Source organism: Pomacea canaliculata, linkage group LG7, assembly GCF_003073045.1.
Source record: "Pomacea canaliculata isolate SZHN2017 linkage group LG7, ASM307304v1, whole genome shotgun sequence".
NCBI classification, from domain to species: domain Eukaryota; kingdom Metazoa; phylum Mollusca; class Gastropoda; order Architaenioglossa; family Ampullariidae; genus Pomacea; species Pomacea canaliculata.
In genome coordinates this window covers 30017125-30161303 of record NC_037596.1, presented here as the reverse complement: position 1 = coordinate 30161303, position 144179 = coordinate 30017125, and the positions used below count along the sequence as shown (strand labels likewise).

The following is a 144179-nucleotide window of genomic DNA, read 5'->3' as shown; positions in this document are numbered from 1 at the left end:
CCTAATAACATCCAGAAATCGCAGGGTTAAAACAACAAAGGATACAGGTACACAGAATGATTGGACAAATGGAAGATGGAAGAAGTCTTCTGACAGGACATGCCTGACATAATGAAGGATTTAGCCACTTTCAGAAGTGTTTGCCTGTTATACAGGATCTGAAGATCCCTAAAAGCTGTGTGATTTGAACTCATTACCTGAATATTTGGTGAATGTTATGTTTTCGCTGTTTTTCGACCTTCACTTTCACACAGCGCACACTCTTCTACGAGTTTTTATATGACAGGCTTTAAAACGGAATAAATATCTCTTGTCAATGGGTCAGTATTATAAAGTACATCTGGTTACTATATTTAAATGTTTTCCTCTAATTTAACTACATTTATGCATTATGTGATGACAATTAGGTATCATATGTTCCTACTTTAAACAAATTCCAATTTAAGTATGTCTTTACATTCTTACAATAAACATCCATTGCCAGTGTGTCACTGGTCACAATTTGCATTCTCGGAGGCTGTCCATAGCTGGCCATACACCTCACTCTGCCTCCATTGTGTGATCTGGTCAGGTTGTCAAAGATGAGGTATTCACCAGAAGGACGGCCACCTGCAGTCTCTGGCCAAGAGAAGTTCAGATGTGACAGACCTCGCTGTGAGGAGACACATTTCAGTGTAACTTTGGTTCCCTCCATCAGTGGGTAGGCAGGGCTGGTAGAGCTTGTCTCCACAACGATGAACAGAGAGGAGCTTACTGAAATAAACGACACACAGCGCAGAGTGCTGTGATACCTGTGGGGTATTTTCTTTTATTTTTCATTTCACCAAAGACTTACTTTTCTCATTAAAAATTACATAACAGTACTTATTCATTATGCATAAAAATACTTAGAGACATCTATTATTGTCTCCTTTGGCTATGACACTACGATACTCATACAAGCCATATTTATCAACATAAAATAAACGAGAATCAAAACGGAAACGATCCTGAAAAAGGATAGCAACATCCTTTCTCTCTACTATTTTTCTCTTTTTTTGCATTGTTTGTATTTTTTACTCAACATAATTAACAGGAAATCTAATTATAATAAATTTACAATCACTGCAGATTACTCCAAGCTCAGGTGAAGAGCAGGTATCACTGAAACCAGTAAATGTCTGGATACAGTCCAGTATGTTGGACTCCATGCCCCTGCACACAATACCAGCGACAAGGAATCGTCCTGTCCTCGGTCCAAAGGATGATGACTCCACAGCAGTTGCTGCTTTTCTGAATATAACAGATATAGCGAAGGCCAGTAACGCTGGATTAATAATTTCATGTGCAGGACACTTTTTTCAACTATTCAAAGCTTACTTTTTTCGGTGTCATTAATCTGATGACAGGCAGCTAGAATGAGTTATAAGACCTCACAAACAAGCTTGACACTAGCTTGGGTGCACAGAGAGTGAAAGTCAGCACGGAGAATAGTATAGACATTGTGAACATCAAACATGGCTACAGGAAGTGTAGACCTTCAAGTATCTTGGTGATATTTTCTCGAAGGCCGCGAACTGTGCAGAAAAGTTTTGTCTTTTGATCTCAACGGTATAAGTGGTAAAACTAAGTAGAGTATAGGACAGTAGTCACATATTTTGTGTCTCGTATTTCACACTGTACTCGTCGTGAAAGCTGCATGGATGTGAAAAAGGAATTTTGCTAACCAGGATGGTAGACGATTCCAAATAGTAAAGAAGATTGTCTCCAGACCTCTTACAAGAAACACAAAACAAACGAGTTCATACTTAACGCAGGCAGTTTTCTAGGGGGTTCCTAGAAACCTTTGGTCGCCAGGGTCAAAGAAAATAACTAGCTTAGATTGACCGTGTTGCTGAATATACCTTAGCGAAGGCAGTCTTCTCGGAGAATAACAAAGGTGGACGACACCAAGGCAACCAAGAAAATACCTCTGGACAATGTAAAGGAGTGGACGAGTGGGCCAGTGAGAGACCATCTAACGGATGAACAAGATAATCGCGGATAAAGGAGATGATGATGATGATGATGATGATGATGATGATGAGGAGGAGGAGGAGGAGGAGGAGGAGGAATCGAAGGAGATGGAGGAGAAATGATAGGAATATTCAATAGTACACTGATTATTTTTCATTTTTGTTTTTTTTTACCTTGTTTATTCTCCCTTTATTTTTATCACTTTCTGTAACCACACTGTTTTCATTACACTTTTATTTTTACACGTTAATCATAACACACACACACACACACACACAACACACACACACACACACACACACACACACACACACACACACACACACACAGTTTCATTACTAAATCGTTCGATCATTTACTCACTGACAGAAATTTAACTTACGAGGGATAATTCATCTGCCTGCACAGGACCTTTGCAAGGCTGCTGCTCAAACCACTAACACAAGGAGCGGTCCATTCAGCCCCAAATAACATTTCAACACGACCCATATCCCATCTTGTGCGCCGAGTACCCGCTAGACGAAGTTGATTAGATACTGTTGAAATAAATTTAAAAGCTTTATTATAACCAGGTGTCATCTGCAGGCCTGTTTTCTAGTACTTGCTAAAAGTACAATAAACCTGGCTTGAAGATAATGAGCTTACGTGTTTTTGCATGATTATGAGAAAAATCTTTATCTTTCAATTCAACATTATTTAGACCATCCATTCTGTAAAAGTGAAACTTTATGTGAGGCGGACTTAAAGAGCTCAGGTTATGTATTCCTCTGTGGTCAAGCAAAATCTTATTCATGATATCAAACTCTAATTGCGCTATTTTAAATCAATAGTTAACCCTTTATTTTTGTACTTACTAAAAGCTTGGTTAGCCTGACTTGCAAATCACACGTTTATGTATTTACCTAATTCTGTTAAAATTTGTATCATTTAATTCTACATCATTTGTGTCACCCTTGATGCAAAGCAACACAGTCTCTTAACTTTGGAAGTGACAAAGCATAAAGCATGGGTGTTGTTAGAATAGTGAGTTAAATAGTGTGTCAGATAGACTAATAGAAATCAAATTATGTGTTCTTCAATGACCAAATAAAATCTTATTTACGATTGGAAACGCGAATATAGCAATGCTTTTTCTTAATAATCTGTTAATCCTTTATTGTTGTATTTTACTTAATTTGCTTTCACAACGACACTAACCACCGTAGTGTGTAGTAGTCTACAAAACTGTCTTGCTAAAAAATGTGCGTAGCATGCATTAATAAAACAAAAACAGTTCTTACAAACATTGCAGACGACACCAACATCTTCTGAGTGCCCACAGTTGTGAGAATAGTACCCACTGTGGCCACACTGTGCCAGACTGGTTTCTGTACCCCTACACGCCAGGTCGTCGAGTGAAATGTTTCCTGAACCTGCTCCAAATACCGGAGATTGCACAGCTAATACTTCGGGACTGAAAACAAAATGTTGCACGTGAGATTTATCACACATGTGGAGAATATTAAGCACACATACAAACTGGACAAAATATTAAATAAAACTAAACAGTAGACAACGAAGGTTACGAATGATGAGTAAAGACTCGTTTCTATAGCGTAAATTTTAAGTTAAAAGGCTTTTATGAAGCAGTGACAATGGTGTTTTCCTAAATCAAACCCCAATAAAACAGTTTAACACAAAAGAATCAAACAAAAGTAAGTTATATGTCAAGATCGTTGTTCAAATGTTCTGGGGTTTGCTAACTTAGGTTGTCTCAGAGAGAGAGAGAGAGAGAAAACAAGACAATCGTTTACAAATTATCTAGAAAACACAAAAAATGTGATTGAAATAATGCAAATACATTAAAACAATAAATTACAAACCTGTAAAATCCCAGCATCCTACAGGCCACCCGAGCGTCGTTTTCATCAAATCCATCGTCACACACTGTACCCCATTGCCCGTTGTACAACACCTCCAGGCGTCCTGCCGTCGATGTCCCGTTAGCCAAACGCGCCGTCAACTGACCCCCTGATCATTTTAAAAAAGTCGAGCTTTAACTCTTTGAATTAAGTACTACTTCTTGTATATGTATATACTTGGAAACTCCATACACTCTTCTATTTGCAGATACTCCCAGTCTCAAATTTGTTTTACTAGTTTATAAACTGTACTAGCATCATTAACCCTTACTGTGTACAAAAGTGATTGGCTTGGGGTAGGACCGTTAACATATTTATGATAGATTAAAACGATTTCCTTGTCCATTTAGTGAGATTTTGTTGATATTTTTGTTTTGAAAAACTGGCTCTTCAGATGTAGGGCGTGTGCGCGTACGTGCGTGTGTCTAGGAGCGTTCATGTATGTCAAATATGTGTGCGTGCGTGTATATTTCTGTTGCGTACGCACGTGTGTGTGTTTGTGTGTGCTCGCTTGCGGAAACAGCGAGTTCACACTAAGCTCTTGATACTAATCTCGTCACTTCCGGTTTTAGTTCTCGTTTTAATATTTGGACGCTAGGCTGTGTCGAAGTCGTGCGAAATATACTTCTCAAAACAATAGAAAGTGTTGAGTGGTATAGACACATACAGGACGAGAAGTGGTTGACTACAACTGTACAAATTTTCACTTCCAGCAAAACACTTCCTGCAACATTGTCCTTTAAGTGCGATTTTATACACATCGAACATTTACAACGCCAACGCTCATCTGTCTTGGTTTGTGAGTTTGTATGTATTTATGCATATGTATTTTTGTGTGTATCTACTTATTCATGTCTGATTAAGTGTTTATTTATTGTACATGTCCTTCCTGCATCAATATGCATCCATCTAGAAGCACAGGGAACAACAGTAACAATAAGACGGCACGTGTGCTAGCATTTTATGCACCTTATTTAGCATATGAAACTTAGTTAACATTATTTTTCAGCAGAATCTCATTTCTTATAATGACTTTGACAAACTATTATCGCAAGGATATTCCCATTGTGTAGACCTTCCTTTCATATTTTCGGTTGAAAAAAAGTACATCTATAAACATTTTACATGATTTAAATTACTCAGTAGTGTCATTTTAGTATTATATCCTCTTTTTCTGCTCTCTTCTTAGAGTCAAAGGTCATGACTATGTTAAAGTATAGTGGAGATAATACTAACTATTGCTAAGGTTTAGTGTCTTGTTTATTCATATGGCCGATATTCCAAAGAAAGTATTTCATTCCTAAGAAAGAAAGAAAAAATATAAAGAAGAACAATATCTACGAACACGATATGCTGAGTGTCTAATAATAATGATGATTAGATGGCACCAAATATCTCCTTAGACCGCTTTACATATATCATTCGTAGACTAAACTTTTAACCCATACTGGCATTTAACCGACACGCTCACTTCTACAAAATACACTCACATACACAAAGTAACTAAAGTACAGACAAGTTATACACACTCAGGGTCAGGACAGGGTCACAGTGAAGTGAACATGTTCTAAGAGGTGGTTAAGCCAAGTAAGTCAAAGTGAAAAGTTTGTAGGCCAAAGGTTCACGACTAGGAGCGGGGAAGAGAATGTATAACAGGTGAAATGGGTTTACACCTAGACAGTTTGCAGATGATTCTAGAAGCATTATTCTGGATCTTTTGAAATTTGTCAGGAAGATACTTGAGAAATTCAGCTTAAAGGGACTTATTGCATCCTTGATAGCACAAAATCACAGATTAGAGTTTTAGCTGCATCAGTGTCACGTGAGATAGTGACCAATGGTACTGATCCTTCGAAGTTCAAGCTAATCAATGTCTCTGACATGAACAATATGTTGATATAAAGCTAATCACTAATGACACCAATACTGATATTAATTTAAACACACACACACTAAAAGGAACACCATGGAGAAGCATTTTTAACTTACCCGACGGTGGAATCATTACAAAACATATGAGACAATATGCGATGAGCCTGTACATGATGACATCTGACAAATATTCCCTGCTTAGCGGAAGACAGCAGGACGTGGATTGTTCACTCGAGCTCATGGGTGCTGAGAGAGAAACCCGGCAAGGACTTCGAATGGTCCAATCAGAAGCAACTGTTTCCAAGTACACTCACAGCTGTAATGTGTGTAGAGTGTTTCAAATGAAATTGGGCGTTTTCATATCCGATAACTCTATATGTCTGGCTGTCTTGCTATCTTCCCATGTCCATGTTAATTTGGTTTTTTTTTTTTACGTATGTGTGTTTGCAAGTATTTATGTGTATTTATGAACACATTGCTACCAGTCCATGTGCAGTAAATGTATGAGTTTCTATGGCAGCATAACAATTTATATTAAATGAATCATTATAATGATGTAAAGCTTGTTGGACAAGCAAGGAAGGTCTATTACAGGACAGACACGTACGCTTATCCTTGGCTGCTGGCATCATGTATGGGCAATTTTAGAGAATTCTTTAATGATGTGAGACGAGATCATTCTGGAAGTGAGTGGTCTACTATCAGCTTGGGATGAAGGTGTAACGTTCTTTGACTATGTAACATTGAGGAGTGTTTAAGTGTTACTTGCAGGGGGTTCGTGGACATATATATTCTTGATCACGCCCGCTCGACACTACTTTCCTTCTAAAAAATGTGATGACCAGCGATTAACACAATTAAAACAGAATTGTAAAAAACTAAAGGCGGGTGATGATGATAATAAATGTTCTACGGCAGTGTCCAGGCTGTGAAGGACTGGACTCTTCTGGGATCTTTCTGGCGACGATCTGAACCACCAGGTTGGTGTAGCACGTGACATTTATCTTAATACTAATGAGCAGTGGTGTTGAAACTTGAGTGTCAAAAGTCAAACCGATGTGTCTGTGGCCAGAAATGCTGAGTAACACGTCTTCAAGATAGTTCTTGGGATGACTGAAGTGATAACTGAGCTAATAATTGCTGTGCCAGTATTTGAACAAGTCCTTGTCACATCGCCGAGCAGACGATTACATACTACATACTAAGCAGACAGCTGATCCGATGGTGTTGGATCTGGTAAACGATAGCGGATTGTTAAAGATGATTATAGATCGCTAAGAAGATCGCTGAATAAACCTCTGGAGAGACAGCTGGATAAATCGGTGGATGCTTAGCTGTATTGTTAACTTGATGATTAGCTAGATGACTACACCTCCGCAGCTTCATTTGCAGGGTAAGGAATGGAGAGTAACACGAACAGTGACTCCCCACATGTTCCTCTCCCTTAGGAATACCTTTATATAGAATATTACCGTTTATTACAGTTATTGAACGTTAACGGCTAGAGTCAGTGCTCATACTTGCTGGCTAAACAATACTCACCCCTACTCACACATCCGCACACACACACACACTTTGTCTCATGGTTAATACCGCTAGCGTGTACGCCTGTGTGCTTTCAACCCTCCTCTCTTAATGTCGGTGTTTCCTGTATATATTGTACATATTGTTGCATCCATGCCGACCGACTACACTGACTGTATTATCCAAGTCGTGTTTATTATTTTGTGTAAAGCATTGCAGCCTTTTCAACACACGCAGTGTGTATGTGTGTTGTGACCTAATTATAAATTAGTAGAGACAATTGCCAATTTCTATAATTGGAAAGATGCACAGAAGAATTTCAATGACTTGTGAATTACTTCTCCAGCCTTTTCCATTCCCTCAACAATCAACATAAAGTATGTCTTCTGACAGTGACACTATAAATCGTAAGATTGACCTAGATTTGTTACACTAGAAGGAGAAGTAAGAACTGCAATTCAGTAATGATAAATTTCGTCCCTTTTTCTGAGTAAACACAGGTTACTTACTTTCAATAACTTAACCCTTGGAAGGAAATAAATTAACATTCTAAATGGAAGATTGTGTGCAGAAAGAAGAGTTACTGGTTCTCTGTCGGATCGACTTAACTTGCAGAGTTGCTGTTATTGTCAAGACTTGGATTATTACGAGAAAAACGCATTTCTTTATGTATGGATGTAGCTACGAATTGCCAAGTAAATCACTGACGTGTCGTATACGTTTAACCCACTTTCTTTGAAATATAATTTAGCTATCTATGAATATTTAATGCTGCTTTTTTTCTTGTTAATTGATAACGAAAACAAACCAGTACGAAGCATAACGATTAAGAAAGTAAATCTTTGTATTTTTTCTATTGTACAATATATTCATACTTTTTTTAAAAGTGTAGCAAGTGCAGTGTTCTGAAGAATATTATTTGTTTATTAATAACTTTTTTTGAAGGTATTAAATTCGTCGACATTGTTGTAGTCGTGATCCGAGTCGTCTTCTTCCTGAGCAAGCTGGGCAGTGTTGACATACAGATCATCTGTAATAAGGACAAAGAATAATGTCAGAACTTATCTACAACAGAGTAGCATGAACAGAGTAATGAAACCTCTATTACTACAAGTAAAGATAACATCAATATTAACCAAGTGCATAAATAACACTTTATAGCAATAGCAGCTAAAAATACCAATATATTACAGATCGGTATAAACATACTTCTGTTTCTATGGATTTCAGGAATTATTATTGTATATATATATATGGAAGTCTTCAGAGACTGAATATTCTGTCTACTCGTCTTTTATTCTGTTAATTTTGTCTACTTCCCTGTCATGATGTCTTCTGTTTGAGGCATGCTCATTACATCACTTCTACATGTCTCTAGATGATAATCATTTGTTACGCCTCTAAATTGTATGTCCTCCAGAGAAACTTCTCTTTCCAGATCCTGCCTTGTATCTGCTTCTCCATGTCTGGTCAGACACTTCTTACCTTGAATCAGAAAAGAATACTTCGATTAGAACGCATCGTCACCCTTGGTGTCAAACTTGTATTCATTTCTTTGAATGTAGTAGCAGCGATAAATTGAACCTGAATTGCAGATCGTAAACCTTCTGTCAGTGAAATGTCATTTCTTTCATACAAAGCTGGTTATTCTTTTTTTTTTCATCTCGCATGGTTTTATGACACATGTAGCCAAAACGATGCTCTATCATATAGCATCCATAATTAAGCCTTCAAAAGGTTTTTGACAAATTAGAATTATTTAAAAATTAAAATTCATACAATAAGTTAACACCATGCCTCTGCAATGCTTGGCTATGAAGACTGTCAGAATAATGGCCACAACAAGTATAGAATGCTTACCAAGGCTGCACCAAGGATGTTGACGCCCGAGTCCTCTAACAAACAAACGAACATGAAAATAAATGTTTGTCTTTATCTTTAGTTGAAATTTCGATACAAGTAGTACGTATAAGTTCTGAAGGTAATTTTTCGATATAATTTTTAACATTATTTCTTCCCCTGATCGTAACTTCTGCTAAATAAAAAATTAATAATACCATCACTGATTTAGAAGCAATCAAGCTAACAGTCATCAACAGTCATCAACAGCCATCTACAAAATGTTTTATTTGTTAAGCTTACCATGTTGTCGGACTAGAAGTATAAGAGGCAGCTCCCCAAGCTCATTGCTGAAAATTATAGAACCCTTCGTCAGTGTTTGTCATGTTGATGGTCGTGATGTTGCAGATGACTGAGGCGGGAAGAGAGCTATTCGCCTCACACGCGACATAAAAGTTATTCCACACTGGTGTCCCTTCGGTGCTGTTGTCATTGTACTGCCTGTCGGTGTTGGGTATGCTGTCAGTTGAACACTGAAAAGGCCTTCGTTTACGGCAATATCAAGAAGTGGAGATTGTTCTTCGGTGCCGCTTCTCCTAGGAGAACCTATACAAGGACGATAATTAAAAATAATCTTCAGTGTAAACAACAAAACAAAGTATAAGCCTTCTCACCCACCTCGCACACTTTATACTCTTATAACTCGAGTACAATCGAATGAGATATTTAACAACAATTTAAGCTTTAAATCTGAGATATTATAAAAGAAATAATTTCAATATACACGTCTTACAGGAAGACATTTTTTTGGTATTCTCCATTGAGCAGCTTGGTGTTTACAATCATATCCAAGTAACTTATAAAGTTCGCTGTATTAATGTATTACAATCTTTTTGTTTAAGAACGGGCATACTATACACACATGATCTGTATTACCAGAACAATAATATGCTCTACATTAAAATTCATCCATAATAGTGACGTAATAGCGCCATAAAAGAACTGTTTTTGACAATTTATTCGATACATATCTTCATACAGTAGGTAGCTCGTGCTTGCAGAAGTACTTACATATAACATAAGACCTGAATCTCTGAATATGCTGTCCTACCACGTTAATTAAATCTGCAGCATATCTAACAACCTCTATCATAAATAATAAAGAATTTTTGTAAACAAAGCCATAACTACGCGTGGGAATAAAAGATCAAAGCAAGAAAAAACCATCTGACCACTTACATATGACATGCAGGTTACACAGATACTTGACAGTTGACATCGTTATGAAAGTTTGGAAAGATGTTGCTGGTGTTCACTTCTCACTGAAAACATCTTTTACGTGCCGTTCGCCCAATCTAAGTGTCGCTTATTTGGTGTGTTCTAACAATAAGCAATCATCTGTAGCCTTGTAAACTATAGATACAACAAACTGATATTATAAACATTACAACTTTACTTACCACAGCTCTCTCTTAATAAAGTGAAACTCAGCCTTCGATGCAAAACGGGCAAATACGGCGGTAAGGCTCGAAATGTAGTCAAAGAGGACGGTTGTTTGTATGACATTTCTAGAGGATTGACAATGTGTGTGTGTGATAATACCTTTAACGATAAGTGTAATTTGAGAAAATGCCCTCAGTGGTAGACGTGCATCCTCATCATCTGTCTCAGTGACCACGGTACAGGTGTAAATATCGTTGTGTGTCGTCTGCTGTGCTGCTATGATGTGTAGCTCCCCAGTTGTGCTCCTCACTTTCCCTGACCACGTGATGGAAGCAGGAGGCGGGTTGCTGTCAGCGTCACACACAAACGTCACATTGTGACCCTTGATGACCTCAGAGTAGATGGACAGTGGCTGACCCTGATTGTCACTCCGTGTTATCCTGATAACCGGGCGATCTGTAAACAAGCCAATAGCACTTGATTTGTCACAAATATCATCTATATAGTAACACAGGTGTCTTAGTCTTGATTTATTTTAATTTACTAACATCTCCCTTTAGCCAACAGCAATAATCTCTGACACTTTCACGGAAATACATCCGCGCGCACGCACAGACACACACACACACACTCACGGTAACGTGTTTTAACTTCAGTCAGATGTTAGCGGATCTGAAACTTGAAAGTCAGTTTCTTAGGAAGACTGCATGCTGTTGATGACTATGTGGCCTTATTCACAACATTCATTGCCGGTGGATCGCAATACTCACAGTAAACCTGTAATTGCAGTGTGTCACTGGAGACAACTTCACCATCACTGTACATCGCCTCACACCTCACTCGCCTTCCATTATGTCCCCTGGTCACTCTAGTGATGATCAGGCTACTGCCATCAGGGAACCCGCCTGCATTTTCTGGCCACGTGTACTTTATTACATCAGACCGCTCATCGCTCGCACACTTTAAAGTAGCTTTTGTTTCCTCCATTAACGGATATCTGCTACCAATTGTATGGATGTTGACAGGAGCTGTTAAAAAGGTAATTGTTATCGACATTCAAATATTTTTTTAAATGTTAATGTAATACTTATTTTCAATTAAAATATTAAAATCACTACTGGCTTAACACATTATATGCTTAAAAATTTATACCCATTGAAATATAACAAACACATCAATGCATGCCATCGTGTATGCATTAAGTCTAGTCACTGTTTACATTCTAGTCAATAAGTTGCATATTAGTTAGTCACTGTTTTAAAATTTCATCTTTTGTTCATTTTCAAGCGTATATTACAAATTTCAAGTTTATTTTTATGCTGCAATAACCGAATTAATGTTTGCAAGTGACGGCTGGTTTATTTTAATCTGCAGGAGTATTTGTATCATTTAGCAAGCATTAAAAATTAAGTCTAGTACTGCATCTGTCAGTTATTACTGGATGCAAAGATGTCAAGGTGTTTTTTTTAATTATCCTTGTCATAATCCCACAGTTGTTTGAGACATAATTTTGAAAGTTTTTCCAGAAATCTTGGACATATTTACATTTCAAAAAAATATGTTGAATGTTTTCTTTTTAACATCTACAATAGTCACAGACAGCATCCTTCTCTAGTCCCATGTTAAATGAAGTTATTTTTGTCCCCAGTATTCTATGCAGGACTCTGGTTTGAAGTAATTTAAATCTAATACCTTTAACATTAAATTACTTTTCTGAAGATAATATGCCAATCAACATTTCTATTTAGTCTTTTATCCCACTTTGGACAGCAGTTAGGTACATGTTTATGACTTACAATTTTATCAAACTACAGTCTTGCATCTTTCTGTATAGACTGAATTACACTAAGACTTTTATTTGTTTAATAGGTAAGCGACGGTGGTTCACTAATATTTTCTCTGCTTGAATATATGTATATATTTATGGCATCTATGCAACCATTCAAAGAAACAAAATAACTGTTTACATCATATATCCTTTTAACATCTTGACCTGATAGGAAGTTTCCTCTTTCATCTAGTAAGTGTTTAATTAAATAAATCCCTTTGTCTACCCTAGCTTCTATACAAAAAGGGCTTATTCCAAATCTTAATTTTTTGTTACAAAATATAGGCTCTGATATAATCTCTTCAAGATTTTTACACACAACACTTTCTCCAAATATCTCGTACGCGTTAAGAAAATCTGTCCAGAAACTATTTTCATTTACAGAAGAGCCAACTGCTAAGCCAAGTTTGTTTAGGTAAATTAACATTTTATGTAAGGACATAAAGATATTTTTCCAACTATGATTGGGTTCCTTTATTTTCCTCAACCATGACAGTTTTAAGGCATTGATATAACTTTTATCAGCTATGCCAATCCCCCCATTATACACTTTTTATATTTTTTTTGGTTAATATTATCATTTTTTCCTTCCCTCACACACGAATATATATTTCTCAATGTTGTTAGCAATATGATCTGGAGGGCTTTGCAGCAGTAGCCGCAAATGTATTAACTTTGACAAGATTAACGACTTGAGTATTGCTACATTTCCTAATGCAGCTGTCTTTTTAGCCAAATCTCGAGTGTTCTAATTGCGGGTAGCTTACAGTCATAATTTAACTTTATACATGCTTTAGATTATTAGTAAACTAAATACCAACAATTAAAAAAATTTTCTGGGTTCCATTGCATCTGTAAGTGGGGTAAGTACTTAGTTGATGAATTTCCTTTTCTTTCCAGCCATATTGCACTTGATTTTTCAGTCTTCAGAAGTAAACCATATATTGTTTTCACATAATTTGAATGTATTCATTGATTCTTCAAAGAAATAGTAGTTGTTTATGTAAGTTATGTAAGTAAATCTATGTCTTTGAACCTTAAATTCCTGTGTGAGCGTGTAAGTGCCAACGAGTGCTAGTGTGTCGTACGTATGTCTTCGTTGTGTGAACGTGTACCACTAGCGCGAGTGAGGTTTGTACTCTCCATGTAGTCGTGACACAGCAGCAGAGAGAGAGAGAACACACGTGAATGCCCGGCGGAGTTGATGTGCCGATTGAAAAGACACTTTAGTCAGAGAGAAGGTAAAGCATGGTCTTTTGTGGACTCCAAGGTTGGCTGAGTTCGGGTGCGTGGTGGATAGCAGAAAAATTACACAAATTGAGGTAAAGGATTAGACGAAGCACCCGACTAACGAAAGCTAGAATTTTTAGTGGAAAATTCTCCTTGGGAACTTCCGTCCTCTCCCCTGGAACAACAAAGAGGAACGACTGATTCGGCGCTAAGCTAAGGTAGAGGGTGTTAGCGAGGGTCAGTCAGTCCGGCTACAATATATCAGCCTAACATTATCCCCTAGGTATCTCCCGAGGACAAAACCAGATTGGTCTTTGTGAATTAGAGATGAGAAAACTTTTTTTCATTTTATTTGCAATGCATGCTGAGCCAATCTTTAATACCACATTTAGTAAAGTAATTGGTCTCCAGCTTTTAATTTGATCTGCAGGTTTATCTAATTTGGTAATATATTTCAATACACCTTTTTGTGTAGAGGATAATTCACCTTTAATAAAACCTTAATTAAGAGATTTAACAATGAAATGACCAAGTTGTTTCCAAAAGACCTTAAAAAATTCCACTGTAAATCCATCACTCCTTAGGCTTTTACCATTACATTCAACTACATTTCTCTGAAAGAAGTAGCCAGCTACCTTTTGTCGTACTTTATTTTTACAAGATATTCTTAATAAAACCGCAGGTACATTATGATTGCTTTTTTCATTTCACTAAAGCCAATTTGTCTTTGCAGAAAGTCGTAGCAAACATCCCTTTATCCTACTGCTTCGTACAAAATGTTCTACCAAAAAAAGATATGTTGTGTGCACATATAATACATACAAATTGTAAAGATATAAATTTTGCACTTAAAAAAGAAAAAGTCCTTACAGTTGCTGCAAATGATGTAATCCCGGCATTTTCTGTTATGAGACACCCTATGATGACACTCAGAAATGCTTGTCTCATTCCCAAGGCAAGATAAGGAATGTGTCACTTTTGTTAGGGTCCCATTGATTCCAAAGGAACTCCCCACAGGTGTTTCTCTGTACATCGCAGCATGCCTAAACATTGCGAAATTTCCTTTTTTTAAAAAAAAGAGGTCAGCATTATAATTATTTTTTTTATTAAATGTTAAAGGTAGCACTGAAGGATACATAGATCATGAAATACTACAGAAGAGAACAAACTGCTTCTAGATGTTAAAATTTTTTATTAGTAATACGGCAAGATTAATGGATGGATGGACTGACGGGTAAGCATTTAAAGACATGGGCTTAACTCTGTGTGTGTGTGTGTGTGAAATATTTACTTTCAAAATAAGCATAAAATGGTTAGCAGAGTAGATGATGTTTCATTTCTGTATCTTTGATAGAGTCAGAATTCGTCTTCCTTACACAGACTCGGGAGAAGAAAAACTCACGATGGTAAGCCGAACTGTTTGCAGATGACTTTGGCAGTGCTGCTATACTCCACGCACACTGTTCCCCAGCTGCCGCCTCCCATGTCCATCTGTACCTGACCTCTGTTAGGTCCAAGGTTGTCAATATTTCTCAAACGCATTCGTGTATGTTCTGTAACAACCGTTTTAACCAATTCTTTAGATATTTATTTAAATCTCGTGAAAGTAGATGACAGTTATTACTTTCTTTAAAACGAATAGGTTAACATTAAGGTAACAAAACAGTAGTAGCAGGTCTGTAAAACAGTTTAAAACAGTAAAACAGCTTAATTTACTAAAGAAATGCTCGGCATAAAAATTTTTAGTACAGGTTTGAACGTCAGGTTTTTTGCTCTGTAACTGAAGTTCGAAAACATAAAGTAGAAAATAAAGTATTTTAAAACACAAATATCCAATGATCTCAATAAATGAAGAGACATTGAGACATGCAACTGGTCGATCATATTTGAGATAAGTGTTACTTTTAAGTGTGGTGGTAACATTGCCTTTCTACAGACAAAAGACATTTATATCAATTAAAAAAAACTATCTACACAGTCGATATATATATTACAAGAAATGGTCACATTATTTCTTGCATCAATCCTAAACTAACTCTTAAAATTTTATTTGCTGTGAAGATAAATCTCTACATTTCTAAAAATTCTTGCAAACTTGATACTGTATATCTTTTCAAAAGAAAGCCAAGTTACCTTTCTAGGATTCTTCCTTACAAAATAGTAAGTGCGTCAAGTTTATTATCCAAATGTCCTTTTTTCCCTCCTTTTGAATGTGATACAAACAAGAGAGAAGAGACAGCAGGTTCTTACGTGTGTTGCAGATGATAGCAGTGACAGAGCGACACGAGATTTCCGTAAACTCTTCATGACTACACTCATCTAAGCTGGACTCATCGCCTGCACACTTCACGTTGTAAACGAAGACATCTGTTGATACTGCTCTGTTCCTGTATTCTGACACCGTCAGAGCTTGCGACCTGTTTAACAGTCAGTATGTTTGTGTGTTCGTTTGTTTACCTATCCAATGAACCCAGTTAAAAAAGTCATTTCAATATATATACACACACAAAATGAACACTTTCAAAAACAAAGTTCTCATACAAACAAGCGCATTGCCTCTATTATCTACCCTTTAATGAAGGCTGAGACAGTCAATATATTTTTGAATAAGTCCACAAGAGAAATTTACTCATTTAACTTTTTTCATTGCTCTAAAACACTACTTGTTTTTAAGATCACTTAATTTTTTCTTTTCTCTTCTAAATGACACAGTCCGACACAGACACATGCACACATATATACACACACGCGTGATCCTGCAAGAAGCTTTGTGTTGTTATGAAAAACTTCATCTTGAATCAACACGCAGTTAGAAGGCTTTAATAAAACGAAAAGCAAATGGCCACTAAAGACCAACTTTACAAGATTGTTATGTATTATTTCCACATGTGCAATATGGTATACAAAACAAATACAATTACGGTAGAGGTAAACGCAAGACCATGAAACATAACACACGTGTTGAATCCCAACATCCTGCAGAACACCTGTGCCAGTTCTTTTTCATATCTACTGGAACAGACCAAGCCCCATCTTTCGTGGTACGATATTTCAAGGAGACCATTCCACAAGGTTCCATTCACAAGCCGGACCTGCAGCTGTGCATCTGATCAATTATAAAAGTTCAATAAGAAGCGACCTACAGCAAATCTTACTATCTACAGACTTATAAATCCCTACCATCCTGTTCTTCTGTTGATTTATATCAGACACGATTGTCAATTTTATGAAAACTTAAAGGAATTAATAGTAGAAATTCTGCAATAACGCGTAGCATCTTAACCAAGATAGATCACACACTCTGCGCAGACTAGTTATGATAAATAAAAGATAACAGCCAGTGGACAGTGAGGTATGTACAGACACCGAACAACAAAAAGTTGAGGTACAAAAGTAGAAGGTAAAGCAAAGGATAAAGGTATGAAGGGATGTATGTACTATAAACAGCGTCAGATGGAGTAGTTACATGTCGGTTAGCATGACAGTATTGCCAGGGAGTTAATAATAGTAATTCAGGGATAGTACTTAGTGAACTCCATGGTTTCAGTGAACGTTTGAATGTAGCCTTAGAGTCCGAGTGACGAATGCGATGTGAGAGTTCCACTGCTCAGCAGCACAGAGGGAGGACGTCCCTTGTCCGATGTAACTGTCTTCGTGGGAGGGAGGACAGAATGCAGGATTATGATATGGAGCGAAGGCTTCGGGGAGGGATACGGACAGATAAGATTTCAGTAAAGTAGGGGGAGGAGCTTCAAAGACTCCATACCATTAAGTTGAGAGCAGGCAGTCTATTTTATCTTTAACTAGCAGCCAACGAAGAGAGTGAAGAAGTGGTTTGACATGTTCACATTTGTGAGTCCGGAGAACGAGACGATCAGCTGAGTTTATTTTCTGAAGCTTCTCAATGAGGTACTGTGGACAGCCAACATGAAGCGTGTTGCAGTAGTCTAATTTAGACAGAACGAATTAGCAGATGAGAATTTGTCTGGTTGAGATGGACAGAGTAAAAGCGAATGGAGCTGATCTTCAGGAGTTAATAGTACGCAGAACGACAGATGTGAGAGACATGTTCATCAACAGACATGTCAGAAGACATAATGTAACCTAAATTACGTGTTGAAGTAACAAAAGGAACATCGGCATCGTCTACACGAACGGAGACAGGCAGGGGAGGGTAAGCTTTGGCTCTCGTCTTTTAAAAAAATGAAAGCTTTTGGGGGGGCTTTTTGTTCGTCATTTATTTTTAACTTGTTGCAGGTCATCTATTGTCTAATCTCAGAAATACAGTCTTGGATGCTCTGGATAGCAGTGTGTCTCTGAGTAGGAGAACAGCTAGCATACAGCTGAGTGTCATCAGTAAAAGATTTTTCAGATACAAAGTGAGATTGAATCAGAATAGTGGTTTTATGCACATGATACAGAGGATGGGACTAGAACAAAATCTTGGGGGACTCCTGAGCATATATAGACGTAGACGTGGTTAGCAAGATAGACATGTCTATTTCATGAAGATGGCGCAGAGTATCAATGTCTAAGACAGTTCACACAAAAAGGAAGCTGTTTTATTGCTCATTATTATTTTCTCTATATTAAGTAGTAACTAGAAACATAAGTTATAAAGAGTCCTTCAAAAGACACGTTCCCGACACATGCGATATGAAGAAAAAAATGCTCTGAATAAATACAAGTTGCAACACACATTACAATGATATGTCTGCTGACACACGGACTCAAGTTTCAATTTCGATACACGGTAAAAACCGGAAAGAAGAAGGAAACGAAAAGATTGCAAATAAAGTTTTTTGTTTCGTATTATTATCCTCTTTCTTCTGGTTTTATCTTTGTAAGCTATTCTAGGTAGTTTATGATTACGCTGTCGCATGAAGAAAGCGAGCCTTCCATTAAAACGCGATGGCAAACACAAGACGTTACATCGCCAAAATAGTTCCTCCAATATCTCCTTCCCATTTGGTTCTTAGTGCAGTTACAATATATTTAGTATGCATCAAGCCTGAATATAGGGATAACTTGTTCTTACGCGAGCTGCAGATGATACCAATGTCCTTAGAACGACCGCAGTCTTGCTTGTAAAAGCCTGTGTGGTTACATTGCTCCAAACTGGTCTCCTCCCCTGTACACATCAGGTTGTCAAAGACGATGCGAGCCAAGTCTAACTTGTACCATGGGAACCTTCCAGCAAAAGCTAAAGGCCTATTGAGCAGTCAACATGTTTGTGTGTTCATAGAAAAAGTAGTGTAACATCTGTTAACCAATCCGTCGTACAAATGCGAAGTAAGGATATTTAAAAATCAACATAAGATTCATGGAAAAAGACAAAGAGTTTAATTAAGCAGAGACAAAAACTGCACTCGATATCAGAACCATACACAAGCACACACAAAATTCCTCTCTAACACACACACACACATCTATCTTTAAGGATAAACAAGCACACGAGCATTCAGGCGCTATAGTATCGTTTCTTTTGGCATTCCTAAAATTTTCACGCTGAACTTATCTGACAAACCGTGGATAGAATTAAATAAAGCCAATCTAGTCAAAGAACTTTGTAACTATGCTAAACATATAATTATAATTACACTGTACATAAAGGCAAAGCTACTGAAAGTTACACACGTGTCGAAGCCAAGCATCCTGCAGGCCACGATGGCCTCTTCTTTCCCAAAACCATCTCCGCAGACTATGCTCCATGTCCCATTGTACAATATTTCCAGTCTCCCACTCCTCGGTGAACTTCCTTCCACTAGACGTGCTTGCAGCTTAGCATCTGTAATGAATTATTCAAACTTAACTTGTAACAGACTACAATAAATTTCTTTACCTCTGTATCAAAATATTCTTGTTTTTCGTTTAATTCAAGTAAGAGAAACAACGAGTGAACATTTTAATAACGATGAGAGATGATTATTAGTGAAAAGCAAGGCTCTTTAGAAATAAATTAATATACGTTTTTACAGTTTATTGGAGAAGCTTGTCAAAAGCATTTAAGAATAATTAACCAGGGCACCTGTATAAAAAAGAGTATATCACAAAGAAAAAATAACAGCAAGCTACCGCACACCTTCTGCAATCTTGCAAGGTCTGTTTTGGGAGATATATAGCTTCAAGTATTACAAAATCCTCAATTTTCCGGTTTTAGAGTAACGCATTTAAAACAGCTGCAATTTCCAAGCTTCTGGACATAGTGGATTCAAATTTAAAACGCTGTTGGAAAACACATGTATCTGTTAATCATTTTTAGTTTATGTTAATCCCTTATAGCTCAGATCCCAGATTGGTAAATACAAATCTTTAAAGTGCATACTTAGTTTGCAATTTTGATAATTTTGGTGAAGGTGATGCTGCTCTCATCATCGACATACAAGTTTCCCTTGTCACAATGTTACTTTTGATATGATATGACAGACGAGTTGCTAAATATAAAGTACAAATTACTTCCATTTTCCCACCCCGATGTCCTGCTATGATGTTAACAGTAACTGACATGACTTCTTCCTTAATGTCTTGAATTACGCAACGTGGGATAAGTTTTTCTATTTTTCATAATTGATTCTATGAACCAGTCAAATAGTATTCTCTTACTGTACACAAAGACAACAAATCCATTAAAATACTTGCCTGTGTCTTGCCCAATCACTGATATTATAAGAATAGATATCAAATAATTGATGAATACTCCAGCCATCATGATGTGTGTCTCTGGGCTAACAGAGGGCCTTGCTGGTAGACTTTTATCTTAAATAGAAACTGCAACATAACCACTTCAAGTAAGACAATGAAAAAAAGTAAAAGCATCTCTTTTGTGGGGTATCTTCCAGCTTTTGACTGGTTGATAGAAAGATAACGAGTGTGCATGAGGGAAGGATAAAGCTTTTCGGGACTGGAACATTTTGTTTGGGTTATCTGAAGAGTAACTGCGAAGTATGGCACGTTTTCTTCTTTAAAGTGTGTACTTCATTGTACGTTTATTGACATGACGAAGAGCTAGGGTAGGTGGAGCTAAATTTAGTTTTTCTTCATGTTGGGTGACAGTACACACTAGTATTTGAATGCGTTCTCGGAAAAAATGGTGTCCTGTACAAATATCTTGGCATAATATCCCACTTCCAAAACATTTAGAGAGAGAGAGAGAAATAAAAATTCTGGTTAAGTTAGTACAACAGATTCGTTAGTGCAACATAATTAAACCACAGTTATAATCAAGTCCCGTCACACACTAACACCAGGTTTTCTCATTCAAATACTTAACCCGGGAACTTGTAGAAGTACGAGGTTTTACTTGTACTCACTGATCGAAAATGATACAGAACGGTGTTTTGATGTCATTGGACGGGACTCTACATCCTCATTAATTAAACAATAATCACAAGACAACTCACCGCCGATTAAGGTGAAGATGCTAGCTTGAAATCACAAAGGCGCAGAATCTAGTGTCATTCAATGTAAAGACCACAATAAAATCTTAAAGACACCCAAACACACTGATGATGATCAGAGGTTTCCCTTTCTCATATATCCGTCAAATTTAAAGTAGACAGACTAGAGTCTACAGTTGTAGATGTCTGATACCTTTGTGTCACTTTGTACTGAACTCCTCTTAAAGGTTAATAAAAGGAAAAGCCGAAGAGGACACGCGCACCGCCCTCACACAATACGACTGTGGTACAGGACGATGTCAACCTGCTTTGCTCTCCTTAGTAAGTTGGAAAACACATGTCATGCGCACATGAAACCATCAGTCACAATTCTCCTGAACGTGTGTTGACAAGTTCAAAAGCTCGTTAATCTAATTTACAAATTCTTCCTCTTCATGTACTGACTATCGGTGTTTAATACAATACAGACAATGGTAGTCCCGGGACTTCCCGTGTTAAAGACCTCATTTATTTCACAGACAGCTCTGTCTGAGGATATTGCCCCGCCTCTCATTTGATGTCATACTTTCCTCAACCCTCCACTAGATGTCCCCTAGTTGGGTCAACTGAGGAAAGTAGGTTGTGTCCCACTTTGGTCAAACCGGCTGGTCTAAGGGTCTTTGTGTTTAAATGCAGTTCCTCTTACCGCAGGGCAAGGTACTGACATCTAACAATAATTAGTGGATGATAACAAACTGTTTCCATTTTTTAAGATAAACCTCTATGTTTCTCTTATTGTCACTGCTACTTTTTCGTAGCCAGAGATGTAACACAACAGTCATCGCAAAAGAACTTTATAATGTGTTATCGTGATACCTACGGTTTAAATGGCGTGTCGTGTAGCGATAAATCAGGAATGACCGGTTAACCCCTCTGATCTGTTTGACAAACTTTTCACTCAGGGTCGAGTGGGACTACCTTGCGACCTTCTTTCTACTCTCTACCCTCATCCCCTAACTTGAGTACTAGCTTTGTGTTTATGATTTCAGTTTCGATGTGATTACAGTCGTATTTCTGGTGATACTGTGACGGGCTTCTTTTCCTGCTTTTTAAATTCGAAAATGCACTTGACTGCATTTTACTTTAATAGCGATATGGTTAGAATGTCAAGTGATGCTTTAGTCTTCACCAGTAGGGTGTGTTTGGGAAGAAAAGCTTAGTATATATCACTTCCACAGCTTTCTTAACCTTTGTCACCATATGAGAAGTGTTCATCTGTGTTTCCTAAAAGAGGTTTAGTCCGTGATCTGCTTTTATTTCAAACGTTGCAGTAGGACTTGAGTGGTCTCGTTTATTAAATTTTAAGATGTTTGTAATATAGATTGTGTCAACCAGCAATTTTTTATAGCTTGCTGTAATCGTCTGTTATATTTATACATAATTATTGAACATTTTTTTTATTTGGTCGTATTTCATTTGTTTCAAGGGTGGAGCGATTGTAAGTGCTTTCTCGATTAAGGGCTTCCTTTCTTGTATCTGATATCTCTGAAGTTGTTAATTGTTATTTTATCTTTTACTCATATGTCCTGTTTTACTTCATATAGATGTTTTTAAGAGTCTCTGGTGGTTAAAACAAAATTTCCGAAATATCGTTTCGTATCATCTTTCTTATTTTTTGCTTTTCCATATTCCAGAAAACAAAGCCTTTTTTGATAGGAAGCACTGATGCGTTGATAAATGTCCTTCTCTGGCTCTCATTGTTTAAAGTATTGTGGACACAACGCCTTTATCTCTCTCTCTCTCATCTCTCTTTCTATGACCTAAAATTATCGTTGACCGAGAGCCGGCTTAATCTATTTTTGAAGCTGTTACATTATGAAGCATTTACTATACAATATTATACTGTATTAATCACACACTTTATTATTTTTATTTTTAAAAATGATGATGATGATGATGAATGCAAGATTTGTAAGACACATACTCACACTCCTAAGGAGCATGCTCTTAGAGCTTAATAACAAGAACGAAACATAGACAACCTACGACGGACAGGAAAACAAATAACACATGAACTATAAAGAAACAACAACAGTAATAACAAAGAATAAAATCAAATACAAAAATCACAAAGAGAAACCAAATAACAAGAACAAAAGATGAGAGTAACATGATCTTACAAAAGGAAGGGTGTGAACAAGGACTAGCATTATGGGAAAGGTTGTTATGAGCAAAATTTTACGGAAGAAGTGTGTTTTCAGCGCACGTTTAAGGATTTAATAGTGGGTAGGTGGTGGATGTGGAAAGGGAGAGAGCTCTACTGTTTCGTTGCACAATAACTAAGAATCATGTGTCCATATGTCAGACGAGGAGCGGAGTTATCTAGCTTGGATGTAATGGAAAAGAAGTTCAGAGAAATAATCAGTGCAGGTGCCAGCAAAGAAATTAAAACACAGCACGAGCTAGATTGATTAACCGATTTCAATTCATTTTGACAAAACCAAGAAAACATAATTTAGTTCCCCTGTGCTCTCCTGTATTCCGAAGTATCTCCCTATAGAACGTTAGTACCTTTTTTTCATTTGTGTCTTTTTCCGTTAAAAGATTTCAAAGTGCGACTGCCCTCGTAAGCTCTTTGACGTGTATTCATGAGACATCTAACCATTACCATCTCCAAAACTACTTTCGATGGCAACGGCACTGAGACACATCCTGCTACCGCTAAACTCCTCCTGTTTTTAAGCGAACAAACTTTTTTCTGAAAATGACCAAATACACATTTATTATTACTTGTTCTGATTCCTTAAGAAAGATAAAACGCTTAGCAGAAAAGGGTTCAGAAGCATCACATTGTCAAATCAAACAATAGTTCACTGTTTTGCTCCTGCTATAAAACCGTTTCGGTGGCCCACTAGGAACCCAATCATGCACGTATCATCATTGATGTTGTATCGTAGGCAGAAATCTTGGAGTATATTTCTCGGCATTCATCCCTGTTGCCTGTATTTTATCTCACATCTGTAGAACAGGGCTGATACTATGAGGAACATCTACAGTCCTTGACCGTAAACCTGACTGTGTTGAGCCAAATTTTGATTATTCTGGATTTTGCTGGTGTCACTGTTGTAATCCTCATCCCGACTTTTGAAGTGCGACTGTCTTCCTTGTACAAGGTGACTTCCAGCTGACTGAGGTTACTGACTTTTGGAGCTGATATCCGTCCTTGTACATCTCTGCTTAGTTGCCAGCCTGTTAATAGAGACCTTTTCTATTGTCACTGATGGTTTCTACCTCATATGTCCCTGCTGTCTGCTGGTGTTGTCATCAGTTTGTTGTTATTGCCTGTCACCAGGTCCATGTCGTCTTCAAAAGCACGCTGTATGAGTTTTTTTGACAGAGAGGAAGCAATAAAATAAATTTATTTTCCCAACACGCATGTTATGCATTTAATCAACATCAACAGTGACTCATTAATAGTTTTCTCACAGACACATACAGGCACATAAACATTTAGTACTAACGAGTCACTCAAGAGTAAAGTTCTGTCAAGAAGGAGACTCAAAATTGTGATTGTTTGATTTCACGCATTAGTCAGCTTGTATTATGTGATAATACGTTCAGAAAATGCTTAGCATTCAAACAGGAAAGAGCATTACTTGTGTATTACAACAAGAAACTCACGTCTCCACCGATAGAGCAAGAATGTTGCTACTACAACAACAACCACTTCCCTAGTGGTGGAACTGCCGATGGCCAAATAGAAGCATGGTGATGTTTCTGTAATGTAGTCGACTTAACACAAAGTTACGATGGGCTTATTAGATAACAATCACGATGACAATGCATGTACATTGAAAGATTATCATTGTTGATGCTAGTAGTGATTCTCACTTTCATTAGTGAGAAATATGCTCTCACCTTTTGTGTGCCACATGCTTTATGGGTAATGCTCACCTGGTGTCAAGAATTTTAAAACGTGTATGAATAAAATGCGGTGCATCGGTCAGTCAATCAGGTGGAGGCTAAATTAGCAACTGTCACGTTGTGACGACACTCGAGTCTCTAATTACTAAGGTAGAATGCTAAATCACTTCCTGCTAAGTGAGAGCACAGACCTGATTAACAGTGCCCCTAACACTTATATGTATTAAAGAAAATCCCGTGACCTAATTTTTTTAAACCCTTTTTAATGCAGTTTAATTAAAAGGGTATTTTTATTTGTACTTATTTTGTTTCTTCCTGTTGCTGTTACTGTACTCAAAATGACAATCGGAAAGTCAAATGTTATCATCCGCATTGCTCATAACTAATGTATTTAATTTGCTTCACAAAGCGTCGTTTGCGCGTTCCAGGGCTTTTTCCGGTCGTTGTTTCTTTGTTTAAGAAGACTACTTTCTTTTTTTTTTTATAAAAAGATTAGACATGCACAAGCAGACATCCGCATACTCATATATACACACGCTCACTCCTGCCTCAACGTTTAAATTGATTAAGAAGATCACACTAAATAATGAGATTACAATCGACTGAATGAAAAGAAACATAGACGAACACTAAAATCGCTTTGGGAGACTGTAATTCGTTGACCTACAGATTATAAGTATTTCATAAGAAACATTACACTTCACATAATCACAATAACATAAAATGTTACTCACCTGTCGAAGCCCAACATCTTGCAGGGCCCCCGGTCCATTTCTTTCCCGAAACCATCGTCCTCATTTGCCTCATGCTCCGTTGTACAATATTTCAAGGCAGCCAGGCCACACCCAAGTTCCATTCACAAGCCGGACTCACAGCTGTGCATCGGATCAATCATACAGTTTAAATCTGTTTATTAAATTTGCAGCATATCTAACTACCTTTATCATAAATAAAAAAGAATTTTTGCAAACAAAGTTGTTGTAGGTGACTGTGTACGCTCTCACATGTTTCTCTGTGTTTGTGTGTGTGTGTGTACTAGCGCTTGGAACACAAAAAATATCTGTTAGGAAAGTATTGTAGCTAGGCAAACGCAAAATGGAGCCCAGCCTTACCTTTTTACTCATTTTCTATTTCTTGGAATGCAAGGAACTATTCATGTCAGCTGGACGGGATGGAAGAGGAGAAAGTGGAATTCAACTCACAGGCTTGAGGCTAACCGACTCAGTAACCAGGAGAATAAGGAGCCTCCCACGTGAACCAAAGTCTATAAAGTTCACAGCGAAAAGAAAGTATCTGGCCAGTTACATGTGACATACAAGTTATACAAATACACAGTTGACATTGTTATTCAAGTCTGGAAAGATGTTGCTGATGTTCACTATCCACTGAAAACATCTTTTACTCAATGTCCGTGTCGCTTATTTGGTGTGCTCTAGAAATAAGCAGCCATCTGTAGCCATGTCAACTATAGATACAACAAACTGACATGATCAACATTCCAGGTCTTCTTCTATTTCTCGAAGAACCATAAAACGCGATGACCTGTAAAGATGTCGTAAAATTTCAGGCAAAAGATTTCTCCACTACTAGGTGAACAAGGACCACGCTCTTAAATCTTAAAAGCTCTAAAGATAATAGTCTCTTGAAATGAAGAAAGTAAAATTGTATTATACAAAGCTATAAAAATCAGTCTACATGTATACAGAACCAATAACCTATACTGAACATCCCACGTGACCTTAAGGTGTCTGTAAAGGCCGCCGACAATGTGATTACATACAACTTTACTTACCTCAGCTCTCTCTTAATAAAGTTAGTTTCGGTCTCGGATACAAAACGGGCAAATACGGCGGTAAGGCTCGAAATGATTCTGGTAATAAGGCTTGTAGTGAAAGAGGACTGTTGTTCGTGAAAAGCTGGTTCATGACGAACAATGTGTCTTGTTGTTGTTGTTGTTGTTGTTGTTGTTGTTGTTGTTGTTTTGTAATAATACCTTTAACGATAAGTGTAATTTGAGAAAATGCCCTAAGTGGTAGACGTGCATCATCAACTGTCTCAGTGACCACGGTACAGGTGTAAATATCTTGGTGTGTCGTCTGCTCTGCTGCTATGATGTGTAGCTCCCCAGTAGTGCTCCTCACTTTCCCTGACCACGTGATGGAAGCAGGAGGCGGGTTGCTGTCAGCGTCACACACAAACGTCACATTGTGACCCTTGATGACCTCAGAGTAGGTGGACAGTGGCTGACCCTGATTATCACTCCGTGTTATCTTGATAACCGGGCGATCTGTAAACATGTCGATAGAATATGATTCATCTCATATATCATATATACATCTGACAAGTGTCTTGGTTTTTACTAATTTACTAACATCTCCCTGAAACCAAAAACACAAGTTTATGTTGAAAAATGTGCAAATATATATACACAAACAAACACACTTAACCTTGTATGTAGGTTAAAAAAAAGAGAGAGAAGATTAACCTATACAACTCGCACAAAAAGCGCTTTTTTCTGTGGGATCTTCAATTTAAAACTAATTTGCTTACGGAGACTAAATGCTGTCGAGGGGTTTTATTCACAGCATTCATTGCCGGTCGATCCCAATACTCACAGTAAACCTGTAATTGCAGTCTGTCACTGGAGACAACTTCACCATCACTGTACATCGCCTCACACCTCACTCGGCTTCCATGATGTTCCCTGGTCACTCTAGTGATGATCAGGCTACTGCCATCAGGGAACCCGCCTGCATTTTCTGGCCACGTGTACTTTATTACATCAGACCGCTCATTGCTCTCACACTTTAAAGTAGCATTTGTGTCCTCCATTAAAGGATATCTGCTACTGTTTGTTTGGATGTTGACAGAAACTGTTAAAAAACATAAGATTTCTTTTTGACTTTCAGCTAAAATCATAGAAAGACTTATGTCATATTGCTCCTTACAACATGGTCTACGAAATAAAATTATGTATACAATTTACAAATATTTTACATCTATACTTAGATTTCATTTCACTTTAATTAAAATATACAGGCATATTCTAAACATTGTGTTCAATGTCCAATTAAAGGGATTCTAAAGTCAAAATAAAACTGCTTAGAATCGCGTAAAGAGTAGGATACATTTGAATCTCGTCTATTTATATGTGTGTTCATGTGGAAAACGTTGAAGGTTCTTAGTAGAATGTTGTGTTTAATAAGAGAAATTACACGGGACTCTTTTTTTGCTTCCACGCAGTCTCGTTCTCCGTCACGTGACCCTATGACGTGTGGTTTCCATAGTGAGAACCATACCTCGAGAATGTGCTGCACCCGATTGCTACGAAAAGATTGGAAAGATGATGATGATGTCGATTTGTAATGCGCTGGTATCCATTCAGAAGAATGCTCATTGCGCAAAGAAGATTCAAAATTTTCTTTTCATCACTTTCCTAAAGACAAGGCGATACAAAAGAGTGGGTCATACCAATAGAAAGGCTCGATCCCAGTACGAAAAAGCTTTGGGAGCCCAAAGAGTGGGACGTATTATGCTTCAAGCCATCTTGATTGTAGATTAGTTTGGAGATCACTAATCTAACAAAATCTTCCCAATGACCACAGACACTTCATGTCAGAGACTGACGTCATAAGGAGACTGAAGTCATAAAGAGACTGACGTCATAAGGAGACTGAAGTCATAAGGAGACTGACGTCATAAGGAGACAAGTCCTCCATCTCGGGAAGCTATCGTGGTTACTCGGCGGAAGGACACAAGGATCGATTTCACTGGATTTTTTTGAAATTTTATAAACATCGGCAAACGAAATAGTGTTAATAAGTGGTAATTAAGTGAGAAACGAATCCTTTATTTCTCCTGCATTGCTCTCGTGCTCTGTAATTGTAACTAAATATATTTTTGAAACGTTTGACCGTCGCCAGAGCCTTATCACAAACCTTGAGTATCCCTTGAATGCAAACTATCCATTGCTCACAGCTATTTGGTGACTACCGTCCTAGGTGAGCTAAATACTGTTTGATTTACAACCCTCATTTTGTATTAGACATCATGTCATTTTTAACTTGAAACAAAATATTGTCCTTCTCTTTTTTACATGCAAATGTGTAGTTTTCTTTCATTAAGCCTAACGTATAAATGGTAAATGGTATAAATGGTAATTGTATTTTTCAAAGAAAAGATCTTACAGTTCCTGCAAATAATTTTGTAGTCCCGGCAGTCTCCGTAACGAGGCAACCCATGCTGACACTCATAAATGTTTGTCTCATTCCCCAGGCAAAATATAAAGCTGGTTACTGTTAGAAGCAGTCGGTTGAATTCATCGGAACTCTCCACAGGTATTTCTCTCAAAATCGCCGCTTGCCTAAACATTGCAGAATGCCCTTTTCTTTAAATATTGTCAGGATTATTATTAAATTTTAATTAAAAGGCTGCATTTGTTAAGTTATAAGAACTTAAGTGATACGCATCTGTAGCGTACGAGGTTAGATAAATATATTAGGGCGTCCTTCAGGCGAGAACAATCTTTTTTCGTAGACCATATTTTATGTAAATAAATATACTGTTCCTGGAAAAATAGAAAGTGCTATAGGCATTTTCTCAAATTTGTTATATTCTTGTTTATGAGATCGAATTGTAACGCTGAAGAAATAAGTGTCAAGTGTTATCATTAGGAAAGAATAGGGATATATGAAAAAGAGAATGGATAGATGGAATGACGGGAAAACATTTAAGACATGCGTTTCGCTCTGTGTGTGTATATAAAACGTTACATTTTAAAAGCAACATTTAATGATTAGAGAACTTAATGTATCATTCCTTTAAACTGTATAATTTCAGTAGAGTAAATATTCTTCATCCTTACACAGACTCGACCACTGACAGAGAGAAAAGAATTCACCATGGTAAGCCGAGCTGTCTACAGACGACCCCGGCAGTGACGTCAGACGTCACGCACACTGTCTCCCAATCACCATCCCCGATGTCTATCTGTGCCTGACCTCTGTCAGGTCCCATGTTCTGAGTATCCCTCAAACGCAGTCGTGCGTGTTCTGTGACATTAAGTTTAAATAATCCATCAGAGATTTATTTAGGTTTTGTGACAGTAGATGGTAGTAATTAATCTCAAAGCGAAGAGGTAATAGCATAAGACCTGGAGTAGAATAACCAGTAGGATATCAAGTTAACTACACTCACAATCGCTAACTTCTTTGATTTAATAAGGTATTATTATTGTTGTTGTTGCTGCTGTTGTTGTTGTTGTTCTTGGAATTTTTTCCACAGTGCTCGGTTATTCAAATGTTTGTTCTTTTGCTTCTCAAGAACATGCTCTATATATGGCATGTTAAAATAATTTTCATGACAGCAAAGAACATAAAAATTAAGATTTATATTATTATAGCGATATAATTATTTTCTGGTATCTTGTGATTAAAACCACATTTTATGTTACGTTTGCTTATATGTGGTACTGAATATAACAGACTCAAATTCCAGTTTCTACAAATTAACTAATGACATACTAAGTCACTCGGGGTCTGCAAAACAGTTTAAGTTATTATTGAACATTTTTTTCTCCAATTTTAGCAATCATCGTTGCTGTGCAATTTATTTTATTAACAGATAAAAAAACTATTAGCATAAAACAAAGCAGAAAATACAGTGTTTTAAACACAAGCATCCAATAGTCTCTCTACAAAAAGACAGATTGAGACATGCAGTCGACTGTACTCCAGATAAAGGTTACTTTAAAATGGGGTCGTACATTGTCATGTTTGTGTTTGTGCAGACAAAAGAATACTTATATCAACAACAAAAGTATCCAAATATCCATATATAATCCATACACATCGCAAACAATATATATCCGTCACATGTATCCTCGCACTAAGTCCTAAGCTCATTTAAAAGCAATATTGTTAAGTGTTAAAATGTTATTTGTTGTAAAAAGTACATCAATTTTATCACCTAAACATTCTTGCTTGACAAGCTTGATATTTCTTTTCTAAGTAAAATGAAGTTACCATTCTAGGGTTTTGCATAGAAAATGGCAAATGCGTCAAATTCATTCTTAAAATTTTTTTTCCTGTTTTTGAATGCAAACAAGAGAATAGAAACAGCGGGTTCTTACCTGTGTTGCAGGTGATACCAACCACATTGTGGCAGAAGTCCGTGTAAAACCGTGTATGGCTACATTGTTGTAAGCTAGTCTCGTCACCTTTACACTTCAGGTGTAACATTTTATAGTCCAAACCATATCCGTACCTATCTGTTGACACGGCGAAAAACTTGCGACCTGTTTGACAGTAATATGTTTGTGTGTTTGTCTGTTAACATATTCAATGTAGCGATATTCAATAGATACAGCACAAGTCGAAATTAAAACTTTATTCGAAATCAGATTGTACACAATGCTTTTATTATTTAATGTAGGCTTAGCCAGTCAATATATTTTTTATTTTTTTATATCTCCCATATCCCTAAGCGGATATTTATGAACGTAACTTGTTTTACTGCTTTAAAAGTTGTCTTGCTTAAAACCACTTAATGCCCTGTTTTCTGTTTGAAACAAATTAACACACACACACACACAGACATAGCCATGCGTTATATTAATATATACACGCACTAATAAAGGATTTTAACCTCATGAAAAAAAAAGAAATTCTTTGAAAGCTTTATTATCTATAAATTGCACGTCATGAATATGACATGCGAAACAAATATAATTAACAAGCACATAAACACAAGACTACATCAAGCTACACACGTGGAAGCCCAGCATCCTGCAGGTCACCTGCGCTCCTTGTTTTCCTAACCAAAGACACAGACTGTGCTCCATGTTCCATCGTACACACCATTCAAGGAGGCCATTCCATGGTCAGTTCCATTTACAAGCCGGACATGAGACTGTGCATCTGATCAATCGTGAAAGTGAATTAGTAACGACCTACAGCAAACCTTATTACCTACAGATTTGCACATCCCAACCTTTCTGTTCTGTTGATTTATGTCAGACACTATTATCTCAAATCTACAAAAACTGAAAGGACCTGATCATAAGAACCCTATTTTTGTTATTTTCCAATAAATAAGTTAATGTACGAGACAGTTTAAACAAAAAAGAAAGTGTCTTTATTGCTCCATATGAAACTCTCTATATTTCGCTGTCATTAGTGAAGAATTGTGTAAAGGACAACTTACCGACACATGGGATTGCAAGAAGAAAAGCTGCAAAAGCAGATGTTACCACGAACATCATCATGTTTGTTTGTTGTCCCAGATGCAGAGGTTAAAATGCGATGTTACATAAAACTTCTAAAGATAAGAAAAATAGAAATAATCGTGAATAACAGTTTCTGTTTTCTAGGAATATCTTTGTCATCGTGTTTGTCTGTCTTTGTATGTTTGACTGTGGCGTCTGTGTGCTCGCATACTTCTTTGTGTACATGCGTGCCTTTGTCTGCATTAAAAATACACAGCACAGTATCGCGTTGTTTATTAATATTCTTTTATTATTATTACGTGTATCAATTTTCGTTGGTAATTAAAATGTTCTTAGTACATAAAAACAAAGATACTTACAGCACGATATACAAACAAATACACCAGGCGATGTGCTGTCCAGTATATTAGTGTACGGCGTATATATTAACCATCAGTTGTGTAGTCGCAAGGAAGATGACTGAACACAAGTCTGACCAGCAGAATTTCTGTAATCACGAAGAATTTAGGGAGAGTCATTTCCTTCTAATGCCGGCTTTTCGCACTGTAATTACTGTCAGTCGATCATATTATCACATGACTGGTACTGGTCTTTTCTTCTGTATGAGACTGGGGTACATGGAGAGAAACTGTAGTGTGACTGCTTCAAGTAAGGCAAGGGAGAAATAAATCAAAGCAAAAAATATCTCTCTGTCTTCCACATTTTATGTGCTCCATAGAAAAAGTGCAAGTGCGTGAGAGAGGGACAAAGTTTTGGAGGACGGAGACATTTTGTTTGGGTTAGCTCGACAGTAACTACCACGCATGGCATCTATTACGAAGAGACATGGAAAGTGGAGCAAGTTTGTTTTTTATGTTGAGTGGCAATATACGCAAGTACTTAGACACATGCGTGAAAAAATTGATGTCCCGTATAGGTGTCGTTACATAATACCACACATAGAGAGAACTAAATAAAAGTTCTGGTTAAGTCAGTACAGCGGAATACGTTGTTAAGGCAACACACTTAAACCACACTTATACTCAAGTCCTGTTACACAATAAAGTCAGCTACTTTTTCTTTCATTTGTAGAAGAGAAGGTTTGTACTTGCAAGCACTAAAACTCATTCCTAAGGACGCCCAAACACACTGATAAAGATCAGAGACATCCATTTTTCATCTATCTGTGAAGTATAAAGTAGAGTGATGGAGAGTCTATAGTTAAACAAGTCTCAAACATGTGTGAAGGCTGTGCCTAACCCTTTAAAGGTTGAAAAAGGAAAGTCAGGAAGGGTAATGATACAGGCATCATATAATATAATGCGACTGTGATACAGGACGATTGGAAACATTACAGGTTTACACACAGTGGAAAGAATATAAATGTTTTCTTTAGTTGACATGCTATTTATAATCACTCCTACATAAATCCTTTAAAAATTTTAAAACACTGGATTTTTTTGCCTTTTTAGAAAACTCGTGTATTAAAATCAACCTATTTTACTCAGTAAGTTAGAAAGCACAAATCATGCCGACATAAAATCATATCGACTATACCGACATCGTTGTCGGTTAATGCAGTACAGACAATGGTTATCCCAGGGTTTAACGTGCTAAAGACCTTAAATATTTTAAGGACAGCATTAAGTGAGGATAATCCCCCATCTCTCATGAATAATCTCTCACTTGGTGTCCAAATTTCCTCAGCACTCTAAAGTGCCAGATGTCCACTCCGTAGCTGGGTCAACTAATGAAAGTAGTTTGTCTCCCACTTAAGTCAAACAGCCTGGTTTAAGGAACTGAGTTGAAATGCAGTTGTTCTTACCCCAAGGTGCTAATCATGATGATGATGATGATGATGATGACGACGACGACGCAAAGCTTACCTTCTAGCGTGACATGTTTTGACTTCTTTTTACTTTAGCTAGATCATTACCTATCTACTCTCTCCGATCTTACTACCTAAGGTACCCTTCTCGTAACTCTACCCATACAGTCATGTAAGTGTATATTTCATCAACCTTCTCCTCGGCTCGTCAGTAACATCTACGTGATGACAGTAGAAAGTGCGTCACTTGAGAGAGGAAGACTTCTGACATCTGCTCGACATTGTTTGCATGAGATAAGAAAACAGTTCCGCGAACTAAAACTTGCTCCTAAGCGAACGAAAGTGTCACAGAGATTGAAAGAAAGAGAGATGATGAAGCAGGCTTTTGGACTCTTTCCTAAAGATAGTATTGTTCGGTTTTCTTCGACAGACCAAATACGTGACAATATAATAATCGTACAGTTGACACAAAAGGTCATGAATCTGTGTTTAATTCTTGTGAAAGAAGCTGTCTGTATAAAAGTGACTTGTAGTACGGAGAGGTTCCAATGTGTGTGTGTGCTTGTTTTTATTTCGATACTTGTAATTTTTTTTTAATCTCTTTCTTTTCCATATGCATACTCTTTTAAATGTTTGATAGGTGAATGCTATCCAGGTCCCGTTTTCTTAACGGATTATTGTGACTAGTGTCGATAATGACACCATAAATAATGTTATTTTTATAATAAGGTCTGAAGTACTTGTGTTTTTCATTAGTCTTTTATTTCTCTTCTTGTTATTGTGATCGATAGTATAAGCGGGTAGCCGGACCTACACTGCTCATACATAATGTTGTTTATCGTTTTACACTACTCTGTTTGGTCTCTATCAATACCTAGTGTCCATATTTTTGTATTTAATGTGAGTGGACATGGACAATTACAAGCCTTACTTTACTGATAGGTTACTACGGGTTCTTCAACAGTGGTTACTAGAGTTATCTCTTTTAGAAAGATGTACGGGCATAGTTGACAGACTAGGAAGGCATGTTCTTACACTCCTTACACTTTAGACTTTTTAAATCGCTGAACAGAAAAAATAGAAAACAGGACTCAGCAAATGTATATAATAGAGGAATCTTTTCTCAAAGTAATCTGTGTATCTATACCAGTGACCGTAAGAAACAGGGGACAAGGGGGAAGTACGAGAAAGACTTATGTTCTTCACAATGAAAAAAAACATTCAACTTCCTCTTTGCATGTCTGTAGTTTGGAGAAATAAAACATTAACACATAGCTCTGACTAGCTAGAAGACGTTTATAACTAACAAGTAGTTCAGCCTCACAACATCATTACTTATCTCCCCTCAAATGATTTTTCACTCACAATTTATTTCCGCTTCTCTTATATTTCAGTTTAATAACTCGTGAAATAGTTAAACATGGAGCATTGTTTATTAAGTTGCTATAAGAAACCTAGTGCATGACTTAATACATTAGAACAAATACTGTTAAGGGTATGACAAACACTTGCGCTCTACATTCTTTCTGTTATTTATCTTTATATGTTTACACATCCCGACTGTTTATAGACGTCTACTGGACGACATGGCAACTTTTAATCCTGAAAATAAAAAGCACTTCCATTCACACATCGCAGCGAACAGGAGATTAATACGACACTCTTACGTGATATATGAAATATACTTCAGTAGATTAAAGGTAGACGGTTTTAAACACGTGTTAACAGTGAAAGGAAAAAGTTTCAAAAAGGAGAATGCATAACACGAAGCCAAGAACGTTAACTACATGATAATTTTTAGTAAACATAGTGGATCAAAAAGATTTCAAACATTCTAAAACTACGAGAACTAAAATATTTTTTTTTCAATTACAAGTAGAACTATTGTTACAAACGATCACTACTGATGTTAAATCGATTTAGCCAGTATTTTCAGTGCTTAACATGACACTTAAAAGAAAACTTATTTTCTATGGGTTTCTGCTTTTTTATTTTGATTTATCCATCTAATTTATCAATTATAGTGTCTTGACACATGACAAGCAAAATTTGATATCATTTCATTGTTTAGTACATGCTTTATTTCTTTTGAGGTTTTCACAAATCTTACGGGTTATCCACAGATTGTTTACACTAAACAGTTCTGATGTTATTCACGCCTTTGCCGTCCACGTCCACTCTCTCCAACATTGCTGTAGATGTGATCTTTTTCCTCGGCAAGTTCAGCAGTGTTGACATAGATGGGGTCTGTAGCAGAGAAATAGTAATGTAGGAAATACAAACATTTACAACCAGTCTTTCAATTATCGGGAGGTCTTAAGAGTTGACAAAAGCCAATTTGTACTTTGTGGCCGCGTTAACAGAATGGAAATTTGCAACGAAAATTGGCAAAGATACATGTTAGTTATATACATATATATATATATATATATTTTTGATGCGTGGTCACCAATTTGCACCTGTCGAATATTTGATAATACTGATTCGTGTGCTAGCAGTTTGCCCAGTATTAACTTGTTTTAATTAGCATATAGCATCAGATCTTGTAATTCCGGAGTTTACCTCAGCAATGAAGAACTGTGACCAAATATTGTGAAATAGATATTATCACAAATTCCAAGTATTTAAACACTTTACATTTACGAGTTAAATGTATGAAGAAACGTTTGCTCACATCTATGCGAATGTATGTTAGATATCAGCAATGTATACTAGCTGAAGACATATTTTTGCCTTTTTATAAATTTTATATTTGCGTCCAGTTTATATAAACACCATAAAAGAATGAAGACTTGTTGTTTTAAAAAAATACAATATTAAATTTTAAATTTACTTTGGGTTCACCTTTGTTTTATGATATTTTCTATCTACGGATAACTTAGAGACAATAAAGATCTTGGAGACTGACAAGAATCCACTTTGTCTGCATGTCGGGTCATCTTTCCACGATGGTCAGTTTTCTCTTCATGATACACGTTCATCACACCTCCAGCTGGTATTTCTTCCAGACACACTCCTGCCGACTGCTTCCTCCCTGACTGTGTCTCTCTTGTCACACAGCTCTTATTTCTTCCTGTTGATCAATTAATAGGCTCTCAGGACCTAAACATGTGAAATAAGAATATCAAACCAGCAACTTGCTTCATAGTATATTATTTTCTTCCTTTTTATATAACCTCCTGTGACCCTTGCACCGTCAACAGAAAATATCTCGCTTTTAGTAAAACACTTTTTTGCGGCAAACAACAAGACATATTATAGCTCGAACAAATAATAATTATTCAATAATTCATTTAAAATGTTATCAGTAATCAAGGCTGCTTAATTTTACTATACCATTTCCATGGCAGATAGAAATAAAAAGAGAGAAAATCTGGGATTTCTTTCATCTTTTCCTGAGCCCTTGTCCCAAACATTACGAGACAACAAAAAGTCAGTTTGCGACCCTATGCTCCACTGGGGTGAAAATGAATGATAATAATAAGAAGTAAAGTCATTTTATACAGGTTTAACAAAGCATATCTAGCGAGCAACATCTGTGACCTTAAAAAATAAAACAATGAACTGAAAAAGCTTTAGGAACACTTTAGCATCAAAGCATATTAATCAAAATCGGGGCCCTAGGAAGATATTTCGTCTGCCTGCTCCCAAAGATGATGTGTTTCTAGAACACATGCATTGTATGATCCAGGTTCGAAAAAGAAGACCGAGGCATGCGGCTGGTCCATTGTTATTGAATTAAACATTACTTGTGAGTGTGATCGCAGCATTATCCTGTGCAGACAAACGGTATTAGTTACAAAACTTAGAAAACAATTTATCTAGATAATATTATATCGCAAAAATATTAGTCATTAATCATGTGTACTCTTGTCTGAAGTCTTAAATATGCTTGAAAGAAAACGAACAGATTTATTTGCTATGAAAATACCTGTTCCGTTTATACATTTTTTTAGGTAAATAAAGCGTCCTTATACATCTGAAATACTTTAATTTTAGTTTAATTAATATCTCTTTTACTCCTTTTGTTTCTCTCAGCAAAGTTACAAAAACATGGGATACAGGAAACCAACAGATAGGAAGAGCTCGTTCTCACGGTTGTTACAGATGTTACAAACGTCCTCAATGTGACTGCAATCATGTTTGTAAAATCCTTCATGGTCACACTCCTCTAACCTGGACTCCTCACCTGTGCATCTCAGGTCGTCAAGGACAATGATGCCCGAGCCTTCTCTGTACGTGAACGATTCCAACATCAAGACTTGCAACCTGTAGTTTGACCATCAAATATTACTCACCTGTCGAAGATCAACATCTTGCAGGTCATCTGTGCCTCTTCTTTCCCGAAACCATCGTGACAGTGGGAATAGAAGGAAAAAAGTTAAATAAACACACATTACCACAAACATGTATGTTGCTGTAGGTGTACACTCTCGCATGTTCCTTTGTGTGTGTATGGAGTAGCGCTTGGAACACGTAAACTAAATGTGAGAAAAGTATTGTAGCAAGGCAAACGCAAAATGGAGCCAAGACTTACCTTTTTACTCATTTTCTATTTCTTGAAATGCTAGGAACAATTCTGGAAAAATGTTGCTGATGTTCAGTTTCCACTGTAAACATCTCTTACTCAATGTCCGTGTCGCTTATTTGGTGTGTTCTAGAAATAAGCAGCCATCTGTAGCCATGTCAACTATAGATACAACAAACTGATATGATTAACATTCCAGGTCTTGCTCTATTTCTCCAAGAACCATAAAAAGCGATAACCTGTAAAGATTTCGTAAAATTTCAGGTAAAAGATTTTAACTTGCTCCACTACTAGGTGAACAAGGACCATACACTTAAATGTTAACAGCTCTAAAGATAATTGCCTCTGGAAATGAATAAAGTTAAATTGTATTATACAAAGCTATAAAAATCAGTCTACATGTATACAGAACAAATAACCTCAACTCAACATCCCACGTGACCTTAATGTGTCTGTAAAGGCCGCCGACAATGTGATTACATACAACTTTACTTACCTCAGCTCTCTCTCAATAAAGTTAATTTCGGTCTTCGATACAAAACGGGCAAATACGACGGTAAGGCTCGAAATGTTTCTGGTAATAAAGCTTGTAGTTAAAGAGGACTGTTGTTCGTGAAAAGCTGGTTCATGACGAACAATGTGTCTTGTTGTTGTTGTTGTTGTTGTTGTTGTTGTTGTGTGTGTGTAATAATACCTTTAACGATAAGTGTAATATGAGAAGATGCCCTCAGTGGCAGACGTTCATCATAACCGTTTGTTTCAGTGATGACGGTACAGGTGTAAATATCTTCGTGTGTCGTCTGCTGTGCTGCTATGATGTGTAACTCCCCAGTAGTGCTGCTCACTTTCCCTGACCACGTGATGGAAGCAGGAGGCGGGTTGCTGTCAGCGTCACACACAAACGTCACATTGTGACCCTTGATGACCTCAGAGTAGGTGGACAGTGGCTGACCCTGATTGTCACTCCGTGTTATCCTGATAATCGGGCGATCTGTAAACAAGCCGATAGAACGAGATTCTTCTCACATATCATCTATACATCAGGCAAGTGTCTTCGTTTTTTACTTACTAACATCTATCTCAAACCAAAAGTAGCAGTTTCTGTCGGAACATGTACACGGCTACACATATAAAGACACTATATGCTGTCGATGACTAAGTGGCCTTATTCACAGCATTTCTTGTTGTTGGATCCCAATACTCACAGTAAACCTGTAATTGCAGTGTGTCACTGGAGACAACTTCACCATCACTAGACATCGCCTCACACCTCACTCGGCTTCCATGATGTTCCCTGGTCACTCTAGTGATGATCAGGCTACTGCCATCAGGGAACCCGCCTGCATTTTCTGGCCACGTGTACTTTATTACACCAGACCGCTCATTGCTCGCACACTTTAAAGTAGCATTTGTTTCCTCCATTAAAGGATATCTGCTACTGTTTGTTTGGATGTTGACAATATCTGTAAAAAACACTTGAAACTGTTAGCGACAGTAAACTAACAATTAATTCGCCTCCGCAGAAAGATATCGCCAACTACTTCATCTTTCTGCTCTTCATAAAACGTTCTTAAACAAAATATGTAATTAAATCTATATTTCTCTCTCTCTCTCTCTCTCTCTCTCTCTCTCTCTCTCTCTCTCTCTTTCTCTCTCGTTGATAATTAAATATTTCATAATGAACAAACGCCTCTTTAGCATAGCTAAATATTGCAACGGCATTAAAAAATTAAAGCTATTAGTTTTTTTTTCAACAGTCATTTATTTTCTTTATTTAACATAAACGATAGTTATCGTACCCTTTCGTTAGGTTCCTAAAATTATATCAGGTGTGACAGACTGAAACTTAACATTATTGAATGAAGTGACAAGACAGTAAGGGTAAGGTTATCGATGGATAAGACTTATCATCGAGTGCATTTTCCAAAACAAAATAATTTAATTTATAAAAAGAATTTCAAATGAAAATAGAATAAAAAAGTAAAACATGTACTGTTAAAGAGGCAGTAGTAGCGTTTTCTTTTCATAGAAAGTTGCCTCCCTTTAGTTGGCTACATTTGCGGAAAAGATTTACACATTTAGTCGAATATGAGACTGAAAACAGTTACAATATTTTATTTCTGTATTCCATATGCAAAACACGTAGTTTCATTTGTTAAACCTAACATACAAATTGTACACACGTTGATGAGTTTTACTTTTGTAAAATAGAAGTTCTTACAGTTACTGCAAATGATGTTGTAATACTGGCAGTATCCGCCACTAGACACCTCATGCTGACACTCAGCGATGCTAGTCTCATTCCCAAGGCAAGATAAGAAATCACCAGAGATCCTGTCTTCATTTACAAACGTCCTCGCACCAAGCCTAAACATTGCAGAATACCTTTTGCTTAAAACAATTGTTCTGATAATAGTTAATGCTTAATTAAAATGCTTCAGGTCTTTTTAATTCAGAAGAACTTTTATGCTATGCATCTGTATCGTGTAAGGTTAGATAAGTAAATAGATCATGGTATAATTCAGACGACAACAGTTTGCATTCATAGATCAGTATTTATGTAGATAGATATACTCTTAATGCGAACATAACAACTATATTACAGGCGTTTATTTATTCCACTTTATAAATATATAAGATTTATTTTGTTGCCTCTAAAGTAACTCATGTCAAGAATTTTCTTTTTAATGGGATAGGGATAGATTGTAAGTAAAGAATGAATGGATGGATGGAGCAGCAGATGAACATTTTTAGACATGTGTTTAGCTGTGTGTGTAAAATGTAAAGTTTCAAAATCAGCATTTAATGATTAGCAAGGTTGATACTTCATTTCCTTAAGTTGTGTAATTTCTGTAGAATCTTTTCATCATTCTTTCACAGACTCGTTCACTAACAGGAGAAAGGAACTTACCATGGTAAGCCGAGCTGTCTACAGACGACCCTGGCAGTGTTGTTAGACGACACACACAGTGTATGCCAATGATTAACTCCGATGTCTATCTCTAGCTGACGTCTGTTACTTGGCACCCTAACACTCAATCGCACTGTTATGTTTTCTGTAACAAGCCGTCAGATATTTACTATCTCTATAAGTTTGTCTATATGTACATTGCCACTTCAGTATCTGTGCAGACAAAACAGTTTCTATATCAACAAAAAGGCAAAAATCATTTAAATAATTAAGATGCGTTGCAATATTGTTAAGTCTTTACATTTTAATTGTTGTGAAAGTACATCATGAGTTTTACCTAATCTCTAGATATTCTTGCATGCTTGATATCTCTTTTGTAAGGAATTCTTGCATAAAAAACGGTAAATGTGTCAATGTTTCTTTTTCTCCATTTGAGGATACACAATGCGACACAGCAAACAACAGAATAGAAACAACAGATTCTTACTTGAGTTGCAGGTGATAGCAACGACATAGAGGCACAAGAAGTCCTCTCTAATCTCTGTATAGTTACACTTATCTAAGCTGGTCTCCTCGCCTGTACAACTCAGGTCGTGAAAGTTGATCTTGTATCTCATACCGTACATATATAGCGACGCGGTATAAACTTGCGACCTGTTTGACAAAAGGTTTGTTGGTGCATTTGACTATTTTTATCTATCGAATGTACCGACTTATTTTAATAGGTACAGACTAGATGCAGTCAAAATCAACACTTTTTTCAGAAAACAATTTGCATATACATGCAGGCGCATTGCTTTTATTATCTGTCACTAATTATAGACTGAGTTAGTCAATATTTTTTAATCAGTACAAACGACTTATTTATGAACTTGTTTACTTATTTTATGTCTACTTGGTTTATTATAACTTAATTGTCCCTTTTTCTGTTTTAAACAAATCACACACTTACAGACAGACACACAAGTGCCTCTGCATCAGCATTTTTTTCTTATTGCATCTTATGTAAAAAGATTATCTCGAATCGGTATGGAGCTTAATGGTTAGAATATGATGATTGTAAAATACTTAAAATAACTTAAGAAACTGTAGTATATTATTTGTTTATCGTGAATATAACATGAAAAACAAATATAATTGCACAGCATATAAGCGCAAGATCACAAAACATTACACACGTGTTGAAGCCCAGCTCCCTGCAGACCACCTGTGTCTCTTGTTTCCTAAACCTATTAACACACACTGGGCGCCATGCTCCGTCGTACAACACCTCAAGGCGGCCATTCCACGGGGCAGTTCCATTCACAAGGTGGGCTTTCAACTCTGCATCTAATCAACCATGAAAGTGACGAGTGACAACAAATCTTATTACCTACAGACTGGAAAATCAAAACATTTCTGTTCCTCTGTTGATTTACATAAAACACTATCATGTCCAATTTATCACAAAGCAACTGCACCCAACAGCAAAACCCTTTAACTATTCTAGATGAATAAGTAAATGTATTAGACATTTCATACCTCAGAAGAAGCATCTTACTTGCTTTAAATAAACCTCTCTATATTACATTGTAACTATATCGAACATAAAAGTAATAAAGGACACCGACGCATGAGATCACAAAAAGAAAATCTTGATAAACACATGTCACCACAACTATCGCAATGATGTTTATCTGCTGGCCCAAATACACAGGTTTAAATGCTGTGATACATCAAAAATCTGATGAAGAGAAGAAAAATTAATGGCGGAAAACGGTTTCTGTTTTCTGTCTTTCTTATCAGCGAGTTGGTAACTCGTTCGAATACATGCTTTTGGAGATTCATACATTGATATTAGTGTTTTAGTAAATAGAAGAGATGTTCCAGAAACAATTAATGCTCTCGGTAATGTTGCGTGTTGGACAGAGTCATACGCCCTCATCTACAAACCATTTATTCCTTCTGGCTGGTTTACTGAGATATTTCTTAATCACAGCAAGCAATGAGAATATATGATCTGTTGTTGATAAACCCTTACTAAAGCCTGCTTGTTTTCAGGTAAAAGCTTTTGTTAAGTTTATGATGTAATCTTCTCTTTAATCAGGGGCACTTGTGATTGCCTTTCTTATAGATGGTTACAAATATAACTTCCTTTTATATACATATACATTTCCCGCTTACAAAAATTGACTAAAATATTTAGTTGAAAAGCCAAATGCCAGTTCATCGGCTAATACTAACTCTTTATCTGTGTCACACACTTTGCGACTTGAGGTTCCGTATTGCGGTATGTACCTCGCTATCTCTAATGGTCTCATCGAGTTCCTCTATTCCAGGCAGATTATCAAAAATTGTGCAATCAACATCAGGTTTATATCTTTGAAAACGTCTTTAAAGTGATTCATCCATTCATTTTCTGTAATATTTTCACCCTGTATTATCCAAACATGATTTTATTACTTTCAAAACAGTTTTGTGTAACTGATTGGCTTTGTCAAATTCTCTGCTTTTACCTTTTTATATCTTCTCTTTTTTTCCTTCACTAGCCTCCAATACTGTTGCCTTGCCTCTACAGATTAATAAAGACTGGCCCGACGTTTGACATCTGTATTTATGTAAACAAGATTTAGCCGAACTTTATGTCTGTGTGCATTCTTGGTCAAACCAGTCTGGTTGCTGTCTGCGGTTACCTGTAAAAACCTTTTTCGCTGCTTACTGTAGGCAGTTCACGGACAGACAATCGCTTCATTCACATTTTGTTCGTTGTCGGAGGACACACTTTAGGCTCGTCTCTGGCTTTTCCCCTGCTTTTAGTGCTTTATGTACCCTGTCACCGTGCCACACTACTTTTTCAGTCTATTTTTCATTTCTACGTGGGTTCTCGCGGTCTGTTCGTGTCATGCGTACTGTCAGTGAGACTGGCAGATGGTCTGACTTCACTATTTTCGACTTTTAAAGACAAGAATATCTCTTCCTTACACAGCTCGTTGGATACACAGAAGTAATCTAAAACATTAAACTGGCCTGAAGGTCCCACGATGTTGCAGGCGAGCTAGTGGGGAGCCTAGTCAGGGTCACGTGATACTACAGTCATGTCACTGACTTTACTGATGCTGTAAAGGTCGGTCATCACACGAGTACTACAGGGCTGGCATGGTGTTCTTGCAGCATCATAGCATAACGATATTAAGACAAAGTGTAAATGAGTACTTACTCAAACCTTGTAGTAGAAGAGGAAACATCACACAGACACTGAGGACTGAGCGCATCATGATGTTAGCTGCGATGTCTTGCAGGAAGACGAGGATGTGAGGAGAGTCTGGCTGGAAAGCTGACACTGAGCACAGACCGCAGTGTGGATGTTTAAAGTCAGACAACAAGGATGTTAATAACGGGAAAAGGATTTTCTTCAGAAATGTGTCCCACTGTTTATGTGATTGAGGGAAAACGCATAATTTAACATGTGGATAGTGGATTTGTGGATATTACCTAAGCATCCACGTGTTGGCTCACACACAGACGCATTTCCTCAACACAACACGAATGCACTGAATCTCAATCGACAAAGTTTGGTCATTTGTTGTCAATTAAGCAGTTTAAAGATACGCCTCACAAAACCCAGCTGTCTGATTGGTTCTTATTTATAATTATAGTCTAAACGCTTGTTTGACATTTTGTCACGGCTGTAGGTGCAGGTGTATTTTACATAGCCCTATTATGTCATGAACATATGTATGAGGTTATTCACTTTCGCTTCTTTCGTAGACTTTTTTGTAGGAAACTACCTTAAAATGTGGTGTTGACAGGTGTATGATTCGGATCAATGCAAGTCATATATTGTTTTCACATAGGACCATCAACAGCCATGGTTTATATATATTGAAAAGAAAGGAAGTCGATTACATCTTAACGAACACAGCACAATTGTAATGACAACGTTCCAGCTGAAGTTTATGGGGCTCTCATTAAATTCGTAAGACCACGCTCATCTTTAATGATGTAATAGCAGTGGCCTCTTTAACGGAAAGGATGATGTTTCCATTCACAGTACGACAAAACTCAGAAAATCTGTGCTGACTGGAAATGACCACAGCTAGAATACACATTAGAATTTTGATGTCTTTGTTTCAAAGAAAAATTAAATTCTATCTATTGGGGGTTGCTGGGTATCTATAGCAATTTAAGCGATGGAGTTTCACAAAGACCCACAACGTGAATTTTAATTCTGTAGGTTTATTCTGCAAGCTTTCCTGTGACCAAGCTTATCTTTTAATCTTATTGTCTCAGTACTAATGTCCTCAATCCTAACAAAATCCGGATAGTATAATCGTACTCAAGCCCAGACACAGGTTACAGGCGATCACTTACCACAAATCCTTGAGACTCCATCGAAAGCACTGATAGAAGCAAAATGTGCAAACACAAGGAAGTTCCTTAGACTTTTAAACCCTAATGAAGTTCGTTTCATCTTCGTTTCATTAAGTTGATAAGTTTTTGGAGTAAAGGCAAGAAATCATTTAGGAAAATATCTTTGTCACCCAATCCACCTTGTAATATTGTTGTCATAAACCATAAATAAATCTGGACATTGTGAACTTCAGAACTCTCAATATTTCCAGAAAAAGGAATTTACTCGTCACACATGGCTGAGCCCCAAACATAAGTGGCATCAGAGTTCATCAGTCGGTTTAGTGCAGACAACTTTCCCCAGTTTCCTCAGCTGAATGTAAACATTTAAAAGGGTTGGAAAAAAATCAGCGGTGATGCCTCAGGTGATTACAAGATCACAATATACATTTTATAATGTCATCTTCCAATGACAAAGTTCCACACTCAGTACAAAAATGCATATCATGCCGACATAAAATTAACTGTTAACATTGTCATGAAGACACGCTGCCACGTTTAAATGTTTGCTGTCTTCATCCTGAGACACTATACACACATATATGTTGTCTAATGCTTAATATATCACAACACAATGGTTGTTAATGGTTGTATTACCTGCGCAACTTTGTGAGGACGATACCTATCTTTTTCTTACTTTTCCCGGTTCTTTAAGGGGTCACATATTTATTCCTTAGCTGGTAATTTGTGGTCGCTTGGCTTTCTCCACATCATGGGGACTGCAAACATTGTCGTCGATATTAACGCACTGTCGGGGAATTAGTGTTGTGTATTTAACTAAATGATAAACTAATAACAGTGTTATGTAACAGTAGCTTAAACTGTATTCCACAAAGTCTGAAAGATTTTAAATGCTCAACATGTCTGACTGGGCTATATATAGCACACTGCTGACGTCAGCTTACCTCACTAACTGACGCAATAAACTCTAGATGACGTGTGAATGACGATATTATGAAATGTGATGTAACGTTACGTCATTCTAGTCTCATTAAGCATGTTGTTACTGTCTCACTGGACACATGTACACGGTGAAACAGAACATGGACTACAGCAAACATCTTCAACACGAGACACAATAAAACTGTTCATGGACGTGTTAGTCATTCTTTTGGTGACCAGTGTCATCTCTCTTCGCTCTTTATGTGTGTTAACATGTGTCATGTCCTGTCATGTCGTTGCTAGGAATGCGGACAGTTAATCTGTATTTTCTCGAGTTTTCTCGAGTCAGTGTGTTGATGAGACCGATTGTATTCTTAATATTACAGCAAGACTTCAGTTGTTACAGTTAGGGAGGTCATCGTGGTAGCAGTTATGTCCAAGTGGCTGATATCTATCTCTTGCATGTGTTTGTCATATGTGTAGATAGTCAATGTATGTGCTTTTCTGTATTATATATCCTGTCCTATGTCACTTTGATGTTTTATTTCTTTGATTTTAAGGAGTTTCCTTTAAGTGTTTGTTTTTCTTGTCTGAAAGTTTTCCTTTTGTTTATTTCAAGTTTGTTTTTCAACAGATTCTAGATCAGGGGTGGGCAATTAATTTTCCCAAGGGGCCGCATGAGAAACTGGGATAGTTCTAGAGGGCCGGACTAATATAGTTAACTCAGTTTTACCCAATACTGTATATATATAATATATACCTACGGGCGGGCCAGCGGGCGGGCCGGTCAGAGACAGGAGGCGGGCCGGATCCGGCCCGCGGGCCGGCGTTTGCCCAGGTCTGTTCTAGATGGTACGAATTCAGGTTCATGCATGGTCCGCTCAAGAGAAGAAAATAAATTAATAAAATAAAACTACAAGTAAGGCTTACAAGGGGATCATGGGGATGTAAATTAAAATTTTTCGTGTATTGTAGACTTTTCGTTGCACCATGATTAGTCCAAACTAGATTATTAGTTCAATCTTGTCCACTTTACTGTAAACGATCCTAATAGCTAATCATCTCAGGAGTCTATGGTAGAGTTTCCACATAATAAGCTTTCGTATTTATCGCCACTTTCAGCTTGAAAGCCGAGCATCGTTAGCAGGAAGAAGCACTGACGTGTCGATGATACTGTCTTTGTTGTCAGTGTGGAGACAAGCGACGCTCACGCCGCCTCGTTCCTGACCTCATCGACTTCAGATATCAAACAATCGGATAAACGATTAACGACCTTAATCTGTTTGTCCTGCATGCAGTTACACATAATATTCGTGGGAACAAAAGATTTCAGAAACTTTCAAAAGTTTCTGCCTGTTATACGTCCAGTGTTTAGAGCTAGAACACGTGTCCGTGTGACTCCTTTTTTTTCTGTCTGCAATGGCTACCCAATTGCTCTTGTATCTAGTAGAAACTGTCCGTGCTGTCTTTATTCTTTGGCTGGCACCTGCCCTGACTAGTTCTCTGAACTTCTCAGCTAGACAATTTTTTTCTTTGAAAACCGTCTTCTGTCATCAGAACAACATATGGACACCGGCTTTTGTACAGCGAAACAATCGAACTCTCTCCTTTTCCATATCCGCCACCTATCCAATATTGAATCCTATAAACGTGCACTGAGAACGCACCTTCCTTATGCAAAACTAATCCCTTTCGATTTTAGCTGTGAGTTGCATCCGATCAAACACTAATCCTGACGTGGACTCCACACTAGAAATGTACTGTGTAATGCTAACTTAAATCGTGTGTAATAACAGTTTTGTGGAATGATTATGTCGGTAAACATGTACAGGCAAAGTGTCTTATATAAATATTAAATTCACTCAAAAAAACAGCACTAGGCGGCTATAGAAATGTTATATATAAATGTTAAGCGTCACGTTGTCAGTGTTTGTGACTACAAAATAAAAAGACAGGATAATGAAATCCAATATGATAAGACTGTACGAGGGATATAACCATTGGGATCTTACAGACAAGAATTCCTTTATGTGCAAGACAATTTAGAGGTTCAACAACATTTCACACCTGCCTGATTTATTAAAATCATTTTAGCTCAGTAGGTCTCTCCATCCCTCGTGTCAACCTTATCTTATGGCAAATTATTTGTTTATGGTTTCACGCGGTTTCTGTTTAATAAGCACGTTTGACATCGGATACCGCTCGTCTTACTTCCCTTGCCTCAGGGTCTGGAAGACAAGTACCACATAGGATAATAGTATGTCTGACTTTAGGACATACTTTTCTTGAATAGTTTTTAGTAGATTGCTGCCTTTTTTTCTCTCACACTCGTGTGTACAAGTTTCTGCTTTTGTGTGTATTCACACTATTGGATATGCATGTAAGATGTGTGTGTGTGTTTAACGGCGATAATGTTAAGCCGATTGCTTGTGTCAAAGCGAATTAAGCTAGCTGCCGGCAGTAAAATGTTCTATAGAATGGATTATGATAGCAAAGTTTCAAGCTGAGATCATAAGATGTACATACTAGACCTATCGTGCAAAGAGAACATGCAATATTGACCTGAGAACCTGTTCCACAGCCCCATTATTAATAGCGTCCATTATTTCAGTAAGAAATTAAATCGCCGTATACCAAGGATCCTATCACAGTACACAAATCATAATATTGTGAAGATTGCGAGTTGCTTTTATTTCTCAAAGGTTGTAATTGTATAGGGTAGAGCATTCACGAGTCGAGAAATAGGTCAAAAGTTAGAAATTAAGAAAACAATTTCTTACACAATATATACAAACATAAAGTACCAAACAAACATATATTTTATTAGAATTTACATTAGAATTTAAATATTACTTACTGTTTTCTTCTTATCTTCTATTGTTTAAGTACTAATCCATGTGAAATTGAATAACTGGCAAAGAACATCAACATTGCTTTTAATCAACCAAAATTTTGCCTACTTTCAAATTTAACGAAATATCTGATCGGGTGACTTTTTCAGCTACTAAAGGGAAGTAATTAATAATGAAACAATTCCTAAAGGATCCAGTGTTTCCTCCCTTATGTATTTATTTCTTTACATCCAGATTTACGACCTCAGACTCTACTCACTAAGGGTTTGGGATGCGAGGGCTGATACAAGCCGCGCGGTCCTCAGGGGTCTGAGTATAGGACACAATGGAGCTAAACAGTAAAGCTTCTTTTTGCATGTGCATCACTTCTACACCATGCAATCTTTTCAACGTGCAGTTAAACACAGATCGTCCATGATCATGACTGTTCTAAAGACCACTGTATTTAGAAACTGTTGCTCTTACTTCTTCGGCGTTTACTGACAAGTACGTCCTGCTTGTCTCCCTTAGCATACTCAGACCTTTAGACTTAAAATGTTGAAAAAAAAAGCCGAAAAAGTGAGGATACGTGCATCTAACACTTATATTTCATGTCAACTGGTTAACAACAGTTGCTGTAGATAAGCTAAGGCATTCATAATAAGAAGAGTAGACGTCACTGTTGTTTCAATATAAGAGGTTGTATAATAACCTTTGTTTACATTTTAAGACCGTTGACAGCAGCAGTAGTTTTGCAGTAGTTTTTAGCCTCCTCTTCTTCACTAATCACTGGTTAAGAAACTGTAGATCACGAAGTAGTGCAGGTCCTGAAAAAATAGAGAGATACGATGGGATCTCATTTAAAATAATTTAGTTCAGCCTACTTTTACCGAAATATATAAATGTAAAGTGCACTACCTCGTACCAGGTGCACAAATTCTGGAAGTGATGGTCTTGCTGTACGGATGTGACTCGTGGACTCTGTTCGACTAAACGGAAAGGAAAATCCTGGCATTCGACAGGAAGAGGCTGAGGAAGCTGATCTTGATCTCACGCAAAGAACACAGAACCAACGGCTTAGTACGAAACAAGATTGGAACACTCGTTGGACAACATGTATAAACTACTACTAGTAGTTTCAAACCATACTTGTGGATGTGATGATAAAAAACTAAATGCTTAGGAAATTTTCTTTAGAAGAAACGGTTTCGTTTTCCTTTGTCGACTTTCAACAGAAACATGTTAAAACTGTTGTAATGTAATCTTAAAATCTTAACCAACCATTTTGCCCTAACAAAAGAAGACTTTCAGGATTTCATGTTTGTAGCGTTGTCACATCTGAGATTTTTTTGTTCTTAAACAGAAGAAGAGGCGCCTGGGTCAAAATGAGAGATGTTAGTTGTGACGCATGCGCCATACAACGATGACTATTGTCGGTCTAAAGACAAACATTTCTCAGTTTGTGCGTTGCTTGCCAAAACACAGGGAAAGTCTACATTAAACGTACATTGTCATTTCTGCACTGTGATTTTCTCTTTCGATCATATTTCCGTGCGTGTACCTGTATGGTTTCGAACATTAAGAATAAGTTTCATAAATATGTGTTATCACATCTTGACAAAAGCAAGTGCAAGATGGAACCTGACCTTTAGCTTCTGGTACTTATATGTTCTTCAACATGCTCGGGACTTCGAGTAGGATGGACGTGACGGGGCAGGAAGAAGTGGAATTCATTGCTCAGGTTGAAGTAGACCTTAAACATTAAACCGACAGCGTAAAGACCCTCCCCGTGAAAAACAGCTTACTTATATACTTAGAGGCGTAAAACCAGTGTCTGAATACTTACATGTCACGTGCACGTTACGCAAGTGCTCGTTCACACAGTTGACTTTGTCATCAATGTCTGGAGAGTTTATGATGGTATTCACTTAACAAAAGACTTAGACGTAAGGTTAACTCACTGATCCTGTCGTCAATTCATTATGCACTCAATTCCATCAAACATTCGGCAATGTCAACTGCACGTGCAGACAAATGTTGCGCTGATGAAATCACTCCAGGTCTCGATCTTTTTCACTGAAGAACCAAACAAAAACACACAAAGAGTTTTTCTACAGGTCAAGACGGAATATCTCTATCAATACTATAGGATCATATAAATCTTCATGTTAGAGGTGACACACCATACTGTTATTACAGAAAGAATGGTTTAAGTATGCTGGTTAATAATCTAAAAATATATTCACTACACTTCCTGCAGTTTATGTGACGTGAGGTTATTACTGTCAATACTACATTAAACACTTTGAAATTTACAGCAGTGCAAGACTAAACTAAAAATTCGCATTCTATGACATTTACGGAAATGAAAATGACATAAGTATATTTCGTCGGTTTAAAGGTCAGCAAAGACAAAGATATTACAAACATGAGTAACCGTAAGTTTAAAATTTAGATACAAGAAAATTATATATCACGTGACCTAAGGGTAAGTAATTATCTCTGCTTTGATTAATTGCTGTTTCACTTACCTCAGCATTGTGTCATGTTGTAAAACCCATGATGTACATGAATAAGTCTCGCCGAAAGACGCAAACTGTTCCTGGTTATAAAACTTAGAATAAAAGCGAGAAAATAACCCTGTTTTGCGCAATATCTGAAGGTGTTTCTGAACCTGGCAGAACATACACAATGTTAATCTCTGTGTGTGTGTGTGTGTGAGAGAGAGAGAGGGTGTGTGTAAATGCCTTAGAATACCTTTAATGATAAAACCAAGATGGTAAGATGTCATCAGTGGTAGACGTTCATCATCATCAACTGTCTCAGTGACCACGGTACAGGTGTAAATACCTTGGTGTGTCGTCTGCTGTGCTGCTATGATGTGTAACTCCCCAGTAGTGCTGTTTACTTTCCCTGACCACGTGATGGAAGCAGGAGGCGGGTTGCTGTCAGCGTCACACACAAACGTCACATTGTGACCCTTGATGACCTCAGAGAAGGTGGACAGTGGCTGACCCTGATTATCACTCCGTGTTATCCTGATAACCGGGCGATCTGTAAACAAGCCGATAGACCGAGATTCATCAAATATATAATCTTTGAATCAGAAAGGTGTCTGGTCCAGGAGTAGTTTTTTTTTTTTTGTTGTTGACATAAATAATTTACACACACACACGCACAGAAAAAGCAAGATGAAACCCACTAATGACAGTTTGTACTTAAAACCATTTCTACCGTCGTCTAGTCACGTGTTTAGTTTTCACTCAAGTAATAGCGCTCTTAAAAGTTAAACTCATTTACTTAAGAAGACTAAGTGTTATCGATCACTAAGTATCTTTATTCATGACATTCATTGTTGTCGGATCGCAATACTCACAGTAAACCTGTAATTGCAGTGTGTCACTGGAGAAAACGTCCCCATCATTGTAGAACGCCTCACACCTCACTCGGCTTCCATGATGTTTCCTGGTCACTCTAGTGATGATCAGGCTACTGCCATCAGGGAACCCGCCTGCATTTTCTGGCCACGTGTAATTTATTACACCAGACCGCTCATTGCTCACACACTTTAAAGTAGCATTTGTTTCCTCCATTAAAGGATATTTGCTTCTGTTTGTTTGGATGTTGACAGAAACTGTTACAAACACGTGAAATTGTTAGCGACAGTCAATGAAATTTGCCTACACACTAAAAAAAAACAAAAAAACAACATGTTATGTCTGACTGCTCCATTTAAAACTATCTATACAATCAAAGGTATACTACCTACACTTGTTACATATATTTGACATCTACACTTAAGTTCTTTAAGATAAGTCAAAATGTACGAACAGATAAAAATTAATTTTATAAAATGTGTTATTAATGCAAACATCAGAGTGTCACTGACTGAGGGGAATGAGCACGTGGACATGGTCAGAGGTTGTGATTTCCGTCGCCTCGGCTGATCAAACTCTCGATCTCTCTACCAACTAACCCCAACATTTACAACGTTCACTTACACTAAATTGAGTATTACACTTTGAATTACCTCGAGCCCCCGAGCACGCATAGCTCTAAGAAATATTTAGTGTATTAAAGAAAGTTAATAGTCATCGAGAGTATTATACAAATTACAAAATGATGTAGGAATAAAAAATGAACATGCAAATATGCAAATGAACTAATTCCCTATCTTGGCTAGTTATTTAAGGTGCCCCTTTAATACTAATTATTCTCCTTAATACTAATCCAAATATCTAGTGAGTGAATCTATCTATTGTTAACTACTACACTCACTCCGTACAATACACATACACATGCCACTCAGCTTGACCCGAGTGCACTTGCTGTATGGAATGTTAGTCTCTGATGGACACACACAACTGTCACCTGCGATTTCGCTGAATGCAGGACTCTCTTGACAAGCGCCGTAGAAGGAATGATGTTCGATGACTTTGGTCTTCTGTTGTCCGGCACCACGACGAGAGATGAACGAAGACTGGGACGAATTCTCACACGAATCTTTCCCGTGCACCAGCAGGCCTGAGGTTTCTCAAAGTAGAATCAGCGCAGACTCTTGTGACCGGAACATTTTTTCCACTCCAATGCCAACAGCAGGTCGGGAATTCGCAAGGACAATATTCATTTTTCTTTTACACTGAGTTTGCTGAGTGGACTTTGACCTTCTTGGTCCTTGTCGCTATTCCTGCAAGTCTTCTGTGCGACTGGTGATAGATGACACCGGAGGTAGTGAAGACTTGAGTTGAAGTCCTCTTCGATGCTTACTCTCGAAGAATCCGTAGTGAAAATCGTCGTTTGGGGTAAACCCCCAATATTAAAACGCAGACTTGTGGTCATACATGCATTCGACTGGTCAGTCATACCACATGATCTACAATAACAACCAATCACACATCACAGCTAGTGTATGACAAGAGTTGCCATCAGCCTCTACGTATGTTACATAATTCCGATGCCTAATTGTCTGGTTTCCTTTCCTAGCTCGCGTTGTGACAATATAGTATTTCTCTAAATCGTAATCAAGGTGCGTATTGTCCCTGGAGGTAAGTCTGTGACGTCACGAGCGCCCTGCAGTCCAATGTTGTGCAACCGTTGCGACGTCAGTGTTCTTTTAATCAGCGAGCATACGCTTAATGCGATCTTACTCAACTTGCCGTAACGCCCTCTTTCCGTCGGTGAGTTTGCCAGCGCGTCTGCCTGTCTCGTGAATAGAGCCTAACTGCAAACCTCACACTATAGCTCTATCCCTACTCTTTCTTGACACAGAGAGAGTTAAAGAAAGAAAAAGATAGAATGGTATAGATAAGGATACCTTTAACGATAAAAGAAAGCTGGTAAGATGCTATCAGTGGGAGACGTTCATCATCATCATCTGTCTCAGTCACCACGGTACAGGTGTAGTTACCGTCGTGTGTCGTCTGCTGTGCTGCTGTGATGTGTAGCTCCCCAGTAGTGCTGTTTACTTTCCCTGACCACGTGATGGAAGCAGGAGGCGGGTTGCTGTCAGCGTCACACACAAACGTCACATTGTGACCCTTGATGACCTCAGAGTAGATGGACAGTGGCTGAGTCTGATTATCACTCCGTGTTATCCTGATAACCGGGCGATCTGTAAACAAGCCGATAGAAGATGATTTGTCGCACGTCTTACCTATTCAGTCAAATGTCTTAATCTTCACTTTATATATTTATTGACATTTCCTTTCAAACAATGACAATTTATATTGACAGTTCCCGCCAGTACACGTCCACATACACATTTATTGCCGTTGGACTCCAATACTCACAGTAAACCTGTAATTGCAGTGTGTCACTGGAGACAACTTCACCATCACTGTACATCGCCTCACACCTCATTCGGCTTCCATGATGTTCCCTGGTCACTCTAGTGATGATCAGGCTACTGCCATCAGGGAACCCGCCTGCATTTTCTGGCCACGTGTACTTTATTACACCAGACTGATTATTGCTCGCACATTTTAAAGTAGCATTGGTTTCCTCCAGTAAAGGATATCTGCTACTGTTTGTGTGGATGTTGACAAGATCTGTTAGGAAACAATTCAAACTAAACTAACAATTAATTCACCTTTCATACTGAACGAACGCCTCTTTAGCATAGCTAAACATTGCAGCGATTTTCACGGTATTAAAATAATTAAAGCTATTTGTTTTGTTTTTTTAAACACACATTTCTTTTCTTCATTTAACATAAACTATATTCATCATTCCTTTTCGTTAGTTCACTAAAAAGTGACTTAAAGTAAACCTTAACATTCTTGAATGAAGTGATGGGGGGGGGGGGGAATCAGAAGGGTAAGACAGGTTTATCATAAACATGTATCTAAAGGTAGAAGGAGAGTATATAAATAAGACTTATCACCGAGTGCATTTTATAAAAATATTTAGATTATAAAAAGAATTTCAAATGAACAAAGAATAAATATTAAATGAAGTAAAACATGTACTGTTAAAGAGACAATAGAAGCGGTTTTCTTAAATAGAAAGTTTCATATCTTTAGTTGGCTGCATTTGTGGAAACCATTTAAACATTTAGTCGAATATGAGACTGGAAACAGTTACAATATTTTATTTCTATATTACATATGGAAAACGTGTAGTTTCATTCGTTAAACCTGGCATACAAATTATACATACGTTGATGAGTTTTATTTTTATAAAAAAAGAAGTTCTTACAGTCACTGCAAGTGATGGTGTAAACCCAGCAGTATCCGTCACTAAACGTCTCAAGCTGACACTCAGTGATGCTAGTCTCATTCCCAAGGCAAGATGAGAAATCCGTCATTCCATTACTGATCGAAACGTTTTTATATAAAAACGTCCTCGCACCAAGCCTAAACATTGCAGAATACCTTTTGCTTAAAACAATTGTTCTGTTAATTATTAATGCTTAATTAAAATGCTTCAGGTTTTCTTAATTCAGAAGAACTTTTATCTTATGCATCGGTATCTTTGCAAGATTAGATAAATAAATAGACCATGGTATAATTAAGACAACAGCAGTCAGCATTCATAGATCAGTATTTATGTAGATAGATATACTCGTAATGAGAAGATAACAACTATATTACAGGCGTTTATTTATTCCACTATATAAATATATAAGATTTATTTTGTTACATCTAAAGTAACTCATGTCAAGCATTTTCTTTTTAAAGGGATAGGGATAGATTGTAAGTAAAGAATGAATGGATGGATGGAGCAACATGTGAACATTTTTAGACATGTGTTTAGCTGTGTGTGTAAAATGTAAAGTTTCAAACTCAGCATTTAATTATTAGCAAGGTTCATATTTCTTCCCTTAAACTGTGTAATTTCAGTAGAATCTATTCATCATCCTTTTACACACTCGTTCACTAACAGGAGAAAAGAACTTACCATGGTAAGCCGAGCTGTCTACAGACGACCCTGGCAGTGAGGTCAGACGACAGACACAGTGTCTGCCAACGACCATTTCCGATGTTTATCTCTACTTCACCTCTGTTAGGTGAGATGACCTTGAATCGCACTTGTATGTTTTCTGTAACAAGTTGTCAGATATTAACTATCTTTATAAGTTTGCTGATGTGCATTGCCACTTCAGTATCTGTGTAGACAAAACAGTTTCTATATAACAGAAAGACAAAAATCATTTAAGTAATTAAGATACGTTGCAATATAGTTAAGTCCTAACATTTTAATTGTTGTAAAAATACATCATGTGCTTTACCTAATCTCTAGATATTCTTGCATGCTTGATATATCTTTTGTAAGGAATTCTTGCATAAAAATGGTAAATGTGTCAATGTTTCTTTTTCTCCATTTGAGGATACATAATGTGACACAGCAAACAACAGAATAGAAACAACAGATTCTTACGTGAGTTGCAGGTGATAGCAATGGCATTGGAGCGCCTGTAGTTACTTCTAATCCCTGTATGACTACACTGGTCTAAGCTGGTCTCCTCGCCTGTACACCTCAGGTCGTCAAATATGATCCAGTTGTAGCTTCTAATGCAGAAATCTAGGAACGCGGTATAAACTTGTGACCTGTTTGACAAAAGGTATGTTTGTGCATTTGTCTGTTTTTATCTATAGGATGTACCGACTTAATGAAAACACATTTTCATATATACACACAAGTTTGTAATGTACCGTTACGTGGGCCCTGTGCGCAATGTCTGACTATTGCATTCAGTCATCTAGCATTCTCCCACACACCTATTACAACAGATTCAATAACAAGGTTTCAAACTTAATGATAAGAATATAATTAACAGAGTGCATATATATTTACAAGAAGATAGTTTACAAGCAGTCCATAGATAATCTCAAACTTAGCTTTCTGGCTTTTTCGCTATGGTGCTGGTCGCTGATACATCCAATATTCACAAGTTAAAGTTCGCACTGGCGTGATGACTCCACTTGTTATATGCTCGTCATTTAAAGTTCACACTGTCCTAATCATTCCAGTGTCCACAGTTTCGTCAGTTAAAGTTCACAACTCAGTATAATTCAGAGTCCGTGGGTCTTTACGTCTTTCTCCCGACGGACTTTCTGTCGGCCGATATCCACCTCGCACCCAGAAAAGTAAAGTTCTTTCCACTCCTCCCTACTTTGTTCGTTTCCTGTGGGGTTTTACCCCCGAGGAGGGTGGCCCGAAATCACTACCAGAAGGCGTGGAACAATTATCTCCCCTGGCCGTACGTCACGCGCGGCCGTCCACGTCAGGTGCTCGGACGAAGTTGACACCGACACTGGACACCGGCAGCGAGATGGTTGTCGCGCTAGCCAGGGAGATGTGCCAGCTTGGCCCGCACATGATGTTTTGTCCCTGTTTTAACTACAGAATCGACCATTTTGTCCTAACCAAGCAACCAACACACTAAACACTCAACAAAAAGACAATGGGTAGAAATACATTTTCTACATCACTCCTCTCTCCGGGGGAAAATTGTGCCTGCTAAGGCACAATTTTTCAAAATACAAATCCATAGATAATAACATGACGTGAAATGAATTAGCATAGTTCAATAATCCAAACAGTTGGTAAAATCATTACACATAAGCATCTGTAAATGAATAAAGCAACCAGTAATCAATTACAGCATGAACATTCATAAAAGAAAAAAAGTTACTATTACCACATAAACAATGCACCTCAAAAACACCTAAAAAAAATTGCGTGTTGCAAAGACTACTCTACTAGAACCATCTCCTCTCGATAAAAGTGTGCGTTTTACACAGCGTGTTCAGCAATCTGGTTTCGTCGCAGTAGCACATGCACTTTTCTCACACAACTGCCTAGCCACTGCGGCTTTTAACACTTCAGCCGGTTACACTAGGGGTACCCATTTGGTTGGTGGTCATCCCTGTCAAAAAAACTCGTCGTGACCTATGTCCCCGACGCTGTAACAGCAACCCTCGGGTTCTGCTGGCGCGCAGACGCTTACTCTGCGCCTTGGGTACCGCATGTTCCGCTTGGTGGAGAAAACGGCGGTGAACCCATCACATAACATCATACCAACATAATCTATGCAGCAACCCTCGGTTCTGCTGGCGCGCAGACGCTTACTCTGCCGCCTTGGGTACCGCATGTTCCGCTTGGTGGAGAAAACGGCGGTGAACCCATCACATAATACAGGTACACTTACTGTGCTACCCACAGACTATCCTCTCAGACTAGCCTTCCCATGCCACTATAACCTTTACATGAACATAGCTGGCCCTGGGTTCAGAAATACATCAATCCCTCCATTGAGTACATACACTCACACACACAAAAAACTTTCAGTGCTAGCAGTGTTGATAGCGTGTTACATAAAAGGCAACTGCAGTATTGCAGATTGTGAACAGCTGATACGCACGGAGACTGGTTATAAACATCATCATAATACAAATTCATTGTTAGTGCAATCCTCCTCCTCATCGTCATCGTTGACCATACAGCAATCATCATCTTCATTATTATCATAGAAGAGGAGAAAAAATCGTCGTTAGTACACTCCTGTACTTACTATAGCTATAATCATTCATCAAGTCATGATCATAATCATCAATCATATTCATAATACAGTCCACAACAAAAGAAGAGAGAGAAAAAAAAATTTGTGGTTAACATGATAATCTACATTGATAAGCGTGACAAGGTGTCTGCTTCAACATTTTTAGAGCCCGATATCGGGAGGACCGAAAAGTTATAGTCCTGCAGTGCCAGGGCCCATCGCATAAGGCGGGCCGTTGGTGGTGTTAGCTCGCCTAAGGTACGTTAGTGGGCGGTGGTCCGTTTCGACAAAGAAATGATTCCCAAATATATAGCGGTGGAATTTGTCGAAGCCCAGACGAGTCCGAGGCACTCTCGCTCAACAGTCGAGTACCGTGTTTCACGCTCCAATAATTTCCGGCTGGCGTACAGAATAGGGTGTAACGCCCCCTGGTCATCACATTGCATCAGCACCGCCCTAGGCCGGTGGAGGACGCGTCCGTCCTTACAGTAAATGGTTTTGTAAAATTGGGGAGTTGTATCACTGGCTCTGAGGACAGTGTTGTTTTTAGCGTGTCTAGTGCTCTCTGGCACTCCTCGTCCACCTAATTTTAGTTGGCTGTCCCGCTTTGGTGAGGTTGGTCAGGGGATTGACTGTCGCTGCGTAGTTATTTATGTATCGGCGGTAAAAGCCCACTAGACCCAAGAGGGAGCGTACCTGTTTTTTTCGTCTGGGGTGTTTGGATAGTGAGGATTTTGGATACTTTACCCGCTTGGGGGCGCATAGTTCCCTCCCCTATCTCGTGCCCGAGGAAGTCAATGGTCGTGAAACCCACTTCTACCTTGGAGGGTCGAGCGGTCAGCCGTGAGCTGACAACTCTGCCAATACATTATCAACTGATAACAAGTGTGTTGGTCCATGAAGCTGATGCAATCAGAATGTCGTCGAAGAAGGACACCGCCCGAAACGCTCGAGGTTTAGTGCGCGCATCATTCTTGCAAACGAGCTGGGGGCCGTTGACATTCCGAACGGCATGCGCGTGAAATGAAAGAGGCCGAGAGGTGTCTGGAACGCGGTTTTCTCTTTATCCTTTTCTGCCATAGGTATCTGCCAGTACCCTTTAGCGAGATCTATCTTCGTGAAATAGTTTTTGCCCTGTAGTTGAGAGAACAAAAGCTCCACGTCTGGAATGGGTTCTGCGTCAAACCTGGTAACTTTATTCAGTTCTCTGAAGTCGATGCAGAAGCGTGTAGAACCATCCTTCTTACGCACTATCACTACTGGGGAAGCGAAGGGGGAAGATGACTGTTCGATGATACCTAACGTTAGCATCTTTTCCACCTCTTCTTTGACAACTCTCTCGGATGTGAATGGGAGGGGGTACTGCTTAATGTTAACGATGACGTTATCGGTCAGTGTTATTGAGTGGTGTTGAAGGTCCGTAAGTCCGGTAGGTCCGTCAGCATTTGTTCGTGTTTGTTCAGGACTTTATCAACCTCTTCTTTCTGATGGATCGAGAGTGCCGGGTTAATGAGTACCTGACGGAAGTCTTCTGTCCGCGCCGTCGGCATGCATTTAATTATGACCTTCTCTACGTCACTGTCTTCCGTAGAGCATTCCCCCGCAATGATACCAATCAGACCCTGTTGTACAGGGGGGAAGGGGGTGCGCGTGATATATTCACGTAACAGGTTGACGTGAAATAGTTTCTCATGCCTTCGCTCGTTTCTATCACATAGTCATAGGCATTGACGCGCTTTCGGACCGTAAAGGGGCCGCGCCATTTCAGCAGCATCTTGTTATTGGCAGATGGGAGAAGGACTAAGACCTGAGAGCCTCTTGGAAAGATCGCACGCCGGCCTGACGGAATTTGTAGTCCCTGTTCTTCTTTGATGTAGCTTGCACTGCATCTTGTGCGCACCTAACCATATCTCTGAGAGCGTCCCGCAGGTCAGACACATACTGTGATGTTGTGGTGGCGGTGACGTCATCATTGTCTGCGCCGGTCCACGTATCGTACAACAGTTGGGAGGGGCCTTTAGGGATGCGGCATAGAGCAATTCAAAAGGTGCGAAACCCGTGGATTCTTGTGGAATTTCCGGTACGCAAATAATATCGCTGGTAGGTAGCGATCCCAGTCTCTTGGTTTGTCTGTCATTACTCTTTTTAACATAGTTTTTAGGGTTCCATTAAAGCGTTCGACCATGCCGTTGGTCTGGGGTGGTATGGTGTGCTGTGAAGCTGGGACACCGATAAGAGTCTCATAACCTCGTGCATAGTCTCTGATGTGAACTGAGAGCCCTGATCAGACAGGATTTCATCGGGGATTTCCGTGCGGGAAAAAATGTTTACCAGGGCTTCAGCAACTGCTTCTGTCGAAATAGAGCGCAATGCGACAGCTTCGGGGTAGCGCGTGGCCACGTCCACGCATGTAAGTATATGCCTGTAACCGCTAGATGATGGGGGGGAGATTGGGCGATAAGATCGACGGCACTCGTGAAAATGGTACATCTATGACCGGGACCGGTTGAAGGGGTGCCGGAGGCACCCGTCCTTTTGGAAATGTTTTCTGGCATGTGTCGCAGGAGCGACAGTATTCCTTAACAGCCCGCCTTTAACCTGGCCAGAAGAAGAATGGGGTGATGCGTTTAAACGTGCTATTGGCTCCCATGTGCCCGCCAAACAAAGAATCGTGCGCGGCTATTAGCACTGACTCTCGGAGGCCCTTGGGGACCACCACTTGCCAGGTGACTGTCTGTGGTTTTGTGCCAGTGATGCGCCTGTAAAGCAGCCCATCTCTAAGAACGAAAGCTGCGGCGGGGTCTCGGTCCCGAGTGCTATTCCCCCCTAGTTTGTCAAACAAGGTACTTAGGGAGGTATCTGCTGCCTGTAGTTCAGCTAATTTTTCCGGGGTAATGTCTAGCTGGGGGGTTTTTGTTGTCAGGAGCGGGCGAAAGGGTTTGTCTTGCCTGGGTGCCTGCGCACGTGTGTGAGCGGCTGCCGCTACCTGGGCACAGTGAAATGTGGACCCGTCCACGCGACCCAAGATGACATCACAGACGGGGTTGTCGATGACGCATGCCTCTACCGTGCCTGAGAAGAATGGGCAGTCAAGGTTGACTAGTGCGACCGGCAGCCGCACGGTCTGGCCGTTGAAAAGACGGCATAATTGCACTTTGCTCAGGAATTGCTCGCGTCGTAGCAAACTCCGTCTCACCCCAACCGTCGAACAACCTGAATCCAGCATCACTGTGACGGGTGTGCCCCCTAGTGAACCCTGGCATGTCTGTATGGACGGCGGTAAATTCTCGGCAGCTGACATACCGATGGCCACTTCGTCAGCGATTTCCCCCCCTTTACCTTGTGTATCGTGGGTATTCGTGCTGACCATAATCCCGATTGATGCGAACTTTGGTGTCTGGGGGTGAGGACTAGGTTTAAACTGCAGTCTCCTGCACTGTTTCCACCAATGATCGTGTACGCGGCAACCCCAACACCCTTTTTTTATCCCCGTAAAACTTCAGGTCGGTGGGGTTGATGCCGTTGCTGTCGTCTCGCGTGTTTTCCCAGCTACGGTTTTTTTGCATGTGATTACGCCATCCCGGGTACCCGCTCGAGGGCTGTTTTCTGTGTGATAATGCCTGTCTGTAGCCCTCGGAAGAGGGCGTCTGGTACCTGCACTCGCCGTTTGGTGTTCAGAAATTCCGGCGTTTGCACAAACACGCTTGAGTCCGTATGTGCGGCCAAGTTCCTATCGCTGTGGGCTTCCCTATACCTGTCCGCTGCTTCCACTAAGTCACTACAGAATGATATTTTCTCTCCCTCAGGAAAGCCACTACGTTGCTGGATAGGCTAGCTAACAGTTGCTCTCGTAACAGCAAGTCGACTAAGCTGCTAAAGTCATTTGTTATTTCTCCCATTTCTAGCCATCGGAAGAAGTATCGCCTAATTCTGGAAAAAAACACGGCTATGGTTTCCTCTCGTTCTGGTCGGGCGGCCCGGAACTGCCGACGGAAACCTTCTTCCGTACATTGAAATCGCTTAAGGAGGTGTTTCTTTATTTTGGGGAAGGAACTCAAATCCTCCTCGGGTATTTCGTGATAGTATGTGAGGGCTTTCCCTCTAAGGAGCGTTGCTAGGTTGCAAGGGAGTTCATCCGCCTCCCATTTATTAAGGGTCGCGTATGATTCGAATCGACGGAGATAAGCGTCTATATCGTCATTCTGATCATCCCAGTAGGGCATTTTCGGTCTGGCGCCTGCCATAATCTCCTTTTACTTGATCGCTACCCTGTCGCTTCCAAGGTTATTTTGCGATTCTAGCCTCCTGTTTTCTAATGCTATCCTTTCGCTTTCTACCGCTAGCCTTTGGCCTTCTAACGCTGCTTCTACTTTTTTCATTTCTGCCTCGTGTCTTTGTCTTTCTGCTTCTAACGCTGCTTCTACTTTTTTCATTTCTGCCTCGTGTCTTTGTCTTTCTGACTCGTGTTTTTGTCTTTCTGACTCAAGTTTCTGTTGTTGATGCGCGTTCAGTTGTTCCTGAATATATGTGGTGAGGGCTTTTCCGCTAAGACCTATCATTTGTCCGGCCCGCCTTAGGTCTCGTATGATTTCGTCCACAAACGTCGCGATGCCTGTGTCTACTGTTGGCTGCGAGGGCTCGGCGGTCTCGGCTGCCTCATCCACCACTTCAGTGTCGTACATGGTTCAATTCAAACACAAAGCAAAGTCTACTTATATATGGTAGCACAACTTCAAAAAAATAGTACAAATACCAATGCTAAAACGAATTATCAGGAAAAAAAATTCCAGTTCGTATCAGATTAATTTTAATAAATTAATACTCTACGTCAGGCTCGCCAGTTGTAATGTACCGTTACGTGGGCCCTGTGCGCAATGTCTGACTATTGCATTCAGTCATCTAGCATTCTCCCACACACCTATTACAACAGATTCAATAACAAGGTTTCAAACTTAATGATAGAATATAATTAACAGAGTGCATATATATTTACAAGAAGATAGTTTACAAGCATTCCATAGGTAATCTCAAACTTAGCTTTCTGGCTTTTTCGCTATGGTGCTGGTCGCTGATACATCCAATATTCACAAGTTAAAGTTCGCACTGGCGTGATGACTCCACTTGTTATATGCTCGTCATTTAAAGTTCACACTGTCCTAATCATTCCAGTGTCCACAGTTTCGTCAGTTAAAGTTCACAACTCAGTATAATTCAGAGTCCCGTGGGTCTTTTACGTCCTTTCTCCCGACGGACTTTCTGTCGGCCGATATCCACCTCGCACCCAGAAAAGTAAAGTTCTTTCCACTCCTCCCTACTTTGTTCGTTTCCTGTGGGGTTTTACCCCGCGAGGAGGGTGGCCCGAAATCACTACCAGAAGGCGTGGAACAATTATCTCCCCTGGCCGTACGTCACGCGCGGCCGTCCACGTCAGGTGCTCGGACGAAGTTGACACCGACACTGGACACCGGCAGCGAGATGGTTGTCGCGCTAGCCAGGGGAGATGTGCCAGCTTGGCCCGCACATGATGTTTTGTCCCTGTTTTAACTACAGAATCGACCATTTGTCCTAACCAAGCAACCAACACACTAAACACCTCAACAAAAAGACAATGGGTAGAAATACATTTTCTACAAAGTTCCAATCAAAATCAACACTTTTTTCAGAGAACAATTTGCATATACATGCAGGCGAATTGCTTTTATTATCTGTCTTTAATTATAACTAAGCTGGTCAATATTTTTAATTAGTACAAACGACATATATATGAACTTGTTTTATTATTTTATTCCAACTTATCCTTTTTTCTTTTTGTAAAGAAATCAAACACTTCCACACAGACACACAAGTGCCTCTGTATCAGCATTTATTTCATCTTACATAAAAAAATTATCTGGAATCGGTATGGAGTTTAGTGGTTAGAAAAAGACGTAAGTAAATGAGCGCTTAGCCAACTGTAGTATATTATATGTTTATCATGAATATAACATGAAAAAACAAATATAATTGCACAGCACATAGGTGCAAGATAACAAAAAGTTACACACGTGTTGAAGCCCAGCATCCTGCAGACCACCTGCGCCTCTTGCTTCCTAAACCTATTGCCACACAATGTGCCCCATGTTCCCTCGTACAACATCTGAAGGCGGCCATTCCACGGGGCAGTTCCATCCACAAGCCGGACTTGCAGCTGTGCATCTAATCAACCATGAAAGTGAATTTGTAACGAGCTACAGCAAATCTTATTACATACAGACTGGAAAATCAAAACATTTCTGTTCCTCTTTTAAATAACGTAAAACACTATCACGTACAATTTATGAAAGCAACTGTACCTAACAGTAAAAAACTGTTTTTGCTATTCTAAAATGAATAAGTAAAAGTATTAGACATTTCATACATCAGAGGAAGCGCCTTACTTGCTTTATATAAACCTCTCTATATTACATTGTAACTATGTCTAACATAAAAGTAATAAATGACACCGACGCATGAGATCACACAAAGAAAAGCTGAATAAACGCATGTCATCACAAATTTCGCAATGATGTTTATGTGCTGGCAGGAATGCCAAGCTTTAAATGCTGTGGAAGATAAAAAATCTGAAGAAGAGAAAAAAAAAGTAATGGCGAAAAATGGTTTCTTTTTCATCGGTGAGTTGGTTATATGTTCGAATACATGATTTTTGGAGATTCGTACATTGACACTATTGTTTTAGTAAATAAGAGAGATGTCGGTAATGTTGCGTGTTGGACAGAGTCATACGCCGTTATCCACTAACCATGCACAACGTCTGGCTGGTTTACTGATATATTTTATTTAATCCCTGCATACAATGAGAATATCGCTTCTGTTGTTGTATAGCCCTTCCTAAAGCCTGCTTGCCTTTCAGGTAAACGCTTCGGTTTTTTTTCTAAGCCAGCGATATAATCTTGTATTTAATATTCATGAGCAGCATTTCCCTAACACGCTGAAAAGGGAGATAACTCTGTAGTTACTAGTACATACGCGATTGCCTTTCTTATAAATGGGCACAATTATGGCTTCCTTTTATATATCTGGACATTTCCCGTTAGCAAAAATTGAATTAAAATTTTTAGTTAACAAGTCAATTGCCTGTTCATCTGCTGAATTCAACATTCTACTAACAGTTTATCTGTGCCACACACTTTGCGACTTAAGGTTTCGTATTGCGGTATGTACCTCGCTCTCTCTAATGGTCTCATCCAGTTCCTCTATTCCAGGCTGATTATCAAGATTTGTGCAATCTACTTCAGATATAATAGTGTTATAATTTTGGAAAACACCTTTAAAGTGAATGATTAATTAATCTTTGGTAATATTTTCACTTGGTAGGTGTCTTTCACTTTGTCTCAGACATGATTTTATGTCTTTTCAAAACAGTTTTGGGTAACTGATTTGCTTTGTCGAATTCTCCGCTTTTACCTTTTTATATCTTCTCTTTTTCTCCTTCACTAGCCTCCATTACTGCTGCTTTGCCTCAACGGATTGATAAAGACTTTAGTCCGACCTTTGACATCTGTATTTAAGTGTATTTACATGCCTGTGTGCATTCTGTCACCTTGAAGGTCCCAGGATGTTGCAGGCGAGCTAGTGGGGAGCCTATTCAAGGTCACGTGACACTACAGTCATGTCTCTGACTTTACTGATGCTGTAAAGGTCAGTCATCACACGAGTACTACAGGGGCTGGCATGGTCTTCTTGTAGTGTCATAGCATAACGATATTAAGACAAAGTGTAATTGAGTACTTACTCAAACCTTGTAGTAGAAGAGTAAACATCACACAGACACTGAGGACTGAGCGCATCATGATGTTAGCTGCGATGTCTTGCAGGAAGACGAGGATGTGAGGAGAGTCTGGCTGGAAAGCTGACACTGAGCACAGACCGCAGTGTGGATGTTTTAAGTCAGACAACAAGGAAGTTAATAACTATAATAGATTAAACGATGGTATTTCACAAAGACCCACAATGTTAATTTAAGTTCTGTAGTGTTTATTCTACAAGTGTTCCGTTGACCAAGCTATTGTTCTAATCTTATTGTCTCAGGGCTAATGGCCCTAATCCTAAGAAAATCCGGAAAGTGTATTTATACTCTTCGGTGGAGTTCTTCCCCCTGTGGGACCCCGGGATATTCTCGCCTAGTGAGCATTGTAAGAATAGGGTCCTTGCCATCCAGCCAGGTATGTCGTAAGAGGCGACTAAGGTGAACACCTCACCTAGAGGTAAAATAGGTTGTGGTAGGGCTAACAACCCCACCATGTAAAAAAAAAGCATGTCTTGAAACTAAAACCAGAGAACTCTTCACAGATGGCGGAGGTAATGAAGCACACCAGGAGACTGGACTAATGACGGACGACAGCCAAACCACGACAGTGGATTTACTGAAGCCGAGGCAAAAGTTGAGGTTGGGGTGCTGGAACGTCCAGACCTTGTACCAGACTGGCAGGATGCTCCAACTAGTCAAGGAGTTTGACAACTACAACTTGGACATCCTGGGAGTCAGTGAGGTCAGATGGACAGGCACGGGAAAGAGGAGACTAGCGTCAGGACATACCATCTTGTTCTCAGGACGATCAGACACTCAGCACTCTGAAGGAGTGGCACTACTCCTCAACAAGAAAACTGAAAAGGCACTGCTGGAATGGAAGCCTTATGGACCCAAAGTTTTGAGAGCAAAATTCCATTCAAAGTACACCAAGCTGTCATTGCTAGCTTGCTATCCACAAACAGAAGCCTCCGAGGCAAAAGACAAGGAGGCTTTTTACGATCAGCTCCAGGCAGCCTTGGAGAGCGTTCCAGCCCACGATATGTTGGTCATCATCTTCGACCTCAATGCCAAAGTGGGAAGTGACAACACCTGCAGGGAGCATGTCATGGGCAAGCATGGAATTGGAACCATCAATGACAACGGAGAGAGACTGGCAGACTTTTGTGAAGAAAACAACCTACTGATTGGAGGCACACTCTTCCAACACAAATACATCCACAAGGCAACGTGGACATCACCAGATGGGACCACAAAGAACCAGATAGACCATGTCATCATCAACCGAAAATGGAGGAGCTCACTTCAAGATGTTAGAGCCTAGAGAGGAGCAGACGTTGCCAGTGACCACACTCTTGTGATAGCCACAGTTTCTCTGAAGCTACGTCGATCGCGAGGAAAACAGGCACGTCAGCAGAGAGTGGACTCCGGCAAACTAAAAATTCCAGCCACCAAACGGGCCTTTGCTATGGAAGTAAAGAACAGGTTCCAGGCACTAGGAGACCAACAAGAGATTACCTTAGACGACTTCAATCGAGTCTTACAGGAAACAGGAGAAAAATACTGGGCTTCCAACGGAAAAAGAAAGAACAGTGGTTCAGAGAAGAGACATGGAAGAAGATAGAAGAGAGAAAGTCAGCCAAGCAAAGATTCAACAGCACCAGATCTGAACGCCTGAAGGAACAACACAGACAAAGATATACAAAACTAAACAAAGAGGTAAAGAGGATGACAAAAACCGACAAAATAGACCACATAGAGAAACTGGCAGATTAAGCAGAAAATGCAGCAAGTAAAAATGACCTGAAGACACTGTACAAGATAAACAAACAGCTAAACAACGGCTTTTAGAACAGTGATGTGCCAGTCAAAGACGTGAACGGTAATGTGGTCGAGGGAGAGGCATCCCCTGGTGCTTTGCCGCTCTTTATTGTCTTGATTGCTTCTGTCACTTCTTCCAGGCTTGGCGGGTCTGTGCAGATGTCAAGGCCTATAACTGTTGGCTGGATGTCTGCAAGCTGAGGGGGATCTGGTCTATTCAGAACTGACTCAAAATGTTCCTTCCAGCGCTGTAGTTTTCCTGCGTCTTCCTCGATGACATTACCATTCATGTCTTTCACAGGCACATCACTGTTCTTAAACCCGTTGTTTAGCTGTTTGTTTATCTTGTACAGTGTCTTCAGGTCATTTTTCCACCGAAGAACTGAAACCGAGTCCAACACCACGCAGGTTCAACGAAGGCGTTGGCGATGGATTGGACATGTGCTCCGCCAGCAGACAGCAGACCTTTCCAGAGTCGCCCTGCGATGGACTCCAGACGGCCGAAGAAAACGAGGCCGCCCAAAGGAAACTTGGAGAAGAACAGTGGAAAGGGAGATGAAGGGAAAGGGCTGGACATGGGGTCACCTAGAGCGGGTTGAGGCCTTATGTGCAACCTGATGCACGAAGAGAAATAGAAAGATAGTATTTATACTCACGCCTAAACACACTGATGATGGTTGCAGGCGATCACTTACCATAAATCCTTGAGACTCCATAGACAGCACTGATAGAAGCAAAATGTCTAAACACTAGGAAGTTCTTTAGACTTTTAAACCTTATGAAGTACGTTTCATCTTCGTTTCATTATCTCTAAGAATGAATTTCTTGAGTAATAGCAAGAAAGCCTTTAGGAACATATCTTCATTTCAAAATCCATCTGGTAATATTTTTGTCATAAACCATATAAATCCGGACACTGTGAACCTCAGAACTCAATATTTGGAGAAAAGGGCGTTTACTCATTACACAAGGATGAGCCACAAACATGAGTGGCATCAGAGTTATTGACTGCTCACATTCGTCGGTTTGAGATCCGTTTAGTGCACAAAACTTTCCCCAGTTTTCTGTAAGTAAACCTTTAAAAGGGTTGGAAAAGGAAAACCATCGGAGAGCAGGTGATGGTAACCAGATCACAATATACATTTCACAAAGTTATCTTCAGATGAAAAAATTACAAACTGAGTCAAAAAGTACATAACATGACGAAATAAAATCAACAGCCAACATTGCCATGAAGACTTTTGTCACATTTAAATATTGGCTATCTTCCTCTTAATGAGACACTATGTTTGCCAATGCCTAATATATCGCAGCACATTGTTAATGACCTTTCGTATTTCCTAGCGAACTTAATTTGTCAGCACGATGCCTATTTTTTCTGACTCTTCCATTTCTTTAAGATGTCACATATTTATTGGTTAGCTGGGTCTAGAAGGGAAATCACCTGGGATACAATCTCACTGGGATACAACTTTTCGGGAAGGACGCAGTTACGCAAACCACTGAGCTACTAACTAAAACATATGTTGCGACTAATTTCTAGTCATGCTCAGTCTATAAAATGCACATTCTCTTTTTTAACGTGATTAGCAGCTCGCACTTCTATTGTCTTCCTTTCATCCTTACTGGTCAGCACAGAGTGCGACTTATATCTGCCCCAATGTATTAGAAGTGAACAAATTAAAGTGTCTGTATATTTACCTTTGCTGTCACTACCGACTTTTAACATGACTTCCACTATCTTGACCATGTAGCAAGCAATCACCATCCTCAAGGAACAAAAACTACAAAATTTTGGTCTAAAATAAATTTAGAAAACAAGGCAAGCCACGTTATCCATACAAGTGGATTTTATAGACGGGAGATACCAAGTTAAGCATGAATGCGAACACTTCACTGATTTCAGACTAACGAAGCAAATACTTTTGTGTTCTAAATAGGCAGAAGTTTTGTTACTAGTGCAACAAAGAAATGCATTTACGGTAGTTATACAGTATTCTTCGTATCAAAAGTCTCGTTACATTCTTTCTTCACGCTGCTCTTCCCGTCAGGTCGTCTTCTGGGTCGCCGAGACTGACAGCGCTTACCTTCGCAAGAGGCAGACAGACATCAGTCCATCTATATCTATATCAGTCCATCTTGGTTCTGCTGACATAAGAGCAACACCTGCATACCATCATTAATAATAACCATGACAATCGTTTTAACATTCTGCAATGTTTAGGCATGCTGCGATGGAGAATCCTCAAGGAAGCTACAAGGTGTTTGGAACATGGACCATGATATTATTGTTGTTTTTGCCTTGGCTCATTTTGGGAGGACTAATCCCTAAACCTTTAAAGTTAGAGCCACCTTTTGCTGTGATATAGCCCTAGCTGCTGGCACGGCATAAAACACAAACAAACAAAATTTACAGGGAAAAAATTAACTACGTAAATTAAGTTATTAAGTATTATAGAATAATGTGTAGTGAACATAAAGGAAGGTGGATGTGTACAAAAGGGGTGGTTATGAAAAACATATATATGTATATATTTACAAGGTTTCCTCGAGTTGGGAGGAATCTGTACAGGCCTCATCTATTTGTCTTGAAAGTATTCAGATAGATGGCGTCTAAAGCAGTGTAGGGACTTAAATTGTTTAAGATGGAGAGGGAGGCTTTTCCATAGCAATCTTCCTAATTAGTTCAAACTTGATTGAAAAAGGTCTTATCTAGGAATGAGAATAGTTTTGGAAAGATTCTAGAGTTATTGGAGGAAAATAGTAGAGAGTCCTGGCGATAGTTTACCCGTCAGTATTTTATACATGAAAAGGCATTTATTAAATTTAATTTTGTATTTTGGAGGAAGTACACCAAGAGAGGTGAAGTCATTTGGAAATATTTCCTGTTTTAGCAGAATGGCTTTGATTGCTTGCCTAAAACCGACAACAGACACAAAAGACTTCACCTCTCTAGGTGTCCTTCCTCTAAAATACAAAATTAAATTGAATAAAGCACTACAACAACACAGGCATCGTCTGCTGTCTGATATTTTTCAAGAAAACTTCATAAACAATACAATAATGGTAAGAATTTCACTGTACAGCACCTATTCTAGCATTTGCGAATTTTTGGAATTATTTTAGATTATTGTCATTTTTGAATTTTCGGATGACGGGCGCCGACTATTAAACCGGACAACTGAGGTTCAGCTCTGTGTGTGTGTGTCGCTTGGGACTGCATGAAGTAGTCTTAATTTTGCAACAAACTCCAAACTTTGAACTGAGATTTAACCAGCTGTTGATAAAATCTCTTTCGTAAAACTTTGATGTGGTACAGGGATTTCGACAGTATTTAGGCGTTGAAGTGTTTCCCGTACAACAAGTGACTTTTATCCAGGCAGCTTTCGTGTGCAGGACTTAAACACAGATTCATGACCTTTTGAGTCAACTGTACAATTAATATATTGTCACGCATTTGGTCTGTGGAATGAAACAGAGGAACTCTATCCTTTGCAAAGGGCCTTAGAACCAGCCTCGTCCTCTCTCTTTCTTTCAATCTCTGGGACACTTTCGTTGACTCAGGAGCAAGTTTCAGTGCTCGGAACTCTGTGCTCTTATCTCAGGCAAACAATGTCTAGCAGATGTCAGAAGTCTTCCTCTCTCACTTCTGTCTGCTCACTGGCTGCACGTTGGTGTTATTCACGAGCTGAGAAGGTACTAGAAGTTTGATGGAAAACACACTTCCATGACAGTATGGGTAGAATTATGAGAGTGAACTATGCAGCAGTGACTGTGTTAAGTTTTCTCCCATTAATGTCTCATAAATACAAGTCAAAGAGTCACGAGGGCACTCCGACTTTAAACACTGCTAACGGTACAAGAGACATGAGAAAAAAATGTACTGAAATTATGCAGGGAGATAGGAGCAATCTTTTTTCCTGGTTTGCCAAAGTAAACTGAAAGTGATAAATCACCCTAGCGTGTGTTATAAAATAAGAAATTGTGTCAATTATACAGTAAAGTATTGTATAGTAAATCCACCAAAATTTAATATCTTCAAAACTATTACTCGTCGGCTCTCTGTTGACATCACTTACAGTAGTGATGAGAAGATTCCACTGAAGTCATATTCTGTGGCTAAAGATAGACTGAAGGATACCGTTATGCGGGAAGATAAGAGAGAAGTAGATGTTTCCTGTAGTAGGTAGCTGTAACTACCGGCGTTTCCAGCTGCTCTCCGGTCACCTTTTTTATTCTGAACTATTTCATCAATTTTAAAATTGTTTTCTGTTTATTAGTTTAAATAACCCTTTTATTCGACTTTTTAGGTGACTAATTATTCTAATGTAAAATAGTGTCAAAGAACATGATAGAACTTTCAAAGTGATTTTCATAGAAAGCATTTACACCATTCGTGGTCAAATTCTCCTTCAAATGAAGCAGGAATATCTTCTGGGATGTTCTTTCTGTTCTTATTTGACGTTTTAGATGCATGATGTTCACGATCCTATCGCATTTCAACATTGACATGCGTACAATCGAAAAGGACAGGTAGTGTAGAATATCGACGAGACTTCAATCGTTCAAACGTACGTCCTTCGTCATGTAAGGGAGATAATTGCGTTCACAAATGCCTAAACTGTCTTATTTCTTCTTTTTCTTCTAAACCAAAAGCTGTAGATGCCTAAAAATGTCTTTTTTTCCCAACACTGTCAGATTTTTTTCTTTTTCCTGTATTTTGTTCAGAAAATGTAAGTTAACAATTTCGTTCAAGCAAACTAAAAATTAACTACCCAGAATATTACAATTTCCGGGTGCCATTGGAACTTCCTCTCTCTCCTATATCCACTTCGACTATTTCTCATGCTACCTATTTAGACTACTTGAGTCCTGTCGTTTTAACCCTCAGATATCAGAAAATCTGTCTATTATGTTATTAGCTTTAATAAAAGATTTTTACATACCCTTTTTTCCAATATATGTAGAACCTCCTACTTATGAATAAAATGTTACAGCTTTGATAAATCCACTAACTACCAGTGAGACTGCAAATAATTGAACAAAAGAAGAATAAGAAGATATTAAAGTGTAATGTTTTGATAGTCATTTCTGGTTTAACGTTTAACCGCAAACGTTTTAAGGACTGCGCCTGTGCACAAAAAGGAAATTGTAAGGTAGACTTAAATACTATCGTATACAACAATAAATTTGTAAATCAAGAAAAATAATAACTAGATTCACGTTTTAGGTAGATTTTCCGGAAACTTTGTCCTCTAAGTACAGATTGATGTACACCTCAAAGAAACAAAACCAAACAAAAATATCGCACCAATTAATATACTTTTCAGCTGAAGTGACTGGAAACTTTTTCAATTTGGTTCCACTGAAATTGTACTTTTGTGGAAGCTCTGAAGAAAACAGTCGTTTTAAAATTCTCCATCAACGAGAGGTGCTTAACATGTTTAAAAAATCTGTAGTTCTTTCCGACATGTAAAAAACTACAATACAAATACAAAATAAATTTAATCACTGGATTGGGTTTGTTTAAGACATAATGCTAAACCCTACTCGACATATGGGTGAACAATGGTTGCATGATGAATATAGCTAAAACCCAGACCATGTCCGTTCTTGGGAACTTCATGGAAAATAATGGCATTAAGTGACTAAAATCACCAAGTTAATAAAGAGTCTAATCAAAGCTGTTCTTTATGAAAGTAAAACTATTTTAGTGGGAATAGTTAATAGACACACACAGACTGCTCATTTTGACACTTTGAAAACCAAGTGACAAAATTATTTAATAAATAAATTCTATGCATGTTCAATGCATATAAAAAACTGCAATATTTTGTACTTTATAAAATGTGTATTATTTGTTAATACAAGTATTACACAGATCAGCAGAGCTGACCTGTAAGCCGATGCTACATCCTGTCTGTTAAAATAATATAATAACGATGTGCATGTAGAGCAAAAACACAAAACGTGTACTTGTATAGTGATCATCATGAAATTAAGTAGGAAAACAGAAAATAAACTTACTAGTAAAATTAACTGAGCCAGAGTTAAAGTTAGTGTGATCTGCAATTGAAGATGGTAAAAATTAGTTCTCTCTGCAAATTATGTAAGATGGAAGTGATGGGGCATAAGGACAGGGTTGAAGTAGACCTTAAACCACCGACAGGGTGAAAAGCCTACCCCATGAACCTTAGCCTATCTATTTACTTAAAGGCAAAGAACCAGTGTCTGAATACTTACATGTCACGTGCACGTTACACTTTGCACTTTGTCACTTTGCACGTGCACTTTGTCATCAAAGTCTAAAGAGATAATGCTGGTGTTTACTTAAAAAAAAAAACCCACAAATTTTGACCAAAGTTAACTCACTGACCCTATCGTCTATTAATTAATTATGCACTCGAATTCATCAACCATACGGAAATTTCAACTGCAAGTGCACACAAATGCTGCGCTGATGAAATCTCTCCAGATCTCATTCGTTTTCCTGCGGAACCAAAAAAAAAAATAATAATAATAACCTGCAAAATGATTTCTACAAGTCAAGAAGGAATATCTCAATATATAATAGAATTTTCCTATAAATCTTTATGTCGGATGAGACACGAAATATTTTTCTTACAGAAATAATGGTTAAACTGTACTGGTTATGAAAGATAATAATCTAAATATGTATTAAGTAGACTCCCTGTAATTTATGTGACGTGTGGTCATCACTATGATTACTACACTAAACAATTTAAAATTTACAGCAATGCAAGATTAAACATATAGTGATTGAAATTCGCATTCTTTCTACGAAACTTCCGAAAATTAAAGTGATACTGATATGTATATTTCCTCGGTTAAAAGGTCAGCTGAGAAGAATATATAGCAAATATAAGTCACCATTAGTTTTAAAACTCGATAAAAGACAAATACATCTGACCTTCGATTAGGTAATTAATAATCTCTGTTTTAATCAAGTAATGCTCTTTCACTTACCTCAGCATTGCATCATGTTGTCAAACTCATGATGTACATGAATAACTCTTGATGAAAGACGCAAAATGTTCCTGGTTATAAGGCTTAAGACAAAAGCAAGAAAATAACCGTGTTTCGCGCTATACCGGAAGGTGTTTTCCGAACCTGGCAAATAATATACAATGTAAATCTGTTGGGGGGGGGGGTGGTGAAGAAGAGAGAGAGAAAGAGGAAAGAATGTCTTAGAATACCTTTAATGATAAAAGCAAGCTGATAAGTTGTTGACAGTGGTAGACGTTCATCATCATCAACTGTCTCAGTAACCACGGTACAGGTGTAAATACCTTCATGTATCGTCTGCTGTGCTGCTATGATGTGTAGCTCCCCAGTAGTGCTCCTCACTTTCCCTGACCACGTGATGGAAGCAGGAGGCGGGTTGCTGTCAGCGTCACACACAAACGTCACATTGTGACCCTTGATGACCTCAGAGTAGGTGGACAGTGGCTGACCCTGATTATCACTCCGTGTTATTCTGATAACCGGGCGATCTGTAAACAAACCGATAGCACGTGATTCGTCGCACATCTAATCTATCGAATCAGTGTCTCCTACATTCGTAACTCTCTTTGTAAACATAAAAAATTTACACACGCACTCGTAGAAAAAGCACGGTAAGACCCACATAAAACTCTTACTACTGTCTTCTATTTCAGTCTTTAGTCATGTTTAGTCTTTACTCAAGTAATAACGCACTTAAACTTGAAATTGGTTGAAATGCTATCGATCACTAAGTAGCTTTATTCATGACATTCATTGTTGTAGGATAAATATACTCACAGTAAACCTGTAATTGCAGTGTGTCACTGGAGAAAACTTCACCATCACTAGACATCGCCTCACACCTCACTCGGCTTCCATTATGTTCCCTGGTCACTGTAGTGATGATCAGGCTACTGCCATCAGGGAACCCGCCTGCATTTTCTGGCCACGTGTACTTTATTACATCAGACCGCTCATTGCTCGCACACTTTAAAGTAGCATTGGTTTCCTCCATTAAAGGATATCTGCTACTGTTTGTATGGATGTTGACAGAAACTGTTGAAAATACGTGAAGTTGTTAACAACAGTCAATGAAATTTGCCTAGCAACAACTAAAAGACAACAAGTTATGTCTGAATGCTCCATTTAAAACGATGTATGCAAACAAAGGTATACTACCTATACTTGTTACATATATTTGGCATCTACACTTAAGTTCTTTGAGATAAGTCTCAATGTATGAACAGATAAAAATTTATTTTATAAAATGTGTTATTAACTTAAACAATAGAGAGAGTTAAGGAAAGAAAAAGATAGAGAAGTAAGGATAAGGATACCTTTAACGACAAAAACAAGCTGGTAAGATGCTATTAGTGGAAGGCGATCATCATCATCATCAACTGTCTCAGTGACCACGGTACAGGTGTAGACACCGTCGTGTGTCGTCTGCTGTGCTGCTATGATGTGTAGCTCCTCAGTAGTGCTGTTTACTTTGCCTGACCACGTGATGGAAGCAGGAGGCGGGTTGCTGTCAGCGTCACACACAAACGTCACATTGTGACCCTTGATGACCTCAGAGTAGGTGGACAGTGGCTGACCCTGATTATCACTCCGTGTTATCCTGATAACCGGGCGATCTGTAAACAAGCCGATAGAACGAGATTCGTCGCACAAATCATCTATTCAATCAGACAAATGTCTTAATCTTCAATTAATATATTTTTTTACGTTTCCTTTCAAACAAAAGTTACTATTTATATTGACAGTTCATCCTAGTACATGACCACACTCACACCAACATTTATTGTCGCTGGATCCCAATACTCACAGTAAACCTGTAATTGCAGTGTGTCACTGGAGACAACTTCACCATCACTGTACATCGCCTCACACCTCACTTGGCTTCCATGATGTTCCCTGGTCACTCTAGTGATGATCAGGCTACTGCCATCAGGGAACCCGCCTGCATTTTCTGGCCACGTGTAATTTATTACATCAGACTGCTCATTGCTCTCACACTTTAAAGTAGCATTTGTTTCCTCCATTAAAGGATATCTGCTACTGTTTGTTTGGATGTTGACAGGAACTGTTAAAAATACTTGAAACTGTAAGCGACGTTCAACTAAAAATTAACTTGTATCCACAGAAAGATGTAGCTAACTACATCATGTCTACCGCTCCTTAAATATCTTCTTCATCAAAAAATGTAATTATAAATATATATCGTAGCGAAAATTAATTTATAATGAACAAGTGCCTCTTCAGCAGAGCTAAATACTACATCGATACCCCTTTCTTCCTCACTGCATCAAAAAATTAAAGCTCTTAGTTTTTTGTATTTTATTATATTTTCTTTATTTAACACAAACGATATTAATTATTCCTTTTCGTAAGGTTCCTAAAATAATATAAGGTGTGACTCAAATTGAACCTTAACATTATTGAATGAAGTTACAGAAAAAAAAGTAAGAAACATTTTTAAAAAAAAGGTAGAAAGACCCTATATAGATAAGACTTGTCACCGAGTGCATTTTTCAAAATATTTAGATTATGAAATGAATTTTAATGTAAAATAGAATAAATAAAATAAAACATATACTGTTAAAGAGGCAGAAGTAGCAAGCCTTTTTTATTCATTTAGTTGGCTGCATTTGCGGAAAAGATTTACACATTTAGCCGAATATGAGACTGGAAACAGTTACAATATTTTATTTCTGTATTACATATGCAAAACATGTAGTTTCATTTGTTAAACCTAACATACAATATGTACACACGTTGATGAGTTTTACTTTTATAAAATAGAAGTTCTTACAGTCGCTGCAAGTAATGCTGTAACCCCAGCAGTGTTTGTAACTAAACATCTCATGCTGACACTCAGCGATGCTAGTCTCATTCCCAAGGCAAGATGAGACATCACCAATGATCCAAACGTCTTCATATAAAAACGTCCTCGCACCAAGCCTAAACATTGTACAATACCTTTTCCTTAGAACAATTTTCTTTTCAAAGGGCTAGGGATAAATTGCAAGTAAGGAATGAATGGATGGATGGAGTTACAGGTGAACACTTTTAGAGGTGTTTAACTGTGTTTAAAAATTTAAATTCCAAAATCAGCATTTAATGTTTAGCAAGGTTGATAGTTCATTCCCTGAAACTGTGTAATTTCAGTTCAATGTATTCATCATTCTTCCATAGACTCGTTCACCAACAAGAGAAAAGAACTTACCATGGTAAGCCGAGCTGTCTACAGACGACCCTGGCAGAGTTGTTAGACGACAAGCACAGTGTCTGCCAATAATTAACTCCGATGTTTATCTGTATCTGAGGTCTGTTAGGTGAGATGACGTTGAATCTAACCTGTATTTTTTCTGTAACAAGCCGTCAGATATTTACTAGATCTTTATAAATTTGCCGATATGTGCATTGCCACTTCAGTATCTGTCAGACAAAGCAGTTTCTATATCAACAAAAAGGCAAAAATCATTTATATAATTATGTTGCAATATTGTAAAGTCTTAACTATTTAATGGATGTGTAAATGCATCCTGTTTTGTACCTTATCTCTTGACATTCTTGCATGCTTGATATCTCTTTTGTAAGAAATTCTTGCATAAAAACGGTAAATGTGTCAATGTTTCTTTTTCTCCATTTAAGGATACATAATGCGACACAGCAAACAATAGAATAGAAACAACAGATTCTTACGTGAGTTGCAGGTGATAGCAATGGCATAGAAGCACCTAAAGTCCCTGGTAATCCATGTATGACCACACTTATCTAAGCTTGTCTCCTCACCTGAACACCTCAGGTTTTCTAACATGATATCGTTGTATCTCTCACTGTCTATAAATAGCGACGCGGTATAAACTTGCGACCTGTTTGACGAAAGGTATGTTTGTGCATTTGTATGTTTTTATCTATAGAATGTACATTTTAATATATGCACACAAGTTGCATTCAAAATCAACACTTTCTCTAAAAACAATTTGCATATAAATGCAGGCGCATTGCTTTTTTTTATCTTTTCGTAATTTATAAACTGTTAGTCAATCAGTACAAACGACATATTTATGAACTTGTTTCATTATTTTATGTCTACTTGCTTTCGATATTAGTTAATTGTCCCTTTTTTCTGTTCGTAAACAAATCACACATTTACACACAGACACACAAGTGCTTCTGCATCAACATTTGTTTCTTATTGTATCTTATTTAAAAAAATTATCTTGAATCGGTATGGGAGCTCATTGGCTAGAATAAGACGAAAGTAAAATGACCGCTTAAGAAACTGTAGTATATTATCTGTTTATCTTAAATAAAACATGAAAAGCAAATATAATTGCACTACATACAAGCATAAGATCACAAAACATTACACACGTGTTGAAGTCCAGCATTCTACAGACCACCTGCGCCTCTTGTTTCCTAAACTTATCGGCACACACTGGGCGAAATGTTCCTCTGTACAACATCTCAATGCGTCCATTCCACGGGGCAGTTCCATCCACAAGCCGGACATTCAGCTGTGCATCTAATCAGCCATGAAAATGAATTCATAAGCTACAGCAAATCTGATTACATACAGACTAGAAAATCAAGACGTTCCAATTCCTCTGTTGATTTATGTCCGACACTATCATGTCAAATTTATGAAAACAACTGTACCCAACAATAAAGAAATGTTTTTTTCTATTCAAGAAAGAATAAGTGAATGTATTAGACATTTCATACATCAGAGGAAACGCCTTACTTGCTTTATATAAACCTCTCTATATTACATTGTAACTATGTCTAAGATATAAGTAATAAAAAACACAGACGCATGAGATCACAAAAGGAAAAGCTAATTAAAAGCATTTCACCACGAATATTCGCTTATGCAACAAATAGTTTATCTGTATGGTCCGATGGACAGGTCTAAATGTAGTTGTCGAGTACACTAAAAATCTGAAGAAGAGAAGAAAAAAAATAATGGCAAAAAACGGTTTCTGTTTTCGTCTTTCTAATCGGTGAGTTCGTTATTCGTTCGAATACATGCTTTTTGAGATTTATACATTGACATTATTGTTTTAGTAAATTGGAGAGAGATTCTAGAGATAATTAGGTCTTTCAGTAATGTTGCCTGTTGGACAGAGTTAAACCCCCATTTCCACAAGCCATACATACCATTTGTCCGGTTTACTGAGATATTCTTTAATCACAGAATACAATGAGAATAAATTATTTGTTGTTGAGTAGCCTTCCTTAAGCCTGCTTGCGTTTCAAGTAAAAGCTTGGGTTTTTTTAATTTAATAATCTTCTTTTTCAAATCAAAATCAAAATCAAAACAAACTTTATTGTCTGTCGAGGATACCCAGGACAGAAATTTATCTTCCCTCACAATGGCAGGCATACATGCTCATACAGACATTTAACACACACTTAGGAGTAAAGATACAAGTAGTTAGGATCTCTGTCAAATGGTAATGAAATTCCCATACTTAAAATTTCTGTGTATATATTAAATAAATAAGTTGGCATTGCAGATTGCAACGAAATGTTCGAACTCCATTTTCTTCATCCTTCTAGTACTAGTTTCTATGTCAAGGCTGTGTTGAATGTACTGACTGGGATGTCTTTTAGAAGCATGTCGTAATCTGGACGACTTAGTAAACACCATCACTTCATATATCTCCTTCTGTGTATATTGCACCAGTCCATCAAAGCAGTTTATGTTTTATCCTAACAAGTAACCTTGGGTGACCAAGGGCCTAAAAGCAAATTAGTCTTTAATCTTGATGAGCAGCATTTCCTCACCACTCTTAGAGGGGGAGATACCTCTGTAGTTACTGGGGCACTCCTGATAGCTTTTCTTATAGAATGTTCCAAATATAGATTCCTTTTATATATCTGGACATTTCCTGCTAGCAAAAATTGAATTAAATATTTAGTTACAAAGTCAACTGCCTGTTCATCGGCTGATTTCAACATCCTACTGACACTTTATCTGTGCCACACACTTTGCGACTTGAGGTTTGGTATTGCGGTATGCACCTCGCTGTCTCTAATGGTCTCATAGAGTTCCTCTGTTTCCGGCTGATTATCAAAATGTGTGCAATCTACTTCAGGTATATGAGGGTTATCATCCTAGAAAACATCTTTAAAGTGATTCATCTATTCATCTTTTGTAATATTTTCACCCGGTAGGTGTCTTTCATTTATACCAACCTTTTATTACTTTCCAAACAGTTTTGGGTAACTGATTAGCTTTGTCAAATTTTCTGCTTTTACCTTTTCATATCTTCTCTTTTTCTACTTCTCTAGACTCCAGTACTGTTGCCTTGCCTCTACAGATTGATAAAGACTGATCCGACCTATGACATCTGTATTTACGTAAACAAGATTTAGCCGATTTTTATGCCTGTGCGCATTCTTGGTCAAACCAGTCTGGTTACTTTCTGCTGTTACCTGTAAAAACCTTTTTGCTCAAACATGTCGCCGCTTACTGTAGGCAGTTTACGAACAGATCAGCCACTTCATTGACATTTTGATCTTTTTCGGAGGACACACTTTAGGTTCGTCACTGGATTTTCCCCTGCTTTTAGTGCTTTATTTACCCTGTCACCTTACCACACTACTTTTTCGGTCTATTTTCCATTTCCATTGAATCTTGAATCTTGAATCTTGAATCACATAGGTTCTCGCGGTCTGTTCGTGTCATGCGCACTTTCAGTGATACTGGCAGATGGTCTGACTACACTATTTTCGACTTTGAAGGACAGGAATATCCAGGGTTGTCCATGGGACATATTTTTCTATCCCATCCCATGGCAATTTATGCCTGTCCCATCCCATCCCATCCCATCCCATTCCATCCCATCCCATGGGACGTTTCCCATGGTAATAACATTCCTATGGACAACACTGCGCATTGCACACATGTTAACAAAGTCATGGTATAATGAAACTGGAATAAAAAAGTATTTTTCCTGTGCTTAAAAAGTCTGACTATGCAAATTTCAGCGTAAATTTATTTTACAATATCAAGTATTGACTACCGTGGGAAATACAAATGTGTGCTGTCCCATCCCATCCCATCCCATCCCATGGGACGTTTCCCATGGGATTCCCATTCCTATGGACAACACTGGGAATATCTCTTCCTTACACAGCTCGTTGGATACAGAAAGTAATCTAAAACATTTAACTGGCCTGAATGTCCCAGGATGTTGCATTCGAGCTTGTTAGGAGCCTAGTCAGGGTCACGTGATACTACAGTCAAGCCGCTGATTTTACTGATGCTGTAAAGGTCGGTCATCACACGAGTACTACAGGGGGAGGTATGGTGTTACATTATCATAGCATTAAAAAATATTAAGACAAAATGTAACGGAGTACTTACTCAAACCTTGTAGTAGAAGAGTAAACATCACACAGACACTGAGGACTGAGCGCATCATGATGTTAGCTGCGATGTCTTGCAGGAAGACGAGGATGTGAGGAGAGTCTGGCTGGAAAGCTGACACTGAGCACAGACCGCAGTGTGGATGTTTAAAGTCAGACAACAAGGAAGTTAATAACGGGAAAAGGATTTTCTATAGAAATTTATCCCTCTGTTTATGTGATTGAAAGAAAACGCACAATTAGGCTTGTGGATAGTGGTTATGTCGATATTACCTATGCATCCATTTGTTGTCTCACACACAGACACATTTCTTCAGCACAACACGAATGCACTGAATCTCAATAGTCAAATTTCGGTCATTTGTTGTCAATTAAACAGTTTAAAGTTTAAAGATAGGCCTAATAAAACCCAGCTGTGTGATTGGTTCTTATTTATATAGTCTAAGCGCTTGTTTCACATCCTGTCACGGTTATAGGTGCAAAATGTAGTATGGACAGCTATATGATGCGGATCAATACAGTCATATATTGTTTTCACATAAGACCATCAACAGCCATGGTTTACTTAGATTGAATTGAAAGGAAGTCGATTACATCTTCACGAACACATATCACCCTTGTAATGACAATTTTCCAGCTGAAGTTTCAGTGTCTCTCATTAAATTCCTGGGTGAGCGCTTATCTATAATGATGTAATAGCAGTGGCGCATTATAGCAAATACAATGATATTTCCATTCACAATACGAATAAACTAAAAAAAACCTGTGTTCATTGGAAATCATCATGGAATTTTAAAGTCTTTAGTTAGAAAAAAAATGTTACATTCTATCTTTTCGAAGGTGCGGGGTATCTATAATATATTAAGCGAAAGCATTTCACAAAGACCTACAAAGTTAATTTAAAGTCTGTTATTCTACAAGTGTTCCGTTGACCAAGCTAATCTTCTAATCTTATTGTCTCAGTTCTCATATCCCTAATCCTTAGAAAATCCGGATACTTTAATTATACTCACCCCGAAACACACTGATGATGGTTGCAGGCGATCACTTACCATAAATCCTTGAAACTCCATAGACAGCACTGATAGAAGCAAAATGTCTAAACACTAGGAAGTTCTGTAGACTTGTAAACCCTAATGAAGTATGTTTTTATCGTCGGTTCATTACCCTAAAGAATGAATTCCTTAGCAAGAAGTCCTTTAGGAACATATCTTCATTTCAAAATCCATCTTGTACTGTTTTTGTCATAAACCACTTATAAATTGACACTGTGAACCTCAGAACTCTCAATATTTGGAGAAAATTGCGTTTACTCATTACACAAGGATGAGCCACAAACATTAGTGGCATCAGAGTTATTGACTGCTCATATTCGTCGGTTTGAGACCCTTTTAGTGCACAAAACTTTCCCAGTTTTCTGTATGTAAACCTTTAAAAGGGTTGGAAAAGGAAAATCATCGGAGAGCAGGTGATGGTAACCAGATCACAATATACATTTCACAAAGTCATCTTCAAATGACAAAATTACAAACTAAGTAGAAAAATACATAACATGACGAAATAAAATCAACAGTCAATATTGTCATGAAGACTTTTGTCACATTTAAATGCAAGCTATCTTCCTCTTAATGAGACACTATGTTTTCTAATGGCTAATACATCACAGCACATTGTTTCTTAATGACCGTTTGCATTTCCTAGCCAACTTATTTTGACAGGACGATGCCTATTTTTTCGTACTTTTTCCATTTCTTTAAGATGACACATATTTATTGGTTAGCTGGGTCTAGAAGGGAAATCACCTGGGATACAATCTCACTGGGATACAACTTTTCGGTAAGGTTGCAGTTACGCAAACCACTGAGCTACTAACTAAAACATATGTTGCGACTTATTTCTAGTCATGCTCAGTCTATAAAATGCACATTCACTTTTTTAACGTGATTAGCAGCTGGCACTTCTATTGTGTTCCTTTCATCCTTACTGGTCAGCACAGAGTGCGACTTATATCAGCCCAAATGTTGTGCATTAGAAGTGAACAAATTAAAGTGTCTGTATATTTACCTTTGCTGTCACTACCGAGTTTAACATGACTACCACCATCTTGACTATGTAACAAGCAATCACCATCCTAAAGGCACAACAAAATACCAAATGTTGATCTAAAATAAATATAAAAAACAAAGCAGGCCACTTTACCCATACAAGTGGATTTTATATAAGTGAGAGACCAAAATGAAACATATATACGAACACTTCAGTGACTTCAGACTAGTGAAGCAAGCAAATAGTTTTGTGTTCTAACTAGGCAGAAGTTTTGTTACTAGTGCAACAAAGCAATGTATTTACGGTAATTATACAGTATTCTTCGTATCAAAAGTATCGTTACATTCCATCTTCGCTGCTCTTCTGGAAGTCAGGTCGTCTTCTGGTTCGCCGGGACTGACATCGCTTACCTTCGCAAGAGGCAGACAGACATCAGTCCATCTATATCTATATCAGTCCATCGTGGTTCTGCTGACATAAGAGCAACACCTGCCTTATGACTAACGAAGACAGTTTATTCAGTTACTTCAGTTCTTAGCTTTACTGGCATTTAAAAAATGAAAAGCAAACAAGTAAAATGAAAGCTTGAAATACAGTGACACGAGCAATATCTGTTGTGTTATATATCTGACTATACAGGATGTAGTGGTGCTAGTTTCTAATTAGACATGGCGGGTAATCAGTCACAAAGTATGAGTCAGCCCGTCTCAGGGGCAAGCAGCTTTGTGGAAGTAAGTGTCCCAATATTTTAAGATTCCATACCAATGTTACTCACGTGATTTCCATTCATTGGCCCAGCTGTCAAGTGGATACCAGACGCCTCAGTGAGTTGGTGAAAGTACAGCAGAAAGGGAGAAAAATTCATCATCCTCATAAACAATTATCAAAGTAATTAACATGTAATGTTATGGAGCATTTTATACATTCAACAATACTGAGGAACAGTATCTTATTAGCAGAAAATAAACAGCGAGTATGTATGAAAGTTTTGAATGATGATTTTTAGGTCTGTGTTTACAGGGAAGAAAATTAAATAATGAAGTAATTAAGTATTATAGAATAATTTGTAGTAAACATAAGGGAAGGTGGATGTGCACAAAAGGGGTGGTTATGAAAAACATATATATGTATATATTTACAAGGTTTCCTCGAATTGGGAGGAATCTCTATAGGCCTCATCTATTTGTCTTGGAAGTATTTAATAAGATGGCGTCGAAAGCAGTGTAGAGAGAGAGGTGAAGTCATTTGGAAATATTTTCGGTTTTAGCAAAACGGCTTTGATTGCTCGCCTAAAACCGACAATAGACACAAATGACTTCACCTCACTAGGTGTCCTTCCTCTAAAAGACAAAATTAAATTTAATAAAGCACTACAAGAACACAAGCATCGTCTGCTGTCTGATATTTTTCAAGAAACTTAATAAACAATACAATAATGGTAAGAATCTCACTGTACAGCACCTATTCTAGGATTAGCGAATTTTTAGAATTATTTTCGATTATTGTCATTTTTGAGTTTACGGATGACGGGCGCCGACCATTAAACCGGACAATGGAGGTTCAGCTGTGTGTGTGTCGCTTGGGACTGCATGAAGTAGTCTTAATTTTTGCAACAAACTCCAAACTTTGAACTGAGATTTAGCCAGCTGTTGATAAAATCTCTTTCGTAAAACTTTGATGTGGTACAGGGATTTCGACAGTATTTAGGCGTTGAAGTGTTTCCCGTACAGCAAGTGACTTTTATCCAGGCATCATCCGTGTGCAGGACTTAAACACAGATTCATGACCTTTCGAGTCAACTGTACAATAAGTATATTGTCACGCATTTGGTCTGTCGAATGAAACAAAGGGCCTTAGAACCAGCTTTATCCTCTCTCTTTCTTTCAATCTCTGTGACACTTTCGTTGACTTAAGAGCAAGTTTCAGTGCTCGGAACTCTGTGCTCTTATCTCAGGCAAACAATGTCTAGCAGATGTCAGAAGTCTTCCTCTCTCACTTCTGTCTGCTCGCTGGCTGCACGTTGATGTTATTCACGAGCTGAGGAGGTACTAGAAGTTTGATGGAACACACACACACATGACAGTATGGGTAGAGTTATGAGAGTGAACTATGCAGCAGTGACTGTGTTAAGTTTTCTCCCATTAATGTCTCATGAATACAAGTCAAAGAGTTCACGAGGGCAGTCCCACTTTAAACACTTCTAACGGTACAAGAGACATGAGAAAAAAAATGTACTGAAATTATGCAGGGACATAGTAGGAAATACAAAGATCACAGACATTACGGAAGTGCTCAGGAGAAACAAGAATCTGTTTTGTTGGTTTTCCAAAGTAAACTGAAAGTAATAAACTAGCCAAGCGTGTGTTATAAAATAAAAAAAATTGTGTCAACAGTACAGTAAAGTATTGGATAGTAAATGCGCCAAAGTTTAATATCTTCGAAACTATTATTCGTCGGCTCTCTGTTGACATCACTTACAGTAACGATGAGAAGATTCCACTACCGGCGTTTCCAGCTGCTCTCCGGTCACCTTTTTTATTCTGAACTATTTCATCGATTTTAATATTGTTTTCTGTTTATTATTTTTAAAAATCCTTATATTCGACTTTTTAGGTGACTAATTACTATAATGTAAAATAAGATTTACATGCTAGGACTTTCGAAGTAATTTTCATAGAAAACATTTTACACCATTCGTGGTCAAATTCTCCTTCATCTGAAGCAAGAATATCCTCTGGGATGTTCATTTCTGTTGTTATTCGACGTTTTAAATGAATGATGTTCACGATCGTTGTGGATTTCAACATCGCCATGTGTACAGTCAGAAAGGACAGGTAGTGTAGAATATCGTCGTCATGTAAGGGAGATAATTGTGCTCGACAATGCCTGAACTATCTTATTTATTAAGTTTTTCTTCTAAGCCACGAGCTGCAAAGGCCTAAAAAAATTACAACAATGCATCACACGGGGTAATTCAACGCGTAATGAAGCGAGCGGCGGGCAAAGAAAGAGTTAAACAGAAGAGCTTCTCTCTCCAAACGTATCACTTCCACACCGTGGAATCCTTTGAACTTGCAGCAAAACACATATCTTCCATGATTATTACTATTATTAAGACCACCCCATCTACTAACCCAGTGGTTCTCAAAGTGTGGTCCGAGGACCACTAATGGTCCGCGGGCATAAGTCAGGTGGTCCGAGGCTGACAGTCGTCATATGTCAGCAAAGTGATGTTTAAAGTGATGCATTCCTCGCATTAACATTTTAATTACAAAGAACGAGGTATACATAGTTTATGTCAACTTATTACTATACTACTGTCACAAAAGCACATTTAGTTTTGAATTGTAATGAAACTAATGCGGCAATTTAAATTTGAAATTCATAGTACAGACTGATTTTCAGTCCTTGGTGGTCTGCCATATTTTTTACTTAGGCCTTGGTGGTCCGCCATAGTTTTTACTTAAGTAAAGTGGTCCGCGGTCCGGAAAACTTTGAGAACCACTGTACTAACCGGTTCTCTTGCTTCTTTGACGTTTAATGGCAAGTACGTCCTGCTTGTCTCCCTTAGCATACTCAGACCTTTAGGCTTAAAAGATTTAATAATAAAAACGGCAAAGGTGAGGATACGGGCATCGCATTCTCGTCGTGTCGAGAAGTGACCTGCCGGTTCTCCGTTCCCTTTTTTTATTTTACAGAATGGCGCGACACACACCGAGGGATGCCATTGGTCATTCACCAACCAGTCAAGTAACCAACATCGACAAGAGAACAACCTCCCTACTGACGCCCCTCCCCGCCTGTGGTAGAGCAGTCCGGTGGCGCAACAGTTAGCGCCTGTCACCAATACAGTGAAGGTTGGCTGCCCTGAGTTCATTTCTCTTCTCGGGCACGCTGTTCTTTCTCTGCACGTGGCATCTGTTTACAGGGCTGGCTGCTTGCCGTAATATAGCCATAGTTGCTGACACGGCGTAAAACACCAATCCCCCCCACCCACCCACCCCCGGCCTGTGGTGGCGTGGTGGTCAGGTGACTTACACAGCTTCCCGTCAAACTGGCGGACAGGTGTGTGAACACTCGTCATAGACGTCAGTGACACCTCTGCCAGCCGGCTAGTCGCGATTTGCTGCTGTAACCACTTAAACCACTTAGGGCTGTCTCCTACTTCAAACACGCTCCGCTCCTACCGCAAACAATGCCTCACTTGCACATACGCTCCTTGTTGCATAAGGGCCATCAGGCTTGTCAACAAGCCACCTTAGACCCTTCTTGCTATTTCTCAACTGTTAACAAAGCCCCTGCTACGGCCACCTCCTTGTCAAAGACAAAGTGAGCTTGTTGTCAATTAACCAAAATAATTGTCAAGACACAACTACCCCTCTCTGACGTATTTAAAGTCTGAAAAAAGCACATCCCAATACCACATAAATTACTACAGCCACTTCTCCCTCTTCGTCTCATTTTCCAGCTACTAGCTTCTAGCAGACGATACAAAGTGTCACTTATGACGACCATATGCAAACAAAACCATGTCACTAAACCAATAATTTATAGTTTATTGACAGTTTTTCATTGAATTGTTGTTACATAAAAATAATCTTTCAATAAGCAAGCTATACAACTTGTACCTTAAATAAGGTAAGAATATTTAAAACAATGTGCAATTAAAAAAGCTAAATGACATTCTTAGTTATAACTTATTAAGAGTACACAAATTAGTGCGGCACAACATTACTAAAGGTTATCAAGCACGCTACAAATCCTCTACAGACAATTATATTTTTTATCAACTTAAGAACTTATTTCAAATCTTTAAGAATTGGAGGTTTTGTTACACGAACTAGACGGCGACCACAAAACACAAACGTGAACATACACACCCGCAAACACACCTATACATAATTTGACCCTCTTCAGTGGCTGAATGTATTTCATAGTATCTAACAATGAGTAAGGTGGATTTTTTATATATTTTTTTCTTATTTTTGTACATTAAGAGGTCTCTACTCTTCCCCTTTTGCCAACTTCTATGTTACAGTGGACACGTGGCTTGGAATCTGTTAACAGCCGCCGCATTTGAACCTAAACGTCTAGCAAAGCTCTGAGCCGTTTAAATATCATCATAACAGTTTTTTTCAATGGCAAGTACTTTTGGTATCTTTGACCTGAGAGGAGGTCAAAGTTAGGAATCGATATAAGGTATACCTTTTCTAAATTTCTCAATGATTTTTTTTAAGCATAAGTCCTTTAGAAGCTCATTTTTTTTATATATATTAAACAGTATATTCGTCCTGTTTTTCAAATTTTTTCCAAGCTATAATGATCAAGAGCCTTCTTTCTCAATAAATGGATTTTTAAAAGCTATCAATGTCGTCGACGTCGCTGTACTCGTGATCCGAGTCGTATTCTTCCCGAGCAAGCTCAGCAGTGTTGACATACAGGTCCTCTGTAATATGGACACACAATAAGGTCAGAACTTAGTAACATCAACGTACTCTGAACCGAACAATACAACCTCGATTACTATGTATATATAGTTTGTTTGTTTGAACTGGTTAATGTTCAGTGTCGGGTGCTTTCTTCTCTTCTCTGTCGTTGGTGTATTGCCCAAGGCAGAGTATTTTTTTAACTTTTAGTGTTGAGTATGTTGTCAGTTGAACACTGAAAAAGCCTTCGTTTTCATAAAAAATTATAATTGCAGGCTGTTTTCAGCTGTTTTTTTTTAGGAGCACCTAAACTGAAGGTCGATAACTAGAATTAATCTCCAGCATGGGCAACAAAACAACATGAGAACCCACGCCAACACATCCTACACACGGTGATCACACATATGACGAAAGTACCATTATATGATGTATTTTAGTACAATTTAACCTATAACTTAAGTATGATCAGCACTTAAAAATTTACCTGTTCCATGACTTCTGCTTACGCAAAAAATTGCGTACAGTACGCATTAAAAGTTCGGAGGACCCCTTCAATTTTCGTCAATGGGGTCCCCTTCAAATTTGGGCAAAGAACAGGGACCCCTTAAAAATCTGAAGAAGGGGTCCCTGGGACCCCAACGAATTTAGCCTTACCAGAAGCCCTGCCTGTTCTAAAAACAAACAACTTGGATGTACACATCTTACAGGGAGAAAACTCCTATTGTACTATCAATAGAACGACTTGGTATATAAGTGACTTAAAGAGTTTACTACATAAACTAAGTAGAATCGCGTTGGGTGTTTAAGAAAAAAGTAGATATAAATGTTATGCACCCATGGATAATAAACTATTTCTGTATATTGTTCTATATTGAAGCAATCATACTTTGAAGACATGAGTATTACATACCTGTTTGGCCAAATGTAATGTTACATTTTAGAGCAGCTTGCATCTTAAATTTGTGTAAAAAACCTATAAATGATGTCTAGTTAATGAAATACGAAAAAGTTTCTTTGCTAATATGTCCCATTTGAACTCTTTCCTACTCTGGATAGCTCGTGCTCGCAGATATACTTACACTTCACGTAAAGCCTGATGCTCGGGTTATCTTTTCAAACCCCGTTGTCCACCTCATACCTGTAGTCACCTGTGGCCTCACAAGGTGCGGCAGTCAAGTTATAAGTTAACACTACTCTTTGGTCAGTGAACTGAAGTGCACTTCGAGGCCTGCTGGTGACATTTCGCTTGTCTCCCCTGTCACGGACAATGTGAGTTGTTGGTCTCCCCTCATCTTCACACCGCATGAACACTCGGGAGTGTTCAGGAACAGTCACATTCCTTCTGATTCCAGCGTTGACTTGAAAGTTCAGCACCTGAGATGGATTTAAAATCAGGAAAACACTAATGAATTTTTTTTATAAAGCTGAGCTTATTTGATAACTTAAGTTTCATCTGAGGAAAAAAACCAAGCCTGGTACTAATAATAGTAACTCTAAGGGAACAAAAGAAATAGAATTTCATTGTTTTGATTTTATTGTTTTGCTCGTATTTTTGTGTTGGATTCTATGTTGAAAAAAAATGAGAAAGTACTTTTTAAAATTTAAATAGTTTCAGAATTTTACTTTTATTTGTAAAAAGAGATGAAAATATTGCACTGTTCTTTCCAAATTATAAGCATTTCTTTTCAAACAAAAATGTTTATTCCACTGTTAGCAACATAAATAAACAATATGGAAGAAAAGAATGTGTTCTGTGTCTAACTATTTTTAAAAATGAAAATTACATTTTACAATAACTACAAAGGTATATGTTGAACTTAGTGGCAGGAGGCCATCACTGGACACTTGCTCAGAAGACACAATACAGATGTATAGACTATTGTGATAAGTCTTATGTGCAGACGATATTTGTAACTGTCCGGGGACACTGTCAACCTGTCCCAACCATCTTGTGGAAGCAGGAGGAGGGTTGCTGTCAGCCTCACAGTAAAGAATGACTTGCTGGTATTGACTGACAACACAGCGACTTGGACTGGACTCCAGAGGTTCACACCTGTTTCCTTCCCATTTTATTCAAACCACAGGCCGATCTGAAAAAAAAATCAAAACAATAAAACGCGTAACACGTTGATTATAAGTAATGATATTGTATTGTATTGTTTTATATACTCGCTTCTGATACGAGTACCGTCAGCTTCTTTCTTCTTCCGCTCGCTTTAGTTGCACATTCATGTCAAGAAAAAAAAAATGTTTTGTACTAGTCTAAAATCAATTGTTAAAATTAAAATAAAATAGTTAGTGTAGCGATGGAACAACTTAAGGCATACAACTCAGCTGTAGAAATCCTTGGTAAATTAAATAAATTCAAATAAACTAAAATCTAATAATTTGATTTTGTAAAATAAGACATAAAAATTAAAATATTCTAGCTTTCTGGAACAAGCATGGTAAAAATCAGTTTTGTGTTATTGAAATTTCTGTAGGTTAAAGTATTGTTAACAGAGAAACTAAAAGGAAAGCAAACTATCATGTTAAGTCCTGAACGCTGTGTTATTTAAACTCATCGCCTGAATACTTGGAGGTTATTATAATTCCAACATTTTTTCACCTTCACCTATTCACAGCCCAAACTTCACTGCATCTGTTTATATGCCAGGAGAGTTGAATGTTTTAAAATGAAATCCGCTACTAGTGGCAATAATTTATATAAAGAGGAGTGCATTAGTAGGTATCTATTATCAAGTACATCTGTCAATTCTGTCCTGTACCTTCATGTATTTTCTAGTTTTTTTCTAAGCTCACATAAATGCATTATATGATGACAGTCAGGTTTTATGTGTACTGGAGTGGGGAAAATCAAAGGAAAGTGTGTCATTGCAATCTTACAATACAAATCGATTGCTAATGTCTCACTGGTAATATTTGCCTTTTCGGAGGTTGTCCATACACATCACTGTCATAAGCCAAAGTGACCACCTGTCTATCATGTACTAGCTACTTAGTGATTGGATGTAGCTAGGTAGCAGAATGGTCAAACGTAAGACTGAAGTATGTTTGACCAATCACGAGAGAGTATGATCCTCGCAGATGAGGATTTAGTACAGTAATGGGTCAAGACTCGTGGTCTTTTATACCGGGTTCTCAAGGGGTAAAGTTGTAGCAGAGGTCTGTTCAAGGCTGTTCAGATTCTCCGTTGTGAGTTGTCTTGGAATCGTGACAGCTTCAGCACAGCTGACTCAATAGGTGGGTAAGACCCACTCTAGCACAGAGTCCCAACACTTCATCACCAGTAACTGTTTGGCGCAAACTGTAGATGGAGGCTGGAGATAAGTGTTGGTCCTGTTAGGCGCTGTTAAGCAGTCCGGCCTAGGGACGAGAGACAGACACGTGGTGGCACGCGTTGTGCCAGAGTCTCCCTCTTGTGAGGAAGTCAGCTACGATCGACAGAGCATCATCAACGGATTCTCGGACGTCAACATCGGAGGGGCCCCTCACGTGACAAGAGACTTGTGTGTGGAAAGAGAAGTGGCGAGTGCATCTTACACTAGTGCGTGTGTTGTGTGTATTAGTTAAGCTAATTAGTGGCTACTGTTACCTAGACTAGGGATAGATAAATAACGGGACACACTAGATAATGGCCACGTTTTGAAATTGCATCATCTTGTAAATTGTTGAAAATATTTTCGATTATTAATAACTTCTTAAATACACTAAACTGCCTTGTGTTGTTTGTTGGGGAGGTACGCTGGGGGCTCTGAGTCAATTAAAATGTAAAAGCAATTACGTGTAAGTGTGCGCGTACATGTTTATGTCGGCGTAAGTTGATAGAGGTGTCGAGAATGTGATAAGCCCGAGGCAACAGCATCGTAACCTCTGAAACATCTTCACGTACTTATTCCACAGGAGTTCACGACACTCACTCTGCCTCCATTGTGTGATCTGGTCAGGTTGTCAAAGATGAGGTATTCACCAGAAGGACGGCCACCTGCAGTCTCTGGCCAAGAGAAGTTAAGATGTGACAGACCTCGCTGTGAGGAGACGCATTTCACTGCAATAAACCTGCAAAAAGATTTCTATAGATCAAGACGGAATATCTCCATAAATACTATAGTTTCCCAAAAATCTTTATGTCGGCGGAGACACGATATGTTGTTAATACAGAAAGAATGACTAAAGTATACTAGTTATGAAAGATAATAATCTAAAAGTGCATTTACTACATTCCCTGTAATTTATGTGACGTATGGTCATTACTGTGATTGCTATACTAAACACTTTAAGATTTACAACAATGCAAGACTAAACATATAGTGATTCAAATTCGCATTCTTTCAATAAAATTTAAGAAAAAAGAAAATCACTTATATGACTATATTACATCGCTTTAAAGGTCAGAAAAGACAAAGATATAACAAATATAAGTAACCATTACTTTTAAATTTCGATAAAAGAAAAATAGATCTTAGGTTTACTTAGGATAATTAATATTCTGTACTTTAATTACTTGCTGCTGTTTCACTTACCTCAGCATTGTGTGATGTTGTTAAACCCATGATGTACATGAACAAGTCTCGCTGAAAATGTTCCTGGTTATAAGGCTTAAGACAAAAGCAAGCAAATGACCGTGTTTCGCGTTGTACCGGAAGGTGTTTTCCGTACCTGGGAGATAATACCCAATGTTAATCTGTGTGTGTTTTAGGGGGCGGGGGAAGGAACGAATGCCTTAGAATACCTATAATGAAAAAAGCAAATTGATAAGTTGTCGACAGTGGTAGACGTTCATCATCATCATCATCATCAACTGTCTCAGTGACCACGGTACAGGTGTAGATATCGTCGTGTATCTCCTGCTGTGCTGCTATGATGTGTAGCTCCCCAGTAGTGCTGCTCACTTTCCCTGACCACGTGATGGAAGCAGGAGGCGGGTTGCTGTCAGCGTCACACACAAACGTCACATTGTGACCCTTGATGACCTCAGAGTAGATGGACAGTGGCTGACCCTGATTATCACTCCGTGTTATCCTGATAACCGGGCGATCTGTAAACAAGCCGATAGCACATCGCACATATCATCTTTCGAATCAGACAAGTGTCTGCTACAAAAGTAACTATTTTTGTGAACATAAATAGTTTACACACACACACACACACACATGCATTTGCACACGCACGAGTAGAAAAAGCGAGGAAAGACCCACTAATTGCAGTTCGTACTTAAAACTCTTACTACCGTCGTCTACTCACGTGTTTAGTCTTTTTAATAGCGCACTTAAACATGAAACTCATTTACTTTAAAAGATTAATGCTATCGATCACTAAGTGGCCTTTTTAAAACATTAACTGTTGTCGGAAAAAAATACTCACAGTAAACCTGTAGTTGCAGTCTGTGACTGGAGACAACTTCACCATCACTGTACATCGCCTCACACCTCACTCGCCTTCCATGATGTTCCCTGGTCACTCTAGTGATGATCAGGCTACTGCCATCAGGGAACCCGCCTGCATTTTCTGGCCACGTGTAATTTATTACACCAGACCGATTATTGCTCGTACACTTTAAAGTAGCATTTGTTTCCTCCATGAAAGGATATCTGCTACTGGTTGTATCAATGTTGACAGGAACTGTTAAAAATATTTGAAATTGTTAGCGACAGTAAACTAAACATTAATTTGTCTCCGCAGAAAGATGTAGCAAGCTACTTCATGTCTCACCGCTCCTGACCACATGTTCTTCAGCAAAAAATTATTTGTAATTATTATGTACATATATTTCGTAACTACAAATTTTATAATGAACAAAAGCCTTTTATACAGAGCTAAATATTACATCGATACCCCCTTTTTTCTTCTTCACGACATCACAAAATTAAAGGTTTTTTTCTAATCAGTTTTCATATTTTCTTTATTTTACATAATCGATATTAATTATTCCTTTACGATGGGTTCCTAAAATGATATCAGGTGTGACTCAAAATGAACCTTAACCTTATTCAATGAAGTGACGGGGAAAAAAAACAGTAAGGATAAGAAACATATATAAAAAAGGTAGAAGAAAAGTATATTGATAAGATTTATCACCGAGAGCATTAAAAAAATATTTCGATTGTGAAAAGAATTTCAAATTGAAATAGAATAAATAAAAGAAAGCATGTACTGTTAAAGAAGCAATAGTAGCAGTCTTTTTTTTAAATAGACAGTTGCTTCCCTTTTGCTGGCTTCATTTGCGGAAAAGGTTTACACATGTAGCCGAATATGAAAGTGAAAACAGTTATGATATTTTATTTCTGTATTTCATATGAAAAACAGGTAGTTTCATTCGTTAAACGTTACACAAAGTGTACATTCGTTGATGAGTTTTACTTTTATTTTTAAAAAAAAGTTCTTACAGTCACTGCAAGTAATGGTGTAATCCCGGCAGAGTCTGTCAATAGACATCTCATGCTGACACTCATCGATGCTACTCTCAGTCCCAAGGCAAGATGAGAAATCAGTCACTTTATAAAGGATCCGAACGTTTTTATTTAAAAACGCCATCATACCAAGCCTAAACATTGAAATACCTTTTCCTTAAAACAATTGTTGTCATAATTATTAATTTCTTAATTAAAATGCTTCAGGTGTTCTCAATTCAGAAGAACTGTTGTGCTATGCATCTGTATCGTGCAATGTTAGATAAATAAATAGATCATGGTATAATTCAGACGACAACAGTCAACATTCTTAGATCAGTATTTATGTAGATAGATATACTCTTAATGAGAACATAACAACTATATTACAGGCGTTTATTTACTGCACTATATAAATATATAAGATCTATTTTGTTACATCTGAAGTAACTCATGTCAAGCATTTTCTTTTTAAAGGGATAGGGATAGACTGCAAGTAAAGAATTAATGGATGGATGGAGCAACAGGTGAACATGTTTAGACATGTGTTTAGCTGTGTGTGTAAAATGTAAAGTTTCAAAATCAGCATTTAATGATTAGCAAGGTTGATAGTTCATTCCCTTAAACTGTGTACGTTTTGTATAATATATTTATCATCCTTTGACAGACTCGTTCACTAACAAGAGAAAAGAACTTACGATGATAAGCCGAGCTGTCTACAGACAACCCTGGCAGTGTTGTTAGTCGACAGACAGATTGTCTCCCATTGACCAACTCCGATGTCTATCTGTACATAACGTCTGTTAGGTGGCATGACCTTTAATCGCACTTGTATGTTTTCTGTAACAAGCCGTCAGATATTTACTAAGTCCTTTTAAAATTTACCACTTCAGTATCTGTGGGGACAAAACAGTTTCCATATCAACAAAAAGACAAAAAGTATTTAAATAATTAACAATAATGTTAAGTCCTAATATTTTAATATTTGTGAAAATACATCATGTGTTTTACCTAATCTCTAGATATTCTTGCATGCTTGATATCTCTTTTGTAAGGAATTCTTGCATAAAAACGGTAAATGCGTCAATGTTTTTCTCCCTTAATTTGAATGCGACACAGCAAACAACAGAATAGAAACAACAGATTCTTACGTGTGTTGCATGTGATAGCAATGACGTAGGGGCAGCCGAGGCTCCGTGTAATACTTGCATAATTACACTTATTCAATGTGGTCTCGTCGCCTGTGCACCTAAGGTTGTAAAGCTCGATTTCCTTGTAGCTCCTATTGTATATATCTAGGGACGCGGTATAAACTTGTGACCTTTTGGACAACATGTATGTTTGTGCATTAGTCTGTTATTATGTATAGAATGTACCAACTTAAGAAAAAGACCTTTTAATATATATATACACAAGTTGCAGTCAAAATCAAAACTTTTTATTAGAAAATAATTTGCATATGTATGCAGACGCATTGCTTTTATTATCTGTCCTTAATTACATAGTACGTTAGTCAATATTTTTTAAGCATTACAAACGACATATTTATGAACTAGCTGTATGCCTACTTGCTTTTGATATTACTTAATTGACCCTTTTTCTGTTTGTAAACAAATCACACACTTACACACAGACACACAAGTGCTACTGCATCAACATTTTTTTATATTCTATCTTATACTAAAAGATTATCTCCAATCAGTATCGAGCTCAGTTGATAGAAAAAGATGAAAGCTAAAATGACCGCTTAACAAACTGTAGTATACCGTGAATATAACATGGAAAAATAAATAAAATTACACAGCATATATGCGCAAGATTACAAAAAAGTACTCACGTGTTGAATCCTAGCATCCTGCAGACCACCTGTGCCTCTTGTTTCCTAAACCTATTGCCACACACTGGGGTCCATGTTCCGTCGTACAACATCTCAAGGACACCATTCCACGGGGCAGTTCTATTCACAAGCCGGACTTGCAGCTGTGCATCTAATCAGCCATGAAAGTGAATTCGTAACGAGCTACTTAGTAGTGACAGCAAAGGTAAATATATAGACAGTTTAATTTGTGCACTTTTAACGCACACCATTAGTACAGATATAAGTCGCACTCTGTGCTGACCAGTAAGGAAAAAGGAAGAGAATAGAAAGTGAGGAACACTGAACAGATACGTGAATGCAGTCTTGCCATTACACAGAATATTGATAAGTCAGTGAAGTTCTGCATCCACTACAAGATTTTTCCAACTTGTTTGCCTGAGCGCATTCTTGGTCAAACCAGTCTGGTTGCTTTCTGCGGTTACCTGTAAAACCTTTTTTCTCATACATGTCGCCGCTTACTGTAGGCAGTTCAGGAACAGACCAACCGCTTCATTCATATTTTCTATTTCGGAGGACGCATTTGGAGAACGTTCCAGGATGTTGCACGTGAGCTAGTAGGGATCCTAGTCAGGGTCACGTGATAAGCCAGTCAAGCCGCTGACTTTACTGATGCTGTAAAGGTCGGTCATCACACGAGTACTACAGGGGGTGGCATGGTGATCTTGCAGCATCATAGCATAACGATATTAAGACAAAGTGTAATTGAGTACTTACTCAAACCTTGTAGTAGAAGAGTAAACATCACACAGACACTGAGGACTGAGCGCATCATGATGTTAGCTGCGATGTCTTGCAGGAAGACGAGGATGTGAGGAGAGTCTGGCTGGAAAGCTGACACTGAGCACAGACCGCAGTGTGGATGCTTTAAGTAAGACAACAAGGAAGTTAATACCGGAAAAAGATTTTCCGAAGAATTTGTGTCCCACTGTTTTGTGATCAAGGAAAAACGCATTATTTGGCGTGTTAATTGTTAATTTGTCAATATTACCTATGCATGCATATTTTGTATCACGTATAGACACTAAAATAATTCAAAAGAACACAAATGCACTTAATATTTATCGTAAAAGTTTGTCATTTGCTGTCAGTTAAACAGTTTAAAGATACGCCTAATTAACTTATGAACTAGGCTTTCTGATTGGCTCTTATTTTTATAGTCTAAGCGCTTGTTTCACATCCTGTCACATAGTCCTAATATCTCCTGGACATATGTATGGGTTTTTTTCACCTTTGTTTACTTTAGTAGACTTTTTGGTACAAAACTATCACAAAATGTGATATGACGCGGATCAAGACAAGTCATTTTTTTGACATATGACCATCAACAGGCATGAATTATTTCTATTTAATGGAAAGGAAATCAACTACATCTTAACTAACATATATCACCCTTGCAAAGACATTGTTCCAGCTGACTTTTATGGGGCTCTCGTTATCTATAATAGATTAAGCGATGGCATTTTACAGAGATCCACAATGTTAATTTAAAGTCTGTAGTGTTTATTCTACACGTGTTCCGTTGAACAACATAATCTTCTAATCTTATTGTCTCAGGACTAATAGCCCTAATCCTTAGAAAATCCGGATACTGTAATTATACTCACCCCGAAACACACTGATGATGGTTGCATGCGATCACTTACTTTAAATCCTTAAGACTCCATAGAGAGCACTGATAGAAGCAAAATGTCTAAACACTAGGAAGTTCTTCAGACTTGTAAATCCTAATGAAGTACATTTCAATTTGTTTCATTATCTTAGTGAATTTCTTGAGTAATAGCAAGAAGTGCTTTAGGAACACATCTTCGTTTCAAAATCCATCTTCTAATATTTTTGTCATAAACCATATAAATCCGGACACTGTGAACCTCAGAACTCTCAATATTTTGAGAAAAGGGCTTTTACTCATTACACAAGGATGAGCCACAAACATTAGTGGCATCAGAGTTCTTCAGTGCTCACACAAGTCGGTTTGATACCCGTTTAGTGTACAAAACTTTACCCAGTTTTCTGTATGCAAACTTTAAAAGGGTTGGAAAAGGAAAACCATCGGAGAGCAGATGATGGTAACTAGATCACAATATACATTTAACAAAGTCATCTTCAAATGAAAAAGTTCCAAACTCAGTAGAAAAATACATAACATGACGAAATAAAATCAACAGTCAATATTGTCATGAAGACTTCTGTCACATTTAAATGTTGGCTATCTTCCTCTTAATGAGACATTATGTTTTCTAATGGCTAATACATCACAGCACATTGTTAATGACCTTTTGTGTTTCCTAGCTAATTTATATTGTGAGGACGATGCCTAATTTTTCTCACTTTTTCCAGCTCTTTAAGGTGTCATATATTTATTGCTTTTCTGGGTCAGCTGAAAATATGCCCATAAAATCAAATTTAGTTATTAATAATCGCGTCATTCATGAATTTACTTGAGAAGTGTATTGATTAAAGATTCTTATTGTTTCAAAAACTTGTTGTGTATGAACAGACCATGATCAATACCAGTGCTTTCAATTCACCACCCACCCACCCAGCCCCCGAACTTTGCCGACACAGATGATTAAAGCCGTTATTTAGATTTGAGATCTGCACGTCAGTGTCGACTTCAGACTGATTACCTCCCTTCAGCTGCTTCACAAAGAGTTGATGTCGAGCTGTCACAGCAAGCTGTTTGTGCAATACAGGCAGGTCTGACATGGCTGCCATCAGGTATCTCCAAGAAGCTCAACCTACAATGACCGTTAGTGTGTTGCTCTGACAAGAGTTGTGTCAATGGAGCGATATATTTATCTGCGAAAGTTTCACCACTGCACCGATGATTGCGAGATGAGCTTCCATACAAATGCCATAATAACTTTCAGATATTTGTGGATGCAGAACTTCACTGACTTATCAATATTCTGTGTAATGACATGACTGCATTCACGTATCTGTTCAGTGTTCCTCACTTTCTATTGTCTTCCTTTTTTCCTTACTGTTCAGCACAGAGTGCGACTTATATCTGTACTAATGTTGTGCGTTACAAGTGCACAAATTAAATTGTCTGTATATTTACCTTTGCTGTCACTACCGATTTTTAACATGACTAGCACTATCTTGAAAGCACAACAAAATTTTGAGCTAAAATAATTATAGAAAACAAGCTAAGGCACGTTACCCATGCAAGGGGATTTTATATAAGAGAGAGACCAAAGTGAAGCATGAATGCGAACACTTCAGTGATTTCAGACTAGTGAAGAAAATACTTTTGTGTTCTAAATTGGCACGTTTGGTTAATATTGCAACGAAGCAGTACACTTAAGATAGTTATATTGTTAATATCAAAAGTCTCGTTAAATTCTATCTTCTCGCTACTTTTCCCGAAGTCAGGTCGTCTTCTGGTTCGCCGAGACTAGGCCAAGAGGGAGTCTCGGCATATATACATCAGTCCATCTGTATATGTCCCTGGTTCTACTGATATAAGAGCAACACCTGCATACCATCATTAATAATAATCATGACAATCATTTTAACATTCTGCAAATGTTTAGGCATGCTGCGATGGAGAATGTGCAAAGAAGCTACAAGGTGTTTGGAATATGGACCAATTTATTATTGTTGTTTTTGCCTGTCATGGTCGAATGTCTATTAACAGACAGTGCAGGGTTTACAATACCATTTGCATTGACTGTAAAAACACTTTCTTCAAAATACAAAATTCAAACATAAGTTTACCCTTGGCTTTACGAAACAAAATTGCATGTTTTCAAATACAATAATGGTAAGAATTTCACTGTACAGCACCTATTCTAGCATTTGCGAATTTTTAGAATTATTTTCGATTTTTGTCATTTTTGATTATTTGGATGAAGGGCGCCGACCATTAAACCGGACAATTGAGGTTCAGCTGTGTGTGTGAGTGTCGCTTGGGACTGCATGAAGTAGTCTTAATTTTTGCCCCAAACTCCAAATTTTGAACTGAGATTTAACGAGCTGTTGATAAAATCTCTTTCTCAAAACTTTAATACAGTACAGGGATTTCTGAAGTATTTAGGCGTGGAAGTGTTTCCCTTATAGCAAGTGACTTTTCTACAGGCATCTTCCGTGTTGCAGGGCTTTAACACAGATTCATGACCTTTTGAGTCAACTGAACAATTAGTATATTGTCACGCATTTGGTCACTATCTTTTGCAAAGAGCCTTAGAACCAGCCTCATCCTCTCTCTTTCTTCTAATCTCTGTGACTCTTCCGTTGACTTAAGAGCAAGTTTCAGTTGGTGGAACTCTGTGTTCTTATCTCAGGCAAACAATGATGAGTGGATGTCAGAAGTCTTCCTCTCTCACTTCTGTCTGCTCACTGGCTGCACGTTGGTGTTATTCACGAGCTGAGAAGATACTAGAAGTTTGATGGAACACACACACACATGACAGTATGGGTAGAGTTACAAGAGTGAACTATGCAGCAGTGACTGTGTAAAGTTTTCTCCCATTAATGTCTCATAAATACAAGTCAAAGAGTTCATGAGGGCAGTCCCACTTTAAACACTGCTAACGGTACAAGAGAGAAAAAAATGTACTGAAATTGTGCAGGGAGATACGTGGAAATACAAAGACCACAGACTTTACAGAAGAGCTCAGGAGAAACAAGAATCTGTTTTGTTGGTTTGCCAAAGTAAACTGAAAGTGATAAATCAGTCTAGAGCGTGTTATAAAATAAGAAATTGTGTCAACAATACATTAAAGTATTGTATAGTAAATCCACCAAAATTTAATATCTTCAAAACTATTACTCGTCGGCTCTCTGTTGACATCACTTACAGTAACGATGAGAAGATTCCACTGAAGTCATATTCTGTGGCTAAAGATAGACTGAAGGATACCGTTAGGCCGGAAGATAAGAGAGAGAAGTAGATGTTTCCTATAGTAGGTAGCTGTAACTACCGGCGTTTCCAGCTGCTTTCCGGTCACCTTTTTTATTTTGAACTATTTGATCAATTTTAAAATTGTTTTCTGTTTATTAGTTTAAATAAACTTTTATTCGACTTTTTAGGTGACTAATTATTATAATGTAAAATAGTGTCAAAGAACATGATAGAACTTTCAAAGTAATTTTCATAGAAAACATTTTACACCAATCGTGGTCAAATTCTCCTTCAAATAAAGCAGGAATATCCTCTGGGATGTTCTTTCTGTTGTTATTCGACGTTTCACATGCATGATGTTCACGATCGTATCGCATTTCAACATCGCCATGTGTACAATCGAAAAGGACAGGTAGTGTAGAATATCGACGAGACTTCAATCGTTCAAACGTACTTCCGTCGCCATGTAAGGGTGTAACGGCTAAGTACTTAGTAGAGGGGGTAAGGCGGGAAGGTCGAAAACCGTGGTTGATCTGATCTAGGGTAGAGGGCAGGAAGTTGTTTGCCCTTGAGCAAATGACGTAAGTTGTGATGTCAAAAGAAGGTGACGAACAAGATAGAGGAAAATAACGTTGGGAAAAACGGTAACAGAGAGCTAACGGCGGAACAGAAGTTGGAGTTGTTGGTTTTTTTCTGCACTTACTCGCTACTGCTGCGACCGCGGAATAAGTGTTACCGGAGAAGTAATACTGTGTTTATACTACAGGGGGATGTACTTCACAGATCGTGATTTGCTGTAGTCAGTGTCCTCGCTGTGGGGAGCTCTGTGGCTTGGGCATCCCGCAGTACAGTTTCTTGGTGGGGCCAAGAAACCACACACTGGTGTGAGCGGGTAACCGACGGATCTAGAGCGGAAATCTTGGTGCAAAACTGGTGCACGGACGACCATCTGTCGCCTGGAAAGGACAGTTCCAAACAGCCTGAGATTAAACCGCCGGTGGAGGGAAGGTTTTCTCTCGGCCTTCAACTATCCTATCCTCATCCTGCTAAACACCCAGGAGGCAACCGCATGTGCAAGTCCGAGACTTTCTGCTTGTAACTGTCGGTATCGTAAAAAAAACCACTTTTCTTTTAATGATAAATCGACTTCTAGGAAATAAAATTAGTGTTACTCATTAGAATAGAGGGCTTGGGAGGGTTGCAAAGACTTTAATATAAAAAGGTTTGGGTTTCGTCAAAAACGAACATTTATTACTATGAAACAGTCGATATTGACATTAGTAATTCATCAAGAAAGGACAGCACCGGAGACAGCGGAATACTTTATCAGTGACAGTATTTTTGGGAATCAACTTTATTGTTAACTCTAATAGTACGTTGGATGAATGATAATATATTGGTAATATATCTTGTGCGGCGAAAGAAGGAATGAATCTCTGATTGTTGTTACTTTGTCTTTTTTTCATTTAAAATTGTGTTTGAATCCAATAATTATTGGTCCCTCTAAGGAGGGACGCCCACCCTCAAGCGATCAGATATTTTGGTTTGTGGGAAGAATGCGCGTGTCTGCGGACGGTCCGTGACAACTTGCAACCTATAGTCTGACCATCAAATATTACTCACCTGTCCAAGATCGACATCCTGATGGCCATCTGTGCCTCTTCTTTCCCGAAACCATCGTCACAGTGGGAATAGAAGGAAAAAAGTGCAATAAACACACATTACCACAAACGTTTATGTTGCTGTAGGTGTACACTCTCGCATGTTCCTTTGTGTGTGTGTATAAAGTAGCGCTTGGAACACGTAAACTAAATGTAAGAAAAGTATTTGTAGCAAGGCAAACGCAACATGGAGCCAAGACTTACCTTTTTACTCATGTTCTATTTCTTGAAATGTCAGGAACAATTCTGGAAACATGTTGCTGATGTTCAATTTCCACTGAAAACATCTTTTACTCAATGTCCGTGTCGCTTATTTGGTGTGTTCTAGAAATAAGCAGCCACCTGTATCCATGTCAACTATAGATACAACAAACTGATATGCTAAATATTCCAGGTCTTTTTCTATTTCTCGAAGAACCATACGAAGTGATAACCTGTAAAGATTTCGTAAAATTTCAGGTAAAAGATTTTAACTTCCTCCACTACTAGGTGAACAAGGACCATACTCTTAAATCTTAGCAGCTCTAAAAATAATTGTCTCTAGAAATGAATAAAGTTAAATTGTATTATACAATGCTATAAAAATCAGTCTACATGTATACAGAACAAATAATCTCAACTCAGCATCCCACGTGACCTTCAGGTGTCTGTAAAGGCCGCCGACAATGCGATTACATACAACTTTACTTACCTCAGCTCACTCTTAATAAAGTTAGTTTCGGTCTTCGATACCAAACGGGCAAATACGACGGTAAGCCTCGAAATGTTTCTGGTAATATGGCTTGTAGTGAAAGAGGGCTGTTGTATGTGCAAAGCTGGTTCATGACGAACAATGTGTCTTGTTGTTGTTGTTGTTGTTGTTGTTGTTGTTGTTGTTGTTGTTGTTGTTGTTGTTGTTGTGTAATAATACCTTTAACGATAAGTGTAATTTCAGAAAATGCCATCAGTGGCAGACGGTCATCATCACCGTTTGTTCCAGTGACCACGGTACAGGTGTAAAAACCTTCGTGTGTCGTCTGCTGTGCTGCTATGATGTGTAGCTCCCCAGTAGTGCTCCTCACTTTCCCTGACCACGTGATGGAAGCAGGAGGCGGGTTGCTGTCAGCGTCACACACAAACGTCACATTGTGACCCTTGATGACCTCAGAGTAGGTGGACAGTGGCTGACCCTGATTATCACTCCGTGTTATCCTGATAACCGGTTGATCTGTAAACAAGCCGATAGCACGTGATTTGTAGCACATATTTTCTATCGAATTCAACAAGTGTTTGAACCTGAAGTGTTTCTGTTGACACTTCACGCAACTACACAAACAAACGAAAAAAAGATGTGAGACTCACTAATAGTGGCAGCTCAAACATAAAGATTTTTTTTGTCAGTTAATCACATGTATTTTTTTTCCTTAACTGAAGTAATCTCTCTTGATCCTAGTCGCCCCCAGTGGAGTATAGGGCCGCAAACTCAAATAATACCACATTTTAAAAGTAAAGCTCATTTCCTTGAAGACTAAAGGTTCTCAAGGACTAAGTGGCCTTATTCACAACATTTATTGCCTGTGGATCGCAATACTCACAGTAAACCTGTAATTGCAGTCTGTGACTGGAGACAACTTCACCATCACTGTACATCGCCTCACACCTCACTCGGCTTCCATGATGTTCCCTGGTCACTCTAGTGATGATCAGGCTACTGCCATCAGGGAACCCGCCTGCATTTTCTGGCCACGTGTACTTTATTACATCAGACCGCTCACTGCTCGCACACTTGAAAGTAGCATTTGTTTCCTCCATTAAAGGATATCTGCTACTGTTTGTAAGGATGTTGACAGAAACTGTTAAAAAACAATAGGTTTCTTTTTGACATTCAACTAAAATTGAGAGAAAGACTAGTCAACTACCTTGTCTTATTGCTGCTTACAATATGTTCTACGAAATAAACCTGTGTATACATTTTACATATATTTTACATCTATACTTAGATATTAATTCACATTAATTAACATATATGGGCAGATTTTCAACATTTGTTTAATTTGATAATTATTTTGTAACTACCGTCCTACGTTAGCTTAATACTGTTTGATTTACAACTGTCATTTTGTATATCATAAGCATGTATGAAAATGTAAAAGGAAAGTAACTATACAACACTTATCCCCGATAGTTTTTAAAAAAAACATAAATAGATTATTATAAGGAATTTTAGCATATAGAAAAAATCAAGTTGACCAAGCTTATAATAAGTAAGAGAGAGTAGTAGTGGTTTTTTTTTTTTTCAAAAAAGGAGCTTCTATTTACTTAGCTACATTTTCAGAAAAGTGTTGTAAGATTTTCATATTTACCAAGATATGTAACATAAACGAATTAAAATATTTTCTTTCTGTATTTAACATGCAAACTTGTAGTTTTCTGTCATTAACTCTAACATATAAATGGTAAACACATTGATAAGTTTTGTATTTGTAATTACTGAATCATTATTACTGACACACTAAGTCAGTCGGTGTCTGTGAAATGGTTTCTTTTATATGATTTTTGCATAGAAAATGCCAAATGCAATGAATTTATTCTTTAAATTATCTTCCTTTTTTCCAATGGAGACAAGAATAGAAACAGCCGGTCCTTACGTGTGTTGCAGGTGATAGCAATGACAGATGAGCAGTAGACGTCCATGGAAAAAAATAAATGGCTACAATTTTCTAAGCTGGTCTCCTCGCCTGTGCACAACAGGCCATCAAGGAATAAATAGACTTCCTTGAACTCGAAGCTATCTGTAAACACCGCGAAAGCTTGCGACCTGTTTGATAGTCAAAATGTTTGTCTATTGACCTATTCAATGTACCGACATACAAAAGAGACATTTCAATATACACACCCTTTGAACTTGAAATTAAAACTTTATGTCGGAATCAGGTTATACATATTGCTTGTATTATTTAATGAAGGCTTAGCCAGCCAATATATTTTTCAATCTGCAAAAGGATATTTATGAACGTAACTTTTTTAATTGTTTTAAAAGATTTGATGCTTTTAAAACCACTTAACCTCCCTTTTTTCTGTTCGAAACAAGTAACTAACACACACAGCCCTGCTTATATATATACACACACGTAAAAAGTATTTTAACCTAATGAGAAAAATAATTTTATAATAGTATTGAGATCAGTCGCTAGAATAAGGCAAACCCCATATCATTACTAAAGAATATTCTTTGAAAGCTTTATATTTATTTATTAACTGCCCTACTTGAATATGACATGCAAAACAAATATAATTACACTGCACATAAACACAAGACTACATCAAGTTACACACGTGTTGAAGCCCAGCATCCTGCAGGCCACCTGCGCCTCTTGTTTCCTAAACCTATTGGCACAGACTTTGCGCAGTTTTCCTCTGTACACCATCTCAAAGCGGCCATTCCACGGGGCAGTTCCATTCACAAGCCGGACATGAGACTGATGTGTGCTACTGTTTGTAAGGATGTATACAGGAGCTGTTAAAAAACATGAGATTTCTTTTTGTCATTCAACTAAAATTCAGAGAAAGACTATCAACTACCTTGTCTTATTGCTGCTTACAATATGTTCTAAACAAAACTATAGTACATTACGATTGCTAAAGTAAAACCAAAGTCACTTTTGAGAAATTTGTAGCCAACGACCTTATGTCCTATTGCTCCTTACAACATGATCTACGAAATAAACCTGTGTATACATTTTACATATATTACACATCTATACTAAGATTTCATTCAACATTAATTAACATATGTGGGCAGATTCTGAACATTTATTTATTTGATAATTATTTTGTTACTACCGTCCTACGTTAGCTAAATACTATTTCATTTACAACTGCCATTTAGTATAACATAGGCATGTGTGAAAATGTAAAAGTAAAATAACAATACAACACTTATCGAAAAGAGTACTTAAAAAATATATAAAATTAATGAAATGAATTTTAGTAAAAAAAAATCAAGTTAACCAAGCTTATAATAAGTAAGAGGCAGTAGGAGTGATTAATTTTTTTTTTTAAAGAAAGGAGCTTCTATTTACTTAGCTACATTTTCAGAAAAATGTTTAAGATTTTCACATTTACCCAGATATGTAACATGAGAGATTAAAATATTTTCTTTCTGTATTTGACATGTAAATGTGTAGTTTTCTATCATTAAGTCTAACATATAAATGGTGAACACATTGATGAGTTTTGTATTTGTAAAAAAAAAAGTTCTTACTATTACTGCAAAAGATGTAATCCGGGCATGCGTGATGAGTCATCTCATGCTGACACTCAAAAACGCTTGTCTCATTCCCGAGGCAAGATACAAAATTGGTTATTCCTCCAAGGATTTCATGGTGTCTCTCCAAAGGTATTTCTCTCACTATCGCCGCTTGCCTAAACATTTGTTTATAAATGCCCTTTTCTTGAAATATTGTCAGGATTATTATTACATTTTAATTAACATGCTGCATGGGTTGTTAAATCATACAAACTTTAGTGTTAAGCATCTGTAACGTGCGAGGTTAGATAAATAAATAGATTAGCGTGTCCTTCAGAAGAAAACATTCTTCCTTTATAAAGCGATATTTTATGTATAAAAAAATACACTCTTCCTGGAACAAAGGAAGTATCATAACCTTTTTCTCATTTTTTCCCGCTATGTTCTTATACATGAGATCGCTTTGTAACGCTGAAGAAAGTCGTGTCAAGTGTTTTCATTAGGAGAGGATAGGGATATATGAAATAAGAATGGATAGATGGACTGGCGGGGGAACATTTTTAGACATGTCTTTTAACTCTCTCTCTCCGTGTGTGTGTGTGTGTGGAACGTTAAATTTCAAAATGACTATTTAATAATAAGAAAACTTAAAGACTCGTCCTTCGAGTTATGTAATTTCAGTAGAATGAGTATTAGTCGTCTTTACACAGAATCTAACCCTAACAGAGAGAAAAGAACTCACGATGGTAAGCCGAGGTGTCTACAGACGACACTGGCAGTGATGTTAGACGACACGCACAGCATCATCCAATGACCATCTCCGATGTCTATCTCTAGATGACCTCTGTTAGGTCCCATGTCCTGGATATCCTTAAAACGCAGTCCTGTGTGTTCTGGGAATTTTTTTAAATAATCACTCAGAGATTTATTTAGGTTTCGTAGATGGTGGTAATTAATCTTCTCAAAGCAAAGAGGTAATAGAAAAAGACCTGGGTTATTTAGTAGTAGTAGTAGTATTGAATTATTTCAACAGTTCCGAGTTGTTAAACTCATGTGTGTTCTTTTGCTTCTTAAGAATATTCTACATATTTATATGGTATGTTAAAATAATTGCCATGACAGCAGATTACACAAACAAAATTAAAATTTCTAATATTGTAGTAATATAATTATTTTCTAAAATCTAGTAATTTAATAACTCATTTTATGTTATTTTTGCTTATATGTGGAAACTATGATACGTGTGATGCACAATGCAGTAGAGATTACAACTGCAGTTTTTCGAATTAAATAACTGACACACAAAGTCAGTCGGGGTCTGTGAAATGGTTTCATTTATTATTGCCAATTTTTTTTTCTGCAATTTTAGCGATCAACGTTGCTCTACAATATAGCTTAATAACAGCTTAAGAACTTTTAACATAAAACAAACAGAAAATAGAGTATTTTAAAACACAAGCATCCAATAGTCTCTCTGCAAACAGACAGATTGAGACATGCAGGTGACTGTACTCCAAATTAAGGTTTCTTTTAAATGGGGTCGTACATTGTCATGTTTGTATTTGTGCAGAGAAAGGAATTCCTATATATATATACAAACACACAAACAGAATCCAAATATCCATATATAATCTATACACATAGCAAAATATATTTATATATCCGTCACATGTATTCTCGCATTAAGTCCTAAACTAATTTAAAAGCAATATTGTTAGGTGTTAAACTGTTATGTGTTGTAAAATGTACATCAAGTGCATCACCTACATCTCTAAACATTCTTGCAGGCTTGATATATCGTTTCTAAGGAAAATGAAGTTACCATTCTAGGACTTTTGCATAGAAAATGCCAAATGCAATGAATTTATTCTTTAGATTATCTTCCTTTTTTCGACTGGAGACAAGAGAATAGAAACAGCCGGTCCTTACCTGTGTTGCAGGTGATAGCAACGACAGCTGAGCAGTAGGTGTTGGCGAAAAATCGAAAATGGCTACAATTTTGTAAGCTGGTCTCCACGCCTGTGCACGAGAATCCATCAAGAAATAAATAGTACAAATGTAGCTTGTAGTCGAAGCTATTTGTATCCACGGCGAAAACTTGCGACCTGTTTGACAGTCAAAATGTTTGTCTATTGACCTATTCAAAAGAGACATTTCAATATACACACAATTTGAAGTCGAAATTAACACTTTATTTCGGAATCAGGTTATACATATTGCTTTTATTATTTAATGAAGGCTTAGCCAGCAAATATATTTTTCAAAGATTTCATGCTTTTAAAACTTAACCTTCCCTTTTTCTGCTCGAAAAAATAACTAACAAACACACACACACACACACACACACACACACACACACACAGAGCCATGCTTATATATACACACACACGTATAAAGTATTTTAACGTTATGAACAAGGTAATTTTAAAATAGTATGGAGCTCAGTCGTTAGAATAAGGAAAAACCCATATCATTACTAAAGAAAATTCTTTCAAAGCTTTATATTTATTAACTGCACTTCTTGAATATGACATGCAAAACAAGTGTAATTACACTGCACATAAATATAAGACAACATCAAGTTACACACGTGTTGAAGCCCAGCATCCTGCAGGCCACCTGCGCCTCTTGTTTCCTAAACCTATTGGCACAGACTTTGCGCCATCTTCTTTTGTAGAACATCTCAAGGCGGCCATTCCACGGGGCAGTTCCATTCATAAGCCGGCCAAGAGACTGTGCATCTGATCAGTCATGAAAGTTAATTAGCAACGACCTACAGCAAACTTTATTACCGACAGATTTGTACATCCAAACCTTCGTTTTCTTCTGTTAATTTATGTCAGACACTATTGTGTTAAATCTTTAAGAAGTGAAGGGTTCTGATTATGAGAACATTTTTTTGGTTATTTTAAAATAAATAAGTGAATGTGCGAGACAGTTTACACTAAAAAAGAAAATGTCTTTATTGCTTTATATGAAACTCTCTATATTAAACTGTCATAAGTGATAATTATTTCAAAGGACACCTTACCGACACTATAATTGCTCACACACTGTAAAGTAGCATCTGTTTCCTCCATTAATGGACATCTGCTACTGTTTGTAAGGATGTTGACAGGAGCTGTTAAAAAACATTAGGTTTCTTTTTGACATTCAACTAAACTTGAGAGAAATACTAGTAAACTACCTTGTTTTATTGCTGCTTACAATATCTTCTAATCAAAACCATAGTACTTTATGACTGCTAAAGTATAACCAAAATACCTTTAGAGAAATTTGTAGCCAACGTTCATATCTTATATTGCTCCCTACAACATGGTCAACAAAATAAACCTATGTATACATTTTACATCTTCATTCTGCGACAGATTCTGGAGCAGAGCAGCGAGTGAAACACACCGCTGTACATCAATTTCATCGACCTGGAGAAGGCTTTTGACAGCATTCACCGAGAGTCTTTGTGGAAGATCCTGAGGCATTACGGAATCCCTGCAAATCGTGTTCAGATCATTGCAATGCTGTACAGCGATTTCAAATCCCAGGTTGTCTGTGACACGGAGCTCACAGACCCCTTTAACGTCAGTACCGGGGTGAAGCAGGGCTGCATTCTGTCGCCGTTCCTCTTCATCCTGGCCATGGAATGGATCATGAAGACTTCCACCGACAGCGAGAAGAGAGGGATCAGGTGGACCATGACTGTCAGCAACAACAACGCTGGATGATTTGGACTTTGCTGATGACATTGCCCTGTTGTCGCATCGCCACCAAGACATGCAGGAAAAAACTAAAGCCTTCTCAGAAACAGCTGGAAACTTTGGCTTGAAGGTCGATGCAAGGAAAATGAAAGGTATGAGAGTGAATGACAGAGTCCAAGACAGCATTAAACTAAATGGAGAAGAGATTGAGGAAGTTGACAGTTTCACCTATCTTGGGTCCAAAATGTCAAACACCGGGGATGCGGAGGTGGAGATTCGAGCCCGACTGGCGAAAGCCAGCCACGCCTTCGCCTCACTCAGGAGCACATGGAAGGCAACAAACATCAGTAAGAAGATCAAGCTGAGAATATTCCAGTCAACTGTGATCAGCACCCTCCTTTACGGATCCGAATCATGGAAGATGACCAAATCCATCAGTAACAGACTTGACGTCTTCCAAAACAGATGTCTCAGGCGCATACTTAACATCTTTTGGCCAAACACCATCACCAACGAAGAACTCCACCGAAGAGCTGAAACCGAGTCCATCACAACGCAGACTCAACGAAGGTGTTGGCGATGGATTGGACATGTGCTCCGCCAGCAGACAGCAGACCTCTCCAGAGTCGCCCTGCGATGGACTCCAGACGGCCGAAGAAAACGAGGCCGCCCAAAGGAACTTGAAACATTGCTCAATTACTAAATCTCTTACTGTTTCATATACAGTATTGTAGTATTGTAACATTGTATGACAAACGAATGTATAACACCGTGTAACGATTCGCTATTTAAAACCAATATTGTTTCTGGTTATTTTAGTTGTTTGTTGTCTCAGGCCATAGGTCTGAGCTGGGTACCATGGGAGAACAGTCACGCGTCTGACGACGCAATCTCCACGTGAATATTATGACGTCATTCAATGAGGTTTTTTTTCACGTAATAAAAGGTGGCGAGGGGTAACCATGGCGACTACATGAATCCAGGTGGGATCCATGCCGACTACACGGTACAAAGATTATGATTGGTCGGCATGGACCCTACAAAGAGTCTCTAAGCGATCATCTTGGCTACCTGGTCGCTAATGGGCTGATTGGCCGAAATAGTAGAGGGGGACAGTTAAGTTAGGTAAATTAACGTCTCCCAGAACAGCCAGAGCCGAGCTGCTTGAGGTGACAGACCTCCGACTCACTGGTCTCTTGGGTGTAACGGTCGGTGTATTCAGCGGTGAGACATCCAAGTGAACAGTAAGTACTTCATGGAGGCGGCAGACATTTACTGCGATCCGCTGTAGACTTTACTTCTGCGAGTCATGCAGTGGAAATCTGTCTATGAGGTCGGACCTTCCACTGTATTAGCAACGCGATAATAACGGATGCTAATACTGGCATCTTGTACTTAACAGTCGCTAACACTGCACCTACCGAAAAGTAGTACTCAGTCGCCATCCTCTGCCGAACATTTTTAATTTCCACCATTAACGTTTCGCCTGTTTGGACACGTTCAGACATAACCGACTTGAGATTCGTTTGGATATAATTCACCGAATAAAGGTCCGTACCGACAATACACAATCTTGGCTATAATTCATAAGTTCGTCGGTTCTTACACACTAATAGACAAAAATATTTGCCTGAAGAAGTTTGCCTATTTTTTACTAAACAAAACAAAATAACGTATATAAAAAACAAATACTAACTACGATCTATAACCTATCTTGAAACTGATATTCATGTATACACAACTTTCCGTTAACTAAGTGCAGTCAGATCTCTGTACAGGTGAGGGTAAGACAGATTTAACATAAGCATGTATGAAAATGTAAAAGGAAAGTAATTATGCAACACTTATCGCCGAGAGAATTTAAAAAAAATAGATTATTAAAATGAATTTTAGTATAAAAAAAAAAGAATCAAGTTAACATAGCATATAATAAGTAAGAGGCAGTAGTAGTGGTTAATTTTTTTTCAAAAAAAAAGAGTTTCTATTTACTTAGCTACATTTTCAGAAAAGTGGTGTAAGATTTTCACATTAACCCAGATATGTAACATAAACTTCTGCATTTAACATGCAAACTTGTAGTTTTCTGTCATTACCTCTAACATATAAATGGTAAACACATTGATGAGTTTTGTATTTGTAAAAGAAAAGTTCTTGTACAGTTAGTGGCAAAGGATGTAATCCTGGCATGCGTCAATACTCATTCTCAAGCTGACACTCAAAATGCTTGTCTCATTCCCGAGGCAAAATATCAAATTGGTTATTCTTTGCCAAATTTCATAGTATCTCTCATCAGGTAGTTGTCTCACAATCGCCGCTTGCCTAAACATTGCTAAAATGCCCTTTTTTGAAATATTGTCAGGATTATTATTAAAGTTTTATTAAAATGTTGCATGGGTTCTTAAGTCATGCGAACTTTAGTGTTAAGCATCTGTAGCGTGCAAGGTTAGATAAATAAATAGATTAGCGTGTCCTTCAGAAGAAAACATTTTTCTTTTATTGAGCGATATTTTATGTTAAAAATAGAAACTTAACGACTCGTCCTTCGAGTTTTGTAATTTCAGTAGAATGAGTATTAGTCATCTTTACACAGAATCTAACCCTAACAGAGAGAAGAGAACTCACGATGGTAAGGCGAGGTGTCTTCAAGAACAGACGACGTACAGTGGCAGTGTATGTTAGACGACACACACAAGTGTCTCCCAATGATCCATCTCCGATGTCTACCTGCAGAAAGTCCTCTGTTATGGTGTCATGTCCTGGAATATCCTTAAACGAGGGGTCCTGTGTGTTCTGGATATTTTTTCAAGTAATCCATCAGGAGATTATTTAGCTTTCGTGAAGTAGATGGTAGTAATTAATCTTCTCAAAGCAAAATAGGGTAATAGCATAAGACCTGGCGTAAACTAACCTGTATTTTATCAAGATAACAACACATATACATTCAAAAAAAATAATAATAATAACAATAATAATAACAATAACAACAATAACAACAATAATAAAATTATTAGCATTGAATTATTTCCACAGTTCCTAGTTGTTCACATTCATGTGTGTTCTTTTGGTTCTCAAGAATATGTTACATATTTATATGGTATGTTAAAATAATTGCCATGACAGCACATTACACAAAAAATAAAATTTCTAATATTGTAGTAATATAATTATCTTCTCAAATCTAGTAATTTAATAACTCATTTTATGTTAGGTTTGATTATATGTGGAAAGTAAAATACTTATGGTGCATAATACAGTAGAGATTACAACTGCAGTTTTTAAAATTAAATAACTGACATACTAAGTCAGTCGGGGTCTGTGAAATAGTTTCATTTATTATTGTCAATTGTTTCTCATTTTTAGCAATCAACGTTGCTCTATACTACAGCTTAATAACACCTTAAGAACTTTTAACATAAAACAAACGGAAAATAGAGTATTTTAAACACAAGATTCCAATGGTCTCTCTGCAGACAGACAGATTGAGACATGCAGTTGACTGTACTCCAGATAAAGGTTACTTTTAAATGAGGTCGTACATTGTCAGGTTTGTATTTGTGCAGACAAAAGAATACTTATATACATACAAAAAACAGAATCCAAATATCCATATATAATCAATATACAAAGCAAAAAATATTTATATATCCGTCACATGTATTCTCGCACTAAGTCCTAAACTCCTTTAAAAGCAATATTGTTAGGTGTTAAAATGTTGTTTATTGTAAAAAGTACATCAAGTGTATCACCTACATCTCTAAACATCCTTGCAAGCTTGATATCTCTTTTCTAAGGGCTTTTGCATAGAAAATGCCAAATGCGAAGAATTTATTCTTTAAATTATCTTCTTTTTTTTTCGAATGGAGACAAGAAAATAGAAACAGCAGGTTCTTACGTGTGTTGCAGGTGATACCAGCGACACCTGAGCAGTAGGTGTCCACGGAAAACCATAAATGGCTACAATTTTCTAAGCTGGTCTCCTCGCCTGTGCACCTCAGGCTATCAAGGTATAAATAGATTTGCTTGAACTCTAAGCTCTTTGTATCCACGGTGAAAACTTGCGACCTGTTTGACAGTCAAAATGTTTGTCTATTGACCTATTCAAAAGAGACATTTCAATATACACACAATTTGAAGTCGAAATTAACACTTTATTTAGGAATCAGGTTATACATATTGCTTTTATTATGTATTATTATTATTATTATTATTATTATTATTATTATTATTATTATTATTATTATTATTATTATTATTATTATTATTATTATTATTATTATTATTAATATATCCAGCAAATATATTTTTGAATCTGCCAAGCAGATATTTATGGACGTAACTTGTTTTATTGTTTTAATAGATTTCATTCTTTTAAAACCACTTAACCTTCCCTTTTTCTGTTCGAAACAAATAAGTAAAACACACACATTGAGCCATGCTTATATACACACACACACACACACGTATAAAGTATTTTATCGTTATAAACAAGGTAATTTTAAAATAGTATGGCGCTCAGTCGTTAGAATAAGACAAAACCCATATCATTACTAAAGAAAATTCTTTGAAAGCTTTATATTTATTAACTGCACTTCTTGAATATGACATGCAAAACAAATATAATTACACAGCACATAAACATAAGACTACAACAAGTTACACACGTGTTGAATCCCATCATCCTGCAGGCCACCTGCGCCTCTTGTTTTCTAAACCCATAGCCACAGACTTTTCGCCAACTACTTTTGTAGAACATCTCCAGGCGGCCATTCCACGGGGCAGTTCCATTCATAAGCCGGCCATAAACCTGTGCATCTGATCAATCATGAAAGTTAATTAGTAACGACCTACGGCAAAGGGATCTAATCATGAAAATATTTTTCAGTTATTTTAGAATAAATAAGTGATTGTGAGAGACAGTTTACACTAAAAAAAGAAAATGTGTTTATTGCTTTATATGAATCTCTCTATATTACACTGTCATAATTGATAATTATTTTAAATGACTCCTTACCGACACACGTGATTACGAGAACAAAAGCTGCAAAAGCGGATGTTACCACGAACATCGCCATGTTTATTTGTTGTCCCAGATGCAGAGGTTAAAATGCGATGTTGCGTAAAAAATCTGAAGAGAAGAAAGAGACGAATAATGGCGAATAACGGTGTATGCGTGTAGTTTACATGCGCCTTTGTTTGTTTTGAAACTACACAGCACACTGAACTAAGCTCAACATCAGGCTCAGTGTAACACAAAGCCCACAAGTAATTTCACCTAATAAAGTACAGGCTTTTCTAAAGTGACGCAACATATTACTTTTACAGCTTAAATGTTTGAACATTGACATATGACTTAGTATACTGAAAGTCAGCGCTCTTTTTTGTGTGCTTTTTTAAAAAAAATTTACTTTTTATCTTTTTTATTTTTCTCTTTTTTTCTTTTTTTTTTTTTTTTTTTTTTGTCTCGAATGCTCTCATCATCCTCTTTCCCGAGCATGACAATTAATCGCGAGATTTTTAATTACTATTCTATTACTATTGTTATTTTTACTGTCAGTTTTCGTTAGTAATTAGAATGTACTTAGTACATAAAGTCTAATATACTTACAGTACGCTTTAAAGAAGAATACACCAGGCGACTCGCTGTCCTGTATTCCAGTGTACTGCGCTTATATAACCACTTGACCGGAAGTCAATCCTCACACGACTGAGGACAAGGATGAGCAACAATAATCTCTGTAAACACCAAAGAACGAATTTAGGGAAGAGGTCCTTTCCTTGTAATGCCGACGCTTAGCACGGCACAAGTGTCAGGCGATCGTTTGTCCCTCGGTCGGTACTCGTCTCATTTTTTTTTTATAGGGGAGGATGGTGGGTACAAGGACAGAAACTGTAGTGTGACTGCTTCAAGTAAGGCAAAGAGGAAAGAAATCAAATCAAAAAGCATCTCTTGAGGTGTGTCTGTGTGGTCAATAGAAGGAACACAAGCGTGTAAGAGAGGGACGGAGTCTTTTTTTTTTTTGGCTGGAGGAGGGGTTAATGAATTGTTCAAATGTTACAGATAGACGCATTTAAAAGAAAAATGGTGGTGGTGGTGGTGGTGGTGGTGGTGGTGGTGGTGGTAGGAGTAGTCAGTGATGTATTTTCATTTCAAGCGTTTCAGTAAGACTTTAGTAGTTTGATTAATTAAGCTATAAGGTGTTTGTAGCATACATTGAGTCGGATGGTATTTACATCGTGTTGTAAATTGTCTGTTATATTTATTTGGTCATTAAACCAATTTGGTTATTTAGCTTTAACTAATTTGTTTCCGTGCAAAAGAGGTGGATATTATTGTTTCATAAAATTTATTTCTATTTCTGTAAATATTAGGGTGCAGGGATTGTAAGTTCCTTTTCGATTCGAGTTTTCATTCTTCGATATTTTATATATGTGAAGTTGTCTATTAGAAAGACGGGGTACATTTTCTAGAAGATGAATTACGATTTAATAATGCAAATATAAATACGTTTTTTTTTCTGGGGCAACTGTCTACTTTTGTCTTTTTTTTTCAATTGTTAATAATAATAATAACAAAGAGCATGTGTGAGAAAGACAAGCGAAAGTATAGAACCTGCAATCTGCTATGACAGCTGCCTAAGTACTGAGTAGTCAGTCACTACACTAAAACAATTTTATCTATCGAGAAAAGTGCTCAATTGTAATACTTATTTTTTATTTTTATTTTTTAGTAAATCTGCTAGCTCATTATTACCTAACATCATCTATCCTTCAATCTATCTTTAGCTAACGAATATGACTTCAGTGGCATCTTATCATCGCTCCTGTAGGTGAGGTCAACAGTGAACTGACCAATAATATTTGTGAAGATATTATATTTTGGAGAATTTACTATACGCTACTTTACTGTACTATTTACACTATATTTTATGCTATAACACACGCTAGGCTGATTTCTCGCTTCCAATTTACTTTGGGAAACCAGGAAAGACATATTTTTATTTCTCCTGAGCTCTTCCGTGATGTCTGTGATCTACGTGTTTTCAGGTTTGTCCATGCACAGTCAGTACTTTTTTCTGTTGTCTCTTTTTTCCATTAGAATTGTTAAAAATTTGACTGCACTTGTTAGGTCATTGACTTGTATTCATGAGACATCCAATGCGAGAAACCTTTACACACTCACTACTCCACTGTTCATTCTTGTAACCCTACCCATACTGTCATGCGGTCGTGTGTGTGTTTTCCATCAAACTTCTTGTATGTCCTCAGCTCGTTAGTACCATCTAGAGAGAGGAAGACTTCTGACATCTACTTGATATTATTTGCTTGAGATAAGAGCACAGAGTTCCGCGCACTGAAGCTTTTTCCTAAGTCTACGAAAGTGTCACAGAGATTAGAAGAAAGAGAGAGGATGAAGCTGGATTTTGGACTCTTTCCTAAAGATAGTATTGCTCGGTTTTCTTCGATAACCAAATAAGGGACAATATAATAATCGTACAGTTGACAAAAGGTCATGAATCTGTGTTTAAGACCAAATAAGGGAATCTGCCTGTTTGAAAGTCTCTTTCTGCACGGGAAACACTTCCACGCCTTTATACTGAAAAAAATCCCTTTACTACATTAAAGTTTTACGAAAGAGATTTTATTAAAAGCTGGGTAAATCTCGGTTCAAAATATAGATTTTGGTGCAAAAATTAAGACTACTTCATGCAGTCCCGAGCGACACACACAGCAGAACCTTACTTATCCGTTTTAATGGCTGCGCCCGTCATCCGCATAATAAAAAATGACTGTCGTAAACTCTGGGTCGGAGTCCGCAGATCTGGTAGAGGTGTGGTTTCTGCCACCCTGGCTGTTCACACCGTCGACACCCCAACAAATTACGTCGACATTTCACTGCATGCGCTTATACTAAATTTCTGCTTTACACTCTATAATTAGCTTTTCGAGCCCCCGGCATGCATCACCCCAATGAAACACAACTCGAGGCAATTTAGTACGTTTTGGAGATTACTATAATTTCCCAAAAATATAAAAGGGAATACACAAGAATAAGTAACTTTGCAATAAGTTGTTTCCGTATCTTAGCTCGTTCTCTAAGGTCCTCCCGTTTACCTACCTAAACTCTTACTACTAATCCAGATAACTCGTGAGCCAGATCTAACCTTAACGGACAAACACACAACACTGTACACACAATACTGTACACACAACACTGTACACACAACACTACACTCACTCTCCCCGTACATCTCATGCACACGCCACTTAGCTGTGTTCAAATGTCTTTGTTGCTTGGGCGTTGACTCGACTGCAGCACTTCTCAGAGACCGACACTCATTCACCAGATTCAGCTTTCACTGGTTTCATCAAACAGCTGCTGGTACTTCGACAGCCTTTAGCCGACCTCCGACAACTTTACTCCACAAGAGCCACATGCGAAAGACTGAGACGCTGATGTCCCCAGAAGTTTCTAGCCAAAAACGCTGAGCTGGCATCTAGATCTTTCTGTCAACAAGCTTCCATTCGTCAATCAAGCCACATGACACTGTCACGACCGGTAGTCGGACATTGCGCATTCTTTACAAAGAACGATAATAGATCACTTCAGTTTGAGACGTTCTGTTATTTATTTTACACTAAAAGAAAAAATACTAAATAAAACACATAAATTGTAATACAAGAATTTCCAGCAGGTCAAGTTAAACCATACAGCACAAGTTCACTGTCATCCGTTCTAAATCAGAAAGTATACATCCTAGGTTGGTTCAACATCGACACTACGGCAGCGCGCAGGCTGCTACAACAGATCTCATACATATGTCCGTTTCAATCCACATCTAACGATACGTCTCTCCCGAGCACCTTTCTAGCCACCAGCAATGTCCGTGTGCTCATAAATGTTCATCAAACACATACACACAGTCCGTGTAAACCGTCTTATTCTCCCTCTAACGTTGACGGTGGAGATAAACAATGGGGGTTACGACCTTCCCCCTCTCTCTCTCTGGAGGTAAACTCAAAAGGCAAAAGTCTTACTTTGCGTTGTCGGCATCTGCGGACAATCGAATCGTCAGTGTCCTCGACACTACACTGCACAACTTTCAAAGACGACAGCGACGGCCCTCCACGCGGTCAGTGTGTCGTCGGCGTTGTCAGGTACGAGAGTGGAGCCCCTTGCTCAACACTCCCGAGCTGTGATGAGATGCTGTCCGCCTATAGTCGTCGGCTCGGGTTGTTCTTCTCTGGAACTTCTCAGCTCGGCGATGTCCACCGCTCCCAGTAGCAGATTCGGCGAGGAACCTTCAGCAGCAGTTCTACTGAAGTTGCAATCCCCAAAACACAGCAACAACAGCGGCTCCGTAGCAAACACGGTACAGCAAGTCCGTCATCAATCCACTCCACTCACAATTAACAGCCGCCGCTGTATCAATCAGCTTCTCAATCGCTGCATGGCTCTCTCCCCTAACTCAAGCTACCCTCCGGCTTAAATACTCGTCCACTAACTACGCAGTGCCTGCCACCTGGCAGAGGGGTAACACCCACAGGGCTGGCCACGCCACCCCGCTCCCCCCTCTACTTCCTTTCAACAAACTCAGGCGCAATTGCCTAAAAATAAAAGATGCACGGACTGATCCGTGACAGACACACTACAGCCAATCACACCTCACAGCCACCACAAGTCTAAGCTCCAATCCGCACCCGCGTAAATGACGCAATTCCTAGAGAGAAGTTACGTCATTCCTAACGTACAAGCAGATGTGCAAACCACACTACAGCCCTACCCTCACTCTTTAGTGACAATTACGAATAATCGACAATAATTCTAAAAATTAGCAACTGCCCTGCGTACCGCAACGCGGGCGCACGCGTGCGCACGCGGGCGCCTACGACGGGCGGGCCGTACCGCAGCGAAATTTGAGTGAGCGCACGCGGGCGCACGCGTACTTGCTTGAGAGGTACTACGCCACGGGCGCAAAGATGACCGCCATGGTTGTAAAGTTTAGACGTGTAGATGATATTCACGGTGGATCTTCTAATAAATAAGTATTTTGCAATAGATAGATATATGCAACGACAAAGAAGGATATTTAAAGTTCAGATTTCATCGTCATGTCTTTCTAGAGATGGTAGATGAATTTGCCTTCGACCTTGAAACTTCGAATCGGGACGACAACAACAGAAAGTCTACTCGTCGTTTGTTTTTACGTGATATGCTTGACTACCGCATTGTTCTTTCCACATAATCTTTAATTCTCATGGACTTTTTCCTCTTTTAGTTCCCAAATGAATGCCACTAAAAGTATATTGTTTGGCGCTGCAATAGATTGCTTCTATTAATTCGTCGTCGTTGTCAAATATGCCCATCAACAAAATTATATTCTCTACTTCGCTGTCAGCCGCCATTTTAACAGGCGCCCACGGTGGGCGAAGGGTATCACAGGCTCTCTAGGGCGTGAGTGAGCGCCCGCGGGCATCCGCGGTGAGCGCCCGCGTTACGGTACGCAGGGCTGATAAGATAGATGTTGTACAGTCAAATTCTTACCTTTTGTGTTGTTTATGTAGTTTTCTTGAAAAAGTCAGACAGGTGACAGCTTTGTGTTCTTGTAGCGCTTCAATCGTATCGACGTGCGGAGTTTGCGAAGTTTTAGGATGTCACTAAAATTTTAATCAACTTTCTGCTCAAGAAAGAAAACTTAAGGTGTGGTACACGTAGTGTACATTCCTGTAGTCGGAATTCGTGGTGGCAAAATCTTGGCGGTCTTGTGATGTTTGTCAGTTTGTTTTACGTCACGTGTTCAGTCGTCTGGTTCTTTCAACGTCAGAAAATCACAATAAGCCATTTTAAGATCTATATCCTGCACCTTTGAAATAATTATCAGTTAGCACTGATATCCAACACAACTGTAATTTCTCGTGTCACTAAATTCCAAGCTTTCCCATTTGACTTGTTTGCTTTTCATTTCTCTAAATGCCTGTGAATCAAAGAACCGAAGTGACTTAATAGTCTTTCATCAGTACTCATATGTATTTGTGTAAAATTATTTATTGTATTTTATGTCAAGAGCTTTGTTAATCTTTTATCTAGGATAGAGGACAGATAATCTGTATTTTGTCCGATAGTTTGGGTCAGTGATCTACTTACATTGTATTCTTAATGTGAAAGAAAGACTTTCATTGTTATTCAGTTTTGGCAGGTTGTTGTGGTCGAAATTATATCGAACCAGCTAATATTTGTCTGTTGGGTGTTCTTATTATATGTGTAGGTAGTCATTGTACGTGATTATCTTATACATATAAAAAATATATGTATGAGTATAAATATTTTATTTGCACCTTGTTAGGGAGATTTCCGCGTACATTTGTGCCCTCGACCATTACTTCAGTGTTTGCGAGTTCCTGTAAGGAAGTTTTCCTTTCTTTTCTATTAATTTTGTTTTTCAACAGATTCGAGGTGGTTGATTTTTGACTTTACTGGATTCAGTGTTGAAAGTGCAAGTGTTCCTGGTAAACCAGGAATGACCGGTTAACCCCTCTGATCTGTATGACAAACTTTTCACTCGGGGTCGAGTGGGACTGCCTTGCGACCTTCTTTCAACTCTTCATCTGTTATATTCATTTGTGGCCATTGACCATTTTATTTTGTTTATTTGAACGTATTTCATTTGTTTCCATGCAGAAGCTGTGGTTCTTCTTTTCGTTACCGTTGTTTTCATTTCCAGGGTGTCGGGATTGTAGGTGCTTTTTCAATTCAGGAATCATTCTTTTATATCTCACATATGGGAAGTTATTTATCATTACTGCATAGGTCTACTCATATGTCCTGCTGTATTTCACTTTGATTTTTTTAGGAGTCTTTGGCGGTTAGGACAAAATTTCGGAAATATGGTTTTGTATCGTCCTTTTTTATATTGTTTTTTTTTTTTTGTTGCCGACTCCAGAAAAGGAAGAGTGCTGATGCGTTGATAACAGTCCTTTGCCCTTAGTGTTTGAAGCACTATAGGAACAAAGTTATTTTTCTAGCTCAAATTTTTTATTTCTATTTAAGTCAACTAAATGATCGCCTTCTCTCTCTAATTACCGAAAGTTCTCCTTCAGTCTTTGTTTAGTCAAAGGCAGATGACTTCAGTGGCATCTTATCATTGCTACTGTAGATGAGGACAACAGAGACCTGGCCAATACCAGTTGTGAAGCTGTTAAATTATTGCACTTTTATTACACAATATTTAACTGTACTATTTACACCATTTCTTATTTAAGTTGATTTGTCGCTTTCTGTTTACTTTGGCAAACCAAGAAAACATAATCTAGCTCTTCTGTGCTCTCCTGTATTTCCAGGTATCTGCCTATACAACGTAGGTACACCTTTTTACATTCCTGTCTTTTCCCGTTAGAAGTGTTAAAAACGTGCTTCACGTGAAAAAGGAACACTTCTGATACATCCTCTTGTCAGCTTGTTTGCTTCAGATAAGAGCCGTTCCTGAGTTTTTATATTCCATGAAACTTCTTGTATCTCCTCAGCTCACCAATACCATCCACTTGAACCAGGGACTAGAAAAGTGAGAGGAAGACTTCTGACACATCCGCTCATCATTGTTTGCCTGAGAGAAGAGCACAGAGTTCAGCGAACTGAAACTTGCTTTTCGTGAATGTATCGCGGTTACTCGACGGAAGGACACAAAGGCCGATTTCACTGTTAGATGGCAATTATTCAGCCGAGTTTCAATCAAGAGTATGAACAAAGCTAAACGAAGCACACTGCCTTGCATGGCACCAAAGATTACATTAGTTAGAATGAATCCTTTGTTTTCAATCTTTGTTGTTTAGCAGAAAACATTAAAAAAACCAAAAAAAGCTAGTTCTAGCATTCCCCTTTCCGAATATATATGTATACTGTTTACTGGTGTACCCATGTTAGTTTAGTTGTCTTGATATTAAACTCTTCTTCGTGCAATACATAGCGCAGTAATAGAATTCTTCCAGACCTTTTCTACACACACACACAGATACATATAAAGCACACCGCCACTAGCAGCACCACCAACAAAATGACAATGGCGCTCATACACACCCTCAAAACCTTCCTATTCATATTTGAAAACACGTTTTATCTTTCCAAAATATAAACATTTTTAGTATTACCCATTTAAATCTTTTAGATAATTTAAATCGCTTAACAGAAAAAATAGCCAACAAGTGGTAACACAATTCGTATAAAGAAGGCATCTTTGACTGAAGTAAATTTTGTCTTTGTACCAGTGACCGTGCGAAACAGGAGACAAGGGGAAAGTAGAATAAAGATTTCTGTTTTACTTAAAGGGAAGTAAAAATTCCTAGTTAGACAAGAGACAGTTATAAGTAATAATCAAATCAGTCTCAAGGCAAAATGCTTATCTTTCCTTAAATAATTTTAACACAATATTTTTTGTCGCTCATGTATTCCAGTTCAAAAACACAACGAACAGTGATAAGAGGACCATTGTTTATTATATTGGCATGTGCAGTTCTTAAGCATCCTAGTACACGACTTAAATGTACGAGTATAAATACTGATACTGGTATCACAGAGACATGAACTGTCCATCCGTTTCTACTTTTTATCTTTTAAACCTTTCAAACACTTTCCGACTGTTTCTAGACGTCTACTCTTTTCTTTAACCTAGTTGCCATAACTTTTAAACCTGAAAATGAAAGCATTTCCGTGCATACATGCTATCAAACAGGAGATCGCCACGAGAGATACTGATTATATATCAAATAGCATTCTTTTATATAATTTGAAACAGGTTTATTAACTCTTTCTTTACTCACTCAACACGGATGGCAGATCTTGCCCCGCTCGCTTGTTTACGTAGTATACACATCAGACTGATGCATTGTTGTAATTTTTTAAGGCCTATATAGGTTGTGATTTAAAAGAAAAACTTAATAAATAAGAAAGTTAAGCATTTCTGAACACAATTATCCCCCTTAAATGACGAAGGACGAACGTTTGAACGGAAGTCTCGCCGATATTCTACACACGATCGTGAACATCATCCATCTGAAACGTCAAATAAGAACAGAAAGAACATCCCAGAGATATTCCTGCTTCAGATGAAGGAGAATTTGACCACGAATGGTGTAAAAATGGTTTTCTTTAGCTCCCGAATTTCGGGCCCCGCCATGTTTAAAATGTGGAAAAAAACCTTTTCCAAACTTTACTTTATATACCTAATTTTGGTAGGATTATTATAAAAGTGAGTTCACGAGCAAGATTAAGGTAAACTGTTCCACTTCTACACATTTTGATCTGTCATAATCACTTTAAATTGCTGTTCTATCTTGTTTAGTTATTTTTTAATAATTTTTTGAAAAAGGGTAAATTCATGTGTACAGGGGTGTTGACCACCTTTAGCCTTGCGTAAAGAGTTAATATGAAAAAAACGTTCAAAATACAGAAGACATTAACAAGAAGCCAAAACGTTTAACTAAAAGATAATTGTTTATTTACATAGAAGGTTAAAAAAATGTTTAAAATATGCTAAAACTTAAATGAACTAACAGTTTTAATTTACATAGAAAACTATTTTATCTACTGATAACTCCATAATTATAACATTAAATAGATCTTTGTTTTCTTTCTGTGTGTAATACCAATATTAAAAGAAAATTTTCATTTTTTTCTAGTTAGATATTTCCATATCTCTTCTAAACTATAAATTATAATGTCTTGACACATCATAAGCAAAATACAATATGCAATTTTGTTTTTTTTGTTTTGTTTTGTTTGTTTTTTTGCCATTTTCAAAATTTTCAAATCAGTTCTGGTGTTATTTACCCCTTTGCCTTTCCACTTGCAGACACTTCAAACATTGCTGTAGATGTGTTCTTTTTCTTCATCAAGCTCGGTAGTGTTGACATAGATTGGGTCTGTAGCAGAGAAATATCAATGTAAGGAGATAAAACATCTACAACCAATCTTTCAGTTTTGGGGAGGTCTTAAGCGATAACAAATCAAACATTGTGACCTTTGCACTTGGTGACCGGATGAAGAAAATAGAATTTTGCACAGAAAAATTGGGAAAGAGAAACATTTGTTAGTTTTACATCTTTTTTGACGTATGATCACCAATTTGCATCTTTAAAAATTGGATAAAGGATTTATTTTCTACCGGCATCCCTACCATTAAAGTGTTGTGAACAAATACCTACAATCAAATCCTTTTTATTCCTCAGGTTACCTAAAAGAAGCGTTGTGTACTTTATTTTTACTCCGAAACTTGTAATACAGATATTATTTCAAATGCAAGGTGTACCAACACTTTGAAGTAGGATGTATGACGACATTTTTGTCAAGTTCTATGCAAATAAATAAAATATTTCAACAATATACAAATTCAAGATGTATTTATACCTTTTTAAATACATTTTATATCTAGGTACAAATTACCCCTATAAGCACTTTATTATTAAAAGAGCATGTGACTATTTTTAGAGCCTCACAAGAATCAACTTTGTCTGCATTTCGGGTCTTCTTTCCTTGATGGTCAGTTTTCTCTTCATGATACATGTTCATCACACCTCCAGCTGGTATTTCTTCCAGACACCCTCCCGCCGACTGTTTCCTCTCTGAATGTGTATCTCTTGTCACACGGCTCTTATTTCTTCCTGTTGATCAATTAATAGGCTCTCAGGAAGTAAACATGTGAAATAAGTATATCAGACCAGCAACTTGCTTGATAGTTTATTATTTTCTTCCTTTTTATGTAGCCTCCTGTGACCCTAGCACCTTCAACAGAAAATATCTCGCTTTTAGTAAAACACTTTTTGACGGAAAACAACAAGACACATATTATAGCTCGAACAAATAATTCATTTAAAATGTTATCAGTAATCAAGGCTGCTTAATTTTACTATACCATTTCCATGGCAGATAGAAATAAAAAGAGAGAAAATCTGGGATTTCTTTCATCTGTTTCTGAGACCTTGCCCCAAACATTACGAGACAACTAGAACTCAGTTTGCGATCCTACGCTCCACTGGGGGTGAAAATGAATAATAATGATAATAAGTAAAGTCATTTTATACAGGTTTGTCGTGTATTGCCTTTAAAGTTTATTATCTGCCCATCATGTGTTTAGGAAGAGTAAAAATAATAGGAGTTGCATACTTCTTGATACAGAATGCATGAACTTTCACACTGAGTGTCACTAATGTGTGTGTGTGTGTGGAAAATACTACGAAGATAAATATGTATGACGCGGTAACTTGAATATTTTTGCCATTCTTATGCAGTTTTTACTACTAGACATTCTGCCTCAAAAACACAGGTAGGCAAAGTAATGCAATGCATAGTTTTAGATGTGTTTTTCAGCTCAAGAGCAAGAAATAAAGCAACTATTTTCGGAAACTTTTAAAATATACATCTTTCTTCCTCCTAGTTTTGTGTTCCTAGTCTTTCTCTCTTTCCTTACAATAAAAGATAACGTTAGGGAGGTGAGCCATGAACAGGGCGGAGGTTGCACGTGTCTGTCGCTGTGTGAAGAAAATGTCTATAATCATTTTTAAAAAAAACTTTCTGTCCTGTGTGAGTGGATTAAACACTTTCAAGTGTCATTGTTTTATAGTTTGCGTCAAAATATTTCCTTTCGATGGATTCCCAATGCAATTATTGTGAAAAATTAGTGAAAGTCAGGCAGTTGAGAATTACACTGTGCAGTGACTTGTACTCACTTCTGTGGAAAGCTGCTGAACTGTGTCGTGCGGTGGATGTGGTACGACTGTGTTAGTTGTTTGGTTTCTTGTGATTCAAGAAAAGATGGCCCCTGAAAAAAGACTAAAGGAAGGATGAAACATTAATTAGCTCCGACGATAGTATGTTGAACACTTCCACTCAAAACACCACAGACTCCCAAGGAATACAAGAGCGACAATGTGAGAGGACAGATAATGTGACTCAAAAAGTAAACATCAGTCATGCGACTGACAGACCTACTCACACAAGCCTTTCCCACTGTAACAACTACAAGCAATAAAATAGTGAACCGTTTAGAAAGCCTACAACAAACGACTGAAGTTTTGAGGCAACAAGTTGAAGAAGGACAATATACAATAACAAAGCATATCTAGCAAGCAGCATGTGTGGCCTTAAAAAATAAAACAATCAACTGAAAAAGCTTTAGGAACACTTTTGCATCAAACCATATTAATCAAAATCGGGGCCCTAGGAAGATATTTCGTCTGCCTGCTCCCAAAGATGATGAGTTTCTACAACACATGCATTATATGATCCAGGTGTGAGAAAGAAGACCGAGGCATGCTGTTGGTCCATTGTTATTAAATCAAACATTACTTGTGAGTGTGATCGTAGCATTATCCTGTACAGACAAACAGTATTAGTTACAAAACTTAGAAATCAATTTATCAAGATAATAATATATCTCAAAAATATTAATCATCATGTGTACTCTTGTCTGAAGTCTTAAATATGTTCTAAAGAAAACTAACAGATTTATTTGCTATGAAAATGCATGTTCCATTTATATTTTTTGTAGGTAAGTAAAGCGTCTTTATGTATGTTAAGTACCTTAATTTTACTTTAATTAATATCTCTTTTCCTCCTTGTGTTTCTCTCAGCAAAGTTACAAAAACATGGCATACAGGAAACCAATAGATAGGAAGAGCTCGTTCTCATGGTTGTTACAGATGTTACCAACGTCTTCAATGTGACTGCAATCATCATTGCAAAATCCTTCATAGTCACAATCGTCTAACCTGAACTCCTCACCTGTGCATCTCAGATCGCCAAGGACGATGAGGCCCAAACCTGAATGCAAGTCATTTTAATATCCGTATACCAATGCGGCGAAAGAAAAACTGAAAGAAAATGATACCCAAACTTTGCAGTCTAAAAAAAATGTTTCTCAATGAAAATTTAGAAGGACGTGTCAACCTTGAATGAAGGCTGAGCCAGTTAATGCATTTCTGAATCAGCCCATACAGATATTTATGCACTTCCCCTGTTTCTTTTTTTTTTAACAGCTCAAGAAAATTGCTTGTAAAGATTTTTAAAAAATTGTCTAGTATTGTAAAATGCTATACGAATCAGTATACATGTGTACAGAATCAATTACCTAACTCAACATCCCACGACACCTTAAGGCGGCTTTAAACAGAAGCCAACAGGCCGACAAAAGAATTTAATGTGATTGCATAAAACTTTACTTACCTCAGCTCTCTTAATAAAGTGAAACTCAGCCTTCGATGCAAAACGGATAAAAACGGCGGAAATGCTCGAAATATGTCTAGTTATTTTTAGTTAGAAGGCTTGTAGTCAAAGAGGACAGTTGTTTGTGCGACATTGCTAGAGGACGGTCAATGTGTGTGATAATACCTTTAACGATAAGTGTAATTTGAGAAGATGCCCTCAGAGGAAGACGTTCATCATCATCAGCTGTTTCAGTGACCACGGTACAGGTGTAGATACCGTCGTGTGTCGTCTGCTGTGCTGCTATGATGTGTAGCTCCCCAGTAGTGCTGTTTACTTTCCCTGACCACGTGATGGAAGCAGGAGGCGGGTTGCTGTCAGCGTCACACACAAACGTCACATTGTGACCCTTGATGACCTCAGTGTAGGTGGACAGAGGCTGACCCTGATTGTCACTCCGTGTTATCCTGATAACTGGGCGATCTGTAAACAAGCAGATAGATTATGATTCATCGCATGTCATGTATCGAATTTGACAAGTGTATGAACCTGAAGTGTTTCTGTTGACACTTGCAAGCAAATAAACACGCGCTCACACGAAAAAAAGAGGTTAGACTCACTAATAGTGGCAGCTCAAATATAAAGCTTTTTGTCAGTTAATCAAATGTATTTTTATTCTTAACTCTAGTAATCTCTCTTGATCCTAGTTGCCTCCAGTGGAGCATAGGGACGCAAACTCATTTGCTTGAAAACTAAATGTTCTCAATGACTAAGTTGCCTTATTCACAGCATTCCTTGTTGTTGGATCCCAATACTCACAGTAAACCTGTAATTGCAGTGTGTCACTGGAGAAAACGTCACCATCACTGTACATCGCCTCACACCTCACTCGCCTTCCATGATGTTTCCTGGTCACTCTAGTGATGATCAGGCTACTGCCATCAGGGAACCCGCCTGCATTTTCTGGCCACGTGTACTTTATTACACCAGACCGCTCATTGCTCGCACACTTTAAAGTAGCATTTGCTTCCTCCATTAAAGGATATCTTCTACTGTTTGTCTGGATGTTGACAGAAACTGTGAAAATACATGTAATTCTTACTGACATTTAATAAAACAAGCTTGCCTGTGCAGGAAAAAGTAGCTGTTTAACTTATGTCTTTTTCCTCCTTACAAAATGTTCTAAGCGTAAAAGGTACACTTTTTCTAGGTATTTTGCACATACACTTTGTTTTCCAAGTTAATTAAACTTTATGGATAAATACACAAAAAATATGTTTAAGGTGTAAATAACACAAAGAGTAGAGAGAGAAAAAGAAAAAGGAAAGATAAGAATACCTTTAACGATGACTGCAGAGTAGTAAGATGCCCTCAGTGGTAGACGTTCATCATCATCAACTGTTTCAGTGACCACGGTACAGGTGTAGTTACCGTCGTGTGTCGTCTGCTGTGCTGCTATGATGTGTAGCTCCCCAGTAGTGCTGTTTACTTTCCCTGACCACGTGATGGAAGCAGGAGGCGGGTTGCTGTCAGCGTCACACACAAACGTCACATTGTGACCCTTGATGACCTCAGAGTAGGTGGACTGTATCTGACATTGATTATCACTCCGTGTTATCCTGATAACCGGGCGATCTGTAAACAAGCCGATAGAAGGTGATTCGTCTCACATATCATCTATACATCATCCAAGTGTCTTCGTTTTTACTTACTAACATCTATCTCAAACCAAAAGTAGCAGTTTTTGTGGAAATATGTACACGGCTACACATATAAACATCCAAACACACTTAACCTTGCATGTAGGTTAAATAAAAAAGGAAAGAAGATCAAGGTATGCAGCTTGTACATAAAACACTGTGAGATGATAAACTTGAAACTCATTTGCGTAAAGACACTACATGCTGTCGATGACTAAGTGTCCTTATTCACAACATTCATTGTCGTTGGATCCCAATACTCACAGTAAACCTGTAATTGCAGTGTGTCACTGGAGACAACTTCACCATCACTAGACATTGCCTCACACCTCACTCGCCTTCCGTGATGTTCCCTGGTCACTCTAGTGATGATCAGGCTACTGCCATCAGGGAACCCGCCTGCATTTTCTGGCCACGTGTACTTTATTACACCAGACCGCTCATTGCTCTCACACATTAAAGTAGCATTTGTTTCCTCCATTAAAGAGTATCTGCTACTGTTTGTGTGGATGTTGACAGAAACTGTGAAAAATGCATTCAATTCTTAAAATTTAATAAAACAAGCTTGCCTGATCTGGAAAAAGTACCTGTTTACCTTTTGTCTTTTTCCTCCTTACAAAATGTTGTAAGCGTAAAAGGTACACTTTTTCTAGATATTTCCCACATACTCTTACTTTGTTTTCCAAGTTAATTAAACTTTATGGACAAATACACAAAAAAATGTTTAAGGTGTAAATAATGCAAACAGTAGAGAGAGAGAGAAAAACAAAATGTAAAGATAAGGATACCTTTAACGATGACTGCAGAGTGGTAAGATGTAATCAGTGGTAGACGATCATCATCGTCATCATCTGTCTCAGTCACCACGGTACAGGTGTAGATACCTTCGTGTGTCGTCTGCTGTGCTGCTATGATGTGTAGCTCCCCAGTAGAGCTGTTTACTTTTCCTGACCACGTGATGGAAGCAGGAGGCGGGTTGCTGTCAGCGTCACACACAAACGTCACATTGTGACCCTTGATGACCTCAGAGTAGGTGGACAGTGGCTGACCCTGATTATCACTCCGTGTTATCCTGATAACCGGGCGATCTGTAAACAAACCGATAGAACGTGATTCTTCGCACATCTTACTTATTGAGTCAAATGTCTTAATTTTCACTTTATACATTTATTGACTTTTCCTTTTAAACAATTACTATTTATATTGACAGTTCATGCCAGTACACCTTCATACACACATTCATTGCCGATGGATCACAATATAATGTGACTCGTCGCACATCTCATCTATACAATAATACAAGTGTCTTATAGCTTTCCCTTCAGCCAACAATCGCTTATGTTGCCACTTTTATTCAAAAACACAGAGAGAGAGAAAGAAAGGTAGACCCACTAATGACAGCTCGTTCATAAAGTGTTTTCTTTTGTAGTCAGCTTACGTGTTCAGTCTTCACTCAAGTAATAATGCATCTTAAACATTTGCTTTCTAAGACTACATACTGTCGATGACAGTAGTCTCATTCATTGTCGTTGGATCCCAATACTCACAGTAAACCTGTAATTGCAGTGTGTCACTGGAGACAACTTCACCATCACTGTACATCGCCTCACACCTCACTCGGCTTCCATGATGTTCCCTGGTCACTCTAGTGATGATCAGGCTACTGCCATCAGGGAACCCGCCTGCAATTTCTGGCCACGTGTACTTTATTACACCAGACTCTTTATTGCTCGAACACTTTAAAGTAGCTTTTGTTTCCTCCATTAAAGGATATGTGCTACTGGTTGTATGGATGGTGACAGGAGCTGTTAAAATACATGAAATATCTTTTCATGTTTTAAAAAAATTCAGAGAAGTACTAGAAGTATTTTTTGCTTATTACAGAATATACTGAACAAAACCATAGTACATTACGATTGCTAAAGTAAAACCAAAGTGAAATTTTTAGCCATCAACCTTATGTCTTAATGCTCCTTACAACATTTTCTACAAAATAAACTTAGGTATACATTTAACAAATGTTTCAACATTTCGATTTTTTTCAGATTAATTAAAATATACGGGCAGATACTTAACATTTTGTTAAATGTATGATTAATGACAACTATTCATTGGTGAGAAGTATTTGGTGACTACCATCCTACATGAGCCAAATACTGTTTGATTTATAACCGTTATTTTGTATTAAACTTCCTGGTTTTTTTTACTTGAAACATTGCTCAATTAATACATCTCTTACTATTTATATATTGTAGAACTGTAACATTGTATAATGAACAAATGCCTCTTTTTTGGTAAGCTAAGCTTTGCACTGCTATCATCGAATATTTCTTGAAAAAAAAATCATAAAAAAAAACAACAACAAAACTAAAGGTATGAGGTTTTTTTTAAACATTTATCATTTTTAAGAACGATGCAAGGCATGATTCTAACTGAACCTCAACAAGTTTGAACAAAGGGACAAAAAGAAGGAAAGTGAGGGTTAGACAGGTTTATTATAAATATTTATGAAAAGGTAAAAGTAAAGTAAGTAAATAACGCTTATCACCGAGAGAATTTTTAACAAGAAATAGATTAATAAAATAAATTTGTGGTGAAAGAATAATAAAGTTAATAAAACATATAATGTGTGAGAGGTAGTGGTGGTGGTTAATTTTTTTCAAAAATAAGTTGCGTCCCTTTACTTAGCGACATTTATAGAAAAGTGTTGTAAGAGTTTCACATTTACCCAAATATGTGATAAGAAAGAATCAAAATATTTTCTTTCTGTATTTTACGAGCAAACGTATAGTTTTCTTTCATTAAGCCTAACATATAAATGGTAAACACATTGATGAGCTTTGTATTTATAAAAGAACAGTTCTTACAGTTACTACAAATGATGTTGTAATCCTGGCAGTCGATGTGACGATTTATCTCATGCTGACACTCAAAAATGCTTGTCTCATTCCCGAGGCAAAGTAAAGAAATGTATGTTAATCTGTTGAATCCATAGAATCTGTCCACAGGTATTTCTCCCAACATCGCCGGACGCCTAAACATTGCAGAATGCCCTTTGATTAAATATTTTTAGGATTTTTTTTTTTTCAAAATGCTGAATATTTTTTTCTTAAGTCAGAAGAACTTTCGTGTTAAGCATGTCTAGCGTGCGAGGTTAGATAAATAAATAACTATATAAGTGCTTCCATCGGACGAGAGCATTCTTCTTTTAATAGATCAGTATTCTATGTAAATAAATAATATTCTCTTACTGGAAAAATAGAAAGTGTCATAGGCTTTTGTTCATTTTTTCCCGCTATATTTTTACGTATGAGATTGATTTTTGAAGCTGAAGAAAGTCGTCTCAAGTGTTTTCATTAGGAAGGAACAAAGAAATATGAAAATAAGAATGGATAGATAGACAGACGGGGGAACATTTTAAGATATGTGTTTAACTCTGTGTTTCTGTAAAACATTTAAAGTCAAAATCACTATTTAATGATTAGAAAACGTAACGACTTATTCCTTTGAACTGTGTAATTTCAGTAGAATCAGTATTCATAATCTTCACACAGACTCGACCACTATTAGAGGAAAAAAAAAGAACTTACGATGGTAAGCCGAGCTGTCTACATACGACACTGGCAGTGATGTTAGACGACACACACTGTGTCATCCAATGACCATCTCCGATGTTTATCTGTAGACGACCTATGTTAGGTTCCATGTAGTGAATATCCCTCAAACGCAGTCGTGTGTGTTCTGTAACATTCATTTCAAGTAATCCATCAGAGATTTATTTAGGTTTTGTACAAGTAGATGGTAGTAATAAATCTCCTCAAAACGAAGAGTTAATAGACATGGCGTACAATAACCAAATATCTCAAGATAACAACACTTAGAAACTCTTAATTTTTTTTAATAAGTTATTCTTATTGTTGTTCTTACTGTTGTTCTTATTGTTGTTGTTCTTATTCGTGTTCTTATTGTTATTATTCTTCATCTTGGATTTTTCAACAGGGCTTAGTTATACTAATGTGTGTTCTTTTGCTTATCAGGAACATTCTATATATTTATATGGTATATTAAAATATTTGTCATGGAAGCAAATCATAAAAATGAAAATTTGTATTATTATAGTGATATACTTATTTTCTGCTATCTTGTCATTTAATAACATATTTTATCTTACATTGGCCTCTATGTGGAAAGATGTTAGTATCACATGTACAGTACAGTATGAATACAGAAGAAATTCCAACTGCAGTTTCTACGAAATCACTGATATACTAAAGTCAGTCGGGCTCTGAAAAACAGTTTAATTTATTATTGAAATTTTTTCTACAATTTTAGCAATCAACGTTGCTCTTTTAAGAACTTTTAATATCAAAGAAAGTAGAAAATAGAGTATTTTAATACACAAGCATCCAATAGTCTCTCTGCAAGAAGACAGATTGAGACACGCAGTCGACTGTACTCCAGATAAACGTTACTTTTAAATGGGGTCCTACATTGTCATGTTTGTATTTGTGCAAAACAAAAGAGTACCTATATCCATATATCCTATATCCATATATCCGTGCACATTGCAAAATATATAAATTTGTCCCACCAAAACTCATTTAAAAGTAATATTGCTTAGGTTAAAAATGTTTTTGTTGCAAAAAAAATACATCAAACATTTCACCTACATCTCTAAAAACTCTTTCAGGCTTGATATCTCGTTTCTAAGGAAAACGAAGTTACCCTTCTAGAATTTTAGCCTAGAAAATAGCATAGCAAGTGCGTCGAATCTATTCTTAAAATTTTCTCCTTTTTTTCCTCTTTTTGAATGCAATACAATAAACAAGAGAATAGAATTAGCAGGTTCTTACGTGTGTTGCAGGTGATACCAACGAGATAAAGGCAGTAGGAGTCCGTGTAAATCTCGCTACAATGTTCTAAGCTGGTCTCCTCGCCTGTACACCTCAGGTCTTGAAGGTATATATAGTACGAACCATACCTATACCTATATATACCATACCTATATTCTGCCGACATGGTGAAACCTTGCGACCTGTTTGACAGTCAATATGTTTGTGTGTTTTTCTGTTAACCTATCCACTGTACCAACACAAAAAAGAGATTTCAATATATACTCACAATTTGAAGTCAAAATTAACACTTTATTTTGAAATCAGGTAGTACATATTGCTTTTATTATCCATTCTTGAATGAAGGCTAAGCCAGTCAATACATTTCTCAATTTGTCTAAACTAATATTTATGAACGTAACTTGTTTTATTATTTGAAAAGACTACTTGCTTTTAAGATAAGTTAATTTTCCCTTTTTCTAAACAAGTCACACTCTCACATACGGACATAGGCATGATGACACACACACACCCACACATAAAGAATTTTAATCTTATTGAAAAGGTAATTTTGAAACAATTTGGGGCTCAGTCGTCAGAATAAGACAAAGACCTTATCATTAGTAAAGAAAAGTCTTTGAAAGATTTATATTAACTGCACTTCAGGAATATGACATGCAAAACAAATATGACTACACTGCACATAAACACAAGACTACATCAAGCTACACACGTGTTGAAGCCCATCATCCTGCAGACCACCTGTGTCTCTTGTTTCCTAAACTTATAGCCACAGACTTTGCCCCATGTTCCGTTGTACAACATCTCAAGGCGGCCATTCCACGGGGCAGTTCCATCCACAAGCCGGACTTTCAGCTGTGCATCTGATCATTGATACAAGTTATTAATTAGTAATGACATACAGCAAACCTTTTCACCTAAAGATTTGTGCATCCAAACCTTTCTGTTCTTCTGTTGATTTATCTTAGATACTATTATCTTAAATATAGAAAAACTGAAGGAACCTGATCATGAGAACCCTATTTCGGTTATTTTAGAATCATTAAGTGAACGTAGCAGACAGTTTACACAAGAAGCAAGATGTCTTTATTGCTTTATATGAAACTCTATATTACGCTGTCATAAGTGAAGAATTGTGTAAAGGACATCTTACCGACACACGTGATCACAAGAAGAAAAGCTGTAAAAGCAGATGTTACCACGAACATCGTCATCTTTGTTTGTTGTCACAGATGCAGAGGTTAAAATGCGATGTGACTTAAAAATTCTGAAGAGAAGAAAGATACAAATAATGGTGAATAATAGTTTCTGTTTTCTAGGAATATCTTTGTTGTCGTGTTTGCCTGTGTCTTTGTATGTTTGACTAGGTTGTCTGTGTGCTCGCATACTTCTTTGTGTGTGCGTGTAGTGTACATGCGTGCCTTTGACTGAATTAAAAATACACAACACACTAAACTGAAATCAATTAGCACCTTAAGGTATTACAAAGGCCACAAGTAATTTCAAGCAACAAAGTTTAGGTTGTTCCAAAGTTATGCAACATATTACTTTTACAGTTCAAATAATTTATTAATCTCATTATATCAATTAGAGCGTCAGGTACTGAAAGTCAACACACTTTAACTATTACTCACTGGCACCTAATTAATTTTCTTGCTTCACGAAGGACTCTTCAGGTTATTTTGGAGACAATACAAAATGTCACTTTGCTGTTCTATTGTCGACCGTGTGCAAGCCACCCTTGTAACTCAATCAGTTATTATCACCGGCAGTTTAATTACTTTGAACCACAACAGTAGAACTCCGCCTTCTAGATGGGTCATGGAATATCAGCACAGAATCCTCTAAAAGTACACATAAGACACATTTCTTCCATGACCATTACGCTTTACAACTCTACTAAACTTTTCTTTCTTTTCTTTGACCTTAAATGACTAGTATGTCATGCTTGTCTCCCTTTGCATCCTAATGTAACTACCAGTCGCTACCTTTAGGTCCTCATTTCTTCTTAATTCTTCTATGATTCTACATTAGTATCAGTGCTGATGTTTATTCATTGTTCCGTTGTGTGCTGTCCATGTTTTTTGTGGGTTTTTTTTCATCTCGAATGCTGACAGCATCCTCTTTCACGAGCTTGATTATAAGCAACAACTAATCACATGTTCCTTATTGATATTCTATTACTGTTGTTATTAATACTGTCACTTTTTGTTACTAATTAGGATGCTCTTAGTACATAAAGACTAATATACTTACAGTACGCCTTAAAGAAGAATACACCAGGCGACTCGCTGTCCTGTATTCCAGTGTACGGCGCTTATATAACACCTTGGCCGGAAGTCAATCCTGACACGACTGAGGACAAGGATGAGCAACAACAATCTCTGTAAACACCAAAGACCAAATTTAGGGAAGAGGTCCTCTACTTCTAATGCCGGCATTTAGCACGGCAAGAGTGTCAGTCGATCATTCATCCCTGGGTTGATACTGGTCTCTTTTTTCGGGAGGGAAGGTTGGAGAGGGGTGGGGGTACATGGACAGAAGCTGTAGTGTCACTACTTCAAGTAAGGCAAAAGGGAAATAAATCAGATCAAAAAGCATCTCTTAGGGTGTCTTTCATTTTTGTGTGGTTGATAGAAGGAGTACTAGTGTGTGAGAGAGGGACAAAGTTTTGGGGGACTGAGACATTTTGTTTGGGTGAGTTTGACAGAATGTATACTTCGTGTATACGGCTAGTTATATTACGAAGAGACATGGCAGGGGAAGCTAATTTGTCTTTATTTTAAGAGACAGGATACGCACGTATTTGGACATGTTCTAGAGAAAATGATGTCCCTCAAGAGTGTCGTGACATAATACCACACAGAGAGATGTCCCTCTGGTTAAGTTAGTACAGCAGAATACACCGTTAGTGCAACACAGCCATAATTATACTAGAATCTGCTGAGACTGAGATGGGCTTCCTTTTCTGCGATTTAAGTTTCGTAAATTCACTTCATTGCCTTTTCGTTTAATAGCGATATGGTTAGTGTCTAGTAATGTTGCAGTGAGCTGTGTAGTGACAGTTTTTTACTCAGATCTTTGTGTTATGTATATGCAGGAATTATTAACTATGATGGTTGTTTCATTTACAGATATCTATTACTTTTTAAATCGGAGGGGATTAAATTGATTGCAAAACTAAGTAGATTTAACATAGTTACATTAAATATTAATGGCCTTACTGGGACGAATAGAAGAAGAGATGTTTTTACACAGCAGAGTTATATAGTATTTAATTTTTACAAGAAATTTATCTAACAGAAAAAAAAAAGAAAAAAATTCTTGGAGCAGCCTGGGGTTTAGATATGTGGTTGACAGAGAATCGTTCGAATAAAAATGGTGTGGCAATGTTGTTTAGCAATGTCTTTGAATAAAAACTACATAATAGCCATTAAATATTACATTGTTTGAGTGTTTATATGTTGCTTTGTGGTAACCTTAATGTGGAGACAAGAATCGCCCCAATTAGGGTCTAGGTTGGTCTAGGTTTTTATCCGGAGACCCATTATGTAAGAAAGGGAGGAGTACGTGCCAGTGTAGAGGTGTTGTACTCGGTAGGAGCGCAGAGGTGTTGTAAGTGTTACAAGTGTTATAAGAGGTAACAGCAGCCAGGCGCCACCAGCCGGCTGGCAGAGGTGTCAATGACGCTGACCAAGAAAGTGACACATCGGTGGCTCGCATATCTGTCAGTCAGGTTGGCGGTGAGTGGAGGTTAGTCACGTGTCCACCACACCACTGCAGGCGGGGCGGGGCGTCAGTAGGCTGGTCGTTCTCTTGTCAATGTTGGCTGATTGGTTGGTATGTGACCAATGGCATCCCTCGTTGTGTGTGCGTGTACACGTTTGTCTGCTCACCGTCTGAGTAAAGAATTATCCCACTGGTTTTTGCATCTCTTTCTCCAACACATTTTAGTGAAGTTAGACCAAGTGAACCAAATTTATAAGTTATAAAGTTAGCACTCTTTTTGCTGATTTAATCCAGCCCCAGCAAAGAGTTATTTAAGCTTTTGCATTAGCAATTCTAATTTATGTTTTAATTTATTTATAAATGATTTATTGCTAAATAGGGTTTGAATTTAGGTAATCCTATTCATGTAATGATAGTGTCTACAAAAATGTAATCATTTAATCTACTTCTCAAATCTTTTTTTTACCTTGCGTTAGTTATATTATTACAGATACCATATTACAATAGACTACTTATTCTCCTCACACACTCGAGCGTGTTCTCTCACTCTGTAATACAAACCATATCCAGCACTCAGCAGTGTACTTCACCAGTTTAAAGAAAACCAGTGCTGGAAAAATGTTGCTTATTCTATGTAATTAATCTTATGATCCGGCACAGCAATACTTACAACAGGAAAGTCAAATTACTTTTAAAATAGAAGAAACTTTATTTCTCTCGCCTGGTGACTTACTTTCAATGAAACATTCCGGTTTCAAATGTCTTGAGCAAATGGTTTATCTATTTAAAGATAGAATCACAACGATTTTCAGCTCTTAAAAAGGTTTTCCCCTATGCTGAATAAAAATAATAATAATTCTCTGTGTCAACTTTTCCATACAGGGCAGCCTGGAATCGCACAGCTAGTGCCTAGCATCTCAAAATAATAACGACAGTAGGTCTGCGATATACTGTGAAAGTGAAACCGGAAAAGGCGAAGCAATAACTTAGTCCAGCGCATGCGCGGCACAAGAGGTCTTTTCTCGCGCAATAGATGGCAGTCCTTGTTCTTATCATCCACAGTTTCTCAGCAGTGTAACTAGTTCTTTCTTTCCGCTTTCTCTAAAAAGTTTCCTTTTTATAGTGTCAAGCTTTGCAATAGCTTAATGTACTTTCGCCTTCAGTATTTAAGAAATTTTGAAAATAGTTGAAGATAATCATTCAAGTGAAAGTTTGCACTATTAAAATCCATGGAAAATTCAAAGGGGTGAATATCTATGAGTTTTTCAGTCTTTCTCTGACAACTCATCGCATACGAGATGAAACAACAAAAAGTCGTTTTATGTAAAAAGTGTTCTTCGTAATTTTGAACATAGTTGTCTCTAAGTGTGTTGGATAATCAGCCCTATATACTGCGTGGTACAAACTGCATGAATTTTCATCAGGGATCACTTCTGATGGTTTTGATTTCCTGCTGATACCAAGGCCCCACCTTGAGGAAACAAAATCAACCTACGCATAGACAAACAGCAGTTGTCTTCTAAATGTGATGGGTAGGGGAGTATCCGTTATGTGTGAGTGTCTGTGTGATCACAATAAAGGTCTTCTCAAAACATACAGTACGCGTGTGTGTGTGTGTGTGAAACACAGGGAGTGTCCACACTAAAGGAAGTTCCTTTGAGTGTGTGTCTGTGTGTCTGTGCCTGTGTGTGTGTCTACGTGTGTGTCTGTGCAAAAACAGGGAGTGTTCACAGTAATCTACCTCCATTTGTGTGTGTTTGTGCCTGTGAGTAGACTACAAAAGAAGTATGAATGACGGAGTAGCTTTAGACATTTTCATGCAGCTTTTACCTCTGGACATTCTGCCTCAAAAACAGAGGGAGGCAGAGCAATGTGATGTTCGAAAACTTGTGTGTCAGTTTTGTCAGTACTTTGTCCAAGACCCTCCCACCCACACAGCTAGAAATAAAGCAACTATCTCCAAAAAATCCTTTCAAGACATGTCTTCCGCCTTTCATCAAGTAAAGGAGATACAGATGCACGGATTGAGAA

General features: G+C 37.9%; 4 protein-coding genes and 2 long non-coding RNA genes across 8 annotated transcripts in view; all 6 read right to left on the bottom strand.

The window, feature by feature from the left end:
- Window positions 1–6151, bottom strand: part of LOC112569285 (deleted in malignant brain tumors 1 protein-like) — a 13371-nt gene extending 7220 nt beyond the window's left edge. The window contains exons 1-6 of the mRNA XM_025247027.1: window positions 5886–6151; window positions 3858–4005; window positions 3276–3448; window positions 2378–2531; window positions 1100–1272; window positions 466–753 (exon numbers count right to left, since the gene is read on the bottom strand). Coding sequence (XP_025102812.1) covers window positions 466–753; window positions 1100–1272; window positions 2378–2531; window positions 3276–3448; window positions 3858–4005; window positions 5886–6009 — 1060 coding nt within the window. The 5' untranslated portion in view covers window positions 6010–6151. The remainder of the gene's footprint in view (window positions 1–465; window positions 754–1099; window positions 1273–2377; window positions 2532–3275; window positions 3449–3857; window positions 4006–5885) is intronic.
- An 8879-nt stretch (window positions 6152–15030) lies between these two features.
- Window positions 15031–18878, bottom strand: LOC112567617 (deleted in malignant brain tumors 1 protein-like). The gene is made up of 4 exons (XM_025244310.1): window positions 18671–18878; window positions 16591–16738; window positions 15883–16049; window positions 15031–15185 (listed from the first exon to the last, which is right to left on the bottom strand). Exons 1-4 carry the CDS (start codon window positions 18771–18773, stop codon window positions 15031–15033), a joined length of 573 nt encoding a protein of 190 aa, XP_025100095.1. The 5' UTR covers window positions 18774–18878.
- A 12913-nt stretch (window positions 18879–31791) lies between these two features.
- Window positions 31792–32579, bottom strand: LOC112569418. The gene is made up of 3 exons (XR_003100421.1): window positions 32517–32579; window positions 32136–32249; window positions 31792–31849 (listed from the first exon to the last, which is right to left on the bottom strand). It is a non-coding gene; the product is annotated as an uncharacterized LOC112569418 (long non-coding RNA).
- A 3161-nt stretch (window positions 32580–35740) lies between these two features.
- Window positions 35741–132742, bottom strand: LOC112569337. 3 transcript variants are annotated; one of them, XM_025247116.1, is made up of 5 exons: window positions 132686–132742; window positions 132053–132349; window positions 130393–130495; window positions 129163–129327; window positions 35741–36211 (listed from the first exon to the last, which is right to left on the bottom strand). In XM_025247116.1, the coding sequence occupies exons 1-4, from the start codon at window positions 132738–132740 to the stop codon at window positions 129318–129320; spliced, it is 465 nt and encodes a 154-aa protein (XP_025102901.1). In that variant the 5' UTR covers window positions 132741–132742; the 3' UTR covers window positions 35741–36211; window positions 129163–129317. The 3 variants fall into 3 exon arrangements, with proteins under 3 accessions (XP_025102901.1, XP_025102900.1, XP_025102899.1); XM_025247115.1 differs by lacking the exon at window positions 129163–129327 and adding an exon at window positions 36873–37037; XM_025247114.1 differs by lacking the exon at window positions 35741–36211 and adding an exon at window positions 128428–128589.
- Window positions 39836–44818, bottom strand: LOC112569398. Its single transcript, XR_003100399.1, has 5 exons — window positions 44600–44818; window positions 42582–42732; window positions 41404–42057; window positions 40714–40859; window positions 39836–39955 (listed from the first exon to the last, which is right to left on the bottom strand). It is a non-coding gene; the product is annotated as an uncharacterized LOC112569398 (long non-coding RNA).
- A 2315-nt stretch (window positions 132743–135057) lies between the features above and the next one.
- On the bottom strand, window positions 135058–140722 carry LOC112567615 (deleted in malignant brain tumors 1 protein-like). The gene is made up of 7 exons (XM_025244309.1): window positions 140676–140722; window positions 139573–139686; window positions 139132–139282; window positions 138420–138601; window positions 137157–137307; window positions 136434–136600; window positions 135058–135371 (listed from the first exon to the last, which is right to left on the bottom strand). The coding sequence occupies exons 2-7, from the start codon at window positions 139631–139633 to the stop codon at window positions 135058–135060; spliced, it is 1026 nt and encodes a 341-aa protein (XP_025100094.1). The 5' UTR covers window positions 139634–139686; window positions 140676–140722.
- Between the last annotated feature and the right edge of the window lie 3457 nt (window positions 140723–144179).

Coding starts and splice junctions, on each gene's coding strand:
- LOC112567617 (XM_025244310.1), bottom strand. CDS start 18,773: ATGTGTACAGGGGAGGAGACCAGTTTGGAGCAATGTAACCACACAGGC. Junction 16,739..18,670: donor TGGTATCATCTGCAGCTCGC/GTAAGAACAAGT, acceptor ATAATTGATCAG/ATGCACAGCTGCAGGTCCGG. Junction 16,050..16,590: donor AGGATGTTGGGATTCAACAC/GTGTGTTATGTT, acceptor ACTGTTAAACAG/GTCGCAAGCTCTGACGGTGT.
- LOC112569337 (XM_025247116.1), bottom strand. CDS start 132,740: ATGTACAGTGATGGTGACGTTTTCTCCAGTGACACACTGCAATTACAG. Junction 132,350..132,685: donor ACTGCAATTACAGGTTTACT/GTGAGTATTGGG, acceptor GCTTGTTTACAG/ATCGCCCAGTTATCAGGATA. Junction 130,496..132,052: donor AATTACACTTATCGTTAAAG/GTATTATCACAC, acceptor TCCTTCCTTTAG/TCTTTTTTCAGGGGCCATCT.
- LOC112567615 (XM_025244309.1), bottom strand. CDS start 139,633: ATGACGATGTTCGTGGTAACATCTGCTTTTACAGCTTTTCTTCTTGTG. Junction 137,308..138,419: donor TGGTATCACCTGCAACACAC/GTAAGAACCTGC, acceptor TGAATGTTACAG/AACACACACGACTGCGTTTG. Junction 135,372..136,433: donor CAACATCATTTGTAGTAACT/GTAAGAACTGTT, acceptor GTATTTTAACAG/CTCCTGTCACCATCCATACA.